The 107683-nt window shown below is 40.1% G+C and overlaps 2 protein-coding genes and 1 long non-coding RNA gene across 8 annotated transcripts; 1 reads left to right on the forward strand and 2 right to left on the reverse strand.

Moving 5' to 3' along the window:
- Positions 1–3519: 3519 nt before the first annotated feature.
- Positions 3520–43316, reverse strand: BVES (blood vessel epicardial substance). Of its 3 annotated transcripts, XM_058435445.1 has the most exons (9): positions 42101–42557; positions 39510–39746; positions 35541–35665; positions 31568–31755; positions 30725–30833; positions 23186–23353; positions 22174–22315; positions 6096–6253; positions 3520–4899 (listed from the first exon to the last, which is right to left on the reverse strand). In XM_058435445.1, the coding sequence occupies exons 2-8, from the start codon at positions 39733–39735 to the stop codon at positions 6129–6131; spliced, it is 1083 nt and encodes a 360-aa protein (XP_058291428.1). In that variant the 5' UTR covers positions 39736–39746; positions 42101–42557; the 3' UTR covers positions 3520–4899; positions 6096–6128. The 3 variants fall into 3 exon arrangements, with proteins under 3 accessions (XP_058291428.1, XP_032011791.1, XP_058291427.1); XM_032155900.2 differs by lacking the exons at positions 3520–4899; positions 42101–42557 and adding an exon at positions 43114–43316 and having other exon boundaries at positions 5824–6253; XM_058435444.1 differs by lacking the exon at positions 3520–4899 and having other exon boundaries at positions 5824–6253.
- Positions 43317–43540: 224 nt separating this feature from the next.
- On the forward strand, positions 43541–95272 carry LOC131382859 (uncharacterized). 3 transcript variants are annotated; one of them, XR_009212446.1, is made up of 4 exons: positions 43541–43726; positions 43915–44071; positions 53483–53587; positions 95135–95272. It is a non-coding gene; the product is annotated as an uncharacterized LOC131382859 (long non-coding RNA). The 3 variants fall into 3 exon arrangements; XR_009212445.1 differs by lacking the exon at positions 95135–95272 and adding an exon at positions 87840–87953; XR_009212447.1 differs by lacking the exon at positions 95135–95272 and adding an exon at positions 65927–65948.
- On the reverse strand, positions 64732–86473 carry POPDC3 (popeye domain containing 3). Of its 2 annotated transcripts, none has more exons than XM_032155903.2 (4): positions 86353–86473; positions 67865–68600; positions 66132–66240; positions 64732–65197 (listed from the first exon to the last, which is right to left on the reverse strand). In XM_032155903.2, exons 2-4 carry the CDS (start codon positions 68347–68349, stop codon positions 64916–64918), a joined length of 876 nt encoding a protein of 291 aa, XP_032011794.1. In that variant the 5' UTR covers positions 68350–68600; positions 86353–86473; the 3' UTR covers positions 64732–64915. The 2 variants fall into 2 exon arrangements, with proteins under 2 accessions (XP_032011794.1, XP_058291429.1); XM_058435446.1 differs by lacking the exon at positions 86353–86473 and adding an exon at positions 82675–82766.
- Positions 95273–107683: the final 12411 nt, after the last annotated feature.

Below are 107683 nucleotides of genomic sequence, written 5' to 3' on the forward strand. Positions count from 1 at the left end.
TAAATACAAGAGCTGTATTTTCACATCTGCTGTGCATTCAGTAGATTGTAGCATAAATTGTCTTGGTTGAAGTATATGAAGAAAATCTATCTTCACACAGATTTTGGAAAAGGGAGGAGTACAGAGTAAGTACTTTAATAATCTTGAGATAATTGTGGATTTTTTTTTTTTTTTTTTGAGACAGAGTCTTGCTCTGTCACCCAGGCTGGAGTGCAGTGGCATGATCTCTGCTCACTGCAGTTTCCGTCTCCTGAGTTCCAGCGATTCTCCTGAGTAGCTGGGATTGTAGGTGTGCGCCACTACACCTGGCTAATTTTTGTACTTTTAGTAGAGATGGGGTTTTGTCATGTTGCCCAGCCTGGTTTTGAAGTCCTGGCCTTAAGTGATCCACCCACCTTAGACTCCCCAAAGTGTTGGGATTACAGGCATGAGCCACCACGCCCGGCCAACTGTGGCTATTCTTGATACTACAAAAAACACTGTAATAGTTTCATTTTTCTTTTTTTTTAAGGTTAGTCAAGTGAAGCAGTGGGAGTGGAAAAGGAACAATCTTTCTTAAAGGTTGTTTGCAGTGTGGAGTCTGGAACCCTGTTACTGGCAGTTTTCTGCTGCTGCACTGGTCTAGCTTGTGCTCGGAATAGATCTTATATCCATGTGTGTGACTTTACAACATCATGTGTTGACCGTTTAAAAAATACTGGCTCACTTATGCGGATTTTTCAAATGTTAACACATTTCAAAATAAAAGATCAGAAATTCACTCATTTATTATTATTCATTCATTCATGGGGGGGCGAGGGACGAGGAAAAGAAAAAACCTTAACTAGAAAAATCTTTATATATTAGGAAGCTGGTAAACTCACAGTGACGTCTTCAACTTGGAAATCTGTATCTTCAGCCCAGATCCCTTCACTGAGTTCCAGACTGGCTTATCCAATTGCCTGCTTGACATCTTTTCATTATTCTGAAGGCCCCTGGAACTTAGCATGAAGAAAACATACTCAAGGCTTTGCATTCAAACCTGGCACTCTGCCATGTTCCTGGCCAGAGAATCACCAGCAGTAACATAAGCCAGAAATCTCTGACATGCTCCTCTCACTCACCACTTCTGCTCCCACAAATAGCCAAGTCCTGTCAGCTTTATCTTCTGGTGGGCTGTAGCCATGTCTGTCCACAGAAAACCCCCAAGTGGACATCAGTGGAAACTCCCAGCTCTTACAGCACAGCCTTAGGTAAGGGGAAGCTGGTCAAAAGCTGGCTCAGCACGAAGTTCAGGGCTGGAAACCCAGACATCAGGCCTAGATGCCATGGCCTGTTGAGTGACAGAATTAATTCCTCTCATGGTATAAGATGCTCCTTCCATTTGGGCCTATCCTTGAGGCTGACTAGGGTGGGTGTGTTGGATGCCAAGGACTTGCCACTCAAGGCCAAAAGATGGGCTGTCAAGTTTCCATTCCAATACCTAGGATAGCTGATGGGAGAAAATGTGGGTTTCTCAAAGAATAGAAAGACTGTCTCCCTCATCCACCACAGAACAGATCCAGGGAGGTTTTCTGACTCCTTCATGTGACTCCTCATATTGTTGAATCTTGGGAAACTAGAAGGGAGTGAATGTTCAGATGCAGTGGAAAAAAAGCTGAAGCCCACAAAGTCCCATCAAGAAAACTCTGAAGGCTTCTCCATTGCTGCATCTAGTCAACACTGTCTACACTGCCTTCTGGCCATTTTTTTTTTTCACAGTCAAAGCAGCCAAGATGGCAGGACCTTTGAAATCAGGTATGACCGACCCACGAGTACTGCCCCTGCTGGTCTGCTCAGAATACAATGGCCTGCACCAGGCCCATCCCCACAACCTTGGCCTTTGGGCATGACATTCGGACAAGGTAGATACATGTAAGAGGAATGAAATAAAAAATACACACATTTTCTAAGTAAGAAATTTATTTGATCAAATGGCAATATATGAAGATATTTTAAACTATAAGGCTCTATCCAGACAAAAAGCATCTTTTTATAAAGTAAGTGTTATCAATTTAAATGGCATCTAAAATCAAAGAATGAGTTTCCTATAAATGTCTGTATAAAGCTTTCATAAAATCCTCATGTATTTTAAAATTAGGTTGCAAGTATAACAGAAAAACCTATAAATAGTACTTAAAAGCAGGTTTCTTAAAATTTATGACACCTACAGTGTGTCACTATAGACAGAGTATTCGGGGGGCTCTGTGACAATCAAACTTGGCTGCCATGAGGAAGGGAGCATGTCCCCTGATGAGCAGAACCGAAGCAGTGATTATGCCTCAGCCTCGAGTTCCCCACACAGCATCCTACCATTCCAAATTCTTGGGACTTTGAATTGAGTTGAGAATTACTACAAGAGGAGGTTAGGAAACCAGGATTGGAAAGAGGGAAGGGAGAGGAAACCAAGGCATGCCAGGATCAAAGATACCTATAGAGCAGCTTTATAAATGACCAAGAAAATGGGTTTCTAAAAAACGCAAAATGGTGAGGCCTTGGGGCTGCAACGTGGCATCTGTGAAGCGGACGACGCCACGCCCTGCTGGGAAGGGCTGACCTGCACGCCAGGTGCTTGACTTGGAGCCACCACACGCAACAGCATGAAACTTTCTCTGGAGTGCCAAGTCATTACCTGGAAACACTGGGGACAGGTCAGTGTGTAGCTTATACCAGCCTTCCCCAAACATTTTTCCAGCAACCAAGTGACTCTGTCTTTGGGGCCGTGATGGGAGCTGACACGGAGGAATCTGCAGCTCCAGGTTCTAAGATCAGCAGAGCTTCAGACAAGTGGGAAAACCAGATATAAAGAAGGTGACATACACACACTGTTAGCAGCAAAACGCAAAGGTGTCCAATGATTAAAATGAAATTGAGTGATAGGGAGAAATGGAGAAGATTCCAGAGAGTCAGGGATGGTAACTGAAAATAATTATATAGCACCCATTATTACTAATTTAAGATATATAAGCATCACTGTGGATTTATATAGTGTCTATGCTATTAGTTTAGTAAATATAAATATTTATGAGGGCTTTCAAAATATTTTAAATGACATATACATTCTAATATAAATATTACACCCCAGATTCATACAACTGAGTTGATGTTACATTTAAAAGTAGTAGATTTGGGGTTGTATATGGAGTAACTTTTGCAGAACATTTTCTGAACTTTGATCATTCAGCTAAGTAAAGGCCAAAAAACACAGGAAGTATCTTATTGGGAACTTTGGCAGCAAACATGTTTTTATCTATGTATTTATGCATTATACAAAGATACACTTGTTCATTTGTATAAATGAATTTAAAGTACTCCATAGGAGATCTTACACTTAAAACACTTTTCTGTCTTCTTATCTGCTTCTTTGAGATCAAGTCTATATGGGAGGGCTTCTTCCTTAGAGGTGTGTATTTAAAAATAGTTTCACGTTTCCCATTCAGGCTAAGTGGCTCTTTTAAGATTCCTAACCTTGAGGTTACAATCTTCACATTGAGACACTGATACACACACATACTTTAATAAAAACAGTAAATGGTCTTATATCACCCACTTTTAGCAGTGTGCTTTTAAAACAGGTTTGTTCCCAACATTACAGAAAATATCTCCAAACACATGCATTACTTTCTACTCAGGGAAGGATGTTACATCTAATGACTGTATAGAGTGATTTTGTAAATTAGTCTTATGCACGTGTAAACTAAGTGGGCTGCCCAACTTAACCCCAATGGTTAAAGGAAAGTAGTCTCAGCACTATGACGTCACAGTCACACCTGTGCTCTCAGGTACAGGGTGAGAGTGAGAGTGAGAGCGCACGGAGAGTTCAACCTGAGAGAACTTTATAATTTCAAAGCCTGGGCTGTCATTCACCTCTGCTTCATTTCTCCAAAACAAGTTCCTAATTTAGCTACCTGAAGAGACTGCTGCAGCTGTACAGTGAAAGCAGCCTTTTTTGAAATAGGGTCTCACTCTGTTGCCCAGGCTGGAGTGCAGTGGTGTGATCTGGGCTCACTGCAACCTCAACCTCCCAGGTTCAAGTGAACCTCCCACCTCAGCCTTCTGAGTAGCTGGGACTACAGGCATGCACCACCATGCCCAGCTAATTTTTTTTGTAGAGATGGGGTTTAGCCATGTTGCCCAGGCTGGTCTTGAACTCCTGGGCACAAGCAATCCACCCACCTTGACCCCCCAAAGTGCTGTGATTACAGGTGTGAGCCACCGTGTCCAGTCGACAGTAGCCTTTTTACTGTGATGTCAATAAACCAACATCTGAAGATGTCAGGAACTGGATTCAGAGTCTGCGTAAATTTTCTCAATGAGTGACCGAGCATGTAAATTTAATTCAAATGAAATTACTACAATAATTGCTTTAAAAACATATTTAGGAAAATGAGGTGACCCTAGATGAGCTTATTTATATGCCTCCTCTAACAGAAATCACCTCATGGTAAGAGTTGCTTCCTTTGGCTCAGTTCACCTGAAAACAACTTCATTTGGAACTTTTCTTAGCCATTTAACGTAACAGGAGACTGACTCAAAGTTGGTTCTAATGGATGAAGCAAAATAGACATGACCAGCATGGCCAATCAACAAGCTTCATTCAACAGAGTGTCCTGGCCAAGTGCCACAGCCACACTGGCCAGACACACTGACTATTTACGCATTTCCCACCAGCCAAATGCCACTGTTTACTAAACCATGATTTCAGTAGAAAAGAGAGCTCTGGAATCAAGGCCCTCACTGCAGTATCTGGGTTGGGTGTCCATGGCCTGGCCTGCGGTAAACCCTCTGCCCTCCACTGTGTTCACGTTCGCAGCTCTGGCACTGGGGCATCTGGGACTTTTTTAAAAGAGACGTCTCTGCCTCTAGATGAACAATCTGGAACTTCAGAATACAGATCAAAGAATGAAGCAGATCTTTCAGTCACCTCATCTTGTGGCACCTGCCCAGCCATTTAACTCCCCTGTCCTCCCACCCTACATAAAGTGTTTCCCACACCAGAGTGTGCACGACACGGTGACTCCAAATCCCAAGGAAGTTGAGTTTAGCTGGAGGTTAACCCCGTGCTCAGAAACCCATCTGTTATCTTTCCAGCTTCAGGTTTCAGAGCAGTTTATAAATGGCATAATACAAGGGTAATGTGAGTAAAATCTGAGATTTTTGTTCATCATCAAGTTATCGACACAGTGCCCAACTAAGTAAGGTGATCTAGTGGAGTAATACTTCTGGCCTGGGAGAAAAATAAAACCAGTCAAATCACACCTTTCTCTAAAATGTCCCATTAAAAAAATATGGAATAGGCTGGGCGCAGTGGCTCATGCCTGTAATCCCAGCACTTTGGGAGGCCGAGGCGGGCGGATCACGAGGTCAGGAGATCGAGACCATCCTGGCTAACACGGTGAAACCCCGTCTCTACTAAAAATACAAAAAGTTAGCCGGGTGCGGTGGCAGGCGCCTGTAGTCCCAGCTACTCGGGAGGCTGAGGCAGGAGAATGGCGTGAATCCGGGAGGTGGAGTTTGAAATGAGCCGAGATTGCGCCACTACACTCCAGCCTGGGCAATAGAGTGAAACTCCGTCTCAAAAAACAAACAAACAAACAAACAAACAAAATATATATATATATATATATATATATATATATGGAATAAAGTTCGAGATTCCCTGCTTTTTCATGTTACCTTAGCCTCAATTTTAAACTTACATTGTTTGTTAAAATTATCAAATGGACAACCTTATTGCCATGGAACAAAAAAGACTGTGAGGAAAAAGAATCATAACTTGGAAAAAAATAAGTGAAAAGGCATTGAGAGATTGCTAAGATTTGTTAAGTTAAAACAATAATATATCTAGAAAAGACTGTGAAAATATGTATCTCAAAAGAGAACAAGGCATAGTCAGAAGGCTCAGTAAAACAATTACTTTAAAAGCTGACTAATAAAAAGGGTAAGTGAAAGAACTCTTCCATCCTTGACCCTTCCTCACTTCCTCCCTCAGACTCTACCAGTCTGGATGCACTAAAGCAGAATAACCTAAAAGCCATGAAAAAGTGCTGGTATTTTTCAGGATCTCTTCAAGACACCTTCCGTCTTGGTAACCTGAATTCTCTCTCTGATCAAGGCAGCTGATGGACTTTCAATGTATTTGGAGATGCCGGTTCAAAGACCTCATCGTCATCTTCTGCTCCTTCTTCTATTGGTTTCATCTTGGCAGAGGCTCGCTGGTGTGGGGATGACACATCTGTGGAAAGATACAGGAGGGAAAACCACTGAATGCACAATCTGCCCAGACACTGGTGTGATGTATCAATCATAAATTCCACTGGAAAATAAAACTGTAGGAATCTATCACTAGTACCAAGAACACAATTTCCATAAACCATTCTATTTCAATTCAGCATCTCAATAAAACCACCAAGTCAAGAAGAGACTCTCAGTCAGGAGCACAGATGAGGGACAGATTCCACCGCATGTGCTTGGATGATCTGAGCTACTCAAATATATTCAGTTCCCAGGGGTTTTGCCCCACAGTCTATTTAGGACTCAGAATGCATGTTCCTACATTAATATCATACATGGGGGCTTCAGTCTCATATTGGCCCTTGAAAGTTGATTTAACTCCTAATTTCCCCAAAGAATACTTGTATTCCAAAATTATGGAACCTATCACCATCTGTAATATCACCTAAAACATTTCTTGCCTCCACCATGGAGTCCAGCCACTCCCTGGGCTTATACGCAAAGGAGACGGGAAGAGGAAGAAAGGCCAGGCATTCAGGAGGGAAGAGCCAAGTGGAGGAAACACAATCCCAGACAGCAGCAGGAGAAAAGGCATCCCCAGGGCCTTTTAGGATACCATTTAATCAAAGGAACCAGGCAACAATTCATTCATTCAGTCACTCACTGGTTCATGCATTCACCAAATGGTTATCGAGCATCTACCATATAATGGATACCGGTGTAGAAGAAAATACTATCTAAAAGTAAGAGTAGAAGTCATTATCAAAAGGCCTCTCAAGGTGCCTAATGAGCAGCTAACGTGACTGCATAAACTCCCCTCCTTACAGTCACCACCATCACTGTCAGTATCCATGTTGTCTGGGTTTCCACCTGCTCCACCCACACCCATATCCTCACTGCCCAATCACAGGGTGGAGTGGCATTCAGGCAGCCCACAAATGCTGAACTCAGCTGGGGAGAAGGTTGATGGTGGAGGGATACCGGGTGAAACCTGGCTCTCTAAATACGTGCTTACAGCAAAAGCGAGTGGAGGATCTATTAAGACATGAAGCAGATCTGCTACAAGATGACCACAGAAGTTTGTCAAGATCAGCTGTCATTCACTGGCAGAAGTCAGGAGCAGATAGCTGGGTTGGCCAGAACAGGGAGAATGCCACAACCAGCAAGGAGGGCCACGGGCCATAAGCATGTCACACGGCCATTCCTGGAGGGAGGCTGAGACAGCGGCAAAGGCTTTGCCCTCGCACTCAGCCATGAATGAGTGGTCATTCCTGGCCCCTGGTATGGCACAGGGGGAGGGAGCATGCAGAGTGGTCAAGACCAGAGGCTCAGGAAACAGTTCCAGGGTTCAAATCCCTACTCTGCCACCTGCACTCAATTACCATACCTTTCTAGGCCTCTGTTTCCACATCTATAAAAAGGGGATATTCTTAGGATCTGCTCCATGGGATTGTTGGGAGGATTAAACAGAATAATGCATATGATGTGCTTAGCAGACTGTTGGGCCTATAGAACATGTGACTAAATGTCATTTCTTATTAACTGTACAGTCACTGCCATACATCTGGGGAAATGCTACCACCAGTCCACATCTTCTAACATAAAAAATATGCAGAGCTAGACTGTGGTACAGCTAATGTATACTCGCTGTACATATACGGAAATTGTTCACTTACAGACATATACAGCAAAAATACTGAGTTTCTTGAATAACAACTACTGACATAAACCGTAGAAAAGAGGCGTCTAATAAAATGGTCCAAGAACCCAATTCTGCACAGGGCACAGCATGGGACGTTCTCAGGCGAGTTCTTCCCCTTTCCCATGCAGCTGACATCAGACACATGAAACACAACCTCTACTTCACATGTCTACTCAAATGGCAATGAATTCTATCTGTGTGACCTTGGACAAGTTACTTTACTTCTTTGTGCCTTGATTTCCTTACCTGTAAAATAGGAATAATAAGAACAGCACCTATTTCATATGGTTGTTATAAGGATAAAACAACTTGATATTTGTAAAGTTCTTCTATCAGTGCCTGGGATGTAATAACCACTTTGTAAATATTTGTAAGAATATAAAAATCAATTACTATGGTCTTTGGAAGGCTATGGACTTAATAATGAGAAAATTTGTTAAAATTCATCATTGCTCATAAGAATGGCCAATAAAGGAAATGGGCCTTGTGCTCAAATGGGGGTTTGTGTTTCTCAATCTTAGCTCTCTTGAGTGTAGCAAAATTGTCTTTAAAAACAACAACAAAAAATAGCCCTGGTTTCCATCATATTTTTAGCCTTAAGTTATCATTGGGTCTCATAAAATATTAACTTAGGCTGAGTATCTACAATGAGATAAAACTCTCAGAACAAACAATAAGATGGCATGTCTAAGAGCATTAAACCAAGTCAATAATATATAGTATTTAGACATAATTATATAACACGCTTAACAGAAACCCAGTTTATTCTGTCTGAGGAAGTAGGACTAACTGGTTTCTAGTTTTTAAGCTCATCTATCAAACCAGGAAGGACATCCTACAGTTATATTGAGGCAGGTATCTATACTCTGGACCCACAATGCTATTTGACCCTCCCAACTCTCTCATCTATCCTTTGCATTTTTTTTCACTGAGAGAAAATGAAGGGAGGACTCAACACAAGTGGAAATGGTTAAGTGAGAACTTCCCAAGAGTTTTCAGCTTTTCTGTGAAAGAATTTATTCTGCTCCCACCATATTTGCTGGGGCAGAAGAAGAGCTGTGGAACTTACTATATAACATTAAAAGGATAATGAGAGTCATTCACAATCCTTAGGGTAACATCCAGGGTTCTCCAAGTTGGGTCTCCCTCCCTCTTCCAGTCCAAGCTCTTGCAAACTCACTGCTCTTCAAATCCAGTCCATCCTCCTCTTTTCCTCTTGCTTTTTTTCCCTCTACTTGGAATGGTTCCTTCACTCCCATCTCTAACCACCAAATTCCCATCGTTTCCTCAAGCAGTATTCAAACTCCACCTCCTTCATGTGTAACCCTCCACAACTCCTGTGGGAAGAGTCTACCCTCTTCATCTCAATAACTTCAGCCCTTACACGTTCTGTGTAACATTGTGGTTACAGTATTTGCATCTCTTCCTTATTAGAAAACAGGCATCTTGAATGCTGTAACCAAGCCCTCTTTTCTCCCGCAGCCTCACAGAAGTACCCCACACATAGCCAGGACCTTGATAATGTCTTTAAGTATACAGTGATGAAAAAAAATCCCTCCTCTGCAAGGCCACATAGGGAACCTCAGAAAGGATCCTGAGGATGAGGGAAAAAGACATGGGCATCACCTTTAATCTCTGGCGGGTCTCCCAGTGGGACACCACCAGCATTCCTCAAGCACAGGCAGGCCTCAGGGTCCAGTAAACCTCATTAGGAAAAGGGACTGTCATCACTCTACTCTGTAGCATGTCCCCTGAAGGAAATCACTTTTGTAGAATTGATTCGACACTGCTTAGAGCATGGACAAGAACACTGTTCTCTCAAGGGAATATCAATAGGCTTAATAGCACCATCACCTGCTACAATGTTTTCATCCAATCAGTAAAAGGAATCAGGGAGCGACCACAAGGTGCTAGGACAATGGGTTAAATGTTGAAGAAATAAAAAGGAATCACACCCAGTCTTTCATGCTGTCTTATTTTATTTCTCAGAAACTCAAAGCACTTTTCAGAGCAATTCACCCTTACCACATCTGTACCATTATTTCTACTGTATATTCAGAAGCCAAAGCAAAGACATCCCTGAAAGAAAACAGAGCGGGGTGGCTGCCATGAATGAGCTTATTTCTCACCAGGGCGTGAACCACTTAGAACATATCCTAGGAGGATAAACCAGGGAGCCCTAAGGGCCTGGAAAGATGGAATTTTTCTGCAAAAGTTCTTGACTCACTTTCATTTCAAGCTTTGTGGCTGAGAATCTGCAATCCCCCCCCAAGTCCCTATCCTTACAACATTGCCTTGTTGCTCTTTTTCCACCTTGGTAGACACACTGGCAGACAGGAGCACAGCCCAACCTGTCACTTCCAGGGACTACCTGATGCCAACTGGCTGCCAACCCCTCGCTTGGAATTAGAATCACGGAGTGTCCACTCTTTGTACCAACCCCAGTTAGCCTGGCCTTCTGTACCATTGAGGGCCAAGTATAACATTCACATCCAGGAAGACAAAAGGATCACCTGCCCTGCCTCGGAATCTGCAACTGTCATGGCCACCAGAAAGGCCAGCTTTGAGGAGTGAGGGGCTCACCTGGCCCCTAGACATGGGACTCTCTGGCCTCATCAGGAGACTTACTGGTTCAATGGAAAGATTCAGAGTCCATCCCTATATAGCTGGAAATTATGTCTTTGAACCGCTAATACATCCAAAACCAATTTGTAGTATGAACAAAAAAAAGAGGGAATATTATATTTCAAGGGAATGCTCTTACATTTCACAAGTTGAACATTAATAAATAACTTCTACAGTTTTGCCTGGTTTTTCATTAATTTTATGTACTGATGGATCATCAGAAATTTTCCCAGAGGCCCAACTCTCTTCCAGAGATGTAAGAACATGAGAGGAGAGAGGAAGAAATAGAGCTTATCTTTAGTTAAGTGATTTTTCAAATCACTTTTCTTCTTCAAGGAGGTTACTATAAGGTTCATGATCTCTGCAGAAAGCTTTACTTTTCATTTATTGCCAATTGTAGAGGGGCAAATAATTTCATATCCATAAATTTCCCAGAAAATTGATTCTTAGTTTTCTATTAAAACTATTTTTACAGTTGGGAGGTAGAGTGGTTAACTCCATCCTGTTGTATTTATTGTGATCAGGAAAAGACGTCTGTAGTAATTTTTTTTCTGTTAGCTATAATCACCTTCCACCTACCAGTTAATACATTTTATTATAAAAGCATATAAACAGTATCATACTGAACTACAATCCAGACTTAACAGGTAAGAAACTGTTAAACGGTTACGTCAAGAGTTACTGTTGCTGGAGGGATGTTTCATATTACACCAAGTGGCAAAAAAGTCCTCTGCTCAAAGGACTTCCGTAAGGACCAAGGCATCGAGAAGGTGCAGTCAGTGGAGCAGAATTGTGCTCTGGGCTGTCTGCCACACTCGCAGTATGTTCAGATGCGAAGAAGAGAACTGTAGCGCCAGGCTGCCGTGCTGAGGGTGAGAAAGAAAAACTCCAAGTCAAGGGCCCTGAGCACATGCGGAAGACTGGGACAGCAGCGAAGAGTCCTGAGCTAAACAGTGGACACTCTGCTCCTGCCAGATGGCAGGGGGTGACCACACCGTGGGCTCCCACAAAGGGATTCAGATACGGCCAGCAGAGTCTCTCCTGGGCAGAACTGTTCAGATGGCAGCTAGGGCTGGGTGCTGGTTAGGGAGGAGGGGAGCCCATCGTTAAGACCCACTGCATGTCCCTGAGGGTCACTGGCTGCAAGGGCAAATGAAACACTGACCTCCATGGAGGGCGGGCTTGGGCTGCCCTGCAGATCCTTCTCTGTCTTCCAGAGTCTTGAGTTAAAGAACCACAGAAGGCCTTAAAAAACTTTTTTTTAGTATAAAATATTTGTAGGTACATAGTGGATGCATATATTTATGAGTTACATGAGGTATTTTGATACAGGAATGCAATGTGAAATGATTACATCAGGGTAAATAGGCTATCCATCACCTCAAGCATTTATCCTTTGTGTTACAAACAATCCAACTTACTTTTAGTTATTTTAAAAATGTATATTATTTTTTACTATAGTCATCCTATTGTGCTAGCAAATACTAAGTCTTATTCATTCTTTCTACCTATTTTTTGTATCCATTAACCATCTCCACTTCCCCTCTACCTCCCCCAGCCCCCATTACCCTTTCCGGCCTCTGATAACCATCCTTCTACTCTCTATGTCCTTGAGTTCAGTTCTTTTAGTTTTTAGCTTCTACAAATATGTGAGAACATGTGAAGTTTGTCTTTCTGTGCCTGATTTATTTCACTTAACATAATGAGAGGAGGCCTTTTTATACATGAACCAGGGAGCTCTTACATGACAATCAGTCAAATCTCTGCCATACAGGGTAAGAAAAAATGAGGTAAGATTCTGTCCCTATTAAGCTTATTTCTATTTCAGTGTGCTTCTAATTACAGGAGGGCCTGAGGGCCTCTCCTAGGAAGTAAAAATAAACAGACATATTTGTTGTTCTTGAATCCAGAGTGAAGGTCATGCCTGTTCCAGAGGATGAATAAACTACCTCAAATCTGAACTTCAAATAAGTAGAGTACCATGATGTGAAATCTGTCAGGTGACTTTTATCCTTGCTTAAGAAATATGCTTTTTAAAAAGGAGCAACATTTCTGTAAGCTAAGACAATGTGCTAAGGTTTTCTTTTCTCCCCTGTTAACTTTAATGACGTTTTCTCCATTTCTTTCAAAATGTTATTATTTTTATTATGTTTAACCATCTGGCCAACTGCTTTAGCAAGTAATTAAAAACCTACAGGAGTTTAGAATTTTAATTAGATTGTACAATTTTTGAAGAATGGGAATGGGTAAGGATTTAATGGCTTTTTTTTTCCTGGAAAGAATTCTTTTCCTGTCTTTGCTTATTATATCCTAAGATTTTTTTTAATTGAGGAAACTGAGTTTGAATTGAAGCTTTCTGAACAATAATACTGAAGAGTAGCTTTGGCCTGTGCACCAAATGTTTCCTTTAATACACTCAGCGCCAGCACTGAGGAACTCAAGCAAAGCGTACAAAATTAGGGCAAATGCGGAGGTTGGAGTAGCTTAGTGGTTCCCATGATGAGGTCTACTCTGCTCCAAGAGCACATTCTCAGAGCAGTCCCCTAACTGCTAGGATGGACCATCAGGGCCTTGAGCTGTATAGCACAAGGTGTGGTGTGAGCAGCCAAGGAGGAGCAAAAGTCCTGCAGCCTCTTCCTGCTCACAAAGAAGAAGATACAGGGTAGAGGAGAAGGTGAATGAACCTAGGAGAAGAGTGAGGGCAGGATCCAGGCTGGCAGCCATGCAACAGCCCAGAGAACAATCCATCCAGGATGAGGCTGGAGGATGGCAGGCTCTGTAAGGAAAGTCTCTGGGAAAAATGGGACACAGAATTGGAAGAAAGGATATAAGGACAGAAAAGACAAGGATAAGGAAAAAGGAGGGCAACTAGAAATGCCCATAGAAACAATAAGCAGTATGAAAAGGCAGGGGTCAAATAGAGGAAAACCACTCAGAGACTTGAAGAAAAAATGAAATGGGTTTCACCTAAAAGACAGAATGAGGAAGAAGACTGAAGATCCCAGGGATATGGTGAGTAAGATGTGTCCCACAACAACAAGGCAATGAAACAACTTCGGGGAAAAAAGACAGTCAAGGCATAAAGTAAACCGTGGCATGATTTTCATGTTGTATATGAAAGAAGAATCCACTTGAACTTGATTTTTAGAACAGTCTCCTTTGAACAGAACAAGAGTCATGACATTGGAAACTGAAATAAATGTAAGCACTGCCCACTACTTGGTTCTACGTAAAGCACAATAATCTGAACATTGTTTATTTGTCTTAGACTTTGTGAAACAATTCACAGACAAAGGCTAATTGCAGTTATAAAAGAGAACATATAACTTGACCGTTTCAAAGTAAAAGAAGAGACCCAGAATAGTTTGAAGGTAGAAGGGGGAAGAATAAGAAGTTAAGGATGCTATCACGCTACCCGACTTCAAACTATACTACAAGGCTACAGTAACCAAAACAGCATGGTACTGGTACCAAAACAGAGACATAGATCAATGGAACAGAACAGAGCCCTCAGAAATAATGCCACATATCTACAACTATCTGATCTTTGACAAACCTGACAAAAACAAGCAACGGGGAAAGGATTCCCTATTTAATAAATGGTGCTGGGAAAACTGGCTAGCCATATGTAGAAAGCTGAAACTGGATCCCTTCCTTACACCTTATATAAAAATTAATTCAAGATGGATTAAAGACTTACATGTTAGACCTAAAACCATTAAAATCCTACAAGAAAACCTAGGCATTACCATTCAGGACATAGGCATAGGCAAGGACTTCATGTCTAAAACACCAAAAGCAATGGCAACAAAAGCCAAAATTGACAAATGGGATCTAATTAAACTAAAGAGCTTCTGCACAGCAAAAGAAACTACCATCACAGTGAACAGCCAACCTACAGAATGGGAGAAAATTTTCGCAACCTACTCATCTGACAAAGGGCTAATATCCAGAATCTACAATGAACTCAAACAAATTTACAAGAAAAAAACAAACAACCCCATCAAAAAGTGGGCAAAGGACACGAACAGACACCTCTCAAAAGAAGACATTTATGCAGCCAAAAAACACATGAAAAAATGCTTATCATCATTGGCCATCAGAGAAATGCAAATCAAAACCACAATGAGATACCATCTCACACCAGTTAGAATGGCCATCATTAAAAAGTCAGGAAACAACAGGTGCTGGAGAGGATGTGGAGAAATAGGAACACTTTTACACTGTTGGTGGGACTGTAAACTAGTTCAACCGTTGTGGAAGTCAGTGTGGCGATTCCTCAGGGATCTAGAACTAGAAATACCATTTGACCCAGCCATCCCATTACTGGGTATATACCCAAAGGACTATAAATCATGCTGCTATAAAGACACATGCACACGTATGTTTATTGCGGCACTATGCACAATAGCAAAGACTTGGAACCAACCCAAATGTCCAACAACGATAGACTGGATTAAGAAAATGTGGCACATATACACCATGGAATACTATGCAGCCATAAAAAATGATGAGTTCATGTCCTTTGTAGGGACATGGATGAAACTGGAAATCATCATTCTAAGTAAACTATCGCAAGGACAAAAAACCAAACACCTCATGTTCTCACTCATAGGTGGGAATTGAACAATGAGAACACATGGACACAGGAAGGGGAACATCACACTCCGGGGACTGTTGTGGGGTGGGGGGAGCGGGGAGGGATAGCATTAGGAGATACACCTAATGCTAAATGACGAGTTAATGGGTGCAGCACACCAACATGGCACATGGATACATATGTAACAAACCTGCATATTGTGCACATGTACCCTAAAACTTAAAGTACAATAAAAAAAAAAAAAAAGAAGGAAAGTAGGGATGCTAATGTCCTCATCTTTTAAAAAAATTTATTTTTTTTGAGCAGGGTCTCACTGTGTGCCCAGGCTGGAATGCAGTGTCATGGTCTTGACTCACTGCAACCTCAACCTCCTCAGGCTCAGGTGGTCCTCAGCCTCCTGAGTAACTGGGATCACAGGCACAGGCAGGCCATCATGCCCTGTTATTTTTTGTATTTTTTGTAGACAGAGTTTTGCCACGTTGGCCAGGCTGGTCTTGAACTCCTGGGCTTAAGTGATCTGCCCGCCTTGGCCTCCCAAAGTGCGGGGACTACAGGAGTGAGCCACTGGGCCCAGCCCTTAATGTCCTCACCTTTAAAATTAGTGCAGTGAGAAAAAGAAATGGAGATTTAAGTGTATTGTTTAATGTTACAAAGTTAAACAATAAAAGAACAAAAACTGTGACTTCACCATATTGAGCAGAAATCGGAGGGGAAGTTAGAAGTCAGCTATCTACGTAGGTCAGTAGATAAAGGTTACTAAGTCCACCTAGAGTTGGTGAGAAGGTAGTCACTTGCCTATAATCCCAGTACTTTGGGAGGCCAAGACGGACAGATCACTTGAGCCCAGGAACTTGAGACCAGCCTGGACAACACAGCAAGACGTGGTCTCTACAAAAATACAAAAATTAGCCAGGCATGGTGGCACGCACCTGTAGTCTCAGCTACTCAGAAGGCTGAGGTGGAAGGACATCTTGAGCCTGGGAGGTGGAGGATGCCGCGAGCTGTGATCGTGCCACTGCACTCTAGCCTGGATGACAGAGTGAGACCCTTTCTCAAAAAAAAAAAAAAAAAAAAAGATTAAGTGTATAAAGCAATAAATAACAGCACATCATTTAGCGCTGTGGTTAACAGCTGTTTCAAAGTGATTGTTCCTTGGGAGCAGGACTAAGGTTAGCTTGGAGGGGGGTCAGTTCTTTTTTTTCACTGTAAGGTTTTTTAACCATGTGATATCTATGTATGTTAACTTGATAATTTAAAAAATTTTGACTAACAGACTAAAAATGTACAACTGTATAAAATACCTTCAGATAAGATTTTATAGGTAAGAAAATGCTATGTGAGGATAGAGGCCCCCTCCTGGGGCTAGGAGCAGGGCACTGGCATGAGAGAGCATAGCCTCTACTGGCCGGGGAAGACATGGTCACATTCCTAAGTCTAAAAATGGAAAATGAAACACCCACCTCACAGGGTGGTTGTGAGGATTAAATGAGAACCTGGACGAAAGTGGTCAGGATGTGTCAGGGGCTACAGCGGTAGCTGAATATCCCCAAACAAGTTTATGCTCACATTGATCTCCCTAAACTACACTTCACTCATCTACAAAATGAGGGTATTGCTTTTCTCTATCCATCTTGGTAGGTCTGAGAATTGTTCAGGCTCATCTCCCAGAAACCTGCGGCCTAATCACATCTCTCTACCTCTCTGTACAATTCATGTAAAGCTTATTGTTTGTAAGTCTATGGTTGCTCACAACGGGAATGAAACACAAATTGAGCAGAACAGATTATTTCATGAAACCAGCCTCGAAACTAAGAATGCTGTAATGGCTTCTTGCATCTTTCCAGGTAAGTAAATACAGAAGAGAACCAAGAGAAACTCATTAGTTTCTCTCAGACATATTGGTAGCCTTTTCAGACTGCAAGCTAACTAAATATTTGTACAACTAGGTCATACGACATTAGTAGGCTGTCCACAGCAGCTTTTTTTTTTTCTTTGAGACAGGGTCTCACTCTTTCACCCAGGCTGGAGTGCAGTGGCAAGACCATGGCTCACTGCAGCCTAGATCTCCCAGGCTAAAGTGGTCCTCTTAGCTCAGCCTCCTAAGTAGCTGGGACCACAGGCGCATGCCACCACCTCCAGATAATTTTAAAAAATTTTTTGTAGAGAGGGGGTCTCGCTATGTTGAGAGGGGGTCTCGTTATGTTGCCCAGGCTTATCTTGACCTCACGGGATCAAGAGATCCTCCTGCCTTGGCCTCCCAAAGTGCTGGGATTATAGGTGTAAGCCAGTGTGCCTGGCCAATGTAGTACTGTCTTGATACTAATAAAAAACAAAATACTTAACAAAGATCTTAATAAGAAACATCTCTCTAAAGATCTCACAGCATCTTTAAAAACAACATAATTATTATTTCATGAAAAAAGACACGGTTTAAACTAACAAGCTTTTTCAAAGATGAGTTCCAACTGATTGCATTGCCTATATTGTCTTGTGATTTAAAAAAAAAAAAAAATCCAAATGATAGGTTATTTAACCCCAATTAACTAAAATACAGTTCCGTAACATTCAAGGAAACATATGTCTTCCTGTTACCATAGCAATGCCTGAGCTGGGCAGCACTTACTAGTGATGGAATTGCCAATACGATCCATCTGTGTGAATGTGTGTGTTTTATACATGAAGAGAGCTAAGAAGGAGAGAAGACACAAGGATGACAACAAGGTGCCCTGATGAGCAACACCTTGGTCCAGGAGCCAAGAGAAGAAAGCTTTCCTACATACACTGGCACTAAAGCGTTCTCACACCTCTCATACATCTTGTCCCTTCCTCTCTTCCTATCTTGCTATATTCCATGTTTGCAAACATGAAACCCAGTAAACGAAGCAATGGGAAAGTGAAAGAGTTAAATGAACTGAATTATGAACTATCGAATAAACAGAGAGAATGACTTTTTCTCAGGCTATCTCATGACTTCACTTTCTTCCCACAATTTGGAGTGGGAATACAGAATCTTTGTGGAAAGGAGTAGAGACCTTGCTGTGGATTTAGCGTTGTGTGGCATGTATAAAAGCAGAGTACAACATGAGAAATGGGAGCAGCAGCAATTCCATTAAAACAGGTCACTTAGTTTCCCTCCACCTTTTGTTGATCTGTATTTCTGTTTCACTGAACATTTGCTGTGTAAAGCTATGAAGTATATTTGTCGCATTACTGATTGAGATCTTTAAAGTAGTGCCTTTACTGGAATTTATGCAAGCTTCTAGACCCAACTACCGGCAGATGAGAAAGACAAGAACACCATAATCACCACCATGGGGATGAACTCAGCAAAATTCCAGAAGGTGGGAAATTCTACAGCTTTCCTACTCAAAGTGTAGTTCACAGACCAGCCACAGTGGTATCACCTGGGCACTGGCTAAACCTGTGGACTCCCAGACCCCCACCCCAGCCTGCTACATCAGGAGCTTTAATAAGATCTCCAGGTGATTCATATGCACATTTAAGAATCTGTTGTTCTACCAGACAAACCAAAACACCAAAACAAAAACATATGCAGAAACACACACACAGAGACAGAGAGACAGAGAGAGATGGAAACGGAGCCCCGAGGTGTAGCGGCTGAACGCAATGTGCACATGCTGTTCAGATCGTGATTCGAAAAATAATTATAAATATTCGTATGCATGTTAATGTTTAAATCGACCTAGGTTTGGGTTAATGAATAGGTGGAACAATGTAAAAAGGTTTAAGGAAATACATAAGGTATATTTAATTTGGTATGGAGTGACACTGCTTGTAATTCTCTAAGTACTCTAACTAAAAGCTAAATGACACTGGAGATTATCATTGGATAATTTCACATGTTCCTAAGCAGAACCCTTGTACTCCAGGGCTAAGAATAAGACAAAAATTTTCATTGAAATGGATTACATTAACCAATATATGAAAACCTATCTGCAGCACTACTTGATCACAAGGAAGGAATCAGGAGATGACAGGTTTCCCCAGAAAAGTAGGTGGGAGTTGAGAAAAAGTGGCTTGGGGCAAGTCACTACCTTCTCACCAACTCTAGGTAGACTCATCTGCAAAGAGGCAAATAACAACAGCTCCTGTGCCTAGCTCACATAGCTGTCAGGTTCAAATGCAAGAACAGATGTGAAGGTGACCTGTATATGGAAAAACGCTAGTCAACTGTTACTTGTATTTAAAAAAACACAGAGGCAATCTGGTCTACAAGCATGAGCTTTTGTTTTTCTTTTCTTTTTTTTTTTTTGATACAGGGTCTCACTCAGGCTTCTGTGCAGTGGCTCAATCATGGCTCACTGCAACCTTGACTTCCCCAGCTCAAGCAATCCTCTCACCTCAGCCTCCCAAGTAGATGGGACTACAGGCATGTATCACCATGCCTGGATAATTTGTTTAATTTTTTGTAGAGATAGGGTCTCATTATGTTGCCCAGGCTGGTCTTGAACTCCTGGGCTCAAGCGATCCTCCAGCCTCAACCTCTCAAAGTGCTGAGATTACAGGTGTGAGGCACTGTGCCTGGCCAAGCATGAGCTCTGGAATCAGACAGGATCCCTAGGTTTGTATCGCAGAACCAGCCCCCATGGAAGAGGGGCAAGTGAATAAGCATCTCATGTTCCCTATTTCCTCATCTGTAAAATGACCTAACACCCGCTGTAGTAGACTGTGTTATAGTCCAGCTTTCCACCTGTTGTTTCTCACTAGCCCCTTCCTGCGCAGCCCCTGCAGAAGGGTTAAATGATCTATCCGTTGATGTTGGTTCTGGCAAGTGACTTCTGTGGCCCAGAGAACATGCATGTAAGTAGTACTTGCTCCTTTAGAGCAGGAGCTTTAACAGCCATCTTGTGAATCTGCCACCACTGTCTTCCCTCTGCAGTTACAATGGCAATGACCCAGATGGCAGCTGGTCTTTTGGCTGAGCCCCAAGAATAGGGAAGTGCAGCTCCCAACCTTCATGTGAGCTTCAGTTAATATCTTCAAAAAGTTACTATGCAGGCCAGGTGCAGTGGCTCATGCCTGAAATCCCAGCACCCGAGGCGGGTGAGATACTTCTGCCTCAGCCTATTGAATAGCTAGGACTACAGGCCTGCACCACGACGCCTGGCATTTTTTTTATTTTTATTTTTATAGAGACAAGGTTCTCTTGAGCCCAGGAGTTCAAGGCTGTATTGATCTGTAATTGTACCAATGCACTCCAGCCTGGGTGACAAAGTGAGACCAACCCCCATCCCCCCTGCCATACAAAAACAAAACAAACAAACAAAAAAACCAGAGATGAAATTCTTGTATAAAAGGTGATCTCCCAAAATATTAGAAGGAAAACAACATTCTTATCACCAAGGACAAGATGTTGAGGCAGAGATATTATTCTGTACAAGACTTTATTAAAATAACTCTTGTCTTTAAGTCTTCCAACATAATTTAGTTGCTTTTTCATATCTTACTATTCTTTGTCCAATTCACTATAAACTGTTTAATTGCTTCTTTAGGTCTTCATTTCCTTATGAAAGCTTCTGTGCCATGTAAAACCTGTATGAGCTTTTAACACAAACTCATACAACTTGTATTAAATTTGTATCCTCTTCTCTTGTTAATCTGTCTTATGTCATTTTAATTCTCAGGTCCAGCCAAAAAACAACCCTAAAAGGGAAGAGGTAAAGTTTTTTCTTTCCTACACACCAATTATATGGCCTTGTAAATTCCAGCCTCTCCTGACTATGCAATACTTAAAATCCCTAATATAACTTATCTAAGACATACAAAGTTACAAGATCATTTACATAAAGAATTGTTGAATGTGTTTGCATTTTTTAAAAGTTAATTTGGTTTAAAATACAATTGGAAATACGAATAGTTTTTAATTCATGCAATGGAAGAATATCTGCCTTTTTGCTATTTCATATGAATTTGTTTAAAGTTTTTATACCATCATTCTTAGAATAATTCTTAATTTTAAGTATTTAATTCTTAATTTAGTTTTTCTCATTTTACTTACTATTTTCAAGATCTAGGTTATTTGTGTTAAACTTAAGATGTTTTGAAACAACCTAAACTATGGAAGAATACCGGAAAATGTGCCTCTTGGCAGGCGTGTGAATGAGGTAGCTTACAAGGGTGTTGAGTGATCTCCTTCATCTTTGGGAATATTCCATTTCTCAATCACTTTTTAACTCATGGCACTCATACTGAGATAACCAACCAGCAGCAGAACACCCAGCATTTATTTGTCTACCATTTAGTAAAACATTTCTGGGTCCAGGCTTTCACTCTAACTAAAGTCATGAAAGTAACAAAGCCAAATGGCAACAAAACCAAACAAAACCAAAGCAACAAAACCAAACCATGTGGACTCTTAGAGTATTCTGGTGAGCCACTATTTTTTTTTTTTGAGACGGAGTATCACTCTGTCGCCCAGGCTGGAGTGCGGTGACGTGATCTTGACTCACTGCAAGCTCCGCCTCCCAGGTTCACGCCATTCTCCTGCCTCAGCCTCCCGAGTAGCCGGGACTACAGGCGCCTGCCACCAAGCCCGGCTAATTTTTTTTTGCATTTTTAGTAGAGATGGGGTCTCAACGTATTAGTCAGGATGGTCTCGATCTCCTGATCTCATGATCCGCCCACCTCAGCCTCCCAAAGTGCTGATCTGCCCACCTCAGCCTCCCAAAGTGCTGGGATTACAGGCGTAAGCCACCGTGCCCAGCCGGTGAGCCACTATTTAAGCAAAGTATATGGCAAAACCAGTGAACAATTTCAATTTCTGAAACAGAAATAATAGTTCTAAAGTTGGCTTTTAGCTCATATGCAATATGGGGGAAATGCTACACAAAATTTGATTGTTTTTATTATTACCTTTAGGTTACATTTCAAATAGTTACCTGCAAAGTTATTTTTCTAATCAAAGTTGTCATTTGTCTATGTCCAGAAATACCCATCAGAACTCTGGAGTAGTATCAGTTTTGGGATAACTTACAAAGAGAGGACATGCTGGAGGTACCCCGAAGAAACTGGTGCAAGCCGTCGTCACTGTCACTGGAGCTGGCTATACTGTTCCTCATTTCCAACATGGAGATCTGTGTGCAGAGGCTGAGCTGATGTTCCAGCTTTTTGGCTTTCTACAAAGCAAAGTTTTAAGCTTTCTGAGAATTATGGGAGTTGAATCATACATTCCATTTAAGCAGCATGTACTTTTCCTAGAAATACATTAGTGCATTAAAAAAAAGAATAGCTGATACATATTAGGTGGCCAATAAACATAAACTATGATTTTTATTATTAGCTATTACCATAAATATATTACAAAAAAATCAAATATACTTAGTAGCCTATTTATAATAAGCTAAATAATTAACTGAAATAAGCACCAGCTTAATTTGATAAACAGCCCAGACAAGATGATTTTGAAAGGGCACATATACTCAATTGTCACTGTGTAACAGTACTTATCACAGAAACGTTTTTTTAAATTCTCTCTTGTAATCATTTTAATTTCTTTCTAAAAAGATACGGGAATATTAAGATCAAATTGCAAATTGCTGAAGATCTATGCAGCTCTACACCTCTCCTTTCACCTTCTCGCCTGACCTGAAGATATGCAAGACTGGAAGACAGCAGGGTTCAAAGGTCAACTTCCTGATCACTGGGGTCTGTCAGCCTTTTTCTGTCTGCAAACCTCCAGCTGCCCTGTCCTCCCTAACCTACTCCATCCTCCACCCCCTCTTACTCCTTTACCATCTTCCTTAAAATGCTCTTGATGAAGAGGGTGCCTTATCACCATAAACACTAGTCCCTAACAATTATAGACTCCTTACTAAGTAACAGCAAATCTAATCATTACAAAATACTTTCTCCTCTCAAGATTACAAGTATCCCCAGTGCATTTAATATATGGCTAGTTACTAAAAATTCAGGAAAACATATTTCATAAAGTGAAATATACCTCATATACATATTTATTTAACAAAATAAACTCAGAAAACACTTACTTTATCATTTAAGGTGGGATCATTCAATGAGTAGAGCTTATTTGTAATGTCTTTTCCAATAAGATACCTAAAGATTTCATACAAGAAAGGTTCTGATTCCAGAAAGTATGTTAATCTTTCTCTTGACCAGCATAAAAATCTGCAGTTATCATCTGCAATAATGGTGACCTGCCAAAGAAACAAGCATGCAAAGAATAAAGTACATCTATGTATATGAATTATGACTACAGTGATTTAGAAAACTAGCAATGATTTAGCGGACATTATCATAGCAATGATTTGTCAAATTATAAAAAAAAAGACTCAATGCACACAAGCTTCTACATGTATAAAATTATGTTTTTTAAAAAAGCAATCTGCAGACTAAATAAAAGCAAATTCTCTGGGTTTCATTGTTGTTTTGTTCTGTGAGGTCTGGTGACAGAAGAATGGCCACTGTATTGATACTGCTGCTGGAGCATGTATTCAACTGAGGATGCCACTGGACATATGACTAACATGAAATATTTCTTTACACCCTGTACATTACAATGAAGTTCAAAAATACAGCTTCAAGCAGATGAACTAAGATTCATTAAGCAAGTTGTAGATGAAAGACCTTCTGCCCATCCAACTCTGCAAATATACACTAAAGACTGAGAAAACTTCAAGGGCCCCTGGCTGTTGCTGATGAATATGGCTGGTGAGGGTCCTTCTGTCATAGGTGTTTCTCGAGTGTCACATTTCAAGGTTAGATCCAGGATAGCCCATTAGAGATATTCACAGACACTCCCGAATTAGCTCAGAGCTGGAAATCATACCCCTTTTCCTTCAGTATTGTATGTAGGAAAGCAGAAAAGTACTATAACTGCACGACATAGAGCTCAAGTATCCCTCAAATAAATCCCTGCGCCAGAGTGAGGGGCCATGCCCTCACCACTCAGTGCCAGGAAGCCCTTCTTCCCATGTTAACACTTCCATCAGTTAACACTCCTGCAAGCTTCATTATGGCTTAAATCCTATCATTAAATCCAAGCTCATCAGCTGACACATCTGCCTGTTCTAAACACTGTGAAGGCAGGGATTGTGTATCTTCATGTCTGTCTGAATGCCTGACTTCCAACATGGAGTGGTGCTTAATGCATGACCATTGTATGAAGGACTTAAGCAAATGAACACACAACATGGCAAAACTCTGGCTCTACAAAACATACACAAATTAGCTGGACATGGTGGCATGTGCCTGTAGTCCCAGCTACTTGGGAGGCTGAGGTGTGAGGATCACCTGAGCCCAGGAAGGTCGAGGTTGCAGTGAGCCATGATCACACCACTACACTCGATCATACAGTGGCAGCAGGAGACCCCTGGGTGACAGCATGAGACCTCATCTCAAAAACAAAAACAAAAACAAAACACATGAACACAAATATTGCAGAAGGAAAAGCCAATGTCCATTAAACTGACATCCAGTCCTATCTGAGGCTCAGAGCAAATGTTTCCAAAGAAGCTCTGTCCCCTTTGTCACAAAAGTAAACACATTTCAGAGGACAAGGGGATATGTACATCTACCAAGACAGAAAATGAAAAACCCAGCTTGTCTCCTTACTTCAACAAGCTGAAATCTGATCGCTGGCAAATTAAGAACGTCTGGCTACTTTAAAAAGTGGTGTCAACATTCCTAGGAAAAAAAGCTTGTGTTTATTTATTATATCAAAAGTAGGAATTTCCAAAACCAAACGTATTTGTTTTTAAGAAATGCATCAGCATCTAAGACTTGATGAAACACTAAATTTCATTCATTCTTTCGATATACGTTATTATGCATGTACTTTGTGCTAGATACTCTTCAAGGTATGAAGTTACAATGGTAAACAAGAAAGACAGGATGCTTGCCCCATGAAGCTTACATTCTAGTGGAGAAGGATGATAATTAATAAAGAAATATGACAATTTCAGGTGGCAGTAAGTGTTTTGACAACCATAGAACAGGGGAAAGTGGTCGAGAATGAATAGGGCGTGACAGTAGCACATAATGCCACTCACTTTGTATATGTACTTTTAAACTTTATGGTGCTTTCATATCTATCACGTAAGTGGATCCTCAAAAGTCCATTTAAAATAAGACAAGTAATATTCTGCCCCATTTTTCAGATGCCAAATGAGAAGGACCAAAAAACTCACAAACACATATTAATTAGTGGTAGAGTGGCTCTACAAAACATACAAAAATTAGCCGGGCATACTGGCATGTGCCTACAGTCCCAGCTACTTGGGAGGCTAAGATGGGCAGATCACTTGAGGCCAGGAGCTCGAGACCAGCCTGTGCCAACATGGTGAAACCCTGTCTCTACTAAAAGTAAAAAGAATTAGCTGGGTATGGTGGCGGGCGCCTGTAATCCCAGCTATTCAGGAGACTGAGGCACAAGAATCCCTTGAACCTGGGAGGCAGAGGTTGCAGTGAGCCGAGATCGTGCCACTGCACTCCAGCCTGGGTGACACAGTGAGACTCCATCTCAAAAAAAAAAAAAAAAAAAAGTAGTGGTAAAGTGAGCACTTTTGACTTTCAGCCCAAATGTATTTTCCCACCAGGTCAAAATACCCAATACACCCAATACTCATCAATACCATTTCATAGAAAGTATTTCTGCCTAGTGACTACAAGGTTGGCTGTGCAGTCCATCAGGAGCCCCTCATACGAAGAAAGGCTGAACACATGCCATGAAGCCTACATTCTAGTGGACGAGGCTGTTAATAAAGAAATAGGATCAAAAACATGGCAAGATTTACAGGAAGAGGAGTATAAGCAAACTGCCCCTGGGGAATTCCCACAAACGGTATGAGGTGGGTGCATAAATGGAAGGCAACTGAAAACTATTCCTGGAGTAATAACAGAAAAGTGAGCATGGGGTCCTCATGAGGGCCCAGCCATGCACCTAAGTGCTAAAGACAGTTAGGACTGATGTTCCTTCGTTGTGCAAAGATGTCACCCAGGACTCTGGAAAAGAGTGGGTGAAGGAGTTAAAAGAGGAGATGGGAATCATCTATGAGATGAAGAAATTATATTTAGATGATACATAAGGCTGTTAACTTTTCTTCAGCCATCTGAATTACCTCAAGTTTCCACTGAGGCAATAAAACTTTTACGATGACACTGTAATTTCCTTAGCAAATTCACTTTTTATTGATGGTTAAAAAATTACTTTCGACCTGTTTAAGTTATTATTGAATATAAAATAATAGTATTCAAATAATAAGGTGTACTTAGTTCATATGAGTAACTTACAGGCCCATAAAAACATGGATTTAGTTGGAAGCCAGTAGTTAAGAGTGCTGACTGAGGTCATTTTACTTGATTCCTAATGTTTCATTTCTACCAAATAGACAGTTTTATTTAATGATTTCCTGTCACAACAGTTAAGCAAAGTGTATTTTTTATGAGAATATCTTATAAAGCAATATAAGAATTTTAAAAGTTTCCATAAAATAAATTTGCTTCTTATTAGGCACTTCAGTAGTGCTATGCTTGAGTCCTTGTGAAGAATTTTACTGAAGAAATAAAAGCAAATACAGCAACCGAAGACATAAAAGGACATCTTTCAGGTCGAGAATTAGACTAAGCATTTGCAAACAGGTTTGCCATGATTACCACAAGGTACTGGATCAGTTCCTCCCTTTAGACTCCAAACCAATTCTACAGCCTGTCATAAAGAGAAGACACTGGTCTCCACTGCAGGAAACAAAGGTCTCTGAGGGATCTGCCACATGTGCTAGAATCAGAAACCGCAGTGTGGCAATAGGACTGGCTGACTGTCCTAAGGAAATAATTTAATACTTTTTGCATGCATCATACTGCATTTCATATACCAAACACTAAAATATCCTAGAAGTGGTCTATTCCACTGATGCTTATTAGTTCTCCTAAGCACTAAAATAACACAGATTCAAAAGTGGCAGAGGAAATTGCTTCACAGCTCCACCAAAATATTTACTTAATATTAAGATAATGTTTTCTTTCAATACCATTAAAACTTAGTGTTCATTTCTTTTACAAGAGCATGGACATATGCCTGCAAGACATCCCTCACTCCTTGAAGTCAATAAAACTTTGCTTTTTGGGCTTTGCAACACCAGGACCTGCTATTGGCTATGGGAAGGCAGCAGCATGAGATAGAATACAAAAGAAAAGCTTGCAAACAGTAAAGCTCACTTAATATAAAACATCTACATAAAGAAGGAGAAACCAAACAAAACACTACTTTTATCTTTTTTTTTTTTTTTTTTTTTTTTTTTTTGAGATGGAGTCTCATTCTGTCACCCAGACTGGAGTGCAGGGGCGTGATCTCGGCTCACTGCAACCTTCGCCTCCTGAGTTCAAGTGATTCTCCTGCCTCAGCCTCCTGAGTAGCTGGGATTACAGGCACCTGCCACCATGCGCAGCTAATTTTTATATTTTTAGTGGACACCAGGTTTCACCATGTTGGCCAGGCTGGTCTCCAACTCCTGACCTCAGGTGATCCACCCGCCTCGGCCTCCCAAAGTGCCGGGATTACAGGTGTGGGCCGCCGCGCCTGGCCTACTTTTATCTTTTGTAATAATAGTACTCAAGATTCTATCAATAAACAGCAACTCTGGGCTATAAGTACCAAAATCACTATAAGTACCTAGGGATAACAAACTGTAAGTTCAGAATCTGTTTTCTCAGCTCTATCACTATGCTTATTATCATGGTAATTACTACATATTTACCAGAGCAACACCTGCTGTGCAATCTCAAGGGACAGTCATTGAGTCCACTTGCCTTCTCTTTCCTCCTTCTCATCCTACTGTACAATTCATGAGCACCCTGACCACAGAACGAATTTAAAGAAAGAGAAATTCAAAAGAAGTAGATCCTCATCAAACATGTTTAACTGGTCAGTTAGGGAAGGATGAGCTTAGCAGGTAAAAAGTGTTGAGGGTGGAGAAGCCTGATGGCTGATGATCAAGTGTCCTCTGCCATTGACACAGGTAGAGAGAAGTTGGCTCTGGGAGAATGTGACATTTTTCATTTGGGAACTTGCATAGGTAAGTGGCAATATACATACTCCTACACAGATGTGTAATAGCTATTTACTACTCTCGAGGATCTGCCAACAGGAACATTTTGTAAACAATCAAAGTACAGTCTCTCCCAAGGGCTTACTCTGATGGCTCCAGCTATACAGGACACAGGCTTCATGATGCTAGTTTTAATCTACTGGCCAATCAGGAAATGCCACGAGACTCTATGCAGAGAAAAGCTGACTGGCATTAGGAAAAGCTGAACACATTTTCTTCATCCAGCTATGGCACTATAAAATTTTGGTCACGTTTTTGGAATCTTTATAATTACCGGGAATAATGCTCAACTACCAAAATCCAATCCCTAGTCCCCAAGAAGAGAACTGTAGCTAGTGGTAGGAATTCCTTTTTTGTTGACTTAATTATAAACGCAATTTGAAGTCCAGTGGAAAAGATAGTATGTTAGTATTTCTGGCCTCTTGGGGACCACTTGATTCTGGAAACAAAGCAGGTTCAATTCCCACCCCATCCTCAAATCCCAGTCTCTTCAGGATTATATGAGATAGTTATCACACAAAACCACCTGCTACTATACACAGAGAAATACAGGCAAAAGATAAATGTTGGGCTTCAGAAGAAGAAACTGTAAAAAGGTAACAGGAAAGAAGGAGAGAAAGAAGATGTGGCCCTGCACCAGTTTGTAGATGGTGGTGATTAAAGATAAAATAAGAACATAAATCTCACATCAAAGCTACCCTCACAACAAAGTGAGAGTGTAAAGACAGGAGCCAGGACACAGCATTAGCTGTCTCCTTCTGTATTGTTAAGCCCAGCCAGCTTGGGAAGAATGTTGCGTAACAGTGAATCTATATGCAACCTTTTAGTAAATGCACATAACTAACAAGCTGCACGATTACTCAGGCCAGTTATTCAGGAACGGCGGGAGCAGGGCAGGATTGAAACCATCGTAAATGATATAAACTAAACTGTATGTCTGTAAGTGTTCTTTTATCTCCAATTTTGTGGCATCCCAAACTGTACAGCATCTCAAAATGAGACTCTAAAATAAGATTCTGTCATCAAGAAACACTAACATTCCTTCCTCCCTCAGGTAGTAATAGCCTCTTCATTTCTATTTCTTACCTAAATAGATTTACCTTCTTGCCCACAAGCAATCCCATTCTCAGGATATTTCCTTACTACTGTTAATCCAGAGGCTGAGACTAAAGGAAACTCTCACCCGTTTATTTTCTTGGTTAATTTCCTTCCAATAATAAGGTGAATGAATAAAAATAGGAGGGCTGGACACTTACAGAAAGAATCAGAACAAAGTGCCACATAATGGAACAATTTGTTTTTTGTTGTTGTTTGGTTTTTTGTTTTTTTTTTGAGACGGAGTCTTGCTCTGTTGCCCAGGCTGGAGTGCAGTGGCGCGATTTTGGCTCACTGCAAGCTCCGCCTCCCAGGTTCACGCCATTCTCCTGCCTCAGCCTCCAAAGTAGCTGGGACCACAGGCGCCCACCACTACACCCGGCTAATTGTTTGTATTTTTAGTAGAGACGGGGTTTCACCATGTTAACCAGGATGGTCTCGATCTCCTGACCTCATGATCTGCCTGCCTCAGCCTCCCAAAGTGCTGGGATTACAGGTGTGAGCCACCGCGCCCGGCTGCAGCAATTTGTTTTAACACAAAAGAAATCACACTAACTAGTCCACGTTCAAATTATTGCCATTACAAAGAACTTCATTCTTTCCCCTTAAACATATCCATTAAGTATAAAAGAGTTTAGTGATTAGATTTCTTTCATAAGAATTAACAAAATAAACTCCCTAAGGCAAAGTCAGTTTTCTGATTTTCTCCAATAAATGTCAATTACTTGGTTTAAGAACACTGATTATCTACAGCTCACATTTTCCTTTTTGCTAATAAAGCATAAGATGTTTTCTATAGAAAAAAATTATAAAAATTCAAATAAGCAAAAAAAAGTTTAAAAAGCAAACAGTCTAGAAATAACATTATGACAAAATTAGAATATATCTTTCTATAACATTTTCTGTACATATATACAGTATTTTTTAGGCCAGGCGTGGTGGCTCACGCCTGTAATCCCAGCACTTTGGGAGGCTGAGGCAGGCAGATCATGAGGTGAAGAGATTGAGACCATCCTGGCTAACACGGTGAAACTCTGTCTCTACTAAAAATACAAAAAATTAGCCAGGGGTGGTAGCGGGCGCCTGTAGTCCCAGCTACTCGGGAGGTTGAGGCAGAAGAATGGCGTGAACCTGGGAGGCAGAGCTTGCAGTGAGCCGAGATTGCACCACTGCACTCCAGCCTGGGCAACAGTGCAAGACTCCATCTCAAACAAACAAACAAAAAAAAGAGAGACAATACTATATATGCCCTATGGTAACTTGTTTTTTCCCCCAATAATTCATAGCAGTGTTTCTATTAATATCCTTTGGATTCTGAATGAGATGCAAACTAGTTTCAATCTCCTTAAAAATCATGTGAAAACGTACCTGGAATTTTTCACCTTTGTGCATCTGAGTTGATCTAAATTCAGGAGAATCTATAAAGGCACAGGGGTAAATGTTATGCAGAAAATGTCCTCGATAGGAGACCTTCATTCTGATAACAGAAATTAATGTTAATAAAAGCAATATTTCACAAATACCATGATGATCCTTAAAACTGCTATAATCTTATGTGATTTTATTTTGTAGTACAGTTTTAAAAATTCCACAGATGATGGACATAACTAAAAGCACTTCTTGAGGCACAAGTATTTCAAAAAATAATGTTAGAAAAAGAAAAAAAACAGTGTCCAGTATTGAGGCAGATGTATGCCGTCTAGTGGTTACTATTGCTCTTGTAATGGAAGTGACCACATAATCTGTAACTCTAGCTGGGACACTTCTGAGAGGGAAGAGGTGTTATTAATAACAATGCCAGCACAACAGACTGACTCTCTCCCCAAAAGGCTGATATTCCTAGAAGTTGTATTTTTGTGATATTCAAGACAAATTAACTCTGGGGCATGCATAAGCTTTTTGAATTTCAATGTCTAATTTAAATCCACTTCAATTTTGACTCATTCATTTTTAATAAAAGGTCAAAAATGGTTAAAATACTTGCAATTGAAAATCCTGACATCAAGATTCAGAACAGTATATTCAACCTGGCTTTAACGTGTTGCTCTATAGCGTTGTAAAGTGTAGCTGTAGCATAAAACTCCACCAACAACAAACCCTGTGACTGCTTTCTCCACTCATTGGCAACATTTCCTTCCATTCACTTCCTTCCCAGAGGCCATGAAAAGATTAAAGGTAAACTAGGAATTTTGATTTCCACAGAACACTTACTTTCCCTTCAAGAGAATACTCAGACGGTCATCAACTGAGGTTTTATCCTCTGCAGCATAAGTCTGGCCCTTTTTCAAGGTTTGGATCATGCAAAACTGTCCAGTTAGTCTTCTGAACAAATCTGGAGGCACATGGAGTGGTTCAAACAATCGCCGGTAGATGCCACTGAGTTCCTTTTCAATCTTTACCTGAAATGCAGCAATGACTAGATGCTGCACCAATGCAGCAGCAATCCCAAAACACTGACTTCAGTGGTCTAAATATGGTTTTGATAATAAACAAATCTTTGATATATACCATCACCCTTCTGTATTTAGGCCAATAGAATCTTACACAGCAAGTGAAATGGTGATAGAAGTTTATACTTTAGATGCTAAAAGGGTATGGTTAGGTCATGTGAGGTGGTTCATGCCTGTAATTCTGGCACTTTGGGAGGCTGAGGTGGGAGGATCACTTGAGCCCAAGAGTTTGAGAGCAGCCTGGGTAACACAGTGAGGCTCTATCTCTACCTAAAAAGAAAAAAGCCAGGTGCGGTGGTCACGCCTGTAATCCCAGCACTTTCAGTGGTCACTCCTGTAATCCCAGCACTTTGGAAGGCCGAGGCGGGTGGATCTTCTGAGGTCAGGAGTTCGAGACCAGCCTGACCAACATGGTGAAACCCCCATCTCCACTAAAAGTACAAAAAATTAGCTGGGCATGGTGACATGCACCTGTAATCTCAGCTACTCAGGAGGCTGAGGCTGGTGAATTGCTTGAACCCAGGAGGCAGAGGTTGCAGTGAGCTGAGATTGCTCCATTGCACTCTAGCCTGGGCAACAAGAGCAAAACTCAGTACCAAAAAAATAATAAAAATAAAAATAAAAAAATAAAGAAGAAAAGAAAAAAAAGAAAAAGAAAAAGAAAAAAAAATTAGCACCTATAGTCCTGGGTACTTGGGAGGCTGGGAGGATTACTTGAGCCCAGAAGTTTGAGACTGCAGTGAACTATGATTGGACCATTGCACTCCAGCCTGGGCAACAGAGTAAGACTGTCTCAAAAAAAAAAAAAACCAAAAAACTTTCGCAGTTAAACTGAACTCAGAGCATAAGGGGAAGATCCGCACTACTCATCATAACCTCTTCCTATTAGCTATAATGCAACTGTTTAGGTTTTCAATGTTGTCACAACATTCATCTTCCTAATCTTAGCATCTTCTATAAATAACAGAAAACCTTTTCTGTGAAACTTTTTGTTTCACAAAAATAATTTTTACTAACTTTTAAATATGGCAGCAAGAAAATAAACACAAAATAGGAATCAATGAGGAAACAAATTTACAAAGGTAACACATACATTAAGCATTTTATCTCCATGTAATTACTTAATGCACCAATATAGAAAAACAAACATGCACAGCTGCAATCACTGCTTCACATTTATGTACTGTCAAGTAAAGTGAAGGAAAAATAAGAGGGTGTAAAAGAGTTTTAGTGTAGAAGTTTCATCGTAAGCTTAAATGAACTCTGTAAAATGGAGAACCTACTGGCAAATAAGGCTGGCTACTGGAGGAAGAGAAAAACAAAATGGCTTAATCATTCCTGTTGTCAGATTCTCCAAAGCCCAGGTCATGCCCCATCTTTGGCCCCAGCATTAGTCTCTGGAAGTCACACTAATTGGGTGGATGGAAAACCATACTGCACCGTATCTCTGGCAGGCACGATATGAAGCCTATAGACTGGGATCATGACAGCTGCTCCAACCTGATGTCACTATAGCATTTGCAATGCTCCTACTTGTCCTGCTGTTTCATTTTGAGGAAAATCCAGCATTCATATTTTTCAAAAAAGTAGATTTACAGTATGAGAAGAAACAAAAGCACAGACACTAAGTGATTTACTTATTTGGTGCTATGATCAGCAACTTCTGAACCTTAAATTTTGGGATTCCAGCAAGTTCTGACATTCAGAAAATGCAATCATTATCTACCTCCTCTACTCCAAAGCTCTATTAATGAGCATTTAATATGATTTATTCATAATCTGCTCATCCCGTAACTCTCAGATCAAGCCCTTTTTATGTATTTATTTTTTGGAGATGGAGTCTCGCTCTGTTGCCTGTGCTGGAGTGCAGTGGTGTGATCATAGCTCACTGCAGTCTCAAACTCCTGGGTTCCAGTGATCCTCCCGAGAAGCTGGGACTACAGGTGTGTGCTACCGCATCCGGCTGATTTTTAAATTTTTTGTAGAGACAGGGTCTATGTTGCACAGGCTGCTCTCGAACTCCTGGGCTCAAGTGATCTTCCAACCTAGGCCTCCCAAAGTGCTGGGATTACAGGCATGAGCCATGGCGCCCAGCCTCATGAAGCCCTCTTAATTCTTTCCTTTTTTTTTTTTTGAGACAAAAGTGTTGCTCTGTCACCCAGGCTGGAGTACAGTGGTACAATCTCGGCTCACTGCAACCTCCGCCTCCTGGGTTCAAGCGATTCTTGTGCCTCAGCCTCTGAGTAGCTGGGACTACAGGTGTGCACTACCATGCCAGCTAATTTTTGTATTTTTTAGTAGAGACAGGGTTTCACCATGTTGGCCAGACTGGTCTTGAACTCCAGACCTCAGGTGACCCACCCCCCTCGGCTTCCCGAAGTGTTGGGATTACAGGCATGAGCCACTGCACCTGGCCTACTTCTTTTCCTCTTTGAAAGCATTTACTCATCAAAGGTTTTTTTGGGCACCTACTGTGTGCCAATAACGGTTGACAGGAAAAGTGGATACAACAGTAAGTGTGTTATTGTTCCCAATTATTCACTGCTCCCAACCTCTGTAAGAGGACTGCACATCCCCTTACTCCACCCCATGCCCCATATTATCAAACTTGGCCATGTCACTTGTTTTTGCCAATGAAATGTGAACAGAAACAATATATGTCCCTTTTGAGCAAAAGTTTTAAGAGACATTGGGTGTTTCTCTTTTGCTCTCTAGTACTTTTTCTTCTGCCATGAGAATGCATGGTCCAAATAGAACCTGCTGCTTCAGCACAGACCCTGAAATGAATGAGATGCATAGAACAGAATCACAGCTCACACATAGCTGCCAGAGTCAAGATACAAGGTGGGTGAGAAAAAAAAGCCCATTTGCTGTTATATATCATTGAGATTTGTTACATAGCATAACCTGGAAAAAACTGAATATTACAGTAAAACAACACGGACTGACTCACTATGTTTGGATGAGGTTACAATCTAGTTGAATGCCTATTATATATCATCTGCATCATTCAAATTAGAATCTTCTATGAATCGCCTTGTTTTCTGATAGTTTTCTACATGCAAATCTGGCCCCAAACATAAGATTAAGGCAAGCACTATATCTTTTACTTTACTGAATGTTTGTTTGTGCTTAGGAAAGTCAGTAGATATATATGGGGTGATTTCTAGGACTCCTGCTGTTTTCCTACTCTATTTCTATTCTTGGTATGATCAACAAATACAAGATAAATCAGAGTTGAAAAGAAAAAGTTAAAGACTGGTGTTTTGGTAGCAACCTACCAAATATGGTGACTTCCTTAAATGAATATTTTGGGCATTAGAAAAATATATAGTTATTACACTAAAAAATAGCACGAACTGTTCGTAAATCATTAGAATGTTTACAGAAGTTGTCTATTAGTAAGTAATTTTATAACTGGGCAATGATATTTCCAGGTTAACATCTGAATATCAATATAAAAAAATCAAGTAATATGACTTAAAAAGGAAAATATTACTCATGTTCTCTCATATGCTAATGATTTTTAAAGTTTTAAAAACTCATTTGTAGAACAAGTCTCATGGTACTAAAATGTTTCACTTTCAGGCATATGTAAACAGAAAGCCTAAACTTCAGAGAAATTATATTAAAGAGACTAAATATGCTAGATGCTTACTCTTAACTCTGAGCAAAGTACCTTTCAAAGTTTTAGCTTTAAAATCACTTCCTTATTAATTAATTTTAGTAATTACCGGTCTCTTCTTGTATAAAAGATACGACAGATGCAAAATATTGACACCCAAGAACACAGAGTTCCAGATCATTATATCCAAGGCACATCGGTAGAGAGTGGCCCAGACGATATAAAGGGTACATCCTGTTGAAGGGCAAAGTTAACATGTTAGATAATCTAGAAGAGCCTAAGCAGGGAGCTTAATAAAATTGATATCCTCTATATATACAGTAGTCCTCCCTTTTCTGAAGGTGATACTTTGAAAGACCCCCAGTGGATGCCTGAAACCATGGATAGTATACAACTCTATAAACACTGTGCTTTATTGATCTGATACCCAAGACAGCTAATAAGCAATCGCTGGGTGGGTAACATAGATAGTGGGGATAAGTTGGACAAAGGGATGATTCACATCCCAGGCAGGATAGAGCAGAACACTGCAAGATTTCATCGCACTATTCAGAATGTCTTGGAATTTAAAACGCATGAATTGTTTATTCTTGGTATTTTCCATTTAATATTACTGGACTGTTGTCGACCACAGAAAGTGAATCCATGCATGTGGGGACTACTGTAAATCAAACATATTTTAGAACTACCTAAGCCAAATATCACATTGTTTCATTTTGGTTTCTGTCCAGTGACAAAAAACTCCCAAATATATGCTTTGTTGAATAAAATCTGTATTAAAAATATACAGGAAATACAGAGTATAAAAATATTTTTAAAGGGGAAAAATCCATAATTCTACTACTTAAAGAAAGCCATTAAATATCAAATAATTTAATTCTGCCTTACAGAATTAGTTTTCATACAGTTTTACCTGATGGCAAACCTAGCACACATACAATTTTAAAATCTCCTTTTTGACTTATTCCAGTGATTTTCCCATTTCATTAAACTCTTTGCAAGCATAGTTTTAAAAGACTGCAACTGATTAAACCATAATTTATTTAACCATCCCCCTACTGCTGGAAAGACAATATTTTGAGGGTATAATTTTTGACAAGTGGAAAAAAAATTTTATACATACAAATTTTTCTGTATCTGTGATTGTTTACTTAGTCTGGATTACCTGAAGGTGAATCTAGGGAATGAACTTTATAGTTTTTTACAATATTGAAGAATTGTTTTCCAAAAGGTTTGTACAAATTTGCAATCCTACCAGTTAGAAATGCCAGTATCAAGTTGCCAGTATAGTCATGTGTCACTTAATGACAGGGATATATTCTGAGAAACATTTTGTTAGATGATTTTGTTGCTGTGTGCACATCACAGAGTATGCGTACATAAACCCAGATGGCATAGTCCATTACACTATAGGGTATAAACCAACAAAGTACAGCTTGTTACTGTATTGAATATTGAATACTGCAGGCAATTATAACACAATGGTGAGTATTTGTATATGTAAATATATCTAAACATGGAAAAGGTGAACATGTGGTACTAGATTATGGGACCACTTTCGTTATACGATGCACGACTGTATTATAAAATGTGAAAACTCCTAATTTGATAGTAAGGAATTATGTATACTTCATTTTGTATTTCCATGATTACTGGTGAACTTGCATATTTTACCAAAATGTTTTAGCCATCTGAATTTTCCCTTGGTGATTATCCATTTATCTCTGAGAATCTTCCTGTGTTTTCTTATTGATTCTCTTACCTTATATAAAATATCCCCAGTTTCTTTTGATGAATTTTATAGTAGGAGAGTTAATACAGTATATACATTTAAAATAAAACTATCTTGAAGATATAAATCATTGACACATGCATACTTACAAAAGCTAACCTCCCACTTTAAAAGTTACTCACTTGCAGTTTTTTATTTCATAAGAATGATTTGAGGCACCTGAATAAAGCCCAAAATGTAAAAATTTAAATATTCTTTAAGTAATATTTCATGGCAAATAGTGAAGCAATTTAAAATATTTTAATTTAAAGGAGACAAGGTATATAATGGGAGGATAGAGAAAAACTGGAGGACCTAAATTATAGTCCTGGTTTGGCCATTTTTTCTCCATCTTAATTTTGGGTGGGTCATTTTACTTGTCTAGGTTTCACTTTTTAAAATTTTTTTTTTCTTTTTTGAGACAGGGTCTTGCTCTGTCGCCCAGGCTGGAGTGCAGCAGGGTCGACATCCCAGGCTCAAGCCATCCTCCCACCTCAGTCTCCCAAATAGCTGGGACCACTTATGCATGCCACCATGCCCAGCTAATTTTTAAATGTTTTGTAGACATAGGGTCTCACTACATTGCCCAGGCTGGTTTTGAACTCCTGGCTTCAAGAGATACTCTCACTTCAGCCTCCCAAAGTGCTGGGACTACAGGCGTTAGCCACTGTGCCTGGCCTAGGTTTCTCTTCCTGCATTTACAGAATAAAGTGTTAGATTTGATAATATCTTTGGTTCATTCCACCTCCAAAACTCTGTCTTAAAATTCATAATTGATGTTTGCTTTTTTATAGGGTACAGTATTTTTTTTTTTCCATTCAACTCCCTGTTCCTACTGCTGTAATCCTCACCTTACTCACAGGTCACACAGCCACAGAGGTCCCACAAGCTTCTACTAACCTTCCAACCTCTTTTTCCTTGTCATTTATCACATTTTTTTTTTTGAGGCAGAGTCTAGCTCTGTCACCAGGTTGGAGTGCAGTGGCACAATCTTGGCTCACTGCAACCCCTGTCTCCTGGGTTCAAGCAATTCTCCTGCCTCAGCCTCCCGAGTAGTTGGGATTACAAGTGCCTGCCACCATGCCTGGCTAATTTTTGTACTTTTAGAGACAAGGTTTCACCATGTTGGCCAAGCTGGTCTCGAACTCCTTACGTCAGGTAATCCGCCCAGCTCGGCCTCCCACAGTGCTGGGATTACAAGCGTGAGCCACTGTGTCCAGCCCATTTATATTTTTAAGCACAATGCACTACTCTACATTCACCCCAATATGCTCAATTTCCTTCTCTTCTGTGCTTTGTTTGGATGCTACACACATTCGCTCAGAGAAATCCTGCTCATCTTCCAAAATCCAGGTCCCATGTCACCTCCTCAGTGGGACCCTGCTCTGCCCTCCTATTAAGCCTATCACCTTCTCCGTGTCCCCCTGGATAATGGGTGCACACCTGCATCCCAGCATCCAATACGCCATACTGGGATTGCCCATCTGTTTCTCCACCAGCCCCCACAAGAGTGTCTTTCTCAAGGATGAAGATGGCCTTCCTCAATCTTTGTCTTGACATATCACAGGTGCTAAAAAATGCACCTGAATAAATGGGCCATCAGGGAAATAATCACATAGAGAATAATTTGTCAAGAATCACTGGCTAATATAACAGACTCAATTGTTTTAATATTCTGATGTGAATCAATTTTACTTGCTTCATCAGGGTTACTGGGACCAAAAAAAAATTTGTTTTATTTAAACTACTGTATCTGGTAATTGTTTTTGTTCCCAATGTTTCTTTACTGCCCACAGCAAATATCTTTTCAAGTAATAATAGTTAAAACTATACAGTACTTACTATGTGCAGGCAATATTCCAAGTTAAATATATATATGACACACATTTAATTCACAACAACTTTGGGAGGTGGTATTATTTTTACCCTTATCTGATACATGAGGAAACTGAGGCAGTAGAAAGATTAAATCACTTGCCCAAGTTACAGTTAACAAGAAGTAGAACCAGGATTTGAATCACACAATTTGGCTTTAAAGTTCATACTCTTACACAAGAATGAATGTTCTGGTATCTGGAAAACCTAAACAACATATGAAAGCACATATAAACAAAGTAAGTAAGGGAGAGATATGGCATGTGAAGGCCTATGCTCTAAGCTAACTGATATACTGCTAATTCATTAACACAGACTTACATTTTTTGGCTTGCTATGGGCCTGACAAAGAATACTCTGAAACTCTCAATGTAAAGCCCATCTTATGTCAGTTACAGAAAAGTTACATAAAATATCAGTTAGGTATCTTACCTAGAGTTAACATTCCCCTAAGAAATATCATATGAAGGTGAAGAGTAGTTGGAATAACCAACCCAACTGCAAAACAAATATTTGCTACATGAAAAACCAGATGATGTATCTCTCTCCAGTTTTCACAAGTGGTCTCATTGGAAGGCACAGGTATGATACTTTCTAACTCAGGTGTAAAACCTATGGCAGTTGATTCTCTCAATGGGCTGGACTCTGTATAATTCATTTTGAAAATTCCTGTAAAAACAAGTAAACAAAAGTAAAATCATAAAAATGGCAATTGTATCTTTTTACCTTCATAGGTATTATACCAAAATTATTTCTGTGAATTAAATAGACTTCTCTAGTGCTTATGAATTACACAGACCCAGATTCAAATCCAACTCTGTCACATATTAAATGTATTCAGTTCCTTACCTGTTAAAGGATGATAATACCTCATTTGCCTTATGATCAAATGAAATGAAATATATAAAAAGCATAGTGCACAACTAGTCCCTCATAGGCACATATATACGTATAAAGACTTGTAGGGAAGGGAAGAGTGAGGGAATTAGTCTTTAAGACAATCACCAATGTTCATAAACCATGGTAATTACAAAGTTATTTCGTCTAGTCTTCCATCAAATTCCCACTGGTGACTGAATCCAAACACAGGAAAAATAACTAGAAAACTAATTATTTGAATACTTAAAAAAATATGAATACCCTCACATCTATTTGAAGGCTTAGGATATTTAGAAGGCCCTATTTTTATACCACCATTAAACCACTGTATCATACATACATAATACATTATCACATATGCAAATAATATATAGCCATATAAACATTTATATATAGACAGAGAGATACAACATGAAACTTTTATTATCTAATTTAAATCTCTACTTTATTTCCCATAATAATTCTACTTGGTAGCATATCACAAATTTAAAAGTAGTAAACTTCCCGTTTACTTATACATATGAAAATCCACAGCAAGTACATTTAAAGAATATACATTTTACACATGCTTATATAAAACCATTTCCTATGTTACCTGTCTTTGGTCTCTGGTCCTTAAAAAACACTCTATTATTAATTGCACAAATTTGGTCCTTGCCAAACACTATGTAGGTTTACAGAATATATGAATTATTCTGTTTCAGGAAAATTCCAAATGAGGATCCTAAATACATTTAAATTTAGAAATATGTATTTCTTTCAGAATAAGGTCATACAATTAATCTTACTCTTCTGCTTGTTCTTAATATACTAAAGGTTTTAGGTAGTAGAATAATTAATTGGTATAAAATGGGTATTTTGAAAGGATGTTAACAGACAAATGTGAAAGAATTCCACAGCTTAAAGATGATAAAAAACAAGCACACCAATTTACAAATTGTGAATGAAATCATCAAGTCAACTGAAGATCTTTTTACATAATTCTGAAATAGCTCATAAATATAATAGTAATAATTGACTTAGATATTGATTTGCTACAAAAAGGAAAGAAACAAAAATTCACCTATTCTCCAAATGTCTGAAATCAGCAAATATGTAAGCCTATCAGGATGGCGGGGGGCAAGATCATTATTTTAATAACTCCATTTATACAAAGTTTGCTTTTCAAGGCCAAATGAGAATGAATCTCATAACTTCTGCAGGAGAGAGAATGATACGATGCGTCCTCTATCACTCATAACCTAACATCACCTACCCTAGCATTACATAGGTTAATAATAACTACCATTTCGACAGCACTGTAGAATGTACCTACACTCCCATTGTCCTGTTTGTCCTCTAGGAGGCAGGGACAATGTTTATTCATCTATGTACTTCCAAGGCCTAGCCTCTGTAGAGAAGGCCACTGAGGCAGGGATGAAAGCCACTCTGAAGGAACCTCAACCTGATAAACACTTTTAGAAATCACTGTTCAGTCTCCCCAGATCTCAGTAATAAAGCCAGAAGAGTGCCTAGCCTTCCTGAGGTTGAGTGAGGTTCTATACCACAAGCCACCAGGGTGCCACATAAGCCAGGGAAAGCCACTTCTGCTCCTCGGGTCTGTTTCTTCCTTGGAATAGGGAAAACTTTAATAGCCTATGGTTCTAATACACATTTACCTAATCAATCAATCAATACATGTTCCCCCTCGAGTTCACCCAATTTCACCTGTATTGCCTATTAATCCACTATAATTCAATATCAGGCTTCTACAAGTTCTTAAAGTGACACTAAAAGTCCCAATTTCTGGTCCAAGAAAAATGACAGGAAAACTACAATTATGATCCAAGAACCAGAAAATATTATTAGCAATTTTTAGAAGGTAGGGTCATCCTAAACATGTTTTGATGCACGACACCTTATTAAAGAGATATGTATATATATACAGATATATGTATCTATATATCTATATAACTGTCTATTGTGAAATGCCAGTTACCTATTGTCGAAAATATTGATCAGATCAGTTTACTTTGATTACCACGTAATCGTTTAGTGGCTTACACTTAACAATTCTTATACAGAGAATAGGTGGAAAGAGAAAGGTTAGACTGCTAAATTGGTAAACTTTTCAGATTAATTTTGACTAAATCAAGATAAATTACCTTTCCCTCGTCAGATCATCAAAGTTGAAGTCCTTAAATTACCTATACTAGTAAAGTTCTGTTTATCGGTTTTCAAATAGGTGACTGTAGGGCTAAATAGCTAAATGTTGAAACTAACGTTAAACCTCTACCAAACTAAAAAAAGGAAAAAGATAACTGCAAAGAGCGTCTTGCTAGTCGAGTTAATTCATTCTGTAATTCTAACTGAATCTTCGCACATCTTCCGAATGGCAAACGGCATTACATTGCTAAGAGTCTTTTCGCACTTCTTCATGCTTCAAAGCAGGCAGTTTCTGGGACTTGTCTGGCCAACAACCCGTTCCCAAAGGCTCGGGGAAGGAGGTTGCGGGTGGGTGGCGCGGACCTCGGCTCCCCAGCCATCGGCGCTCTCCCGGGGCCCTCTGACTTCGCTCCTTAAAGGAGGAGGGTCCGCGGCAACCGTCATCCTTGGCCAGGCGCTCTCGGGACGCGGGGGTGAGGAGTGAGCGCCGTGGCCCACCCTACTCTCGGAGCGGGGACGGAGTGGGCGACACCGCGCGCCCGGCTGCACGCAGGCTCTGTGCGGCTCGCCGTGGCCCTACGGGGGGCGAGGAGGAACCCTGGGGACCCGGCGGAGAGAGCAGAGGGGGAGCTCACCAAGGGGCTTGCCCGCCGCAGAGCGCGGGAGCCGGCACTCGGTGGGGCCGAGGGCCCGGGGACGCTGGGGCTGTCTGACCCGAGCGGCGGCCGCTGACCCTTGAGGATCTCTGTGGCCGCAGCGCCCACACCCGGGGAGAAGGGCGGCCTCCAAGGGCCAGGAGCCCCTCGAGGGCGCGGCCAGCGAGGAGGGACAGAGGGCGGCGCCCCCGGCTGCCCGGGCGCGGAGAAAAAGCAGCCGCCGCCGAGGCCGACAAAGTTGCTCCCCGAGCGGCTGAGATCCAACTTTCGCTTCTCGATTTAACCAGGGGAGCGCCAGGCCGCACACAGCCCGGCGCGGGGGGACAGCCGGCGGCAGCTGCGCCTCCCATCCTTACCTGGCTGGTCCCTGGCGGGGAGCCTGGGCAGCGCCGGCCAAAGTTCGGAGCGGCAGCTTCGGGGCGCGGGACGCGGTGGACACGGGCTCAGCTGCTCGACGGGAGCCCGCCGCGCGCTCCTCGGCGGGTCGGCGGGTCCGGAAGCTCCGCTGCCCGGGCCAGGTCCCCAAGCCCGCAGCCGCTTTGACTAAAATAGGCATCGCGACGGCGGCGGCGGCAGGCGGCGGCGGCCAGGGCTGGGGCCGCACCGCGCACGCGCCCGCCGCCCCGCGCCCCCCGGCGGGCGGAGCCCCGCGCCGCGACCAGGATTGCCCGCCCCGCTCCCGCGACTCCGCGGTGGGTCTGCACACCCGAGGACTCAGTTTGAAACGCCCGCTTATTTATTTTCTTGTTCCCTCGCTACAAGATTCTATCCTTGTTTGGGCATGGGGCGGGGGGCGGCAGTTTAGTTTCGTGGGACCGGCGGCATTCGTCGTTCCTCCCCACGGGGATAATTCGAGAAGTGCGGTACGGGTAGGGAGAGAAATCAGGAGAGAAAATGAGAAAGAGAATCCTCGTTTCCCCTCAAAGTTGGACGACCGACTCGCATATCTCCTTTTTGGGAGATTCGCCGGTAACTCAGCACAAACAGGGAATAGACCGGAGAGCGCGCGAGTTCCCGTCCGAGTCTGGCGGGGGAGGCTGAACGTTTGGGCCACACGGGTGTAGGACGCGGGGGTCAGGCCTCCTGCTGTGGAAGAAGAGGGGGAAGAGGCCGCGCGGGAGGGACTTCTGACACGTGCCACTGTTTTTGTTTTCAAGGAGGTGTACTTAACCGAAACTAGCAATCCCAGGCGGTAGAAGGCCCTCCATCGTAGGCAAAGCACCACCTGAATGTAGATTTGGGGCCATACGTTGGAAAATAAGACATGAGAGTATGCTCCAATCAATTTTAGTGTTTACTGGACAACTATTTTGGGTAAGAAAAGCAGGGGAAGTTAACGAAGAATTGGCCTTGGTGGGGGGGTGTCTTGTAGGACAATAGAGGAAGGTTAGATGGGTACCCAGTTTCCACCAAAAGTGTCCCATTATGGGCTAAAATTGGCACCAGTTATTACAGTATGAGATCGTTCGTGCATGTGAAATGTGATCTCAGTATAAAAAAGACCACCACCGATTGTGTGAAGGTACATTATAAAGAGTACCTGGAGGTGCACACTGGTCAAGCCTCTGCTTGAAGAGATGGTACAGCCTGGTATGAAAGAGCATGGGCCTTGATGTGACACAAGCCGGGGTTGAATCCTCCCTCTCCTACCAGTTTACTGTGTGACCTTGGAGAAGTTACCTAGCCCTTCTGTTCCTCAGTTTCCTTTTTGGAACATGAGGATGATGATGATGATGAGGATGATGATGATAATTATGATAATTGTACCTGCACTTCATAGTATTGTTTTGAGGACTAAATGGTGTAATTATATATAAAGGTCTTAAAATGGTGTTTGGGACATAAGTGCTATGTATATATATTGTATTTATAAAACTCCTTTTCTAATATGTCTGAACTTTCCTATAACCATAAAAGATTACTTTTTGAGATTACTTCTTTAGAGTCTGTTTCTTTCTAGATGCTCTGCCAGCCTGTTTTTTTTTTTTTTTTTGAGACAGTGTTTCGCTCTTGTTGCCCAAGCTGGAGTGTAATGGCGCGATCTGGGCGCACTGCAACTTCCACCCCCCAGGTTCAAGCGATTCTCCTGCCTCAGCCTCCCCAGTAGCTGGGATTACAGGTGCGCACACGCCCCTGCCAGCCGTTTTGATAGCTACCACTAAATACATTTTAAGGCGTGGGTATAATACTATGTGTGCATAAAGACTTAACTACACAGATATTCACTGGAGGGTGAGTTATAATAATGAATATTGGAAATAGCCTAAATTCTAACTACAGGGGACTAAGTAAATTATAGAACATCCAGTCTTGTTTATGAAAGAGCATGGGCCTTGATGTCACACAAGCTGGGTTTGAATCCTCCCTCTCCTACCAGTTTAAGCAGCCATTAAAAATAAAAAACATAGAAACAGACTCTATGTTTAAGCAACCATTACAAATAATTTCTAGAAAGATAGTATAAACATCATCATAATGTCTACTAATTATATAAAGCAAACTATGCCCCAAAACCCCAGCCCACTGCCTGTTTTTGTACACCCATTTTTACATTTTTTATGGTTGAAAAAAAATCAGAAGAAGAATATTTCTTCTTTTATATGTAATAGAAAATATTTCTTCTTTTATACAAGAACATTGTATAAATTCAAATTCAGTGTCCATAAAGTTTTATTGGAACCCGGTCACGTTCATTTTTATGGCTGCTTTCATGCTGCCAACGCAGCTTTGATTAGTTACAACAGAAACCTTATGGCCCACAAAGCCTAAAATGTTTACTCTATGGCTCTACAGAAGAAGCTTACTGGCGCCTCACATAGAGTATACTTTGTGTCAGGCAGTGTTATCAGTAACCTAGATGTATTGTCACCTATTACACACCCACTCCTTACCTTCAGGATAGGATACCTGTAAGGCATGTAGATCATATAAAGATTGAACATTTTTATGAAAAGAGCACTGAATTAGTTTTCATAAGATTTGAGTTCTAGCCTTTGACAGAGTCTGTGTTTTCTTTGAGTCTGTGTTCTATAGAAAGTGAAGATTGGAAAAAAACCCAGTCCCCTCACTATAACCTATCTAGGATTGAAAGCGTTATTTATAATGAGTATCTTACTGCATTTTAATTTCTTATCCTGGATGTATGAATAGTAGCTTTATAAAATTCAAAACAAGAATTCTAGACACAGAACCCAGGATATGGGAATGCCTTAAGCTCCCTGGTCTCCTCCTGCTGGCCACAGAAAGGTCAGATTGAAAGCTTCCGAGCGCTATTTTGAAAGTTAATATGAAGCAAGGAGCTAATTTGCACATACGTGTAGAATGAAAAGGGTAAGAAGCATAAATAACAAAATACAAGGCAGTCTGTCTCCTCTGTAAAAACTCTGGCTAGCGTTAGATTGACATAATTATTTTTACCTTTATTTCTCTATAGGCATCCTAGTCTACTTTTACCAGTTAGATAAAACCTTAATGAGACTTCAAAGTTCAGATAGAATAAGTTTTGTGAAAATAAAACAAGATCTGAGGGAGTCACTGGTTTTAAAAGTACTCATATATTGGGAGGCCGAAGTGGGCGGATCACCTAAGGTCAGGAGTTCTAGCCAACATGGTGAAACTCTATTTCTACTAAAAATACAAAAATTAGCCCGGTATGGTGGTGCATGCCTGTAATCCAGCTACTCTGGAGGCTGAGGGACAGGAATAGCTTGAACCCGGGAGGCAGAGGTTGCGATCAGCCAAGATCACACCACTGCACTCCAGCCTGGGCAATAGAGTGAGACTCTGTCTAAAGCAAAAAACAAAAAAACAAGTACTCACATAACAATAAGTAGCATTATCTTCCTTATCTATAAATCTGCCCATGATATACATCAGTGTAGACTTTATTTCAACTGTTATTACTAATTGCATGAAGACTACAGCTGCTTCTGATACGTTCTCATAGCAGACAGTTCTGGTCACGACTGGTTTCTGAACCCACATTCCTCTCATTAATTGTTGCATTAACTTTTTCACTGACCAGTTTGACAACCAACCTCACTGATTGTTTTTACATTTCTTTTGATTTTTAAAAAATTAATGGAGTCTTTTAAAGAGCAGTTTAAGTTTACAGATGACTGAGCAGATAGTTTCCCTCATTATTAACACCTTGCATTTGTGTGGTATGTCACAAAGGGACAACTCAAATTGATCCATCATTATTAACAAAGGTCTGTAGTTTATGGTTCACTCTTCATGTTGTAGATTCTGCAGGTTTTGCCAAATGTATAATGTCATGTATCCACCATTACAGTATCATACAGAACAATCTCAATCTACTGTGTTCCAGTTCTTCATCCCTCTGTCTATCCTCCTCCCACACCCCTGGCAACCACTGATCTTTTTACTGTCTTCACAGTTTTGCCTTTTCCAAAATATCCTATTGTTGGCATTATATGATGTATTGCCTTTTCAAATTGGCTTCTTTCACTAAGCAGTATGCATTTAAGTTTCTTCCATGCCTTTTCTTTTTTTAATGTGATATATGTATATATTGTGAAATGATTACCACCATCAAATTAGTTGACACATCCATCACCTCAGATAGTTACCATTTTTATGTGTATAGTGAGAATATGTAAGATCTACTCTCTTAGCAAATTCAGTTATAAAATACAATATGGCTAGCTAGAGTCACTACTCCCTACATTGGATCCCCAGAGCTTATTCATATTATAACTGGAAGTTTGTCCCCTTTGACTACCTTCTCCCCAGTTTCCCCACCCTTCAGCCCCTGGTAACTGTATTCTCTGTTTCTATGAGTTCAACTTTTTTAGCTTCCATGCATAAGTGAGATCATACAACATTTGTCTATCTCTTTCTGACTTATTTCACTTAGTGTAAGCCCTCCATTTTTATTCATGTTACAAATGAAAGAATTTCCTTCTTTTGTGGCTGGATAATATTTCATTGTGTACATATGCCACATTTTCTTTATCCATTCTTTCCTCAGTGGACACTTACATTGTTCCCCTGTCTTAGCTGTTGTTAATATTGCTGCAGTGAACATGGGAGTGCAGACATCTCTTTGAGATACTGATTTTATTTCCTTCAATGTATGCCTAGAAGTGGGCTTGCTGGATCATATGGTAATTATATTTTTAATTTTTCAAGGAACCTCCATACCGTTTTCCACAATGGCTATACCAGCGTACACTCTCACCAACAATGCACAGGGGCTCCCTTTTCTTCACATTCTGGCCAATACTTGTTATCTCTAGTCTTTTTGAGAGTAGCCATTCTAACAGGTGTGAGGTGATTATCTCATTATAGTTTTGATTTGCATTTCCTTGATGACAGTAATGGTGAACACCTTTTCATATATTTGTTAGCCATTTGTATGTCTTTGGAAAAATGTCTATTGAGGTCCTTCACCTATTATTTATTTATTTGTTGCTATTGAGTTATATGAGTTTCTTACATATTTTGGATATTAACCCCTTATCAGAGATATGGTTTGCAAATATTTTCTCCCATTCCATAAGTTGCCTTTTCATTTTGTTGATTGTTTCCTTTGCTGTGCAGAAGCCTTTAAGTTTGATGGAATCCCACTTGTTTGTTTTTGCTTTTGGTATCATATCCAAAAAGTCATGGCCAAGACCAATGTCAAGAATGCTTTTTCTTACATTCTCTTCTAGTAGTTTTATGGTTTCATTTAAGTCATTAATCCATTTGGAGTTAATTTTTGTGAATGGTATAAGATAAGGGTCCAATAATCAGTCTTCCCAAAATAATTTATTAAAGGTACTATCTTTCCTCTATTGTATATTTTTGGTGCTGTCGTCAAAAATTACTTGATTATAAACACATGGACTCATTTCTGGGCTATTCTGTTTCATTGGTCTATACGTGTGATTTTATGCTGGTACCATTGTTCTGATTACTGCAGGTTTGCAATACAGCATGAAATCAGGAAACGTGATGCCCCTAGCTTTGTTCTTCTTTCTCAAGATTGCTTTGGCTATTTGGGGTTTTTATTTTGTTTTGTTTTGTTTTGTTTGTTTTTTTCTTTTGAGATGGAGTCTCGCTCTGTTGACTAGGCTGGAGTGCAATGGTGCAGTCTCCGCTCACTGCAAACTCTGCCTCCAGAGTTGGAGTGATTCTCCTGCCCTAGCCTCCCAAGTAGCTGGGATTACAGGTGCCCACCACCATGCCTGGCTAAGTTTTGTATTTTTAGTAGAGACATGGTTTCCCCACGTTGGCCAGGCTGGTCTCGAACTCCTGACCACAAGTGATCCACACACCTCGGCCTCCCAAAGTGCTAGGAGGGATTACAGGCATGAGCCACAGCACCTGACCTATTTGGGGCCTTTTGTAGTTCCATGCAAATTTTAGGATTTTTTTCTATTTTTGTGAAAAATGCCATTGGAATTTTGATAGAAAATGCATTGAGTTTATAGATTACTCTTGGTAGTATAGACATTTTAACAATATTAATTCTTCCAAATCATGAACGTAGGACATATTTTCATTTATTTGTGTCTTCTTCAATTTATTTCATCAATGTTTTATACTTTTAGTGTATAGGTCTTTCATGTTCTTGGTTAAATGAATTGCTAAATGTTTTATTGTTTTGATGCTGTTGTCAATGAGATTGCTACTTCATTTCAGATAGGTTGTTTTTCATATACAGAAATACAACTGATTTTCACATGTTGATATTATATCCTTTAATTTTACTGAATGTACTTATTAGTTCTAATAATTTTTGGTGGAGTATACAGAGTTTTTATATATAAGATCATGTCTTCTGCAAGCATACAATTTTATTTCTTCCTATCTGATTTGGAAGCCTTTTATTTCTTTTTCTGCCCCAGCGAGGACTTTCAGTACTGTCTTAAATAGAAGACAAGATACTCTTGTCTTGTTCCTGACTTCAGCGTTTCCTTTTTCTTTTTCTTTGTGTTTTTGAGACGAGGTCTTTGCTGTATTGCCCAGTCTAGTATGCAGTGGCATGATCATAGCTCACTGTAGCTTTGAACTCTGGGCTCAAGTAATCCTCCTCTCAGCCTCCTGAGTAACTGCAACTATAGCTGTGTGCTGCCACACCCCGCTAATTTTTACATTTTTTTAGAGACAGGTCTCACTGCTCACTGTGTTGGCCAGGCTGGTCTCAAACTCCTGGCCTCAAGTGATCTTCCCACATCGGCTTCCCAAAGTGTTGGAATTACAGGCATGAGCCACTGTGCCCAGTCAGCTTTCAGCCTTCACCATTGAGTATGATTTTAGCTGTGGTCTTGTGATATATGGCCTTTATTGTGTTGAGGAACATTCCTTTTGAGAGTTTTTATCATGAAAGGATGTTGAATTTTGTAAAATGTTTTTCTGCAGTTACTGAGATGATCATCATATGGTGTTTGTATTTCATTCTGTCGGTGTGGTGTATCATATTTATTTATTTGTATACATTGAACTATCCTTGCATCCCAGGGATAAATCCCCCTTGATCATGGTGTATGATATCTTTAATGTGTTGTTGAATTCAGTTTGCTAGTATTTTATTGAGGATTTTTGCGTCTATATTCATCCGGGATATTGGCCTGTAATTTTCTTTTTTTGTGGTGTCCTTATCTGGCTTTGGTATGAGGATAATTCTGGGCCCATAAAACGTGTTTGGAAGTGTTCTGTCCCCTTCCGCTTTCTGGAAGAGTTTGAGAAAGACTGACGTTAAATTAAAAGTTAAAGATTGAAGCTTTAAATATTTGGTAGAACTCACCAGTGAAGCCATTTGGTCCTTTACTTTTCTCGTTGAGTCTTTTTATTACTGTTCATTCTCCTCACCATTGTTGGTCTGTTCAGATTTTCTATTACTTGTGATTTAGTTTTGGTAGGTTGTCTGTTTCTAGTTGTTTATTTATTTCTTTTAGGTTACCCAATTTGTGGCCATATAATTGTTCATAGTAGTGTCTTATGATCTTTTCTGTTTCTGTGGTATCAGTTGTAACCTTCATGTCTTTTTGAGTCTTAATAGCCCATATCTTTTTATTACTGGATGTACCACAGTTCATTTATCCATTTACCATTTTAAGGACATCTTGGTTTCTTCCAGTTTTGGCAAATTATGTCTAAACATATGTAAACATTGGCGTGGAGTTTTTTGTGTGCCCATATTTTCAACTCATTTGGGTAAATACCTAGGATCATATGGTAAGACTATGTTTAGGTTTGTAAGAAAAATTCCAAACTGTCTTCCAAAGTGGCTGCACCATTTTGCAATCTCACTAGCAATGAATGACAGTTCCTGTTGCTTCATATCTGTACTAACATTTAATACTATCATTTTTTTGTAGGGTTGGGTGGGGAGTTCTAGCCATTCTAATAGGTGTGTTTTTTACTTTATAAATTGATTCAATTACTTAATTTGTTCAAAATAACCAAACAGGTTATGCACTCAACAGGTCTATATTTTTGTTAGATAGAAAACTGGAAACAACATCTCAAAGCAAAGGGCCTTAACTTTCGTATTATTGTTTTGCAAGTTCCACCATCTAAAAAATGCAGTGTCCAAATACTGTTAATGTTAAATTCAGGGAGAAGCTCCCTAAAGAAGTCATGTAACAATTTAATCATTGGACAATAAACTTTCACCAAAAGGCTTCACAGCTCCTAAAAGAAATGACACACAGGCTGGGCGTGGTGGCTCATGCCTGTGACCCCAGCACTTTAGGAGGCTGAGGTAGGCCGTTTGCTTGAGCCCAAAAGTTTGAGACCAGCTTGGGTAACATGGCAAAACCCTGTCTCTACAAATGGGCCATCATGGCGACTTGGCGCCTGTAGTCTCAGCTACTCGGGAAGCTGAGGTGGGAGGATCCCTTGAGCCTGGGAGGTCGAGGCTGTAGTGAGCTGTGATCACATAACTGCACTCCAGCAAGGGCGACAGAGCAAGACCCTGTCTCAAAAAGCAAGCAAATAAACAAACAAAACAAAATTAAAAAACACACACACACGGCCGGTCGCAGTGGCTCACACCTGTAATCTCAGCACTTTGGGAGGCCGACGTGGGTGGATCACGAGGTCAAGAGATTGAGACCATCCTGGCCAACATGGTGAAACCCTGTCTGTATTAAAAATACAAAATTAGTTGGGCATGGGGGCATATGCCTGTAGTCCCAGCTACTCGGGAGGCCGAGGCAGGAGAATTGCTTGAAACTGGGAGGTGGAGGTTGCAGTGAGCTGAGATCATGCCACTGTACTCCAGCCTGGCGACAGAGCGAGACTCAGTCTAAAAAAAAACAAAAACAAAAACAAAACAAAAAACCACACACACAACACCAAAATTTTAAAAAGTGACCCCGAAATTTAAGAAGACAGAGAATTATGAAGGCAGTTCAAAGAGTGGTAGCTTTGGAATTAGCAGCTGGATTTGAATAATGGTTTTACATTTAATAGGCTATATGTGTATTCAGATAATTATCTCTTCTGAGCCTCAGTTTACTTGTCTATAAAACTGGGAAAATAACTCATAGTTACCAAGATGATTTTGACTTTTAGAGATTATGTTTTTTAAAATGCCTAGCATCTAGTTCTTGGTAGCATAATTGCATATCTCTTGTATGCCCCAACAGTGCCCTGCACATGGTTCACAATTCATAAAAATTATTTGAATTCTAGTTTAATTGTTTAATGGAAATTAATTTGAATCATCAAAATTCCCTAGTCTGAAGAAATAGTTGAACTATCCTATGAACACATGAAGTAGCTAAAATGTAGTTTCATTTTTCTATATATTTGCCTGTTTTAAATAGATGGAATACAGAATACACAAGGTATTTTAAATGAAACTTGCTTATACATTATAAGAATTTGATGCATGCTAAAATTTCCAGTAGTTTGGGACTTCCCTGGAATAGCTAGCAGATCACGAGGTCAGGAGAACAAGACCATACTGGCTAACACTGTGAAACCCCGTCTCTACTAAAAATACAAAAAATTAGTGGGGCGTGGTGGCGGGCTCCTGTAGTCCCAGCTGCTCGGGAGGCTGAGGCAGGAGAATGGTGTGAACCCGAGAGGCGGAGCTTGCAGATCGTGCCACTGCACTTCAGCCTGGGCAACAGAACGAGACTCCATCTCAAAAAAAAAAAAAAAAAAAAAGATATTGGCTTCAAAAGCAAACTCATGAAATATGCAACAGTCTAGATTGTATAAACCAGGCAGTTGGCAGAGCTAAGTTACAGTAATTCACCATCTTGGGGTTGGCAGAAATGTGCATACAGTAACTATATTGTCAAAAACCAGAGGCCTGATCTTCTCTCTGTTTATTCTTTTTCACATAGCTTTTCTTCTAAAACAGAAGAATTATGTTTGTTAATATTTGTTTTAAATATTAATGGTAACAAACAAAGGCCACAGATGAACCATTTCATAGGGTTTCCTAATCCTTTTGGAAATTATTTCAAAGAGAAGGAAATTATTGTAAGTAAGCAGGCATAACAAAATCGTGTTTTAAATAAAAAAGGTAAGTATGAAAAGAGGATCAGAGAAGTGACCCTGAATTCCACTCAATTCTCTAAGAAGCTTCAACCTGTAACCAGACGGATTCAATCTCTGGGCCAGATTGGATCCTCAAAACAAAACTGGATCAGGGGCCTAGGCAGATACCCCAAGAAGGGCAGATTCACATGTCTGGCGCCAGCTATGGTGACAACCTCTCTTGTCTTTTGTTCTTTCCCTGTTGGGAACTTCTAGGAATTTACAGACCTATAAAGCCCATCTGTAAATCTCAAGCATGCCCACTTTCAGAGAAGAGAAATGCCAACAACCATTTAGTCTCCGAGGACAACACTTTTAAAGGTACTATTTTATTTAGTGTGTAAACAACTTCTTTATATGAGGTATTTAGTGGTTAGAAAGGAAAACTTGTTAATGGTAGAAAAATAACTTTTGGCAATTTTTAATAGTATGTAATTTAGTGGTATAGATAAGATTTTGATTGATTGAAAGTGAAGCTATAGGCTGGGCACAGTGGCTCACACCTGTAATCCCAGCACTTTGAGAGGCCAAGGCGGGTGGATCACCTGAGGTCAGGAATTCAAGACCAGCCTGGCCAACATGGTGAAACCCAGTCTCTACTAAAAATACAAAAATTAGCCAGGTGTGGTGGCAGACGCCTATAATCCCAGCTACTCAGGAGGCTGAGGCAGAAGAATTGCTGAAACCAGGAGGCAGAGGTTGCAGTGAGCTGAGATCTTACCACTGCATTCCAGCCTGGGTGACAAATCGAGACTCTGTCTCAAAAAAAAGTGAAGCCATGTAAGGACTTTTAATCTATATCTGGTGAAAGCAGAACTTTCAATTATCATAGAGTTTCTACTATGTGACATAGAGTTCTGTATCATTCTTTTATACAATTAATCCTCCAAAAAGGCTGGTTTGGGAGGCAAATGTGAGGCCTGATAATAGCCAGCCAAGTAATTTAACATAAGGCTAGAAACAAAAACCCAAAGCAGCACATCATAAAGATGGAATAATAAAATAAAGTTGGGAATAATGACACTGCCATCCAGCGTTAATTGATGTGCAAAAGCACTCAGTTCCCAGGAGAAAAGAATTATTTAAATGCAAATTTGTATTATTAATACTACTTAAATTGTTGTAATAAATTCATGAAAATAAGACACCTGTCTAGTTTAATACATATATAAAACCTAATAAAATATTTATGAGCCACATCCAGCAGTTTTACCATTTTGCATAAAAAATTGGTAAACATGATGAAATATTTCTCTAGTCCAAGATCAAACATATTAGATATAATTTAGAACCACACAAAGTGATTGCAAATGCTATTTAGTTTGAAAACTATAGGGCACCCTCACACATTCCCATGAAAGAACAAAAAGATCATGCTTTGAAAAAGAGATTTTAGAGCCATTGAATCTCTTTTTAGAGTATGGGAAGAATAGAAATACTTTGGACAGAGCAGTTTCTGACAGAAGGTGATTTGGGTTTATACGAGATATACAGAACTGTTATGCAGTTTTACTGCATGCCACAACATAGGATTTCTTAATATCTTTTACATCAGCCACACTAAGTCATCTGAGTAGAAGTGTATGAATATATTATAAGCTTAGAAAATGGCATCTAAAAGCAATAGAGCATTACAGTGTGAATCAGGAAATTTTTCACATTTTGAAGGTTTCAAATGACTTGGTTTAATAAATAAATAAAACTTGTAATACCTAGGTACTGGTACCACAACAGAGACATAGATCAATGGAACAGAACAGGGCCCTCAGAAATGATGCCGCATAGCTACAACTATCTGATCTTTGACAAACCTGACCAAAACAAGAAATGGGGAAAAGATTCCCTATTTAATAAATGGTGCTGGGAAAATTGGCTAGCCATAGGTAGAAAGCTGAAACTGGATCCCTTCCTTACACCTTATACAAAAATTAATTCAAGATGGATTGAAGACTTAAATGTTAGACCTAAAACCATTAAAATCCTACAAGAAAACCTAGGCAATACCATTCAGGACATAGGCGTGGGCAAGGACTTCATGTCTAAAACACCAAAAGCAATGGCAACAAAAGCCAAAATTGACAAATGGGATCTAATTAAACTAAAGAGCTTCTGCACAGCAAAAGAAACTACCATCAGAGTGAACAGGCAACCTACAGAATGGGAGAAAATGTTTGCAACCTACTCATCTGACAAAGGGCTAATATCCAGAATCTACAATGAATTCAAACAAATTTACAAGAAAAAAACAACCCCATCAAAAAGTGGGCGAAGGACATGAACAGACACTTCTCAAAAGAAGACATTTATGCAGCCAAAAAACACATGAGAAAATGCTCATCATCACTGGCCATCAGAGAAATGCAAATCAAAACCACAATGAGATACCATCTCACACCAGTTAGAATGGCCATCATTCAAAAGTCAGGAAACAACAGGTGCTGGAGAGGATGTGGAGAAATAGGAACACTTTTACACTGTTGGTGGGACTGTAAACTAGTTCAACCATTGTGGAAGTCAGTGTGGCGATTCCTCAGGGATCTAGAACTAGAAATACCATTTGACCCAGCCATCCCATTACTGGGTATATACCCAAAGGACTATAAATCATGCTGCTATAAAGACACATGCACACGTATGTTTATTGCAGCACTATTCACAATAGCAAAGACTTGGAACCAACCCAAATGTCCAGCAACAATAGACTGGATTAAGAAAATGTGGCACATATACACCATGGAATACTATGCAGCCATAAAAAATGATGAGTTCATGTCCTTTGTAGGGACATGGATGAAACTGGAAAACATCATTCTCGGTAAACTATCGCAAGGACAAAAAACCAAACACTGCATGTTCTCACTCATAGGTGGGAATTGAACAATGAGAACTCATGGACACAGGAAGGGGAACATCACACTCTGGGGACTGTTGTGGGGTGGGGGGAGGGGGGAGGGACAACATTAGGAGATATACCTAATGCTAAATGACGAGTTAATGGGTGCAGGAAATCAACATGGCACATGGATACATATGTAACAAACCTGCACATTGTGCACATGTACACTAAAACCTAAAGTATAATAATAAAAAATAAATAAAAACATTATAAAAAAAAGAAAATTGATGTTGAATGGGAAAAATAAAACAGAAAATATTGCTATTAATGACTTGGCATTCAGTACTTACATTATTGATGACTTAACATGCTGGCATGTGATTCCCAGTTGTTTTAAGGTGACACTACAGACGTGTGATTCCGTAGAGCCATTTTTCTCTATCTCTGTTATGGCCTTTATCACTTGCTACCTTTTACATATTTATGTAAAAGTCTTTTTCTCCCTCTAGGTTGAAAGTTTCTGGAGGATAAGAAGTGTATCTGATTTATCTTTCATATCTCCATGGTGCTTAGCACATGATTTACATATATTTGGAACTTGGTAAATTCCCCAGTAGAAGAAACAGTAAATTTTTTTAAAAATTGTGTTTTACAACTTAAATTATTATGAATGGGGAAAACAGTAGAAGAAATGTATACCAATATGTTAATAGAAATTGGGTTAGGATAGTGGAATGATTGTCTTTTCTTTTTTCTATTCTAACTTGTTTATAATACATTATTTTTCTAATAGAATAAATAACAGAGTGACACTTAATATTCTACCAGGTTATATTATTTTATTAGAATTATGGTGACATCTCACCATGACAGTGACACCCCACCCCACTGCCCACCCTCATACTCCCCATCACCAACGTCCTCTCCTCCCCTGTCCTGTCTAGCTGATAAATGATGGAACAGGAACCCAACTCGGAAAAGATACGTTTGGAAGGAGTGGAAAGAGCTGGTGGAGCAGAGGGAAGGTTTAACCCTGAGATTCATTCAGAATTCATTCATTCATTCAGAAACAGAGTGGTCTGGGTGGGAAATGCTTGGGGTCAGACCGCAGCAGTAGGGGAAGAATGCAGAGGCCTCCAAGTCAGAGGCAGCAGCAGAGCCAACCACACTCTAGGGGCCATCAGCCCAGATACCCAGAGACCAACTACCCAAGCAACATTGTGTTCGATCCAGGGAGGAATTAGGAGTTCAAGATCACCCTGGGCAACATAGTGAGACCCCATCTCTTAAAAAAAATATTAGCTGGGTGTAGTGGCGCATACCATGGTAGTTGCAGCTACTTGGGAGGCTGAGGTGGGAGGGTCACTTGAGCCTGGGAGTTCTAGGCTTCAGTGAGCCGTGGTCGTGCCACTGCACTCTAGCCTGGGTGATGGAATGACCTCATTGCAAAAATAAATAAATAAAATTAAAAAAATAAAATATAATAAATGCCTAAAATGGAAAGAAACGTCTTTTTAAAACATTTAAAAATTGTTATGAGTACATAATAGTTGTATATATTTATGGGGTACATGTGACGTTTTGATACAGGCATACAATGTGTAATGATCAAGTCAGGGTAATTGGAGTACCTGTCACCTCAAGCATTTATCATTTTTTTGTATTGGGAACATTATAATTCCACTCTTTTGGTTATTAAAAATATGCAATAATTTATTGCTAACTATAGTCATCCTATTTATTGTGCTACTGAATACTAGGTCTTATTCATTCTATCTAATTGTATTTTTGTATCCATTAACGATTCCACTTCGTATATCCTTTACCGACTACCCTTCTCAGTGTCTAGTATCCATCATTCTACTTTATATTTCCATGAATTCAGTTTTTTTTTCCAGCTCCCACAAATGAGTGAGAACATGCAGTATTTGTCTCTCTGTACCTGGCTTATTTCACTTAAAATATTGTCCTCCAGTTTCATCTGTGTCATTGCAAATGACAGTATTTCATTATTTTCTGTGGCTAAAAATTGTGTCTATATACCACATTTTCTTTATCCATTCATCTGCTGATGGACACTTATGTTGATTCCATATCTTCGCTATTGTGAATAGTGCTGCAATAAACATGGAAGAACAGATTCTCTTCGATATACTGATTTCCTTTCTTCTGGACATATACCCAGCAGTGGGATTGCTGGATCATATGGTACTTCTATTTTTAATTTTTTGTGGAACTACCATACTGTTCTCCATAGTGGCTGTACTAATTTGCATTCCCACCAACCTTTCTCCACATCCTCACCAGCATCTGTTATTCCCTGCCTTTTTTGTAAAGGCCATTTTAACTGGAGTGAGATGATATCTCATTGTAGTTTTGAGCTGCATTTTCCTGATGATTGGTGGTGTTGACTGTTTTTTCATATACCTGCCAGCCATTTGCATGTGTTCTTCTGAGAAATGTCTATTCAGATATTTTGCTCATTTTTAAATTGGATTGACTTTTTCCCTATTGAGTTGCTTAAGTTCCTTATATATTCTGGTTATTAATCCCTTGACAGATGAATAGTTTGCAAATATTTTCTTCCATTCTGTGGGTTGTAGAAATGTCTCTTAAGTGGCAGGATCAAATGTTTGTTTTCTGCCATCCCTGGGAAGAGGGTGTGAGAGCCATATTATTTAATTTATCATTTAAAATGGAATTATAGTCATCCTTGGGTATTGTGGGGGATTGGTTCTAGGACCCCCTCAGATACCAAAATCTGAGGATGCTCAAGTCCTTGATATAAAATGGCCTAGTATTTGCATGTAGCATAGAAACATCCTTCCGTATACTTTAAACCATCTCTAGATTACTTATAATACCTAACACAATGGAAATTCTATGTAAATAGTTATACTATATTGTTTTTATTTGTATTATTTGTAGTGTTGTATTGTTATTTTAGATTTTTTCCAAATTATTATTTCCAAGAAATAGTAATTCTACATCATGCAGGAAAAAAATGCTATTATTACAGGCCTTACATTTTATTTTAGATCCAAGGTTGGTTGAATCTGTGGCTGTGGAACCCTCACATAGAGGGGGCTGACTGCACTTACAAGGTACATGATAATCCATTACATGTTTCTGTTAAAAAAGAAAATTTAATTGGGAGGCCATTAGGCTGAGGTGACTCCAGTGCCTTGGGCTCCTATGTAAACAAACCAAAGCCCAGTGTAAACAGTAAAACAAAACTTAAGCTTAACCAATCAGAAATTGCCAACCAGCCTCTAACTAGGGACTTTCCACACTAACCACTCAAGTATATTTTCTTTGTCTTGCTTCTGGACCTTATAAGTTTCTCTCTTGCCCGTCCCCCTACAGTGAAGCTCCGAACCACTTGTGGCCTAGTGCTGCCTGATTCATGAATTGCTGTCTGCCCAAATAAACTCTTCAAAATTTTGTTTTGCCTAAGTTTACCTTTTAACATTCCCAACAAAGAATCTCTAAGCAAAAATCATTTTGTAGATTTTCAATTCAACAAATGATCTTGGAACCTAAAGACTTAATAACTGTGCATCCTGAACAAGTGCTGTTCAGACTCACTTCAACAGTATCAGCAAGAAAAAATGTGACTTTGAAAGTCATTTAAGGAAATAATAATTCTATATCATACAGAAAAAAATGCTATTATTATAGTTCTTACATTTTATTTCATGAGAAACTACTAGTGGCACTGCATAATTGAAATCAATTTGAGAAGGGGATTCAATGTTAAAATTCAAATACAAAAATAGATGCAATTAGCTGGGCATGGCAGCTCACGCCTGTAATCCCAGCACCTGGGGAGGCTGAGGTGGGAAGATTGCTTGAGCCTAGGAGGTAGAGGTTGTAGTGAGCCAAGATGGCACCACTGTACTCTAGCCTGGGTGACAGAGTGAGACTCTGTCTCAAAAATAAAGATGCAATTAATTTCCTTCTATGCAATGAATATTTACAAAGCAGCTACCATGTGCCAGGCATTGTTCTCTAACAGTGAAAAAGATATAGACTAGTGGAAGAGTTTCGGAGTAGAATTCCTTTTCTCATAAGATGGACATTGTGCTTTTGCATTGGTTAAACTTTTATCTCAAAGGAACCAACTTATATTCTGCAGTAATATCCTGTTCTTCAGAAACCCCACTTGTATTACACTAAAAATTTCTTCCACATCTTGGAACCCTTACCTGGTGCTATTTGAAAAAACTTCAGCTTTTACAAAGTTTCATTGTACATAAAGTTTTGTTCTACCTGAGAGAAGAAAGAGAAATAGCACTACAAGGGGCACTGAATTAATATTCTTATAAGAAGGAGTGGATGGCACATAAAACATGATGGGCTGAAATGATGAAGGCTTTTCTCTAGGATACCTAGAGAGACCTCAGTTGAGCTGTGAAAATATCTCAATGAAATTGGACAGAACCAAAATTTTAAAAACTGATTTAAGCTGAATCAAAGAAACTTGGCCTTGTTCTTTCATTATGTAAACTTACAGCCATTTAAAATAGAGTTACACTTAATGACACATTTTACTTGTAAACCACATTTGAGCTCAAGCTACTGCTGATGATTCAAAAGAAGAAAGGTTCATGTTTGAATAATTTTTCCTCATGCTGTCACTAACAGATTTGGAAGATGTGTAACTAGCATTTTGGCATTAAATTGTCCTTCAAGTCAGATTGGGGACATTTTAATACTCTCCAAGTCAGGAACACAGTCAAGAACATGGTCAGTGCAGCATGAAAAATGCAAGGACACTGATTTGGAGGAATTAGGCTTAAGCTGAGTGTCACCACTGTTTACTAACTGTGATTCAGTCTTTCTGATTTTTATCCGTAAAATGGGATCCTTCCAAGGAACAAGCAAATGAAATCACATGTAGGCATGTGCTTTGTAAACTATAAAGTGTTAAATAAATGTAAGACATTGTTTTGTAATAATTTGTGAGATAAATTTACATTTAATAAGAGTAGTAATCTCAATTCTGATGGCCTGAGACACTTGATATTATATCAAGTGGAGCTAAAATTCTATGAAATTATGTAAAAACAAATATTTTAGGATCTTATAAATAAAATAAAATTACTCTTATTAAGATCACCGAAGCTTGAATTGGAATAAAAGAAAAAAGGAGACAATTACAGTTCAAAACACAAATTATCAGTTCTTAGGGAGAAAAGTGTTCTAAAGTTCCCTGCCAATCGTTAATAGCTAGCAGGTTTTAAAACTAGTCAAATTTAGCATAACAATAAAACTTGAAGTTATGTTCAAATCATGCTGATATTATATGCAAATGTACAGTTCAGCATTACAGTCATGGTAACACTTAGGATGAGATGACTAAGGGTTAAAGTAACCAGTGTTTCGGTCTTGCTGCATCTTTTCACAACTGTGAGATTTCCAGTCTTGAAATAACACACAGTTCTATCAAATTAAACCTGCATTTTATTATAACAGGTCTATATGATACTAATGCTTACTTGTATTTTTGATTGATATGTATGTGTTAAATACACAGAGGTATTTTTCTAGGATATGTGTCATTTCTGCTTTCCATCTGGTTTGATTATTTTGAGATAGTATGTGGTTTGCTAAGACATTTCAAACCAGACATACAATACAGCTACCTAAAAGTCACTGTAGGTTTTTTATTTTTTATTTTTTGTAAAGTGAGAAAACCTGAGTGCAAACCTAGGTATTGGATAATAGCGTATCTGTTAACACCAAGGAATGGTGCCAGCCCTATGCAGAAGTGAAGACTGTGAGGTTCCAAAGCATCCCTTTACCTCCTCTTTCAGTATCCATTTATCCCATTATGTTTGTACCCCTTTCTCCTTATAGCAAAAATAGATTTCTGGGAAACTTACATATAAAATCTTGTCCCCTCTGCCACATGATTTGAGCCAGAAGTCTGCATCCCATTTCTGTGTGGCTTTGTTCTCTGCTGACTTTAATGGTTAGAAAGCTATCTGATAATTAATCCCTGTAAAATTATTACCTGGTAGTACTAACTTAAGATGTGAATTCTATCTGGGATGCTCTGCATTTTAATACTTTATAAATATCTCAAAGTCTTAAAGATTCAAGAAATGAATTTCTCCCAGAGCCATTGTAAAGCCCACTGACAAGCCAGTGGGTGCTTCCTGAAGGCCTTTGATTGCATCTGGCAGACAGCTGCCTTTGTGTCTGCTTGGAAGAGCCGCCCATGATGGCTGTGTGTGGCCAAGAAATAGAAGAAACCATTCCAGTGATTCCTTTAGTTCATGCTGAACTTGAATAGCTCAGTAGTTCATCCAGACTAATGATTTAAATCTTGTCACATCGTCCCACTTATGGTAGATGCTAACATACAGAAAAAGCAACGTCCTTTACATAACCCCAGTACTTCCTCTCCCGTTCTCCTTGCCGACTTTGCTTCCTGGGTCACTGAGAAAATGAAAATCACTAGAGAACTTTCACAACCTCTCACCACATCTCCCGCTTGCCAGCAACTACTCTCCCAGATACTCTTCTCTTTTTGTTCATGAAGAATTGTCCATATTTCTGTTTAAGGCCACTGGATCCCATCACCTGCTCAAGGTCATCACTCCCGCAGTTCACTCCTCACTTATGGATCATTTCCATCTGCATGCAAATGCACCATCTTATCTGAAAATCAATAACAACCCCCTCTCTTGACCCCACTTTCTGCCCAGGCTACTGATCATTTCTATTACAGTTCACATCAAAACTCCTTGAAAAACTTACCTACCCTTACTGTTCCAACTTCTTGCCTCTCATTCTCCTTCAACCTGCTTCAGTCAAGTTTTTGTTCCTGCTCACTCCGCCAAAACTGCTCTTGTTAAGTTCCCCAGTGACTTCCATGTTGCTTAACCTGATGGTTCATTCTTGGGCCTCTCAGCCACATCTGAGACAGTTCATCACTCCCTTCTCCCAGAAATTCTCTTTGCTTGGCTTCCAGGATCCCAGGCTCTTCTGATTTTCTTTCTACCTCATTGGCTGTTCTTCCTCAGATCCTTTGCTGACTCTTCCCCCATCTTTGTCCCCTTAACAATGGAGTGCTCCAAGGCAAGCCCTCAGACCATTTTTCTTCTGGATCTACACTCACTCTTTTGGCCATCTCATGGAGACTCATGGCTTTAAATACCATGTATATGCTGAATACTCCCAAAGCTGTCTCTATAGCCCAGACTTTTCTTTGGAACTCCAGGCTCCTATCTCCAGCTATCTACTCTACTTCAGTGTCTAGCAGGCATCTCACTCTTAATCCTCATTTTACTTTCCAAGTCCACTCTTTTCTCTCCTCCCCCTAGTCTATTCTCAGCAGGCTAGCCAGAGTTATCCTATTAAACCATGGGGCAGATCATATCACTCTTCTACTTCAGACCCTACAGTGGCTTCTGGTCACTCTTAGAAAAAATCAAAGTCCTTACCATGACTTATTTAGGCCTTACCCAGTCTGCCCACAGTTACTTTCTGTTCATTCTGTGCCAGCCACGCTAGCCTTCCAGCTGCTCCTGGAACAGGCCAGTCATGCTCATGCCTAAGGGCCTGCTCAGTTGCTGTCCCCTTTGCCCAAATTGCTCTTCCCCCAGATATCTGCATGGATTCTTCCATTGCCTCTTTCAAGTCTTCATTCAAACATTCCTTTTTGTGGAGGCTTTCCTTGACCACCCTATTAAAATTGCAATGCCCTTTCTTATCCACCTTCTCTAATTTATCACTCCCCTTGGTACTATCACCTTCTAAATATTTACTGATTTACTTTATTATGTCTCCCGCATCCCCAGAATGTAAGCTTTATGAGGGGTGGGATCTCCATCTGTTACCTGATGTATCCCCATGCCCATGTCAGCACCTGGAGCCATAGAAGGTGCTCAGTACACACTTGTTAAATATTTGATAATGTATCTCTGTATCAAAGAACATAGTCTGCATGTGATCTTCAGAAAACCAGTTTTCCAAAGGAAGGGATCAGATCTCCAACTAGGGTTCTTTCTTAAGTTCTTCACAAAGCTGAAGCACTTGCTGTGAGGCAGACCCTTGTGTTTGTGTGGTGGGCTGAGCATTCCCTGTGAACCCTCGCTGCCCATTCAACACCACTGAAAGCTCTTTCTGCTGAACACGTGAAACTGAAACACCGTGCAACATTTTTACTATTGGTTCAGGAGTACTCTTTGGACTTAGTAATCATCAGGCAGCTTTGTTTTCCAGGAAATGCTTCTTTTTAAATGTTATTTCATTTGCAGCAATAAAATAGGCTTCAAGATTCACATATTATTATCTCTCGCATTTATTCTACTTTTTAGTCATATCAAGTAACTGCACATTTAAAATAAATAATTGCTTTCACTGGAGGTCGTAGCAAAAAAGTGAATTCCGGAAATGCCTATGTGGACAGTAGCAACCCACCCTCAGGCTGAGAATACTTGCTGGCTGTTTCTTGAGAAGCAACTCCTGAGTCTATAGGGCAAGACAATGCATTTGAGTATATGTGAGAAAAGAGTTGAGAATGTGGAATTTCATTCTCCCAGTTTTGATGCAGAAAAGGGCAAATTGCCCATAGTTATCCACCCCCTCCCCAATTATAATTATGAGAAATACAAGAAAAATTTGTAAAGTTTATTCACAATGCAGTTGTTGAAAGGAATAAAACAGTTGGCAATGGCATCTCGCTTCTAAATTTGATTTATAAAAACATTAGGGAGCTCTTTTTTTGTATTTTGCTATTTCATTTGGGGAATGATGAAGAGAGAGTCTTTTTTTATATTTATAAATTTCAGACTTTGATATCATTTATCACAGTATCGTCTGGAATTCCGAAAATGTTGTGTCAGGGGTGATCTGCGTATTTCTGGACTTGACATTTGATAGAAGTTGGGTAGCCGAATATCATAGTGATATCTTTTTCCTATATATACCCTGTCATTCAAGGCATAGAGTTTATCTGCAATGTCACTGCCAATTAGCACTGAAAACAGGCGGGAGATATAACGATGCTGAGCAAAGAGCAGATACAATTTCTTTCTCCTCCAAGACACATATCGACAATCAGTTTCTGCAGTGAGGGTTACCTAAAAAACACAAGATCACACATAAACAGATGTGGAAGCAAGAAAACTTCTCCCACATTTTTTCTACCCTAAATGTTAAATTAATTTCACCTGCTGCCTTTTTTAGGTTGAAAAAGCCCACTGACCTACAATATACTGCAAAAATAGAAACTACAAAATTTGTTACTACATACGTAATTTATAATATGAATAATCACAATGTTCTAGCCATCTTCAATCTGTTTTTCTAAGTTCCAGTATCTACATTTCTTTTATTGAAGGGAAAAAAAAGTTGGTTGATGTTACAGAAATATTTCCAAGTCAATTCTGAAGACTGTGGACATTTAACCTTAATGCAGTTTCTGCAGTAGAAAACAGAATTTATATACCTAATTTGCATACAGATTTGAGTTTGTTGCATACACGCATATATTTATTAGAAAACTGTGTAACAAAATAAATGAAACCTGCTGAAATGATTATCTTTCAAAACTGCCAGACATGGCAGCAGAGTAATGACAGTAAGTTTAGCATTCTGTTGCTGGAAAACAACTGAAATCCACTGGCATTTTAAATTTTAAAAATCATTTATTTTTTAATAAGTGCAATTTTTTGTTCTTGATTGATGTTTTCTGGACGTCGCATTAGCAGTGTTTAGTCAAATCTCAATTGTATTTTAATTCCTAAATATGCAGTTATGCAAAGTAAAGCTTAAAGTATTGATCACAGCCTCCTTCCTGTCATATGTAGCAGCTGTTCTTCTCATCACTGGACCTATAAAGTGGCATTAATCATCAGGAGTCCAGCAGAATTGGGAAAGTCATGTATGCTGCAAAGTACATTCCAAAGTCTTAAAATATTCTTGTCTTACCCACTGTTCTGTTTATTTGTTTACTTATTTTTAAACAAACATCTGTTTGAAAGAGGGAGTGCTGTGTGTTCTGGTATCCCTTACCTGAAAAATGCCTTCCTCTGTGGGTCTCAGTGAATCCCACTCAGGAGAATCCAGGAACTGAAGGGGGAAAATATAATGCAGAAATTCGCCATCAACTGTCACTCTGATCCTATCATAACACAAGAACAACATTTATAAGGGAAGGAGAAAGAGAGCACATAATTGGGGAGGGGTGGGGGATAGAGGAAGTGTATTTCAGATCCCTGATGACTCTTGCCCTTTATGATTTTGAAAGGCAAAATATTAAATTTATACATTATAATAAGTGACATAATATCCTGTAAGATTCATGTTATCATGTTCCTTACATAGTCAGGATTCTAGAATATTGAGTGAAATTCATCAAAAAATTCATCAAGTTGTACATTTATGATATATGTCCATTTATGTGTGCATATTATACTTCAATAAAACATTTTAATGGACTCTGTCAGATTTTAAATTAAGTAGGGAAACATTTGAGAACATAGAGGAGTTCTGCAAATACCTCTGTAAACCAAATTTTTATTTTTTATTTATTTATTTATTTATTTATTTATTTTTTGAGATGCAGTCTCACTCTGTTGCCCAGTGTAGAGTGCAGTGGCACGATCTCGGCTCCCTGCAACCTCCTCCTCCCAGGTTCAAACGATTCTTGTGCCTCAGCCTCCCGAGTAGCTGGGGTTACAAGCCTGCACCACAATGTCCAGCTAAGTTTTTTGTATTTTTAGTAGAGACAGGGTTTCACCATGTTGGCCAGGCTGGTCTCGAACTCCTGACCTCAAGTGATCTACTACCCTCGGCCTCCCAAAGTGCTGGGATTACAGGCGTGAGCCACCACGCCTGGCCTGTAAGCCAAATTTTTAACTTTTTGAAAACCATGAGTAATCCCATTATTGTTTCCTCTCCCAAACTTTGTTTTCAAAGTTTATTTTATTTTATTTTTGAGACAGAGTCTCGTTCTGTTCCTTAGGCTGGAGTGTAGTGGCATGATCTCAGCTCACTGCAACCTGCGCCTCCCACGCTCAAGCAACTCCTGCCTCAGCCTCCCGAGTAGCTGGGACGACAGGCACGTGCCACCATGCCTGGATAGTTTTGTTTCTGTATTTTTTCAGTAGAGATGGGAGTTTCACAGTGTTGGCCAGGCTGGTCTTGAACTGCTGACCTCAGGTGATTATCCTGCCTCGGCCTCCAAAAGTGCTGGGATTACAGGTGTGAGCCACCGCACCTGGCCTGTTTTCAAAGTTTAGATTTCTATATATGTTCCTGAAGTGTCTCCCCAGCCTGCTTCTCATGGGCAATTGCTAGAATTTACTGAAGAAAAAAAGATAATAATAAAATTTAAATGTTCTCTGTTACTTAAAAGAAAGCCCTATCAAAGAGTCTTTAAAATACTTTGCACGCCCATATAAGTATTCTATTAATTCAAGCTGACATCATCCTCTTCTTGACTTTCAGTAATTATCTAGGAAGCAAATATATCACATAAACAAATTCATACTTTAATTTTAAGATTCACGTAATTTGATTTCTAAGATGAAATATTAAGGCTCTTGATTATTTTCTGCTTCAAGAAAATAATGCCATATACTCTAAATGGCTATGTCTGTGACTCAAGTATCAAAGACTTCCTCAAGCCTCAGGGTGCTCAATGCCAGCCAGGACTATGCGATACTGAGATGGAAAAATATAGTGGAAAGAAACACAAACAACTAATACTTGAGGAATGACATGCAAGCACCAAAGGTACAAACCTTCCTGAAACAAGCAAGGAGAGTTTATCAATGGAAGTTTTCCCCTGCATGGCATAACAGTGTTCCTTTTCCAAAGTAACCACTTCAGAGCTCAAAGCAATCGTTCTGAAGACAGGCAAAGAGATCCCCAGGGGCTGGAAAAGGGAGCTGTACAACACTTGGAATTCTCGGGCAAAGGTTATGCTGCGAACTTGATATGCAATATGAACAAATTGCATGAAGCAGATGACAAACAGTACAAAATTCCAGGAAAATATGTCGGCCGCACAGACATCTACCCAAGCCCAGACAGCAGAACAGAGAAAACCCAACCCCAGCAAACTGAAGACGTAAAGGAGCCCGAAGAATCCACTGCCACCCATGAAACCTACTACAAATAAAATACTGGCAAGATGATAAATGGCTCCTTCGGCCTCATGCTTCCAGGTTGTGCAGATTGGGTGTTCATCTATTAGGTTCTTCCATAAACTTGAATTTCTTTCCATGGCTGTATTACTGCCTGCTTCACTTTTCAGTTGACTTTAGATGACACTGAAACAGGTAACTAAGTCCTTTGGTTTTCCATCATGAGAGTTTTTCACAGTCTTCACAAAACCAGAGAAAAAAGACACTGGAGTTGATGCTGATTAAAGGCTTCGTGTGTACGGATCTTGTAAAACTAAGAATCCCATGCTCGCTTCTTTAAGTTCATCTGGGCTCCTGATTTGGATCCAGTCTGCAAATATTTTGGCATTTCCTATGCAAGAGGAAAAAAGATAAAGGATCTAATTAAACAAAAAGGAGAATTGTGAGGTATATTTAATGATCAGCAGCATTACTTAGCAAGCTGACCTCCTATTTTCTATGAAGTTAGAGTATTTTAAGCACAAATGCTGATGGGTGTTAAATTTCTATGGTATAAAAAGTATATTTATTAAAATTAGCTACATATTTTTCAAGGTAGCTAAGTGCTCTATATTAATCTTGTCTCTATGGGAGTGATTCAGTGTACCCCAGAATCACTCGGGACAGTGACTAAAAATGCGGGCTGGGCGAGGTGGCATGTGCCTGGAATCCCAGCCCTTTGGGAGGCTGAGACGGGTGGATCACTTGAGGCCAGAAGTTCGAGACCAGCCTGGCCAACATGGCAAAACCCTGTCTCTACTAAAAATACAAAAATGACCCATGAACATTCATGGTGGCGCGCACCTGGGATCCCAGCTACTCAGGATGCTGAGGCACAAGAATCGCTTTAATTTGGGAGACAGAGGCTTCAGTGAGCCGAGATCGTACCACTGCACTTCAGCCTAGGCGAAAGAGTAAGACTCTGTATGTATGTATATGTGTATATATATATATATATATTTGCAGATTCATGGACTGCTTCCAGATACATGAATCAGAATCGTTGCGGGTGGGGCCCAGATGTTTGTATTTTAAGCTCCCCATGTGATTCTGATGTGTTAATCCATGGTCCTCCATGGCCCACCCTTTGAGGGATACTGTCTGATAATAGGTTATTCACTCTTTACACATTAATTTGAGGCTTAGAGAGGTCAGGTAATTTATCCAAGGCCACACAGTGGTCACTGGCAGAGCAGAACTTTGGCACTCATGCCCATGTGCTGGGTCCAATCATGTGGCCTCTCATGAAAGATTTTGAAATTTGGCATGATAAGGAACCCTACTATATCAATAAACATAAGAAACAGAAGTCACATTCTAAGAGCATTAATTGACTATGAAAATGTTTAATAAATTAGATTGAAATTATTTGAGAAACATAAATGTAGTACTACTTTGTTGTATTAGTGGTTATTTCAGGTTAAAGGTTGCATCATATGACTAAATAAATATTAATATTCCTGTTACTTACGTATTTATTTACCAGATGGTCAAAAATATTACCAACTCTGTTCCTCTGCACATACATTCTCTACCCTTTCAACCATATGGTGGAAATGCTAATATGTAATCTGAGTCAGGAGAGCATTAGCCATGATGACAGAGCTACAGGATATATGTATCATTTGCCACCCGGTTTCCTAACAATAAATGATTTCAATGTAAAGCATTGATGACATTGATTTTTTAAAACAATGGTAACATTCAAAAGCCTTGAACTGGTGTGCTATATTTAGTTTTATTTTTGAAATAGATTATTTCCAGCACACCTGTTAATAAACTATCAGATATCACAGATCTTGCCCCATAGGAGAAAAAATACACAGAGGTGAAAATGACTTAGCTGGAGTAAAAAATGGAACAGTGTAATCACCAACAGAAGTAGAAATGGAAATAAAGGAGCTGTTGTTGAAGTTCCTGATTTTTCATCTTGGATAGTGATTCTTTTCTCAGTAAGTAATGACTTTAAGAACACTGCCAGGTGAATCATTTAAAAAAAAAGAAAAAAAAGACTTAACAACTTATAGTCATATTGTTGTTTTTGCTTGTTTTCAAATACATTTCAAACATCCTGCATATCCCTAATTATTCTCCCCACCAATCAATCTATGAGATGATGGTGATGAAATTCAAGACAGGCCAGCATCCTGAACATGTTCAATTTCTCGTCTTTTAAACAAAGCACAAAATTCTATTCTACTGGATATTACAACAAAGAAAAATTATTTTTAAAATACAATGAGTAGTGAGAACTGCAAAATACCAGGCTGGAAATGTCAGTCTCCCTGCTGTTTCAAAACTAGAGTATTTTAAATCAATCAATTCTTCAGGATACCAAACACACCCACGAAAGCCAGTATTAAAAAGATTTGCTAGTGGAGCTCTGAACTTTGGTTTGAACTTCCTTAAAAATTTATAATCCTCAGCGAAATGTTAAAATGATGCTAATAGAGAAAGGCCATGTAAAACGTTCGTGGCAATTCAGAAGGGAACTTCTGGGAATCCTGTCTCCTTAAAAATCTTGATTTGTAGGATATATTGGGGCTCCTGCATTCTAGGGTCATGACCCATTATGATTATAAGGGGAACTGTGCTTCCGCCTTTTCTAATCTGCTTCGTTTCATTCAGCTGTTACCAACCCATCTTTTTATCCTTGATACTGTACTGCTCAATGCAGCGTGCTGACTTGCCCTGATTAAATTACTCCACACCCAGCCCTTCTTCACTTGTTGTGTTTTTATTTGGTCACCAAAACAGATATGCTTTATTAGAAGTGGAAGAACTGACAGGGGCAGGTGATGAGCAGGAGTGTCCTTCTGACATGTGCCAGCAGCACTATATGAATGTCCAACATGATTCATCAACCAGCTGTCTGCCTTAAAGGCCTGTAAGCCTGAGGTCATGTTTTGCGTAAATAAATGCTGACATGCCAAAGTGGCACAATGGATTTCTTTCCTAAGCACTAGAGTTGATCTTCACTGCAAAACAAGTTAGCACACTGAGCTACAAATGATGAAGACAAACTTAAGTGCAAATAAACACAGTTGCTCCAAGCTCATCTGGGTTTTCTCTTTAAATTGTTAAGATTACGAGTTATAAAGGAATAGGAAATGTAAATGAAGATATGAGGATGCTCAATGAAATGCAAAGTAAACCTGCTGGCAAATTAGCCAGAAACTGCATTTATTGCAACAGAACTTCTGCATTTATTATCTCATTGCCACGAGGGAGGCAGAATCTAAATCATCATGCTCAACTTACAAATGAGAAAAGAAGGGCACAGATTGGTTGAGTCTCTGGCTTCAGGTAAAACAGGTGGTGGCATGGAGCTCCAATTCCCCTCCACCCCTCTTTAGACCCTCTCCAACATTCAGTGCCAGCTCTCAAGACTGTGAATCAAATATTAATGTTTTGGGGAACCCAAATGGGATATTCTTCCAGGGCTGCTTTGCCAAGAAAATAAAAATCCTAACCATGGATATTTCAGACTTACCCTATATGTTCTTGTACTGTTCAGTCTGTAACTCTTAGAATACTGCTAGGGACACAGAGAGCCGCTCATGAATAATTTGCTGTATTATTCAATATTGACTGGTTTCCTCTCCTAGACTGAAATTCTAAAGGGCAGCAGGGGCAAAGACAAATGCTTTTGTATTTCTCAGCCCTAGCACTTCATAAGTTTGGCTTAATACATTGGTACAGAAGTGCAAGCACTCTGCCTTCTCCCTTCTCACTCTCTATCCGATGTAACAGATATTGTAACATCTTCTGTCATCTATGGGCACAGAACTGGGGGGATCCAAATGTCCAAGATGTTTAAGTGCAAAAACACAGAGGAGCTGGGGCATCACTTTTTCAAAATGCCTGGCACAACCCCAAATGCATAAGGGAATCCTTTTGTCTGTTCACAACCTTGAACTCCTTAAGAACAGTTTACTGCTTTGATTAAAAACGACGACTTGGGTAGTCAGTGGTATTGAGTGAGTTTTGGTTGCTAAGCAACCCACAAACTCAAAATTCCATCAATATTCTACTTATTAATTGGGATCAGCTCTCAACTTTGGCATGTGTTCCCTAAGCTAAATTCTCATTTTCTTAGTTTTTTCGACTTGTCCTTGAGGTGGTGCATTTACCCAGCAACTATGTGCCAGGCATATTTTTAAAATTATCTCATTTAACAACCCCAGGAGGAAAGTACTATTATCTCCATTTTACAGATAAGAAAATTTAAATTCAGCGAAAAAGTAAGTTGTTCAATGTCACATTGCTTATAATGGAACTAAGATTCCATCCAAGAGAAGGGTTCTAGTCTTAGCTGTATCCCTAGATAGCTATGTGATTTTCATCTCCTTAGACCAGCTTCCTCATTGGTAAAATGAAAGAATTGGACAACATCATAAGAGCTCTAAAATGACACGACTCCATATGATGTGGAGTAGAAGATGATTCCAAACATGGGTCAAAATATAGAGCTGAGTGGCAGAACTGAATTAAGACTGCAGGTCTTAACACCAGGTGTTTGATTGGGGCCCAACTCCAGAGACTGTTACTTAACTGGCCTGTTTTGTCGCCGGGGCACTGAATTTTTTTTCACAAACTTCCCAGGGATTTTGATGTTCAACCAGGGTTAAGAATTGTGAACAAATCCAAGAGATAGGAAGGAGGTGACAGGTGGGGGTGGGGGAGGGAAAAGAGACACCAGAACATTCCACAGAATAAAGGATCTGGATTTTAATCCTTGTTTTTAAGGAGCTGGAAAGGTACGTTTCCTCTTCATGTGTTCTCACTTCCATCCTTTGTGAAAAGACGTTTTCCTTCCGTACACTCATCAGTCCAAAAGGGATGAAGGCTTGTGGACATTTTGCAGCAGTCTTTCCTGACCATGGTGGCCTGAAGTGCACCTTGTAAGCTGAGTTTTTATGGCCTTTATTATCTGTCTATGTAGCCTCCATCATAGATTGTGTCATATTGACCATTATGTATATTTTTCCTTTTTAAAGCATCACAATTTTTTAATTTTTTCAGTTGGGTTACATATTCAAGCATTTTAAAAAATGAACATAGATGGTTTTGTGTGTGTGTGTGTGTAGAATAACAGCTTTATTGATAGATCATTTTTTGTGTGTGTGTGTGTGTGTGTGTGTGTGTGTGTGTGTGTATTTGAAATTTTCCTCTGTCTAGCACAAAGTGGTCTTTAGTAAACATTCACTAATAAAGACAAGAGTGCACAGGTAGAAAAACAGTGTGTGAAATAAGCTTGGGATAAGGGTTAATAAGTCAGAAAGCTCCTGAATCAACAGTTTAGGTGTTGAATTTAAAAAAAAAAAAGGGCAGCATGTATTAGACTATGAGGAAGAAGTGAAAGGATCTATTGAGACAGAGGAACAAAGAAGGGTTGAAGACATTTTGGGGTTATACAAGATCTTGAAGTTAGGGAAAAAGTCAGAGGAAAAAGGAACTCAGTTTTAGCCATGTTTAATCTGATGCTCTGAGTCTAGTAGAATTTACAGCAGAGGATAAGGGGTAGGATAAAGGGGGAGAGATTTAGCAGTTACTATCACACAGGTCAATGCTAAATAAAAACTAGGGTTGTTAAAATTATTGAAAAACAGCATAGGGAGAAATGAAAGTGTTCACAATAGATTGTGAAGACTGTACAAAAGTAAAGAATAGGCTGGGCGTGGTGGCTCACGCCTGTAATCCCAGCACTTTGGGAGGCTGAGGAGGATAGATCACTTGAGGCCAGGAGTTCAAGACCAGCCTGGCCAACATGGTGAGATCCCGTCTCTACTAAAAATACAAAAATTAGCCAGACGTGATGGTGGGTGCCTATAATCCCAGCTACTCGGGAGGCTGAGGCAGGAGAATTGCTTGAACCTGGGAGGCAGAGGTTGTAATAAGCTGAGATCATGCCCCTGTACTCCAGCCTGGGCAACAGAGCGAGACTCAGCCTCAAAAAAAAAGTAAAGAATATGTCATTAATGTTTATATCGATTACATATTGAAATGATAGTGTTTTAGAAATAGTGGGTTAAGTAAAACCTATTATTAAAGCTGTCTTCACTTGTTCTTACTTTAAAAACATGTTGCTTATGTGGCTTGCATTATATTTCTATTGGACAGTGCTGATCTAGAGTCTCTCAAGTAACAGAGAGAAGAAATGAAAAGACTTGGCATGATGCTGTGCAAACACTGCATATGTATAATGCATAAGTGTATAAATGTGGAAGAATTATCCAAGATTCAGAACAGAGTGTTGATGGAAATGTAAATGATATTGGTTACAACATTCATATGCTGCCATCAGTCAGATGTTACCCAAAGCATAGATGTCACCATCTGGTTTCTGCCTACAGGGGTGGCCAACCCCACTACAGCACTTTGCTCCTTTATCCTACCAAGGGAAGTATCACTTTTTTCCTTTTGCCTGAGGACAGTTCCCCTTTCCCAGGCAATTATATTACATGGTTTAATTTTCTCATTTCATCTTCTGATGTGGATTCCAGAGTATCTACACCAGCCTTTGCTTTCACACAATACTTGGAGACTCTTCATGTACCACCAGTCTCTCAGGCTGAAGCATGCTTTTGATCCTCCTTATCAATGAGATCTTGGAGTCTCCTGGAGACTTGAGGAAATCAGAGAACATGCCGACAGGCTACGCTGGACTTTTTTCTGTTCTCATGTCTCAGCTAACATCACATTTATCTCTATCCATGATTGATCTCTCATTTTATCACATACAGTCGTAGGCAGAATTCTAAGATGCTCTCAACCTTCCTGACCTCCTGGTATACATGCCCTGTATCATTCCCTCTCCTTGAGTGTGGGCAGGACCTGTGAATGGAATGGAATAGATGCTCCCTTGATTAGGTAACATTATATGGCAAATGGTGGTGGAATAGTCACTCTCATGATTATGTTAAGTTATATAGGACTCCATCATAGGACTGGAGAGAGATTGGATGTCAGAGTGATTGATGTGCTCCTACTGGAAAAAGGCAAACATCCATAAGTGAACTGCCTGTGGGGTTTCCAAGGAAAGGAATGGCAGGTGGCCTCTATGAGCTTGAAGTCCCAGCCAACAGTTAGCAAGATAACTGGGACTTTAGTCCTATAACCACAAGAACAGTATTCTGTGAACCATCTGAGAAGCTTGGAAGAGGAGCCCAAACTCCAAATAAAAAGCTCAGTGTGTCTGACACCTTGACTGCAGGCTTAGGAGGTCCTGAGCAGAAGATCCAGTTCAACAGTGCCTGGACTCCTGACCCACAAAAACTGATAACAAATATTTATTGTTTTAAGATGCTAAGTTTGTAGTCATTTTTTATACAGCAACAAAAAACTAAACACACACATAAACAGTTATAAGTACTCACTGTATATGAGGCTTTTCATTAATCTAATAATCTATATTTTATAATGGAATTAGAATATAGATCTGTGAAGCTGAAGACACTCAATCCTTGCTAGATTTAAATCAGGAAAATCAGCTGAGAATCGTTCCTTGATAGAACCTGGAAAACAAGACCCTATGAGAGACCCTGGGAATTACATTAAATTCACTGTGGTTCCCAGTGTCACTGAAGAGGTTTTCCTTTCATATAGTCAGGCAGTCACCATACTGTTAAGCATTTGAACACATGGGCAACTTCCAGAATAGTTATGACATTCATATACAAATCTCCAAAATTCCTGGAATACCATGTTTTCATGGTTGACTTTCAGATCAGTCAGTTCTTTGTAACATTGAGCCATAAAGATAGGGCAAATACTTAATGTTTTACATATACTCAGAGATTGACACTCAAAATACAGCACAGAGAAACTCAAAAGAATTAACTCTGTATTTCTTCAAATTGTGTGACGCCACCAAGGCCAGATGACTTCAGCATTGGGAAGGCAATATCCAGCTGTCATCTTCTTGATCCTCATTTGCTACTACTAGCATCTAGCATTTACTGAGAAGATAGTTTTATTGTCCAGTTTTTAAAGATGAGAACATTGAGGTATTAGGAAAGTTAAGTTGGTTACCTAAGGAAACATGAATGATAGAGCCCAGATTCACTCTTAGGCAGGCAGATGCCATGTCTGCTCTCTTTACCACCAAAATATCCTGCTACATGTACAATTTCAATAAATATCTGGACTTACTGGAACAAAACAAATCAACGACATTCTTATTTTCTTTCTTCAGTTTAGATTAAATAATTTAAATGTCTTCTTGAGAAGCTACAGTTTTTTGAGGCACAGAGGGATAGGAGGGTAGGTCCTACCAGTTGAGTCACTCAGCCCTATAGTTGCGAAAATCCTTAATTTGAAGAAGCAGCAGTAAAGTCTCTACTTCTCAAGCTTGCCATTAGACTGTTTTAAATAACTGACAGACTCTGATCAAGTTCTTCTGACTTCTCCATATCCTGGAAATGGTTAAAGGCATAAGCAGGAAGCCATTCCCTTTTGATGAGCTGCTATGACATCATGCAGTAAGTTTACTGAAGAGAGATTCCTGATGAAAGATGCAAGAGAAACTAGATACATTAAACAGTCGTTTCTTTATATGAATCAATGGTAGATAACCTTTGCTTTCCTTTACTCTAAGTGACTTATATGCAGAAAATGAACTCACTTTTCCCATGTTTAGATCAAGTTTTCAAGTTACTTCCTGGCAAACAGCCCTAACAAGATCATGTATGATAGCTAATTGGCCATAATCTCTGCCTTTTCTTTTTTTCTGGCTAAATAACCAGGTGGACCACACATCTGGGTCAGGGGAGTCACATTAGGACTCTTTTAGTAGAGAGAATGCCAGATGTAGATATCACCCTTATTGTCTCAACAACACGACACTTAATAGCACTTCTACACCACTTTCATCAACTAGAGTCAATTCCACTGTAACACAACAACATATGTGATCCTAAACAGTCACTGCACTATACTAAACTGTGCAATAACAACCACAGGGCTCACAAGAAAACGGGGTTAGGAATATAACACTTAAAATCTTCATCAGTGGCACATTCTTTAAAAGATAGGAATTTAATAAAAACAATAGCACAGTTATACCTATCTATCTATCTTAAATGGTTAAAAATACACAAATATGGCACTTGATCTTAAAAAAAAAAGGCCAAAAACTTGCTAGGGAAGTGGTATAGGAATGGCTGCAATTTGTGAGTTATGGTGAAGCGGTGGAAGAAGGAATAAAAACTGTGCTCTTTCTCAGCTCTTAAATCCTAGAATGAGCATGTTTTTATATAGGAAAGTTCACAAGTGTGAAAGGATAGCAAAGTGTAAATTTTCAGAATAATACATAGCAAACCAAGATAGCTGGTAGATGTTTGAGAGGTATGTGTTTGCATTTTGCATTTTGTGTATCCCTACATGGCTTAGGTCAGCTAGTTGCAATTTAATGCATTCATCCAGTGTTTTTTCTGGGTAAAACATGCATAAGCAAACACGAAAGTTGTATTATGCCCAAATCGTTCCCTAATATGTCAATTTTTTGGAAGAATGCTTACTTTCAAAACATGCATTATAACATAATTAACTGTATCATTAGCTCTCAAATGGCCTTAAAAATATTGTGAATTAATATATGCAATAATTCAGGGCCAGGTACAGTGGCTCGTGCCTATAATCCCAGCACTTTGGGAGGCCGAGGTAGGAGGATTGCTTGATCACAGGAGTTTAAGACCAGTCTGAGCAACAAAGTGAGACCCCAGCTCTACAAAAAATAAAACATATTTGGTGGACATGGTGGCATGCACCTGTATTCTCAGCTACCCAGGAGGCTGAGGCAGGAGAACCACTTGAGCCCAGGATGTCAAGGGTGCAGAGAGCTGTGATCACACCACTGCACTCCAGCCTGAGCGACAGAGAAAGACTCTGTCTCAAATAATAATAATACTTATTATTATTATTCATTAAAAACCTGTCCTCATGGAGCCTGCATTTTAGTGAAATTCAAATGTTAACACTATTTAAGTCCAGTTTTCAAAACTGCGATCTATTTTAAATATTACTAACTAAAAATACACCTTATCTACAAATAAACTAACTAACATTTATTTCATTTATTTTATTATATTAGAGATGGAGTCTCCTTGTGTTTCCCAGCCTGGTCTGAAACCCCTGGACTCAAATAATCCTCCCATCTTGGCCTCCCAAAGTGCTGGGATTACAGGTGTGAGCCACTGTGCCCAGCCATTAAAACTCATTTAAAGCCAAAATTGACAAATGGGATCTAATTAAACTAAAGAGCTTCTGCACAGCAAAAGAAACTACCATCACAGTGAACAGCCAACCTACAGAATGGGAGAAAATTTTTGCAATCTACTCATCTGACAAAGGGCTAATATCCAGAATCTACAATCAACTCAAACAAATTTACAAGAAAAAAACAAACAACCCCATCAACAAGTGGGCGAAGGCCATGAACAGACACTTCTCAAAAGAAGACATTTATGCAGCCAAAAAACACATGAAAAAATGCTCCTCATCACTGGCCATCAGAGAAATGCAAATCAAAACCACATGAGATACCATCTCACACCAGTTAGAATGGCCATCATTAAAAAGTCAGGAAACAATGGGTGCTGGAGAGGATGTGGAGAAATACGAACATTTTTACACTGTTGGTGGGACTGTAAACTAGTTCAACCATTGTGGAAGTCAGTGTGGCGATTCCTCAGGGATCTCGAACTAGAAATACCATTTGACTCAGCCATCCCATTACTGGGTATATACCCAAAGGATTATAAATCATGCTGCTATAAAGACACATGCACATGTATGTTTATTGCAGCACTATTCACAATAGCAAAGACTTGGAACCAACCCAAATGTCCAACAATGATAGACTGGATTAAGAAAATGTGGCACATATACACCATGGAATACTATGCAGCCATAAAAAAGGATGAGTTCATGTCCTTTGTAGGGACATGGATGAAGCTGGAAACCATCATTCTCAGCAAACTATCGCAAGGACAAAAAACCAAACACCACATGTTCTCACTCATAGGTAGGAATTGAACAATGAGAACTCATGGACACAGGAAGGGGAACATCACACACTGGGCTGTTGTGGGGTTGGGGGAGCAGGGAGGGATAGCATTAGGAGATATACCTAATGCTAAATGATGAGTTAATGGGTGTGGCACACCAACATGGCACATGTATACATATGTAACAAACCTGCACATTGTGCACATGTACCCTAAAACTTAAAGTATAATAAAAAATAAAGTCAGTTGTTGCATACTAAATTTTAAAGAAATGCTACATTTTAAAACAGTCTAAAGTCTTAATGAGACTAGAATCATTATCTTAAATTTCCTTTCATATCTGACCAAGTATTGATCAAGGATGCTCCACTAGTTGGTGGGTTTCCATGCATTATCAAGATTTAATATAAACTTGAAAATGAACTCAAACAACGGAAAATAAGCTGAGATTCCACAAAATAAATTCCAAACAGAATGTGTTAAAGTGCTTCTGTTTATCTTTTTCTCATGGAGGTTAAATTTTCTTTATAACATAGGGGAAAAGGTACTATCTATCCTTCATGCATTGTGACTTCCAGAACAATTATAATGTAACATGTGTTTGGAACTTGAATTCTAACACCACCCCTCCTGCATCTTGAATGGAGGAATAAGTAATAATAACCAGCATCTGTTGAGTAGCAACCCTGTGTCAGAACCTGTGTGAACTACTACATGTATATTATTTCATAGCTCCAAAAATACTGGGGGCAGGAGGAAGGGGTAGTTATTTTCCTATTTTTCAAGCAAGAAAACCTCTTTAAGAAAGACTTGGCCAAGTTAGAATCCAAATATCCTCATATCTAACCTGCTTCTGTTTATACCATGCTACACTTTCATTTATAAATCAGTTACATTTTAATCATTTTGACAAGTACAGTGAATGAAGAAAACAGAGGAGAAATTAAAACAAGATAACATAATCATGGAGAACAAAGATGAGACAGTGTAAGAATAATTGGTGTCTTTGAAGTAGAGAATTACAAAATTGGAAAGAAAAAGCATTCATAATGGGAAAAAAAAAAACCTGAAATTAAGAACAACAGACTATTCCAATAGAAAGAATAGAAATAGAAGGAATGCGCCAGGTTCCATGAAAAATTGATACAGAACTTAACAATGACATAGCATGAATTACTACACTTCAGGAATATAAAGGATACTTTAGGACTCCAGGCAGAAAAAGCAAATCAATTGCAAGGAAGAAATTTTTTTTTAGACGGAGTTTCGCTCTTGTTGCCCAGGCTGGAGTGCAATGGCACAATCTCAGCTCACTGCAACCTCCGCATCCCGGGTTCAAGTGATTCTCCTGCCTCACCCTCACAAGTAACTGGGATTAAAGGCGCTACCACACCCGGCTAATTTTTTGTATTTTTAGTAGAGATGGGGTTTTACAATGTTGGCCAGGCTGGTCTTGAACTCTTGACTTCAAGTGAGCCACCCGCCTTAGCCTTCCAAAGTGCTAGAATTACAGGCGTGAGCCACTGCGCCCAGTCAGAAATTTTGAAACCAAACTCAGACTTCTCTACAGCCACATTAGATGCTAGCAGTGAATGGAGCAAAGGCTATATAATCCGCAGGTAAGGAAACTGGCTCAAAAATGGTACAGCCAGCCAAATGGTCATTCAAGTACAGACGCTCCCCAATGTACAATGAACTCACGGTAAGTTGAAAATATCGTAAGTTGAAAAACACACGTTTGACTTACAGTATTCTCAATTTATAATGATGATGTGTTTACTTGGGTGTAACCACACCGAAAGTTGAGCATACTGACTGTGTATTGTCTCTGCACCATTATAAAGTTGAAAAATGGTTAAGTCAAACCATCGTGAGCCAGGGACTATCTGGAAAGAAACATGGGCATTTCAAACATAAAAAGACACAGGAAACGAGCCCTTCTTGGAAACAAACAGACACACCGACAAAATCTAGCCAATCAAAGGATGAATCAAAAGTTGATACTTGAGATGCCATGGTAAAAGAACCAGTGATTCATAGTGATTTCATTTAGTTATAAAACTAAGACTAAATTATATCTGAAATGGCCAGGTGTGGTGTCTCACACCTGTAATCCCAGCACTTTGGGAGGCCGAGGTGGGTGGATCACAAGGTCAGGAATTCGAGACCAGCCTGAGCAACATGGTGAAACCCCATCTCTACTAAAAATACAAAAATGAGCCGGGCGTGGTGGCGCACACCTGCAATCCCAGCTACTCAGGAGGCTGAGGCAGGAGAATCGCTTGAACCCGGGAGGCTGAGGTTGCAGTAAGCCAACATTGCGCCACTGCACTCTAGCATGGGCAACAGAGCAAGACTCCATCTCAAAAAAAAAAAAAAAATTGTATCTGAAATGAAGTTTAAAAACACAAAGCAAATGTTATAGATCCTCACAATATAAACATATTTTTAAAATTGGGGCTGGGTATAGTGACTCATGCCTGTAATCCCAGCACTTTGAGAGGCTGAGGTGGGAGGATGCCTTGAGCCTAGTAGTTTGAGATCAGCCTGGTAACATAGTGAGACCCTAACTCTACAAAAAAAAAAAAAAAAAAAAAAAAAAAGCTGGGTGCCATGGTGCGTGCCTGTAGTCCCAGCTACATGGGAGGCTGAGGTGGGAGGACTGCTTGAGCCTGGGAGGTTGAGGTTGCAGTGAGCTGTGATCATGCCACTACAGTCCAGCCTGGGTGACACAGTGCGACCCTGTCTCCAAAATTAAAAAAATAAAATATAGGCCGAGTGCAGTGGCTCATGCCTGTAATCCCAGCACTTTAGGAGGACAGGTGGGAGGATCACCTGAGGTCAGGAGTTTGAGACTAGCTTGGGCAACATGGTAAAAGCCCATCTCTACTGAAAATACAAAAATTAGCCAGGCATGGTGGTGCATGCCTGTAATCCCAGCTACTCGGGAGGCTGAGGCAGGGGTACTGCTTGAATCCGGGAGGCAGAGGTTGCAGTGAGCTGAGATCGCGCCACTGCACTCCAGCCTGGGGTGACAGAGTGAGACTCTCTCTCAAAAAATAAATAAATAAATAAATAAATAATAAAAATTGGGATATGAGTAGAAGTGAAACTTTAGGTAATGTAAAACTGCCCAGTGCTCCATCCTATAACAGGGAGCCTCTGACTGTCTAAATTAATGTATGTTTAAAAAGTCTTGATCTCAAGATGTATTCAGAATCTTTTCTCTTAGTTTGGAAGACTTGTTTAGAACCTGTTGTCTCTAAGAATGAAGAAATACTGATGTCAAGTTCAGCAATTCCTTCACTTTCACTACAGTTTCTTCTGTTAAAATATAATTTTTTTATTTTAAAAAGCATATACAGTATCATCCTGTTAAAAGAAAAACTTTAGATAAATTAAATTTAAACAGTTTACCTGAGCAACAAACAACTCACGAATCAGGCAGCACTCACAACCAGAAGAGGTTCACAGAGCTCTATCCAGCAGCATGAGCTGCAGTTTTTATACACTGATCACAGAAGTAAAAAACCAAAATCACTCGACTGGCTACAGCTCTGTATCTGCTTTATTTGGGCATAGTGTGATGAGCTGGCTGCCTGTGATTGGCTGAAACCTGGCTATTACAAAAAATACACTGTTGAGTTAGTTTTCTGTTTGTTTATGTACAAAGTTAGTCAGTTTTTCACATAGGGACTCAAAGTAGGGAGAAAGCCTCAGGCTAATGGCCTCCTGCTTATTTAACAATTCTATTATTTATAAAAGCATTTCTTTTTAATCTTTTGACATATCCTTATTTTTTATTTATTTATTTTTATTTTTTATTTTTTTATTTTATTTTTTTTTTTGAAAGAGTCTTGCTCTGTCACCCAGGCTGGAGTGCAGTGGCGCGATCTTGGCTCACTGCAACCTCCACCTCCCAGGTTCAAACAGTTCTCTTGCCTCAGCCTCCCAAGTATCTGGGACTACAGGCGCATGCAACCACGCCTGGCTAATTTTTGTATTTTTAGTAGAGACACAGGGTTTCACCACGTTGGCCAGGCTGGTCTCAAACTCCTGACCTCAGGTGATCCGCCCGCCTCAGCCTCCCAAAGTGCTGGGATTACAGGCGTGAGCCACCAAGCCCAACCGACATATCCTATTTGTGTAAAAATAGAAAGACATACGCAATGATTTTCACTTCATGTTAAAGATGAATATGTCTTGATAGTGGAATAGAAACTATTTTTACCTTTTTAAAAATAGCTGCATTATTTGTATTCTTATAATGATTTTGGGAAACAATATGGTGATTTTATACCAATGTAAAAAAATTTTAAATATAAACATTAAAAAAAAATCCACGAACCCAACAACCAGAATTAACAACCATCAACACTGTCATATTTTCTTTAGATTGTTTCATAATAAAAAAAATTCCACACAAAAAATTGAAGACTGCCATGGATTGTTCTCCAGGACCAGTCGTTGCCCATCCACTCCCTATATAGTACATAATTTATATTTCTCTATATTTAAATATTCACTAATTAAAAAATACAATGTAAAATGAAACACACAATGTAAAATGAAATCCTGGACTAGAAATAACTCAAAGTGGGGTTTTTTTTTTCAGATTCACACTTAAATTTTTTTCTGATAATTTTGAACACATACAAAAATAGAGAAAATAGTATACAACAAATTCCATATACCTGTTACCCAGATTCAACAATTATCAAGATTTTGCCACATAGAATTTTTGAAATTAAAAGCAAAAGCTGTTATCTACAATTCAGCTGCAATTTGTTCAGCTAGGAAACAAACACCTTGCAAAGAAGACAGGAAGAACCAAGATCAGCTGTGCTCTTTCTCTGTGCAGGCACTAATTCCTACAAACACACATCCATTTAGGAGTCACAGCAACTCTGAAACCTACATATTATTGTCAGCATTGTTCAGAGTGGAGGATGAAGCTCAGAGGGATGGAGATTCTTCTATAAGCTTAGCCAGTTGCTTGTCCTTCCAATACTACCCCACAAAACCTTCCTTCATGATCCCATCCTGGCCAATTTCAGTGTGCCAGAGTCACTGGAGGTTATTATTCTGTTGAAGAACACAAAATAAGAAAGTCTCGCTATAAGTCTGTGTGAATTAATCCCTGGATTCTCTGGGTTGGAGGAGGACCCTGCATTTTTATAGGTAATTTCAGTCAGGAACTTTCGGTTATTTATTTAATTTAGAAAACACCTAATGTAATTTTCCTTGTAAGACTTTTTCTTATAACTACTTAGATAAGAGGGAGAAACATTTTCTCTCTTCCTTTAAAACAATCGTATCGGTGATTCAATATACTCTTCTATTAATTGGAGAGAAATTCATTCTCTCGAGAGAGCTCATAATCCCAGCTGACCAATGACCATAATTACAAAATGTGATCTCAACGGCAGTTTACAGACTTTCAGATCTATCATGGATATTTCCAAAGCAGTTTTGAAATTTCTTGCCTGCCATGTTGCTTATGTGTTATGCTCACATACTGTAGCAAATGCTTCATAACATTCTTAATTCTTCCTGGAGACTGTTTCAAAATAAGTAGGCATCAGTGCTCTAGTGTCAACCGTGTTAGTCAGTCTTGTGGTGAAAAGTATGGGATTTTTGTTTCCCATGACACATTGTTATTTAATAGCATAGAATGTAACCATTTAGAGGCAGAAGATGCACCATGATTCAGCTATTCTGAGGGACTGATATGATTAAAGAAACTCAACTATCAAATATTTCCCATTTAAATGTATAAAATTTTGAGGACAGAGAATATCTTAGATTTCAATTAGTATTTGTATCCCAAACTCCTAAAGACAAACACACACACACACACACACACAGATTTTTCAGGACAGAAAAGAACCTCAGAGATATCTGGAATCTGGGATAAGCCAGAGCTCTTCATTTTGCAAATATGGAAACCGAGATCCAATTTTTTGTTCATATTTTCTGTCTCATGTAGTTCTTGTTTGGTTTCCTATTGTCACAAAGAACAATGCCAAGTTATTGTACTCACGAGGATATTTTCATGCAACAGTCCGTAGAATTAAAAACAAGAAGAAAAAAATAGCCACTAAACTTAGTATGAACAGGCAACAATAATTTTTTAAGGCTGCTATAAAACTCAATTGCAGTTTGTAGGCTTCCAAATTCAAAATATCTAACTACCGGAATTAGAGTGAAAAGTCAGGAAGCAACGAAGTTTAGTAAATCAAATTGCGTTCAGAAGTGGGCTTCTAATTCTACTTTTCCATTTATTATTTACAAACAGAATTTTTCACTTTCTGCAAATGTCTTCTGGCTAAATTTTTGGCACTGCCCCTCTTACTGTATTTTGATTGTGTCTTTCATCTTTGCCTAAAATATAGACCCTCAAAACTATACCACTGTAACCGACACGGTGATAAGACAATTTAGTGGTTGGCAAATTTCTTTTTTGGCAAGGGGATCCCCAAATAGAGAAAACAGGTCAGCGCGACCTTTGATGAGGCAGCTTTTTCGTACCCCCAACTCTGTGAGAACAGTGTGAGAGCACTGACACCAGTCAGGCCCTTTGCTTACAGACCGGGGGCGGGGGTGGGGGGAAGGAAACTCCCGGCGGTGGCATGACTTCCCCAGGACTGACAAGGGCCCCTAGGAACGGCTTTTCTCCCTTGCAAAACTGGCCTGTTTATTTGGGATCCAGGGTGCCTGGGGCCAGAGTAGGACCTGCGGGAGAAGATCGGGGAGGAATATTCGCCCAGAAGCCTCTAGGGCAGACGACTCGCGTTCTTCAGGGGTCGGCGCGGATAGGAACCGCAGCAGAGGATCCCCTAGACCTCCGAACTGTGAGCGGAGACACAGCCGGGACCCCAGACCCCGGACCCCAGGGCGCCGAGTTGACGGGAGCCGGGAAGGGAGCGGCGCGGGCAGCGCGGGAACGCAGGGCAGCGAGACGCAAGCGCTCGCAGGGGTCGGCGGCCCAGCAGAAGCCGCGCCCGCTAAGTTGCCCGAAGCGGCCGCGAGGTGCGAGGGTGCGGACACCTGCGGAAGGCGGCGGACGCAGCGCCCTCGGGCTCACCACCTTACCTTTCCTTCCTGGCCCTGCCCGGAGCTCCAGCCCGGCGCCCGCAGAAGTTTCCCGGCGGAGCGCGCTGGACCCGGGTGGCCCGCGCGGAAGCCCTCAGCGTCCCCCACCCCGGCCGGCCACTGGCCAGGGCTGGGAGCCAGGGGCCGGGCGGGGGGGCACGAGGCCCGCCGGGGCAACCGGGTGGGGGGCCGGCGGCTCTCTTCTGGGCAGGCGGTTCGGCCACCGGGGTGCGGGGCTGCGGAGAATCCTAGCGGCCGCTACGGGCCATAGGATGCGCTTCCCCAAGTGTACACCGCTCCCGGTTGTAACATACACCTAGTATTCACAGTCACACTGGGCAGGAGCGATGGGCTGGCTGCTGAACCAAGGCAACTGCACGCCGGCTCTCTCACCCCCGCTCCACACACACCGTAAACAAAATGAAGAGGTAAATCACCATAGTGGGGACGGGAATATTTGGGTGTATTGGACAGAGAGAGAGAGAGAAAGGTAAATATAGTATTTTTTTTTTTTTTTTAGAGATGGGTCTCGCTCTGTCACCCAGGCTGGAGTACAGTGGTGATCACGGCTCACTGCAATCTCGACCTCCTGGGCCCAGGCATCCTTCTGACTCAGCCTCCTAAAGCTTAGGATTGCAGGTGTGAGCCACCGCACCCAACCAATAAAATATCTATATTCAAATCAATGAACATCTCCAAAAGCAAATGAGTAAATGGCATAGACAATCATAAAAGGAAAAAATTTAAAAACACAAATGACAAAAAAGCTCATATCAGTAATAACCAAATGCATACAATTTTAAAGCAATGATCAGGTGCATTTTTTCTTCCTTTGCAATTAGCAAAGTTTTGTTTTGTTTTTGTGATGAAACAAATGTGAGGGTTGGTGACGACCAGTAAAACACACCACTAATTTAAGAATGTCACCTCCTTTCTTCTAGTTCACTTTCATTTTATATAACCATATTGGTAACAGTGACTCCAGGAACAAGCATTTATTGAGCAATGTCTTTTTTGAGCCCCAGGATAACCACAAAAACAGTGAATATAGATGGTAAAATTAACTCCCTTTAATTGATGCTGGAACTGAGGATCAAGAAATACACATATTCTTACACCCCAGAAATGGCTAGAAACCAGTTGACTCCTAGGCCTTCACTCTTACTCTTCATTGCAGGGATTTGCTCAAATGTTGGAAATCCAGTTTGAACTGGATGTAGTCCATAGTGTGTGTGTGTGTGTGTGTGTGTATATATACACATATATATGTATGTATATATGTATATATATAAATACGTACACCTTTAAACTATGGCCAGGGAAGTGAGAAGGCCATGAACTTTGAGGTCAGATGTACTCTGGATTTAGATGTTACTTGTTTAGTGTCCTACATTTTAAAAATTTAAGGATTATATTACTGTTATTTTTAATTAAAAAACTCAGAAGCTGTTACTGTTGCCCTGGGTTCTTATGATCTCCCATGATAGAGATTAACAGAGATCACCAAACATAGCAGCAAAGGAAAGTGTATTCAGCTTGTGTGCAAGGGAGTCAGCACCAAGAAAGGCAAAGGAACGGACTGCTCTGAGGACAGTGTGTGGGTGAGTTTTATAGGGTCTTTCTATAGGGGAGGGTTACATCAGGGCACCTGTAGGAGGAGTTTTTCTAGTGCTTGCACAGTGGCCCAGTATGCTTTTTTATATATCATATGTAGCATTAGCATTTCAAATCTCCACCCCAGGAATAATTTTTAGCATTAAAGTGAGGAAGGGGTAAATGTACAGGTGGGGATCTGGGGAAGTCCCTAGCCCTCTGAAATAGGAACTTGCAGGTAACAGCTTCTTGGGTCTTTTGTTACCTATTGACTGAGAGTTAGATAAGCTAGAGCTTGAGTAAGGAGATTTATCCTTTTTCACCACACCATCTTAAAATAGCTTTCCTGTCTTAATGCAACAAAGATATCCCTGTGTGACAGATTCTTCAGTGGCCCCAATGGTTTCTGATTCCCAGTACCTCTTCATGTTCATACCTGTGTTAGATCCCCTCCTCCTAAGAGGAGTTGGGACCTGTGACTTACTTCTGAAAATAATTATAACAAAGGTGATGGGTATCACTCCCATGACTACATTATATTATAAAAGACTCTCTCTTGTGAACAGACTCTAGAGACTGTCCGGTCTGGCCTGATGAAGGCATTGGCCATTCTTGGGAAGTCCACATGGTGAGGAACCATGGGCAGCCTCTAGGAGCTGAAAGGCAGCTTCCGGCCCATAGCCAGCCAGCAAGAAGTCCTACAAACTCCAGGAAATGAATTCTGTCAACAGCCTAAGTGAACTTGGAAGTAAATCCTTCCCCAGTCAATCATCCACATGAGAACACAGACCAATGACACCTTAATTGCAGTTTTGTGAACCCCTGAGCAGAGGATCCACTTAATCCATGCCTGGACTCCTAAATGCACCCCCTGACCCAAATTTTGAGAGTATATACAGAGTGCAATCCCTCTTTGAAAATTTTGTGTTAAATACTGCTGCCCTGCTGCATTCTCATTTTTCTCTTTCTTACTCCTTCACATACATTTTCTTGCCTTGATCATGGCAGAGTTCTCTTTCTCTGTCTCCCTCATTTTGTGTTATTATACGTTTTATTATATAAGTAATACATGAATACAATGCAATATACTAAGGTATATTGCTTGGCATCATGCTGTATCTGCCAACTTTCTTTTCCAGACAACAAAATACCTTGAAGTTCATTTATCTTTTCACATATATAGTATATATAAAATTCTTCTTTTAAATGACTGTATGCTATTATATTATTAATATGTCTACCTGAAATAATGGAAAGGATCAGAATCCAGTTTAAAAGCATTTATCCAAGTGAAAAGCTGAGAATGCCATTCAGATAACACAGACTCCAAAGGAATGGAGTCAGTGCTCCAAAGTTAAGATCTTGCATATACCAGCAGAAAACAAAGAAACTTAGTAGGATTATAACATTTTCTAAACAAGGCTGGTTTATGAGTTACAACAATTTAATTAGTTACAATTTGTTTTCTTTTCCATACAGCTTGTTTTCTTTTCCTATTTAAAAGAGTATATTTAACATTCCATCTTAGACAATGTGATAGTCATGAAGTCTGTGAGAGAGGAAATAGGGAAGTTACTCTATAATGAAGATCAACAGTTAAGAGAGAAGGGGTCTTCCCTGGTGCCCTTTAGTCATTTATAACATTTTACAAAACAACATAGGTAAGGGAAAAGGCTAATCTATAATCAGAAAAACAAAGGTCACAGCTGCCTACTTTATAGCTGCCTGTTTTTACATGTGACTCAGATCCCATAATCAGATTCCTGTAAGGCTCAAAATGTTTTAAAGTTCCAACAGCTTAGGATTTTGCTTATTTTCACAAACATATCACAGTGCATCCATCCTCTTAACGATTTAGGTTGTTTGTAGTTTTTTTGTTTTTTGGTTTTTTTTTGAGACAGAGTCTCATTGTGTCACCCAGGCTGGAGTAGTGCAGCGGTACAATCTTGGCTCACTGCAACCTCTGCCTCCTGGGTTTAAGTGATTCTCCTGCTTCAGCCTCCCAAGTAACTGGGATTATAGGCACCTGCCACCACATCTGGCTAATTTTTGTGTTTTTAATAGAGATGGAGTTTCACCATGTTGGCCAGCCTGGTCTTGAACTCCTGACCTCAAGTGATCCACCTGCCTTGGCCTCCCAAAGTGCTGGGATTACAGGCATGAGCCACTGCACTGGGCCTGTTTCTAGTATTTGATATAGCAAACAAATGCTGTGTGCATGCTCCTTGGACACATATGTGATGATTTCTCCAGAATATATGTTCAGAAGTAGGGCTCTGAGTATGTTCATTTTCATTTTATTTGCTACTGACAAATCATTCTTCAGAGTGTCTGTGTCCATTTATATCCCTACCATGTATGTAGGAGAGTGCTCCTTCCTGCACTCGCCTCTCTTCACAACCCCCACTGACACCTGCTATTACCCAACTTTAAAATTTTTGCTCTAACTCTCTTTCATATTCCTGTTCTCCTCTCTTTTTTTGCATTTTCCTTTTCTTCCTCCTCCTCCTCTCTCTCCTCATGTTTCCTGCCTCTCTTCCCTCTCTTTCTCAGTTTTTTCTCTTTTGTTTGCTTTTGCTTTGTAAAAATTTATCATGTTTTAATTTAAAATTTATAATCTTTAAAATTTAATTTATAATTTAATTTATAACCTGATTCATAATGAAGATTATGGAAATATCTGTCAGCAAATGTACATTTACAAAATAATTGCCAATGACTGCAGTGGGTTGTATGTTAGTGGCCAACCATCTTTTAAAAAAAATTGATGTCAAATAACCATAACATAAAAGTAACCGTCTCAAAATGTACAAGTCAGTGACATTTAGCACATTAAGTGTTGTGCAACCAACACCTCTATCTGGCTTCAAAACATTTAATCCCCCCAAAGGAAAACTCCATACACATAAAGCCTTCACTTTCCAATTCCCCTTTCTCCCCTGGCAACCACTGACCTGCTTTTTGTCTCTGTGGATTTTCCTACTCTAGATATTTAATATAAATGGAATCATACAACATATGACATTGTATGTCTGGTTTCTTTCACTTGGCATAATGTTTTTGAGGTTAATCCACATCGTAGCATGTAGAAACTTCTTCCTTTTTATGGCTAAATAATATTACATTGTTTATTATGCCATAGTTTGTTAATCCATTATTTGTTGATGAACATTTGGGTATTTCCACCATTTGACTACTGTGAATAGTGTTGCTATTAACACTTGTATGTCAGCTTTTGTTTGAATACTTTTGGCTATACACCTAGGGGAAGAATTGCTGGGTCATATGGTAATTCCATGTTAATTTTTTTAAGGAACTACCAAACTGTTTTCTATAACAACTGTATCATTTTACAGTCCTACTAACAATGTATGTGTGTTCTTATTTCTCCACATTCTTGGCAACACTTATTATTTTCTTTTTTTTAAATATAGCTATTTTAGTGGGTGTGAAGTAGTATCTCATTGTTTTGATTTGCATCTCTCTAATGACTCATCATGTTGAATGTCATTTCATGTGATTGTTGGGCATTTGCATATCTTTAGAGGAATGCCTGTTTAAGTCCTTTGCCAAGTTTTCAGTTGGGTTGCTTGTCTTTCTGTTGTTGAGTTGTAAGAGTTCTTTATATATTTTGGATACCAGACAGCCTCTATCAGATATATGACTTTCAGCCAGGCGTGGTGGCTCACGCCTATAATACCAGCACTTTGGGAGGCCGAAGTGGGAGGATCACCCAAAGTCAGGAGTTCAAGACCAGTCTGGCCAACATGGTGAACCACATCTCTACTAAAAATACAAAAATTAGCTGGGCATGGTGGCGGGCACCTGTAATCCCAGCTACTCAGGAGGCTGAGGGAAGAGAATCGCTTGAACCCAGGAGGCGGAGCTTGCAGTGAACTTAGATCACGCCATTTCACTCCAGCCGGGGCAACAAAGTAAGACTCTGTCTCAAAAAAAAGGTATGTAACTTTCAAGTGTTCTCTCTCTTTCTGCAGGTTATCTTTTCATTATCTTGATAGTGTCCTTTGATGTCCCAAAGTTTTTTGTTTTGTTTTGTTTTTTGAGACAGAGTTTCACTTTGTCACCCAGGCTGGAGTACAGTGGCACAATCTCGGCTCACTGCAACCTCCACCTCCCGGGTTCAAGCAATTCTCCTGCCTCAGCCTTCTGATTAGCTGGGACTACAGTTGCACACCACCACACCGGCTGATTTTTTGTATTTAGTAAAGATAGGGTTTCACTGTGTTGCCCAGGCTGGTCTTGAACTCCTGAGCTGGGGCAATCCCCCCGTCTTGGCCTTCCAAAGTGCTATGATTACAGGCGTGAGCCACTGCACCTGGCCATAATGGCCAAAAGTTTTTTAATCTTGCTGATTTCTAATGTATTTATTTTTCTTTTGTTGCTTGTACTTTCTTTTGGGATCATATCTAATAATTCATCGCCAAATCCAAGGTCATGAAGATTTATCCCTATGTTTTCTTGTAAGAGTTTTAGAAGTTTATGGTTTAAAATCTTATATTTAGTTTATCGATCCATTTTGAGTTAGTTTGTGTATATCTTGTGGATACATTTTGTATCTATATTTATATATTTATATATACCCAACTTCATTGTTTTGCATGTAGATATCCAGTTGTCTCAGCAATATTTGTTGAAAAGTCTATTCTTTTCCTATGGAGTGATATTGGCACCTTTATTGAAATCAACTGATTATAGATATATGGGTTATTTCCGGACTCTCAATTTTAATTTTATTCCATATATTGATCTATATGTCTATTCTTTTTTTTTATGGGACACAGTCTCACTTCTGTCACCCAGGCTGGAGTGCAGTGGCATGATCTTGGCTCACTGCAACCTCTGCCTCCTGGGTCCAAGCGATTGTCCTGCCTCAGCCTCCTGAGTAGCTGGGATTACAGGCACGTGCCACCACGCCTGGCTAATTTTTGTATTTTTAGTAGAGACGGGGTTTCACCATGTTGTCCAGGCTGGTCTCGAACTCCTGACCTCAGGTGATCCATACACCTGAGGCTCCCAAAGTGCTGGGATTACAGGCATGAGCCACTGCATCGCCCAGCCTATATGTCTATTCTTAATGCCAGTACCACACTGTTTTGATTACTTAGTAATTTTTTTTTCTAGTAAGTTTTGAAATCAGGAATTATGAGTCTTCCAACCTTTTTTTTTTCCTTTTTCAAGATTGTTTTGGCTATTTGTGGTCCCCTGCAATCCATATGAATGTTATGATTTGTTCCATATCTTTAAAAGGGTCATTAGTATTTTAATAGGAATTATAAAGATCTGTAAAACACTTTGGGTAATACTGCTATCTTAAGTCTTCCAATACATGAACATTTATTTAGGTCTTCTCTAATTTCTTTCTGCAATGTTTTTCATATTCAATGTACCAGTCTTGCGTCTTCCTGACTAAATTTATTTCTAACCCTTTTGCTTTTGTTTTCAATGTACATCTATCTGCCCCCCTCCTTTTTTGGTCTCAGAAGCTGACTCTTTCCCTCATTAAAATATCAAGTCCATTTCATAGCTATAGATCAAAGCACTTGTTTTTGTAGAGACTCCATCCACTTCCTTACTCTTCCTGCAATCTTGCTCATAGAAAGTGCTTGAGCTTCTCTCCTCTTCACACATGTCAGAGGCAAGGCTGTCAGACCTGCTTCCAGAACTGAGAGTGACAATTGTTTTTTAGGTAGGTAGGAGTCCAGCAGGCCTTAGGGCAGCAGGACCTGAGCTGGAGATTTAGTCAGGGGAATAGGAAACCTTTTGAGATACAGTTCAGCAAAGCACACTACTCTATGAAGTCACTCTGATATAGAAGTTGCTTTAATATGTGGGAATGGTGAATGGAATATGTCTAATTTTCTACCTTATAAGTAATAGTTGGAATTGAAACACAGTGCAAAGAGAAAAAAATAGTATGCAAAAAGTGTCTCAAAGTAGTAAGCCCTCTATTAGGGCCTGTTGCTAAGGTTTTAATTAAGAAAGCACATTTTGAAATTCAGTAGCCTGGTTGGTCACCAGTGGCTCATGTCTGCAATCCCAGCACTCTGGGAGGTTGAGGTGGGCGGTTTGCGTGAATTCAGAAGTTTGAGACAAGCCTAGGAAACATGACAAAACCCTGTCTCTACAAAACACACAAAAATTAGTTGGGTTCAGTGGTGTGCGCCTGTAGTCCCAGTTACTTGGGTGGCTGAGATGAGAGGCTTGAGCCTGGGAGGTTGAGGCTGCAGTGAGCTGTGTGATTGCATCATTGTAGTTAGGCTTGGGCAACAGAGCGAGATCCTGTCTCAGAATATATTAAATAATAAAATAAATAAAAAATAGTAATTCAGTAGCCTAAAGGGAGTTTTAAATCACAAATTATATATGAGTTCTAGAGGGGAGAATTAATGTTCAGAATTAGTAGAGAAACGGGAAGTCATTGAAAAATAGAAATGCAAACCAACCAAAGCAAAGAGAAAACAAGAAGATGAAAAGGTGGATTCCTCTGTAAGGACTTTAAGATTTTTTTTTTTTTTTTTTTTTTTTAGTAGAGACGGCGTTTCACCGTGGTCTCGATCTCCTGACCTCGTGATCCGCCCGCCTCGGCCTCCCAAAGTGCTGGGATTACAAGCGTGAGCCACCGCGCCCGGCCGGACTTTAAGATTTTTATTGATTATTTTTCCATATTATAGTATGCTTCAAACCCAATTCTATTAAGAAATTGTAGTTGAAAACATTTTTGTTTAGATATGTTGGCCTTTTTAAAATTATACCTTTCATAAATGTTAATAGAATATTTGTACCAGTATCATCTTTAACAGGTACAAGACAAAAACCCTTAACAGTTACAAGACTAAAAATTGCAGAACTATAAAGAACAGTAGATCTCACAGAAGACCATCAAAACAAAGTGCGGCTGAAGCACGAGCTCTAGAAACAGTTCTGAGATCAGGCTGCTAATTCTACCGCTGGCCTGGTGGTTAAGTGGGGTGGGCAATTTTTGAATTTTCATATTCTTAGAGCCCAGAGGGGCCTTACTGATCAGAGGCTTATCATTCATGTTAATTTTCATTGGTTCTTCTTAGGTTTTAATATTAACCACAACCTCGGAGGCCATAATTAAGATGATAAGATGATTTAAATGTTAAGCATCATTAGATATTTAGCTTCTTTTATTTTTTTTTTCAAGGAAAGCAAGAAGAAAGTATCTGACCCCTTAAAGGTGCCATACTGGATTGGACCTGGAGAAAGTGTCAGACTTTTCCTCTCTAGGTTGGCTTTTATATGCAAGATGATGCAAATTAAGCACTGGCACAGCAACTGGCACATAGTTTATTTCATTATTATTGTTATTACCGTTATCTGTATGATAGACTATTATATATATGAGTTTCTTAAGGAAAAATTGTATCTATTAAATATATGATCTTTGATATTAGAAGTGATACTTATCTTTTTACGCCTTCTGTTTTTTCCTTTTTAAATCTTGAACTATATGTATAATTCGATAAAAGCAATTGAAAGACAAAGAACTCTTTAGAGAGAGCAAGGCCACAAGAAAGGATCCTGACTTTATTATGGACCAGGCAATTTGAGTAATTGGTCTCCTTCACAGGCCTATTTCTATAGAGGAGATGGGCTTGTCCGGTGGTCACAGGTAGCTGGCACCAGCCATCAGATACATCTGACAAACCCCCTCATCACACCAACCCACTGATTCGGGTGACTAAGTACCCTCCTTGCACTTCCTCCAGGCCAGGAGGGGAGGTCTGGACACTTGGCATGTAGGTAGTGGTATCCTCTCTCACTCAGTCGTGTCCTTGGAACCCTGCACATGTGAAGCAGCTCCTTTGGGGCTGCCTGGCCTGGAAAAATTCCTGTTGAACAGTCACTTTTCCTGTGAATTGTGTCTCTGGGTCTCATTTCCTCATCGTTAAATGAGAGGAAGACAGTAATGTCTGTTCCCCCTTTATACAGGCTTTCCAGGAATCAGCTGAGTGTACCTGATCTTTCTCACTTTGCCACATTTATTAGTGATGTCCTGGGCTGGATTCCTAGAATCGCCAGATAGAAAGATGTCTTCATAGGGCGCCCATCCAGCCCATCTTTAAGGAGGGTTGCAACCAAACAGGGAAGGCTGCCAGCGGTGATTCTTCCTCAGCTTCCTTGCATCACTTATTTATGGACCTAAAACCCAGTAATGCCTTCTATTCCACTCTAAATCTTTCCACTCTTAAAAGGAATCCCTCTTGGGACTTCTTTCAGAAAAATCAGTTCGTTAGTCTTCTCTGGACTGTCTCCAGTTACTTCGTATTGTCTTGAATTGAAGTTGAGGAGCTCTGAACTCAGTGTTTCCTCCCATAGATACTAAGCAGTCTTGAGCAGAGGAAAAGGCAACTTGTATCCCTCAATGCCATGTAACAGTGATGCTAGGCAACGGGAGCACTCCGTAGAGGGAAAGTAGGGGCTTCATGGCTAAGAGAACTGAAAACAAGATTCTGCTACACAGTTTGCCTGCTGGTGATCACTGGCAAGGGGTTTACTTTGCCTCAGTTCTCCAAAGGTAAAAGGGGAATAATAATAATACTTCATGGCTGGGCACGGTGGCTCACACCTGTAATCCCAGCACTTTGGGAGGCTGAGGTGGGCAGATCATGAGATCAGGAGATTGAGACCATCCTGGCCACCATGGTGAAACCCTGTCTCTATTAAAAATACAAAAATTAGCTGGGCGTGGTGGCATGCACCTGTAGTCCCAGCTACTCGGGAGGCTGAGGCAGGAGAATCCCTTAAATCCAGGAGACGGAGATTGCAGTGGGCCGAGATTGCACCACTGCACTCCAATCTGGCAACAGACTGAGACTCTGTCTCCAAAAATAATAATAATAATAATAATAATAATAATAATAATAATACTTCCTAAGGTCATTATGAGGAGTAAGTGAGGTGGTATATAGAAAATGCTTGGTTTATCTTGTATATATTTTTTCATACAAAAGATGCTTACATACGAGACAATCACATCATCAAGTGTTCAATGGAAGAAATGTGATCTTTTCCAACGCTGAAGAAAAAAGTGACTATAGTGAACTTACTGAAAAACAGAACTGTCCTGTATTCTAAGGGATTTTCAGGGGTAATTTTAACTGTCTTTAATCTTTGCCTGAAATGCTGAGCCTAGCTCCAGGATAAACTGCAATTCCCCTGGGTAAGACTTTGCCTTACTATTTTATAGTTCTCTGCAGCTTACAAAGCAGTTCCTATAATCTTTTTTCTTTTTTTAAGTTTAGTGATTTTGGAACCATTGCCCCAAAGATAAATAACGTTTATAGGCCTCAAGGAAAGAGAACTTGATTTAGAAGTATCTCCTTCAATTACTGGAAATCCCTATGAAATAGAAAAAAATCCACAAAAACATATATGAGCAGTGTTTGAAGTAGTCAATGTATGAGATAAAAGGTACATTCCCAGATTTTTTTTTTTTTTTTTTTTTTTTGAGACGGAGTCTCGCTCTGTCACCCAGGCTGGAGTGCAGTGGCGCAATCTCGGCTCACTGCAAGCTCCTCCTCCCGGGTTCACGCCATTCTCCTGCCTCAGCCTCTCCGAGTAGCTGGGACTACAGGCGCCCGCCACCACGCCCGGCTAATTTTTTTGTATTTTTAGTAGAGACGGGGTTTCACCGTGGTCTCGATCTCCTGACCTCGTGATCCGCCCGCCTCGGCCTCCCAAAGTGCTGGGATTACAAGCGTGAGCCACCGCACCCGGCCTCAGATTTTTAAAACAAACAAAAAAATGTGTTGCAAATGAGGCAAGTTTCTTTAGATCTAATAACAAACAGATGAAGAAAAAAAACCTAAAACCTGAGGATATTTTCCATATGCTCAATAAGGTAGATAACAACCTCTTATAATCAGGCACCATTCTAAGCAGGTTACATGTATTAAGGCATTTAATCCTCCTGTGAACTTACAAGCAGGTGTTGTTTCCATTCGCCTTTTCTGGATAAGGAAGCTCAGGCATAGAAAGATTAATTTCCCCAAGGTTTCACAGCAGCACCTGTGGCAGAGCTGGCTTCCTACTCAGGCAGCAGGCTCTGAGAAGCCACACCTTTCACCACTGTACCATGCTGCTCTTCTGGAGTGTTGCTGGTTGGGAAATTCTAGCACAGGCCTGTCTTTATCCTAACCTAGGAAGCAGTATAGCACAGTAGTTAAATGCACATTTGGGGGTTATCTATTAGGTTGGGGCAAAAGTAATCGCAGTTTTTTTGACATTAAAAGTAATGCCAAAAACCGGGATTACTTTTGCCCCAACCTAAATCAATAATTTGTCTTTTTAACCCTGACTCCACCACTTGATGGAGAATCAGGGAAGGACAATTTGGTGAGTTTCCTTGCTCCTTCCATCTCAAATCCTGGCTGGTAAAGAAACTGAAGTCTAAAGGATTAAGATATTTAAAATAGAAATCATGTTCTGTACCCAAACACTGAGTTGTTTTGCCACCTTCTGAGTCAGCTTGATTCAGAAAGCTTCCTGTACATCAGCTGTTTCAGATCACTAAGTGGTGTTTTTTTTTTAAATGCAATCTACTAAGTATACATGAATAAGGGGTGTGAATTATGGAGAAAATTAATTTGTGTATTAACATTTTGAATTAACATTAACTTAAATAAGATAAATTCTCACTATTTCCTCTGATTCAGTGCAAAATATTTACTATCACCTAAAGTATAATTATTATATTCATTTAATAGTTAAGCAGCTAGTAGGAGTAGCTACCATTTGTTGAGCACTTACTTTGAATTAGGAGCTTTACTTAAAACCCTTTCCCCTTTTCCCCGAGAATACTTGCCAGCAGTGCTAAGAGCAGCAGCAGCATTTACCCCGAGATAACTTGGCCACTAAATGTCTTGCTTTTATTATTATTTTCACATCACTCTAGTATATCAACTTTGGAAAAAAGAATATAATTCTATTTATAGCATTCTGGTTTTTTGTTTGTTTGTTTGTTTTGAGACAGAGTCTTACTCTGTTGCCCAGTGGTGCAATCTTGGCTCACTGCAACCTTCGTATCCCGGGTTCAAGTGATTCTCGTGCCTCAGCCTCCAGAGTAGCTGGAATTACAGGCACTCACCACCAAGGCCAGCTAATTTTTTGTATTTTTAGTAGAGACAGGGTTTCACTATGTTGGCCAGGCTGGTCTCGAACTCCTGACCTCAAATGATCTGCTGTCCTTGGCCTCCCAAAGTGCTGGGACTACAGGCATGAGCCATGTTGGCCAGGCTGGTCTCAAACTCCTGACCTCCAGTGATCTGCCCGCCTTGGCCTCTCAAAGTGCTGGGATTACAGCTATAGCATTCTGTTTTTAGTAGTGGTATTTCCATTTACAAAATACAGTAATTCTCGATTGCTAAAAATGTCAAATCCTAGAAAACATAGCATTCCTACACAGGATGTTAGCATCATTCTCGAACAGTTGTTGGCCAAAGATTCATTTGATGAACCCGATTTTTCCAAAATAGACAATTCTGATGTTAGATCTGTTTAGAAATAACTCCAAGCACAGTTTTTATATTTTATTTTCACGATGAAAACCAGTCAGATGTGCTTCAGCCTCAAAGAGCATGTTTATGTAAAATTAAGTGAGCGCTGGCAGCGAGCTGCACTTTTTTTTCTAAACAGGAAAGGGTTAAACTATCTTGTTCAATTTCTTAGCGAGGTTGGTTGATGAGAAATTGACGCATAGAGCAGTCTCCAGCATCTAGCTTCAGTTCCCAGTAGAATCTAAAGTGATAGAGGCAGTGTTAAAACTTTGAGTCATCCTGATGCCCATGTGTGAGTATTTAACCACAATCCTCTACTGATTCCCAAAGTATAAAGACAAGGCTATGTTTACAGCTTCTGACTTGCCACAGCACAGCTTTAAAAGTCAGTATCTGTCTCATAGCTATTTTGTTACAAAATGTGCATAGTTGTTGATCCCCGAGTACACTGCATCACTAGATTACCCTCTGATGTGGCAGATTCCAAACTCTGATCCTCACTAACAAATCTTCAAACTGAAAAAATAAGAGGCTTATTTATGGCTCTCTCAAAAACTAGTATCCAAAGTGATATGGCTTGGATATTAATGCCTTCCAGTTCTCATGCTGAACTGGAATGAAATGTGATCACCAGTGTTGGAGGTGGGGCCTGGTGTTTGGGTCATGGGGATGGATCCTTCATGAATGACTTGGTGCCCTCCCCTTGGTGATGAGCAAGTTCTCACTCTGCTAGTTCACATGAGAGCTAGTTGTTTAAAACGTCTGAGACCTCTCTCCCTCCCTCTCTATTGCGCCATCTCTCATCATGTGAAACACCTGCGCCCCCCTTGGCCTTCTGCCATGATTGTAAGCTTCCTGAGGCCGTCACTAGAAGCATTAGGTTTATGCTTCTATATGCATTATGCTTCTTGTACAATCTGCAGAACTGTGAGCCAAAATAAACCTCTTTTCTTCATAAATTACCCAGTCTCCAGGTATTTCTTTATAGCAATGCAAAACAGACTAATACACAAAGGAAGGAAAATCGATGCGTACACTTCTTCAAATGTGGACAGAAGATTAGCCCTTATGAACTCAGTCTCTGAGTTATTTCACAGCAGCAAGGGCAAAAAAAAATCTTGGTTGTGTTAATCACATTTGAATGAAACACCAAGTTTTATAGAAATCATCCCCAGATTGTTGTTTTGTTTCTGGCATATTAATACAACTAATTCATCAGCAGAATGAGCAAGCCGTTCTTGCAACAGAGCCAATCTTCCTTTAATGAAACAGAGCTACCACAAGCTGTTCTCTGGAATCTGGGAAAGGACTATATTAGCCTATGCTATGCATGTTTTGCTTTTGGACTCAGTTGGCCACTGACAAGTATGTGATTGTAGTCAATGTTTAATGCAACAAGAAAACAAGTTACAGGACATCAGTTCCGGGTTCTTACTGGTTTATCTTTCAAGTATGCTTTTTCTAAGTTACCTAAACAACACATATAATATATACACATTTGCATAGACACACACCATTTCAGGACATACGAATTTCTTCATTGTGTGACCTTCTGTTCACTAACTAAAATGGGTGAGAGAAGAAAACAAAAATGAACCAATTTACAGTGGAAATGGGAACCAAAGCAACTAACCTTAAGTTTGAACAGCTCCTACTTCCTCTCCATCTCAGAGGCACAGAAACAAATGGGTCAGATCTGGTTGCCATGTGTGTAGACAGCCAGTAGCAATTCTCTGCCAGCACTCAGCTGACAAAGTAGACCTAGAGAACAGAGATGGGTGGACAGGGGTGAGAAAAGAGGTTGTTTCTCTCTCCAGTTTTTCAGAAAACACTAATAACCTATTGAGCAAAGAAAACAGAGCTTGTCAACATGTATGTGGCCCTATGACACAATTCTAGTAAGATATATCTGATAGCCAGGTACATTTTATAAAGTGTATCTGGTGCATGATTCTCCTGATAAACTGAGATTTTGGGCTTAAAGAGTAAATTGATCTTGGGGCTAAAGCAGGGCTGAGGAGGTCCTCTGTGGAAGCTATCATAACGTTTCTGAGCTACAAGGATATATGATCAGCTCCTATGATCTAGAGTTGGCAAAATTGTGCACTTGCATTCAGGGTGGGATGAGAGAATGTGGCCAGAATCACAACAGGAGGTTATGAAAAGTAGAGCTGTCACAGTGGTGGGAAGGAAAGAAGTGGCCCTAAGGACGTCAGTATATTCAAATGTAAAATTATCCTTTAGCTGCTCCTGGGTGTAAAACTCTTGAATTAATCCACTTTATACCACGTGGAAAAACAAATATCTACCAGACAAAGGAGAAGTCATAAAAATTCATCTGAACAGCTCAAAAACAGTATGTATAGACTACTTCTTACTTGGGGCTTTAAAAAAATCTGCCCAGTATGGCTGGTTATTGAACTCCATTGGAATTCATTCCAAAAACCTCTTTTGTTTCCTGATCTGCACAGAGAAATCAATTTAAATTACAAACTGGAATGTTAAATACCAACCTCAAATTTAACTGCAATAATTCCATATCCCTGTGAAATATAATATCCACTCTTTTATTTTGTCTTGAAGATGGAAGGGCAAAGGAAGGAGAAATAAAAAGTTATCTCTCAAGTTTCTCTTATCAGGAGCAAAAGGCTGAGTGCAGTGGCTCACACCTGTGATCCTAGCTCTTTGGGAAGCCAAGGAGGGAGGATTGCTTGAAGCTAGGAGTTGAAGACCAGCCTGGGCAACATAGAGCAAAATTGTCTCTACCAAAAATAAAAAAATTAGCCAGGTGTGGTGGCACCTGCTTGTGGTCCCTACTTGGGAGGCTGAGGTGGGAAGATTGCTTGAGTCTGGGAGATCGAGGCTGCAGTGAGCCACGATCATGCCACTGCACTCTAGCCTGGGTGACAGAAAGAGACCTGTCAAAAAACAAAACAAAACAAAGGGATCAGAGAGGCTGAGATGTAGAGATTTGTAGTATTTCTATGTAAAGATTGAACATGGAAGAAGATAAAAGCATTCCTTGCCTAACTGTATTTCACTTTATTGCATTTCTTTTTTTTTTTTTTGAGACGGAGTCTTGCTCTGTCACCCAGGCTGGAGTGCTGTGGCGTGATCTTGGCTCACTGCAAGCTCCGCCTCCCAGGTTGACACCATTCTCCTGCCTCAGCCTCCTGAGTAGCTGGGACTACAGGCGCCCGCCACCACGCCTGGCTAATTTTTTGTATTTTTAGTAGAGACGGGGTTTCACCGTGTTAGCCGGGATGGTCTCGATCTCCTGACCTCGTGATCCACCCGCCTTGGCCTCCCAAAGTGCTGGGATTACAGACGTGAGCCACCATGCCCAGCCTTTTATTGCATTTCATAGGTGCTGCATTTTTTTTTTTTTTTTTTTTTTTGTGGCAGGGAACAGAGTCTCACTCTATTGCCTAGGCTGAAGTACACTGGTGCAATCTCAGCTCACTACAACCTCTGCCTCCTGGGTTCAAGCGATTCCCCTGCCTCAGCCTCCCAAGTAGCTGGGATTACAGGGCCCGCCACCACACCTGGCTAATTTTTGTATTTTTAATAGAGACGGAGTTTCACCATGTTGGCCAGGTTGCCTCAAGAGATCCACCTGCATTGGCCTTCCAAAGTGCTGGGATTACAGGTGTGAGCCACTGCACCTGGCCTTTTTTTTTTTTTTAAGTGAATATTTGTGGCAATCCTACATCAAGCAAGTCTATTGACACCATTTTTCAACAGCATGTATTCACTTCTTGTCTCTGTTTCACATTTGGTAATTCTTGCAATATTTCAAACTTTTTCATTATTATTATGTCTGTTATGGTTACCTGTGATCAGTGATTTTTGATGTTATTACTACAATTGTTTTGGGGTACCACAAGCCACACCCACATAAGATGGTGAACTTAATGTGTTGTGTGTGTTCTGACTGCTCCATCAACCAGCCTTTCCCCTGACTCTCTCTCCTCCAGTTTCCTCACTCTGTGAGATATAACAATATTGGAATTAGGCCAATTAATAATCCTACAATAGCCTTTAAGTGTTCAGGTTAAAGGAAGAGTCACATATCTCACTTCAAATCAAAACAAGATATAATTAAGCTTAGTGAGGAAGGCATGTCAAAATTTGTGATAGGGGCAGGGGGCAGTGGCTCACACCTGTAATCCCAGCACTTTGGGAGGCCGAGGCAGACAGATCACAAGGTCAGGAGATCGAGACTGTCTTGGCCAACATGGTGAAACCCCGTCTCTACTAAAATACAAAAAATTAGCTGGGCGTGGTGGCACGTGCCTGTAATCCCAGCTGCTTGGGAGGCGAGGCAGGGGAATCGCTTGAACCGGGGGAGGCGGAGGTTGCAGCTAGCTGAGATGGTGCCACTGTACTCCAGCCTGGCGACAGAGCAAGACGCAGTCTCAAAAAAATATGTGATAGTCTGAAAGCCAGGTCTCTTCCACCAAAGAGTTAGCCAAATTGTGAATGCAAAGAAAAAGTTCTTTAAAGAAATCAAAAGTGCTACTCCAGTGAATACACAAATGATAAGAATGTGAAATAGCCTTATTGCTGATACGGAGAAAGTTTGAGTGGTCTGGATGGAAGATCAAAACAGCCACAACATTCTCTTAAGCCAAAGCCTAATCCAGAGCTGGCCCTAACTCTCTTCAATTCTATGAAGGCTGAGAGGGTGAGGAAGCTGCAGAAGTGCCGGGCACGGTGACTCACACCTGTAATCCCAGCACTTTGGGAGGCCGAGGCAGGAGGATCACAAGGTCAGGAGATCGAGACCATCCTGGCTAACATGGTGAAACCCCATCTCTACTAAAAATACAAGAAATTAGCCAGGCATGGTGGCAGGTGCCTGTAGTCTCAGTTACTCAGGAGGCTGAGGCAGGAGAATGGCGTGAACCCAGGAGGCGGAGCTTGCAGTGAGCCAAGATGGTGCCACTGCACTCCGGCCTGAGCGAGAGTGCGAGACTTCATCTCAAAAAAAAAAGAAAGAAAGCTGCAGAACAAAAGTGTGAAGCTAGCAGAAGATGGTTCAAGAGGTTTAAAGAAAGAAGCCATCTCCGTAACAGAAAAGTGCAAGCTGCAGCAGGAAGTGCTGATGTAGAAGCTGCAGCAAATTATCCAGAGGATCTAACTAAGATCGCTGTTGAAGGTGGCTACACTAAACAACAGATTTTCAATGTGGACAGAACAGCCTTTTTTTGGAAGAAGATGCCATCTAGAGAAGAGAAGTCAATGCCTGGCTTCAAAGCTCGACTCTCTTGTTAGGGGCTAATGCTTATTCATCATTCCAAAAGTCCTAGGGACCTTAAGAATTATGCTAAATCTGCTCTGCCTGTCCTGTATAAACAGAACAACAAAGCCTGGATGACAGCACATCTGTTTGCAGCATGCTTCACTGAATATTTTAAGCCCATAGTTGAGACCCACTGCTTAGCAAAAAAGATCTTTCTCAAAAGATGACTGATTATTGACAATGCACCCACACACCTGAGAGCTCTGACAGAGATATATAAGGATATAAATGTTTTCATGCCTGCTGACATAGCACCCATGGATCAAGGAGTAATTTTGACTTTCAAGTCTTATTATTTAAGAAATACATTTCGAGACCATTCTGGCCAACATGGTGAAACCCTGTCTCTACTAAAAATACAAAAATTAGCTGGGCGTGGTGGCATGCACCTGTAGTCCCAACTACTTGGGAGGCTGAGGCAGGAGAATCACTTGAATCTGGGAGGCGGAGGTTGCAGTGAGCCGAGATCATGCCACTGCACTCCAGCCTGGTAACACAGCAAGACTCTGTCTCAAAAAAAAAAAAAAAGAAAAAGAAAAACATTTCACAAGGATATAGCTCCCATAGGTAGTGATTCTTCTGATGGATCTGGCAAAGTAAATTGAAAACCTTCTGGAAAGAATTCACCATTCTAAATGCCATTAAGAACATTCATGAATCAGCCAGGTGCAGTGGCTCATGCCTGAAATCCCAGCGTTTTGGGAGGCCGAGGTGGGCAGATCACTTGAGGTCAGGAGATCAAGACCAGCCTGGCCAACATGGTGAAACCCTGTGTCTACTAAAAATACAAAAAATAAAATAAAAAATAAAAAAAAATTAGCTAGGGGTGGTAGTGGACGCCTGTAATCCCAGCTACTTGGAAGGCTGAGGCAAGAAAATCGCTTGAACTCAGGAGGCAGAGGTTGCAGTGAGCCAAGATCATGCCATTGCACTCCAGCCTGGGCGATGGAGTGAGACTCCATCTCAAAAAAAAAAAAAAAAAAATTCATGATTCATAGGAGGAGGTCAAAATACTACATTAACAGGAGTTTGGAAGAAGTTGATTCCAATCCTCATGGATGACTCTGAAGGGTTCAAGATTTCAGAATCTTGGAGGCAGTCCCTGCAGATGGGGCAGGAATAGCAATAGAACTAGAATTAGAAGTGGAAACTGTAGATATGATTGAATTGTTGCACTCTCATGATAAAACTTGAATGGATGGTGAGTTGCTTTTTAGGGATGAACAAATAAAGTGGTTTCTTGGGATGGAATCTACTCCTGGTGAAGATGCTATGAACATTGTTAAAATGATAACAAAGGTTTTAGAACATTCCATAAACTGAATTGATAAAGCAGTGGCCAGTTTGAGGGGATTGACTCCAATTTTTTTTTTTTTTTTTTTTTTTTTTGAGATAGAGTCTCCCTCTCACTCTGTTGCCCATGCTGGAGTGCAGTGGTGCGATCTTGTCTCACTGCAACCTCCACCTCCCGGATTCAAGCGATTCTCCTGCCTCAGCCTCCCGAGTGGCTAGGATTACAGGTGACCACCACCAAGCCTGGCTAATTTTTGTATTTTTAGTAGAGACAGGGTTTCACCATGTTGGCCAGGCTGGTCTTCAACCCCTGACCATCTGCCGCCTTGGCCTCCCAAAGTGCTGGGATTACAGGTGTGAGCCACTGCGCTTGGCCAATTTTGAAAGAAGTTCTGCTGTGGATAAAATGCCATCAAACAGCATTAGCTGCTAAGAGAAATCTTTGAAAGGAAGAGTTAATAGATGCAGCAAACGTCCTTGTTGTCTTATTTTAAGAAATTGCACAGCCACTACAAGCTTCAGCAGTCACCATCTCCATCAGTCAGCAGCCATCAACATCAAGGCAAAATCCTCCATCAGCAAAAAGAATACAACTCGATGAAGGTTCAGATGATCTTTAACATTTCTTGGCAGTAAAGTGTTTGATAATTAAGGTGTATACCTTGTTTTTTTTTAAATATAATGTTATTGCACACTTAGACTACAGTATAGTATAAACATAACTTTTATATGCTTGGGAAAACAAATAATTTGTGTGACTCACTTTATTGCAGTATTTGCTTCGTTGTGGTGGTCTGGAACCAAACCCACGATATCTTCAAGGTATGGCTGTACCTTAAATTGAATAAGGCCACAGAGAATAATCCCCATTATTTTGTGCCCTTTAGTAATGATGTAGCACCTGCCCATGCGTTCCCACCACGCTGCTCATGGTGACAGTTTATGCCAAAATAATCTGAGTAACATGTCCCTGCAGAGACAGCCATGGCATGAGTGGCAGCAAGCCAGGGCTTTTCATGTGCTCTTTTGACTTCAGCCTCTTTATTCCATTCTGGGCAGACCCAACTAGCCGAGAGTGAAGAGACAGAAAGAAAGCAGAGAGCCTCTCCATCGGCCCATTGTGGTGGACTGGGTGAGGGAAGGAGCCTCCTCCTCTACTCAAAGAAGCTTCTTTCAAAAGATAAGAACTTCAGCACCATAGGAAAGGTTAAAAAAGAAAAATCAAAAGAAGAGAACTGCCTGTTTTCTACCTGGAGCAGAGACGTAAGCACAATTAGACGTCCAATATACAAGGCTTTTACTTTCATCATCTCCTTCAAGTCTCCCCATAAGCCAGTGAAGAAGGTGGGAGCTGGCATAATGTAATACTTAACCTTTCCATTTATGGAGAGTAAACTGTGGGCCAGGTCCGCTAGCAGGATCACGAATATAAAGGTACATACAGTGAGGTCCCAGTTCTTTTTTTTTTTTTCTTTTTTTTTTTTTATTATACTTTAGGGTTTTAGGGTACATGTGCAGAATGTACAGGTTTGTTACATATGTATCCATGTGCCATGTTGATTTCCTGCACCCATTAACTCGTCATTTAGCATTAGGT

Source organism: Hylobates moloch, unplaced genomic scaffold (assembly GCF_009828535.3).
Source record: "Hylobates moloch isolate HMO894 unplaced genomic scaffold, HMol_V3 SCAFFOLD_2, whole genome shotgun sequence".
Classification (NCBI taxonomy): Eukaryota; Metazoa; Chordata; class Mammalia; order Primates; family Hylobatidae; genus Hylobates; species Hylobates moloch.

Excerpts from the sequence above, each read along its gene's own strand:
- POPDC3 (XM_032155903.2), bottom strand. The coding sequence starts at position 68,349 with ATGGAAAGAAATTCAAGTTTATGGAAGAACCTAATAGATGAACACCCA. Across the intron at positions 66,241-67,864 it reads TCCTTGCTTGTTTCAGGAAG|GATCAGAGTGACAGTTGATG; the intron begins GTTTGTACCTTT and ends GTGTTATGATAG. Across the intron at positions 65,198-66,131 it reads CAGAGGAAGGCATTTTTCAG|GTAACCCTCACTGCAGAAAC; the intron begins GTAAGGGATACC and ends TGTGTTTTTTAG.
- BVES (XM_058435445.1), bottom strand. The coding sequence starts at position 39,735 with ATGAATTATACAGAGTCCAGCCCATTGAGAGAATCAACTGCCATAGGT. Across the intron at positions 30,834-31,567 it reads AGTATTCTCTTGAAGGGAAA|AATGAAGGTCTCCTATCGAG; the intron begins GTAAGTGTTCTG and ends TTCTGTTATCAG. Across the intron at positions 23,354-30,724 it reads ACAAAGGTGAAAAATTCCAG|GTCACCATTATTGCAGATGA; the intron begins GTACGTTTTCAC and ends TTTCTTTGGCAG.